Genomic DNA, 144179 nt, shown 5'->3' with positions numbered 1-144179 from the left:
GGATAATGATAGAAAAAGTCACCAAGATAACATAAAAATTAATGATAGTACCATTGATTTTTAATTTTTTAAAAGTTCATCCACAGGCAATGGGTTGAACTATAATGACACAAAAATGGGTTCCTTTATTGAGAAGGATGCTAGGTACACGTGTGTTTTTCACTTTCTTCATTCTTTCTCTCTTATTAGAATTATGTATGTGCACATTTCAGAGTCAGAAAAAATAAACTAACATTTTTTTTTTCCATTTTCTAAACATTCTCCCATATTGTGTTCCCACAGGTCTTAGGTCCAATGAAGTATATATTTCACGTATTTATATTTCAAGTATAACATTTCACATTAAAAGCAATTATTTCTCACTGTGCCTATGAATTTCTTTAAATTATTTAAAAAAAATAAAATAAAATAAAAGGAGCCAGGCATGCAGGAACTCTAATCCCAGGAACTTGGGAGGCTGAGGCAGAAGGATCACGAGTTCAAAGCCAGCCTCAGCAACTTAGTGAGTCCCTACCAACTTAATGAGATCCTTTCTTAAAACAAAATATAAAAGGGGGGCTGAGGATGTGACTCAATGGTTGAGCACCACTGGGTTTAATCCTTGGTATCAAATAATAATAATAATAATAAGTAAATAAGTAAGTAAATAAGACAAGATATCCAGATGTTTGAGTTGAACAATCAGATCAAAAAGAAGACATTTCTATAAAATTTTATTCCCCTGGATCATTTTCCAGATCCTTCCAGAGGCCTGGGCGGTGCACCACTCTGCTGAGAGTGCACATGAGGGAGCTTCACTACCCAGCTCCTGGGTGTCCAGGGCTTGGTGGGCTGACACTGCCCGCTGTCCCCTGGCCCCCGCCTTTGGCGTGAGCAGGAAGGAAAAGGCGGACAACTTTCTCGTCTTTATGGAAGGCACACTTTATTTCCAGCTCTCGGGTCAAGGGGTGGCGGAAAGAAAACAAAACCACCAAGAGATAAAGACTAAAAATAATGTCCCCACGTGGTGAATCAACCCAGTTGGGGACCCTAAAGACAGCAACAGGCCAAGGACGTGCGTAGGGCTAAATGTGCGTCATCCTGAACAGGTGGCCGTGACCAGGATCAAAACGCCTGGACTGGAGAGGAAGGAGCCCTGAAAACAGGTGTGCTGGGGGGAAGGCGTGGGGAGGGGAGAGGAAAGAGCCATTGAAACAACCCTGGGCTGGGAGCCGAGCCGCTTTCCCAGCAGGTCGCTCGGAAGGAGCTAAATTTGATTTGGGGTTTCGTGGTTTGGGTGATGCACTTTTGAGTTTAAAATAGAAATAGATGTGTTTATGCGGTTGAGCTTGCTTTCTCTATGAATTGTCACCTTAGAAGAAACACATCTATGATTCACAGAGATTTCCTATTTTATAGGAAGCCGTGGGAAAACGGGTCTAAAAATCTCCCTGACGGTGTCCGCTCTGGACTTTGATGATGACTGTAACCATGATGATGACCTGTTTTATTTACCCAGCACTGAAGTTGTGTTGTTAGCAATAGTCAGATTTGGACTTAACAACCATCCTAGGTGACAGATAAGGTGGCTATCATTAATGACATTTTTCAAGTTAGGAAACCGAGGCCAGGTAAGTTAAAGGATTGTATTTGCCCTCATAGATTTGATAGCAAGTTGGCCAACGGAGCAACACTCCTTCACTAGGCTTTCCCACCTGTCTGCTCCATATCTTCCCCTGGACATCTCGTTGGTACTAGACACCTTTCCTACGTGCACAAAATGAGATGGCTCAGCTTTCTTTATCCTCCTCCTTCCTTTCTTCTCTATGGTAATGGCATCCCCATTTCCCCAGGATCCCCGGTTCAGATGACATCCAGCTCCTCCACCCGCTTTTCTACGTTCAGTCAACCCACTTGCTACAACCACCTAAGTGATTCTCATATTTGTCTTCTTTCATAGTCTAAGACTGTTTTTCCTTTCATCTTGACAAATAGTTTCTTCCCTCTGCTCACAGCCTCCAGGTCTATGCCAGCTCCAAATGATCTCATGCACCATTTCAGACACTCTTCCCTGAACTGTAACCTAATTATAACCTTAACCTGCACAATAGCTTTTGCTTGCCATACAATAAAATCTAAACTCACTGGAAATGACATGTGAGACCACCCATGGTCTCCAGATGTGTACATACAAAGATCCCAAAATTAATACTGAAAGATGATTTTCCCATGAAATGTCCTTATACCTTCATATTTGTCTGCACAGATTCCTACATCTCCTTTCCTTGTCTACAGAAACATTCAAGACCAGTTCAGATATCCTTTACTTGATGAAGGATCCCAATTCTTTGGGCCATTAGCCATCTCATTTTCCCCCCACTTCCTCACCATGTACACACACTGGTCTTGGCACCTCCTGAGTCGTTCTTGAAATTTGGCCGTTTATTAACATTGTTTTGTGTGTTTTCCTAACAGATTTCAAGCTCCTTCAGAGGAATCTTATCCTGTTCAACTTCATATCCTGAAGAGTACCTAACACAATCCTATTCTAAGAGAAGATGCCTAATAAATATCTGTTGTAATCAATTAAAAGGATTAACTGAAGCTTGTAGCCTAAGTCCCAAGTTGTTACATCATGCAATGATAATCCCTGGACACAAGAATAATGGTGAAAACAATTGCTATCATTTACTAAGCATCTATTATATGCCAAGGATATGGCATACATTTTCCAGTTTGCAACAATCCTATAGGATTTATTTGCCGCATTCACATTTTACATTTGAGGAAACTGATGCTTAATAACTTTCAAAGCTGCACAGATGGGAAACAAAAGAGACAGAATCAGGACTTTCTTGTTCCAGAATATGATTCTAACTACCAGGCATTAACCATGATGGACAACACAGATATGTTTTCATGGTGTTAGTCAGCTTCCCATTACTGTAACAAATACCTGAGATTGTCAAGTTATAAAGAGAAAATGTTCACCTGGGTTCATGGTTTCAGAACTTTCAGTCTCTGATCAGGCAGGCCCATTTCTTTAGGTCTTTCATGGGGGTGTTGGTTGGTAGTGATGGGGAGCGTGTGGCAGAGTACAACTTCTTATCTCCTGTTAGGAAGAAAAATAGAGTGAGGGGGAGATCAGGGTCCCGCTATCACTTCAAGGGCACCCCCAATAACCTCAAGATGTCCCAACGGGTCCCAGCTCTTAAAGGTTCGAACACCGTGCCATAGGTCTTAATGCATGGGATTTGGGGAGATGTTCAAGATCCAAACTATAACACAGAGTTACTCTGAATAATGCCTCCAGTTTTCCTGAAGAGATCGTTATTTTTAACCAAGGTGTGTACATCTTCTTGCACAACCTCCCCCTTGAGAACATCAGAGCAGGTGGTATAAACCATAGCTTGGCACCAGGCTGTGACCTGAAAGGAGGACAGAATCCCAGACACAGAATGGGAATCAGGATCACCAAAGTGAGACCAAGACAGGAGCAGATCCAGGGGACAGGACTCGAATCCAGGAGACAGGGAGCTGGGAACTGCCCTTGGAACAGACAGGAGAACTTGGAGGGACAGGCCAGACGTCCACTTAGGAAGAAAACAAAAAAAAAACAGTTGACTTGCAAGGGGTCCAGGACACAGGAAGAGGATTGGGCAAGAAGTCAAGTTCAAGCCACTGCAAGGCCAGAGCTCCAGATATGCTGGGATTTCTGGGAAGGCAGGACACAGTCATGAATATTATCTGACTTGGGACTTTTAGGTAGAAATAAATGGAAAGTCTGACTGAGAGGGGAGCATGGGAGGATGGGGTCCTTTGGAAACTTCTGATAATGTGTTTTTATATCCCCAGAAGGACATGGCACCAAGTGCACAGTAAAGTGGCCATAAGCTGGTTGGTTACCTGACAGGTGGAGGTTGGTTTATCTTCCTCTTGTGAACAAAAAGTCAGTCATATCAAGTCACAGGGCCCGTACTCAAGCTAGCTCAGCAAATCAAAAGGCTCCTTCAAAGGACAGTTCCTTCTCATGGTGCAGAGTTGAGCCCCCACAGGAGTGAGTGACTGGAAATGCCATACCTCTCCATTAGGGAATAATCCGAGAGTCCCTGCCCATCTCAGAGCCCCACGAGTATTCCCGAAGATGTGATCACTTCAAGCAGCATTCGGGAAGCTAGCAGGAAAACGGTCCAAACGAGACCCTTCCAGAAAGACTCCCTCCATCATACTTCCAAAACATAGCTTTCCCAGAAAAGAAAATGCACCACACATCATCACGAAATTTCCCACAAAAGTCCAAGTTATCTCTCTTACGAGTGTCAAAATTCAGAGCCAATCGCTCACTCCATCAGGACCCTTTCAGATGTCTGAAATTCCCAAATAAATTACAAACCAGGCAAACCAGATAAACTCTGCCCTCAGAGACCGCCGGAGAGAGGCCTTTATCTTCGCAGTTTTCCCCCTGCTCTTTGTTCTCAGATACCCCCAACTGAACCCGTGTCTTCTATTTCACATGGAATCAGTGACCCGTCAGGAGAGCAAAGCCAAGTTTTCATTGTTTGTGAAACACCTGATATTTACTTTATGATATAGAAGGCCTGAAACCTGACATGACATGACCCCTGCACAGGTCACTCTGTAACAATGCCACCACTAGAACTTTCCATTGGTCTTAGGTAGATTTTCCTTTTCTGCTAAAAAGGAATAAAAAGCAGAAACACAGAAACAAAATATATATATATATATATATATATATATATATATATATATATATTTTTTTTTTTTTTTTTTTTTTTACCTTAGATCATCTCATTCCTCTGCTTGTCATGGACAATGTGATCAAATCACTATATCCCTTAATAGGAATTGTGCTTTATAGAAACTTGGATTATATGCACATAAAATAGCACCAGCATCCAAGTCTCAGTCACAGAAGAAGAAGGTCACACCGTCACTGAAAGTAGAATTCAGTACCAACCCTTAGGCTACAAAGAAGGTGTTATAAGCTTTGCCATCATCTAAAGTCACAATGCTCGCTTTGCACACTAGTTTCTATGAATCTACTGAATGCTGAGAAGTAATAAAAGTACATGTATAAGAGAAGAATCTCACTAAAGTCTAAAACATACGTGAAAATTTATTTGCCCCTCATCCTTGCAGAATGGAGAGGAAAAACAGAAGTGTTAATATAACCTAAGTGTCCTGTGGAATGAATACAAGTGTCCCCTGGTTGGCTACAAACATCCTTTAATATAAAGGAGCCGTTTGCCTCTCAGGCTGTGTGAGGAACAACACGAGTCTCTTGCATTTACTTATGCAAATGGTGGTCTCAAAAAATACGTGTTTGGTGGTCCTAACTCTTAGAATATCATTTCTCCTTGTTCTGTCTCAGCAAAAAATAGTTGACAACCTCTGAAACCTGGAACATTTTTTTTCTTAGAGGGAGCATCAGAAACAAACACAAATATCCATTGATAGGAAAATGAACATGTATGTAGAATAGATCCACAGTATGGAATAGAACGCAGCAGTTTAAAATAGAAGATGGTTCTATATATGCTGATATAGAAAGCGCCTCAAGAGGTACTTGTCATCCTACAGACAAGTTGTCGTTCATGTGGTCAATGTGGTACATTTTATAGAAAGTCCAAATCCTAGAACACCAACCACCTAGAATGAGAAACTGTTCAATGAGTTCGGGGACCGTGTGTAGCCATCAGTGAGGGCTGTGAAATTATTTGTGAGGTTTTATGATGGCACATACTGATGTATTTCTTGTACAAAAGCCCTCGGCTCCTCTCAGCTCTCTACCTTCCCTCAGACAAAAGTCTCTGGGGAATCACAGTCACTGTGTTTGGTCACAGGTGGTCACAGCTAGGCAGCCTCTCAAGATGGACAGCCCATCAGGCACTGTCAATGGGCCATGCGGCTGGTATGGAACATATGATATGCGTCTGTCTTGGGAGATTTCTCCTAGCAGATAGCTCTGGCTTTTAAAATGCTACTCTTAACCTTAGAACCAAATGGCTCTTGATGATCTCTTTTTAACCCACTGCCCCCCAACTTTGACAGAATCAGTCCAGAGAGACTGTCACACATTCTACTATGGCGGTGCTCCCACACATTCTGGACCCTTCTGCTCCCTAAAGTTCTCTCTGTTTATCTTCGGCTCTGGCATTATCTTTCAGGGAATTAAATATTTCGGTAGATTTCCAAAGCACTTAAGAAAACACCGCAGCTTACAAAGTAGAATTAAAAACAAATGCATCAGCAAATACCTACCTCTTTCAAGTCCCTCTAGTTTACTAGGGCTTCCCCACAGTGGAATGACAATACCAATAATTCATAACAATTCCCCCCGTAAACGAATCATGCCAATCACACCCATAAAACGTCGTGAGTCTAGAACTGCTGCGATAACAATACCGTGGTGGCAAAATTAATGATCTCCTGCAAATTCATCCAAAAACACCCCACAGTGCTTTGTGGCATTTAGATACCAAGAAGCTTTTGCCCTCTGCATGAGCAATTTATCGGCTGCTCCCAGAAAGCCTAACTGGCTGGGATAGGAAGTGTGTGCTTGAAACTGGAAAATTACAAATATGTGAACCAGCTCTTGAAATTCCCCTTTGCACTGGATTGCAGCCAGTATCCATGTCTTACACTTCCAGCCGTGCATGAAAGATGTTTGGGGATTTTTCTCATCCGAGACCCAAAGGACCTTTTCATGTTGACTTGCAGGGGACAGGCACAGAGAGAAAGCGTATCTTGTCACACATCGGACTTTTATGTCTTTTAGATCTATTAAAATGTGTCATAGGAGCTAAGCCCATCTTTTATTTTATTGCATTCCATTAAGCAATAGGATAAAAAATTTGAGCCCCTCTTTAAAAAAAAATTAAGGATTTAAATTGTAAAACTAAAACAGAAGGAGTCTTCCAAAAGCCTAAAATGGATCATTATTCAAAAACAGGTAAATGCACGAAGTACCACCCAATCTGACCACCCACTACGCATGATCCCACCCACCATGCATGATTTTATCAATATAAAAATCCTTTGTCAACTCTAAGGAGCTCTGAGAATGTAAGATATTATTTGCAAGGTTCTTATGACAGGTCTAACAAGGACTTTGACCTAAGCACATTCTGTAGTGCTCAGTGCAGTGTTGGCTGGGTCTCATGATTTTTTTTTAATTATTACTCATTTCTATTACTATGAATAATTAGTGTAACAGCTGCTCATGAGCCAACGCTGATCTTTGATATGGTTTACCAGGAAGAACTTCCAAGTACTCAGCCTCTTTCCTCTCCCCTCCCCTGTACACTGGAGAGACATGGATGACTAATGTAGACTGTGTGTGCGGTGCGCTATGTGTGTGCCAACCAGCATGTGCACACATTAAGGAACTCACATCACAACAATGGTAAGAAGCAGCAAAACTGAGTGTCGGCATGAACTTCCAATCAGGATATCCCACCTGGAAGCAAGCCAGCTTCCGCCCCTTTGAATAAAGCAAGAAAGACGTGACCTTTCTTGTAAGTGAATGAACAATGCTACGGGCAGGGCCACTGTGCAGGCCTCTGCCTTGAATGTGACTCGAAGTCATTTGGTAACAAGTGAATTCCTGAAAAAGACCTTGGTTCAGCGATAAATCCTGGATATTCAGAACAGCAGAATCAACTGCCCAGTCTTTCTTCTCTAGAAAACCCATCTTTTGATATTTTCTTTAGCCTCAATGATTATACTCAAGAACAGTGAGGAGCCAGGCAGTCTCCCACACTGCTGATGAGGGAAACAGGTGGGTGAGACCTTTTGGTATCTTGGTGTTATTTTAATAAGAGATGTTTCCAAAATGTTCTTAACCTGTAACATAGAAATATCCTACTTCTAGGAATTTTATCCTAAGTAAGCATTTGAAATGTCCCCCCAAAAATTAATTACCAGAACAATTTTTATAAAACAATTCATAGAAAGAAAAAAGTATTGTGAGACACCTTGCACACCCGATGGTGATAGCCAGTGCACGCCTACAGTCATAGTTATTATAACAAGAGTTTTTTGGTCAGCTTTGTGTCACTGTGACAAGAACAACTGAGAAGGAGGACAGGTTTTATTTGGGGCACCAAGGTTCAGAGATCTCAGTTCACAGATGGCTGACTGCATGGCTCTGGGCCTGAGGTCAAGCAGCACATCATGGGGGAAGGGCCCAGCACAGGAAAGCTGCTCAGTTCATGGCAAGATTGGAAAGCACAGAGGGGTCAGGGGAGGGGCCCCAGAGAAGATGCACTCTTCCAGGGCATGCCCTCAGTGACCCCCTCCTCCAGCTTCACCACCTTTGCCTACAGTTTCCACCCAGTCATAACTAGGATGACCAATTAGATGACACCTTTCACAATCCAATCACTCTACCTCCAAATACCCCTGCATTAGCCACGGGCTTGGGGGGACACCTTATATCCACACCATAACAATGAGTGCCCCTATTAAGAGGAACAAAAGACAAAGTGTTTGCGTCTTTGCAAATTTATATTTGTGTGCATCGGACTTGTGTAGGAGAGAAGACAGACACAGACACATACACACACATTGAAAGCCTTTACCCAAAAACTTTAGCAACAGTTTCTGAAAGGTAGGACTGTAGGTGAGTTTCATTTCTTCCACTTACTTATCTCCATTTACTACATGAAAGTCTTCTATTTTAAATATTTTTTAAAAAATTACATTAAAAGTCTGCAACGCAGAGAGAGGGAGAGGCTGCTTGTTGATTTCATCTGATTGGGTTCTTGTCATTTGGGGCGATTTTTCTTTGTTTCTTGCTATTTTTTGTTTGTTTGTTTGTTGTTTTCTAGGTCAGACTAACATGTTTATATGAGTAGGCCAAAGGACTTTCTCCCAAGTAGATTTCCAGATTATCCTGTTTTGCATTTCTTTCCTGATGACCCGATTTAGTAGTACTCCCCTGCACCGGGAGAGGAAAACAACCTGAGGATGGAGAGTCAAAATAGGATGGAGAGGTCTCAGCCGGAAGGACTGAGGCTGACCAGCGGACATCTGTGAGTGTAACTGAGGGTCCAGAATGACTGGCAGCTACCACATGTCCCTCAGTTTCCACGACGGTGCTTCATCGTGACATTCCTTAGGTATGTCCTTACTTAGCCACTCCCTTGAGGGCACGGGGTGGTTCAGAAACAAACACACACACACACACACACACACACACACACACACTTCAGTCAGCTCATCGCTTTCCAAACAAGCACAGCACAGCAGCTGACAATGAGCAGACATCTCCAGTCACCCTCACCCCGTGCTACTGCTGAGGAAGACGGGTTGTTCTTAGAACATCGGTGCTCACCCAGACGGAGCTATTCCAACCTGCCTACCCCTTTTGCATCATTTTTTCCCTTTTAGGTCATTTCCAAAAAAAGGAAGATTAAAATATATGTTTTAAATCACCTGTGGCAGTGTCTTAAATTATGTCATTTTTTTTTAGAGAGAGTGAGAGAGGAGAGAGAGAGAGAGAGAGAGAGAGAGAGAGAGAGAATTTTTAATATTTATTTTTTAGTTCTCGGCGGACACAACATCTTTGTTGGTATGTGGTGCTGAGGATCGAACCCGGGCTGCACGCATGCCAGGCGAGCACACTACCACTTGAGCCACATCCCCAGCCCATGTCATTTCTTAAAGAAGAAGGAGGAGGAGGAGGAAGAGAGGGTAGAAGAAGAAAGATAGGAAAGGGGGAAATAAGAAAATAGAGGGAAGAGAAGAAGAAGAAAGGGGAGGGGAAAAGAACATCAGTGATTCTCTTGCTTGTTTGGGGTTGTTGTTGTTGTTGTTGTTGTTGTTTTGGTTTGGTTTGTTGTGTTTGTCTATCAATTTTTCCTACTGAAGATCCCCCTGTGGAGACCACTTGGTACAAGGCATGCTACCATGCAATTCTGCAGCTTGGGGGGAAAGCTGTATAGACACTGATTAAGTAAATAAATGTTGCCTTTCTGGGTTATTCTTTTATCAGAAACACGTTCCCAGGTTGAAGCCTGACCTAAGAATCTCCTCTATAAAAATTTAGCAAGCCTATCCTTGTATTTTTAAAACTAAATGCACAAGACAGAAACCTCTAGATGAAGCATAATTCATGCATTTTCCCATATCTGATTATCCCATGCATATATTTCGTAGAATTCTTTCCCATCTGCTCAGATAACCACATGTCATGAGAATCAACCAACCATGTAACAATCGCTCATAGTAGTCGGATTCACAGGTTGATGATACCCTAAGCAACACCAGAGAGCTTTCTCTGGAGCACATAGACAGTACTCTTCAGAGTATATACTTGGTTCTGGAAGAAGCTGAAGGATGGAGGGAAAACTTGAGGCAACCTCAAGACTCTCAACCCAGCCCCAGAGCCCCCTTACCCCTTGTTCTGACAGGGCTGCTAGACCCCAGTGGAGAGACCAGGCGCTGGAAGACCACCCTCAGTAGAACAAATACAGTCCCCTCGGAATTCTCCCCAAACCACAGCAATTCAATGTCAAATGAAAAGCAAGTTAATTTCTGTTCAGGATATAAATGAATACCACTTTCAAATAGGAGTCACCAGATAATTAAGATATGTTAAGGACATTCACCGTTTAGCTCCAACCTTTTAAAATTGATGTCATGGTGGCCAAGTGCCATCTGGCCACTTTCAGCAACAGAATACTGACCAGGAAGGATCTTGATCAGACCCCGGTTTGCCTTTGGGATGCTCACAATATCCCATGAATTCGTGAGGATCAGAGGACAGCTATTTTTTTTCCCTTATTGGGGAGCACGCCAGAGTTTCTGTCAAATAATTCATAAAAATAAATAGGAGCTAAAGGAAAAGGCGTGTGTAGTTTCCCTAACATTAATCTAGAGGAATAAGAGTGTATCTAAGGTTAGTGGCCTTTTCCTTTGAAGTTTTGGGCTTCTTTCCTAGGTGAGAAACTGCTGGTCTAAAATGACTCAGAATTGGGGATCATCAGTTTGCTTTCACTAAAGAGGTACGGGTTGGGTTGGGTTTGCTGATTGGCATGTTTGTATTTTTAGTTTAATTTAGTAAGTAGACTCAGTGGGCTTCTTCAGTGCACCTGGTGAGAAGCCGGCTTCCATCTTTCTGTAAATAAAAATGGAAAAGGTGGTCTACATGATATTGAGGGAGACCAGGTGGAGCAAAGTCTGCATTTCCTGAATATTTCTTTAAAAGACGGACAGATCTCAGGAACATTGTGTTCCAGGTGGCATGTATCTCTTCCCTGTAAATGAGCCAACTGTTCTCAACAGCCTCTTGCTCCTGTAGACCAGGGTGGCACTAGGTGACGAGGACATGCACGAACAGAGGTCATCGTGAGTTTAAAGTATGCTGTCCTGGACTGATGGCCCCGTCACGGCTAGTCTGGGCTTGAGACCTTTGGGTAACAGCTGCTCTCTCCAGGACTGCAAGAAGCTGCTCCCACCATCCCCCACAGGCTGCATTGGTCTGATTGGTTCATGTTATCTTCACTGTAAGAACACTTTACCCTATTGTCATTTGCCCCTGGAATTGCCTTCTGCCCTGTGCTGACCTTGTCAAATCACTAAGCCATTTTTAAGATCTGTCAGGCTTCAGGTGGCTCGGGTGACTTTAGGAGTTACCAAAAGCTGGGCGGGAGGGAGATGACGGTCTTCTACTTACCTAAGGGTGGTTGGAAGCACATGGGCTTGCAGGCAGAAAGTCATGGGTTCAAATCCCAGCTCTTTTGTTTCAATTTGTATTAGTCAGATGATCAGCCTTTCTGAATTTCAACTTTCTAATTTATAAAAGTGGAGGGGAAAAAAAAAACTCTCTCACACACTAGATGTGAGAATTAAACAAAATAGCATATGATCATTTGCTTACCAAGAAATAATTACTCAGCACCACCACATGCCACTCATCTTTTGTAATAATTTTATAACTGCTTAGTTAACTGGATTCTTTCCATATGGCAGGCACCAAGATAAATGTTATTTAACTTCATATTTAACACAACCTACTCCATTATCCCCATCTTACAACTGAAGAAACTAAGACACCCAGAGGTTAAGAAATCTGCCCACGGTTGAATAAGAAAGCCTCAACAATAAAACCCAGGTTTGACCAGTAACCTGGACTCTTACATTTTTATAAGGCTTCCTGGTGAAAAGAGCCTGGTAACTATGATTCATAAGTAAATCGTGTTTCCTCTGCAAGAGGGTCTGTTTCCTACTTTGAAATGTTAAAGCTCATGGACATTTACCCTATTGTTATTTGCCCCTGCAATATAGGAAAATCTTAATAGTAAAAGGAGGAAGAAGAATTTACAATTTGCTCCACTGGAAAGTATAATGAGCAACTGTGAGGTTTCAGCTCTCCCGGGTGTCAAATACCAGTTGCCCTTCCATCATCATCGTCATTATTGTTGTTGTTGTTGTTTTGAACCCAGGGGCACTTAACCACTGAGCCACATCCCCAACCCTCTTTTCATTTTTTCATTTTGAGACAGGTTCTTGCTACATTCCTTAGGGCCTCGCTAAGATGCTGAGGCTAACTTTGAACTTGAGACCCTCCTGCCTCAGCCCCCAGAGTCACTGGGGTTACAGGTGAGCTCCACCAGTTACCCTTCTTAAGAAGGACTTAGAAAGCTGCTGTCTCATATATTCAGTTATCACAGGAAGTGGAGTTTCCCCCACCCCCAGCCCCACCCAGACTCGCTGTATCTGTGCTAGAGATGCCAGCCTTTGAGGATGGCTCAAATCCCAGCTACTCCGGTGGTTCTTGGATTTACCTCCATCACACAGTGGGAAGCCAGACTGCAGAACACTCTCCCTTGAAGGATCAAGGGAATCCGGTGTGTTCTGCTGCCCTCTTGTGGTCACTTTAAATTCTTTTCCTAAAAGTGAAGCATGAAATTTTGCTGTAGTCCTCAACTCAGGGGGCTAGGTTTGCATTCTCTGTACTATTTACATCAAGGCAAAACATGAATAAACACTAGCACACTAACTTTTAATTGATCTCTGAGTGATACAATGATGTGTGAATTCTCAAGTGCATTAGAAAATGTCTTTTGATGGAAACTTGGATGACCCAAAGACAATTCTTTTCTCCAAAGCTTAGTGTGGAGCTTGATCATGCATCAACACAAAGGGAAGCTTATATGGAAAGGAGTGGGAGAGAATTGCAAGTTTTCTATTGTTATCCACTTTTTATGAAGATGATAAAATAAGTTAATATTTTAAATTGAAAGAAAAGAGAGAGGAAGCATATGGGAGAAGTCAGGAATCATACTGAAAGATTTATTCCTCAGAGCTGGAGAAATACTCAAGATCGAGACCACAGCTGAGACTGAAGGAGAAAGGAAGAATGGAATAAAATAGTCATAAAACCATACTACATAGTGAGCTGATCAAAATATGCCTAGAAATTTTAAGCAAGTTAGTCACTGGGTAGCTTTTAAAAAAGTTAGTTAAACTTTACCAACCTCCTCTTTCCAACCTATGTGCTTATTCATATCCACATCATCCTCAAGTTGTACTCTTAACATTAATACGAATTGTTTTCTAGAAATACAAAACATAATAAAAACAAATATTTTATGGACAGTTGTGTACTATGAAATAGTAAAAAAATATTTGAAAATTATCTTTTACTCTTTGGTTGGTCTCTCTGTTGTCAAAACTTACTCTTCTCTACCAGCACTTAGTTTGTAAACTCTTTTAGTTGGGGAATAAATTGCCTTTGGTATAGCAAAACTATTATAAGCAATATTTATTAAGGTATAGTATGTCTATATATTAATATGTCAATTACATAATTGTTATAGTCTATATTAATTATGTTAATATATTTCATTATAATGTATAGTATAATACCATACCAATTATTATACAATGTATAAAGTAGATATGAGGCATGCATACCCATATGTATACACATAGTGTATACTATATGATGTTTGTATACTATATATTAAGGTATAATATAAACTTTTATTGGGTACATTTAGCATATAGAGAGTGCATAAGGAGACCTTGTTTCGCTTTGTGGAAAAGTTAGCATGAAGTTTGGTGTTGATGAGTTTATTTAGTCATCTGGTTACTTACTTACCTGAATAGCAGACAGAGAATGTCACTAAAATTTATAATACTAATAAAAATAGTGTTTCTTTTGATAAGAGTAGAGAAGTCGATTTTGGACTTTTTATATTGGTTTCAAGTTTTCACTGCTCTGAATCCCCCTGGGGAAATGCACATACATTCAAACCACACCAATTGCATTTCACTTTACAAGGCCAGAGCCTCTTTGAAGCCATCCATGTGTACCAAGACAGCCACAGTCACCCTGTTCTGAATGCTTTCCCTGCTGTCCACTCAGCAGGCACCAGGTCCCTGGCACTGCTGCAAGGGGCTCACACAGGTCCACCTGGGCCAAGGATGAGAGTGGATCTCAGTGACTGTCACACCATGGGGCGGTGTATCAAGCTGAGTACCTGCAGTGTGGTTCTTTGGACCGTGTGTTTGAACTTGGCTCAGCACTGTTTGGTGTGCACAGTCTTTCGTCCTGATCCGTGTGCCCAGGAAATGACTTCATGCAGCTGCTACGATGGAGATCTTGTTGCAAACAATTCTGCTCCTGCAAGGAGGCCAGTTCACTGTTTAAGAAGAATGCCCCACACTCAGTAAATGGTTGAAGTCAGGATATCTTCCCAAAGAAAACTTTACAATTTAAAATAGATGCAGCTCTTTCATAAAAAAAAAAATGTATCTAAACAGTTATTCCATCTCCTATGGGTTTGGTCATTTCTTCCCTCAAAAGACATTAAGTATTTGGGGAAAAAAGAAAAAGAAGGCTGCTGAATTGACCGAATGGTTGGTCAATTTTTCTTGTTTTCCCCAAATAATTATCTTATGGAGTAACTGCCTAAACCGCCCAGACGTCACAGCATAAAATATCATTTCCCCTTTGAATCTTTGCTAACATCCAAAGGGTAATGCAGAGATCCACTGTGTTTTCTCCTGCAAGGAAAATGTAAATTCATGTTATGGGCCCATGTGTATTCTACATCTTAAAATATTTCCATCTGCCTCCAAAGTTTCCATAAGCGAATGCCCCAGAGTCTTTTCTGGATTAATAAGAGGATAAATGGAGAGTTTCAATGGAGCTGTTCCAACCAAATCTTCTCACCTCCCCCTGCCTGCCACCCCACACACACCTAGTAAATGTTAGATATCACTTGGCTCTGAACGAGCTTTCTCTACACATGTGAAAGACATTAACATTACATTTTCCATAACTTACTCTGACCACAAGAGACATTTGTTAACTAAGTGCCAGACTATCTCAGACACAGAAGCTATTCTCCGGGGTTCACCAGGGCAGGGTTGTGTACTTGGAAGTCTGAGCCCCACCTCCAGCCCCAAATCTTCCCATCTGATTCTTAAAACTGCTGCCATTTCATAAAAATCCCTATAATAGTTTAAAGGCGTGAAAAGGATACAGTGGTCTCAAATTATCTGCAGGGAAACCCCATTGGATGTCTGAAATCACAGATACTAACACACCCTATACATACTATATTTCCTGTGCATACATACCTCTGATAAAGTTTAATTTATAAATTAGATATAGTAAGAGATTAACAATTAATAGTTATCACTTATTCATAATAAAATAGAACAATTTAATAATAAATGAAATAAAATTATGTAAATGCAATCTCTCTCGCTCTGTAAAGAGGGACTGTACTCACTCTGTTTCTTGAGATACCTCTTACAATGAGATGAAGTGAAGTGAATGATGGAATCATTCATTGCGATAGCTATACTTCAGGACACTACATAAAAGTTAATTCAACACCAGTCCTGAGATCCCCTACAGTGGATCTGATAATCCAGACAGCTATCAAATGACCAAGGGAGGGTAGTACATACAACAAGGGTACACTGGGCAAAAATAGGGTTCGTGTCTCCAGTGAGACAGAGCAAGATGGCATGAGATTTTACCACACCAGTCAGAACAGTATACCATTAAAACTTATGCAGTGTTTATTTCTAGAATTTTTTACTTCGTATTTTCAGATTACAGTTGACCATGGATATCTAACTCGACCCATGGAAATTGAAGACACAGATCAAGGGGGACAATGTGTTTTCTCAGTCATGAGGCATGACTGCGTTTCTGAATGACAGTGGGTTTGTCTCTGACATGGTTCTTAGAGAATGAGTTCTTTTCCTTTTCTCTGTTAAATTTGAGGGCAAAAGCAGCTCCCAGGCTCTGTCTCCACTGGTATCAACAGCTGGGCCTATTTTTCACACTCACTCTAATGGCGGGAACAGAACTGCCTCCTATAACCCCAAGCTCCCAAGGATAAAGCCACCTTCAAGGGGGTGGCCCCATCTCAGACACCTCTTTAGAAGTTCCCGAAAGTGTCAAACACACCATCTGAGACTCCTTTGTGTTTGTTTGTTGTTTTTAGAAATCCATGATAGTAGAGTGTATTTGGACACACTTCATACATACATGGAGCACAACCCATCCCAATTAGGAACCCATTCTAATTAGGATTCCATTCTGTGGTGGAACCTGATGTGGAGTACATGTGGTCAGGCATTCAAATAGGAACATAGGAAAGTAATGTCCAATGCATTCTAGTTTCTTCCCTATTCCAATCCCCCTCCCTTCCCTTCATTCCCCTTTGTCTAATCCAATGAACTTCTGTTCTTCCCTCCCTAACTTCCCTTGTTGTGGGTTTGATATCAGAGAGAACATTCGGCCTTTGGTTTTTTGGGGACTGGTTTATATTATTTAGCATGATAGTCTCCAGTTGCATCCATTTACTGGCAAATGCCATGATTTCATTCTTCTTTTTGTCTGATATAATATTCCATTGTGCATAAGTACCACATTTTCTTTGTCCGTTCATCTGTTGAAGGGCATCTAGGCTGTTGCGTAGCTTGGCTATGGTGAACTGAATTGCTATAAACATGGACGTGGCTGCGTGAGACTCCTTCCTGAGCTTCTTGGCCCACACTTTGCCTGTCGTCAGAATGGGATCTCATTGCCCTCAGCTGGGAAACACAGATGTTTGCCATGGCCTCAAGACCAAGGTCATGGGCCCTGGCTCCTAGGCCCCGAATCTCTGATCTTTTCTCATTTGGATCCATCGGACCCCATCACCTTCAGGCTTAGTCCCAGCCTGCCCATCCTGAGAGCAGAAGGACAGCTTTGGCTGCTGCTGTCGCTCTGACCAACTCCTCTCCCCATGTGCTGTGCTGATCCTGCTCCCCAGACCTGGTGGTCTTGTCATTTTGTCTGTAGAGTTGCTGGTTGCCTGTCTCTGGCACTGGACTCCCCAGTCTCCTTCACTGGGGTCTTTGCAAGGGGTCAAGCCCACAGGGATACTTGCAGGTTACTCCGCTGCTGACTCTGCTCCTCCATCTGTCTCGGGTCGGCACACCCATGGAAGTTTCTGTGTACACTCCCGTTTCTTAGCTCGGATCAGCACCCAAGTCTCTATTCTGTCTTACCCCAGTCTAACACAACATCACCCCAAAGCCACCCATTGCTGAAGTCCTGGTCACCCACCCCTCCATGCCTGTCTGCCTACTCACCTGACCCTCCAAGTCCCGCTGCCCGCTTGGCATGGCCTCTGGAGTTTGCTGGCGAGGCTGATCCAGAACCATCTAGAGCTTGGTCCCAATGACTTGCTCTACCCTGGATCACCCAGGAGGAGGGCCCAGTGTCGGAGGGCCCAGCTCCCCAGATGGGTCCATTTAAAACACTGCTCTCCCTGGAGAAACTGAAAGACTAAACAATTATTCTCAGGGTCAAGAAAATTAGAGAATACTTTGTGGTTGTTTTAATGCAAATCTAAACAGTACAAGATAGAGGCCAGACACCCCAACCGCGCCCCCCCCCCCCCCCCCCGGCAACCCCCACAATGGAATCTCTGGGTCTTCCTTTCCTCCACTCTAGAAAGGGTGGCACCAACAGTGTGTGCCTTGTCGATATTTTGTGAGGATTAAGTGAAAGGAAGCTGACGTTATTAACATGATTGTCACTTCGGGCATCTCCTTATGAGGTTGAAATGGTGCTTTCTTACTGACATTTTTAATTTATCAAAATCACATAGAACTGCCACATGTTGAGAGCTGACCAAGGACAGTTGTTGCTCTGTGTGGCACCACGTGGACTGAAATGCACACACGTGGGAACTGCATCTCCCGTTTCCGATAACTAAGGTCACCACCCAAGTGAGGTCTGCCTGTATGCACCAGGCACAGTGCTAGCTTCTCTGCGTCATATCTTCATAATTCATGCTTCTCCCCACACACACAGTTCTGTGTTCTTTTTGAAGGAGAAAACTGAAACTTAGAATGTTTAAGAAATGGATCCTGGACCCCAAAAAGCAAGTAGAACAGAGATTCAAACCCAGGACTGGATGACATCACATCAACAGCTCCACTCTCCACTGACAAATGGGTGGAATGTCCTCTGAGAACAGAGTGCAAAAATAAAGTAAAAATGATTTCCAGAGTCTTAAATCCACATGGAATAATCTCTGAAGTATTTGATAAATTGCAAAAAAAAAAAAATTGCTTAAATTCTTTTTTTTTTTTTTTTTTTTTTTTGCGATGGGGTCTCATAGACCACCCAGGCTGACTCCTGACTGGGCTCAAGTGATCCCCTTACCCCAGCCTCCTCAGTAGCTGGAACTAAAGGGACACACCATCACACCCACCTGGCTTTTGTTGGTTGAGCATGGAAGAGTAGACATTTGACATTTATTTGTGTCTTCGTTATTTAAAGCATATTCTGACAGTCTATAGTATTTTTGTACCTGTGACCTGATCTCTGTAAAAAAAAAAAAAAAAACATATGAAGCCTGCCCTTTTCTTCTGATGTAACATATTTCAATCTTAGTGAATACCCTGAAAATATGTTCAACGTACGTGTTGAATTTGCTGTTTGAAAACACCCCGTCACCGTCCTCATCTCATAAAACAGGGTTTGCAGAAGTAACAACATTGGCTTTGGCACTGATGTGAGGAGGTGAACAAAGTTGCTAATCTACATACACCCTGAAAAAATGTGAGCGATTGTTCCTGACACTGAGATCTGGCTCAAATGTCTACTCTTCCACGTTCAACCAACAACAACCAGGAATGATTGTGATACCAATCTGTAGCTAGGTTCCACAGTGCCTCCGACTAGAAACGGCTTGGTTATCTTTTTATCTACGCTTTTGCTGAGTTATATTTTCTGAAAAGCCGTTTAAACCATCCAAAGACAATATTGATAATATTAATTCAAATATTATGCATATAATGACTATATAATTACTAATTAATAATAAGAAGAACTTACTTATTGAGTGATAATGTTGTGGCAGACACTAAACCGCTTAGGTTTATGGGCAGTATTTAATTATTAATTATTTAATTCACACAAGCATTCAGGTAGGTCTTATCATCTCCATTTTAAGGAAGAGAAAATCAAGGCATGTGTGCACAGGGAATCAAGGCATGTGTCCAAGATCACCCAGCTAGCAGGTGGTGGGACTGGCATTTGACAAGGCCTGCGTGGCCCTACATGAGAACCCCCTTCCTTGTTTCAGAATAAACACAAGCTCCATCCCTTGCTCAGCCACTTTCCCTCTTTCAAAATAATCCTCCGCCCACTCCATTACCACTACCAAGTCATATTTCAGCTCACATTATCCTGCGAAGGTATGTCATGCAGCCTGGATATTTTTGCACACAATTGTCAAAGACGCTAAAATAAAACACGCTGGCTCCTTCATTCTTGGCAAAGTACTTCCGTAAATGAAGAGAATTCATGTTCTTTGTTATTATTGATTAACAGGCATTGCTAGCCCCGTGTGTTGGTGCACGCCTGTCATCCCAGCGACCAGGGAGGCTGAGGCAGGAGGATCACACATTCAAGGTCAGTCTCAGCAATTTAGCAAGACCCTAAGCAACTTAGTGAGGCTCTGTCTCAAAATAAAAATTAAAAAGGGCTGGGGGTGTGGATATGTAGTTAAGCGCCCCTGAATTCAATCCAAAATAAAAGCAGACATTGCCACTTGCTCCAGGCTTGTGGCTGGAAACAGAGCTCATCATTTTCTTCATGAGCTGAAGTTTTTAGGGAAGCAGAGACCAGAGGCTCTGGCAAATTGGGATGTACATTTATCTCCCACAGTGACTCACTGAATTCCAGTGAGTAAGTCCCCAAAAGCCAATCAGCTCAAGGAGACGATGACCCACCCGGAGATGACTATCTGACGAGTGGGTTTAATTTAGCCACTTTATGGTGGAAGTTGTGAATTATTCAGAAGTTTTTCTAAAGCACACAATGTCACTGGCTTGACTATCCTAGCTGCCAAATTGGAGGAGCCAAAAGAAATGGTATGCTCCCGATAAACAGTTCTGCGGCTGTTGAAAAGGTCAAGTGGTTTAGCAAGTTCTTGTTTAAGAGCAGCGCTTGGCCTCCCAGTCTTCAGGGTCACTGGCTCCTAGGAAAACCAACTGCTTAAGCTAAACCGACTGCTCTTAGGCAATTAGCATTAGGTTCTGAGTCAGCCTTGTCCTCCCTTAGAGGACAGAGAGATGCCACTTGCCAAGGAATTTTCTGATGGTCAATGCAAGGAAACCCAGGGACAAAATGGACCATGTTGACAATACCAGCAAGTCAGTGAGTATGGAAGAATGGAAGTAGCATTCTTGTAGGTCAGCATCTCCTATGAAACCTGCACGATCGCTTTGGGAATCCATAAAAATAATTTTATCTACAACTGGTACAAATGTGTTCAACAATACTGGTCATTTTCTTTTTCTTCCCCAAACTCCTCTTCAATAATTCTGCAATGAAATGGAGAGAGAGAGAGAGAGAGAGAGAGAGAGAGAGAGAGAGAGAGAAAGCAAACCAGGTTAAATTTAACCAGAGTGCTGGTACATTTAAACACACTTTAACACACATAGCTTTCTGTCTGGTAGAGATACTGTACTTTATACATTTTATGATCACTTCCAGAATTCTGTAACATGAGGGTAAATAGCAGGAGTATTACAGCATTTGAGCTCTCATAATTGAACCCTCACGACTGGATGAGACAGAGACCAGTATTTCTTACACTAATGGGAATATGAATCACTTCGGATGGCATTGAACTTCAGGTTCTTCTCTGCTTTGCTGACGAGCTCCTGATGATGGGAATAGGTGGCATTGATGAGCAAAGGCATAGAAGGCCAACTCCAGGATAGTGCAGAGTTCCCAGAGCTAGAAAAGCTACACCCATCTGCCGCAGTCTGGCTGGGCACAATTCAGGAGCCACTTGTCAAAAGAAACAAACTTTATTTTTAAAACTACAAACGCCAAACAAAACAGCTCCTCAGGAAAAACCCTCAGAGCCCAACTGCCACCACCGCCTTCCACAAGCCTCTCACCACACAAACCACTCCACCTCCCACAATCCTCCTGCTCTTGAGGCCGATTGGCTGGGTCATGTGGGCGGAGCCAAAGAAGTCCCCCAATGAGCAGTTCCGTAGTCTGAAGGGCAGGGAAACAGCCCAATGAACATCACTGCAGAGGAGCCAATCAGCTAGATGTTGCTGGGGCCACTGTGAGCCAATCATCAGCCGGCAGTCTGAAGGGCAGGGAAACAGCCCAATGAACATCACCGCAGAGGAGCCAATCAGCTAGATGTTGCTGGGGCCACTGTGAGCCAATCATCAGCCGGCAGCTGGAAGTTTGCTGGCAGCTGGAAGTTTGCTGGGGCCCCTTTGGCTGTGGCTCTCAACACCCATCTGAAAAGGGCTTCCAAGGCTGATCTTGTGAGGTCAATGACGATCAGCTTCGTTCATCTGGTTTCGTTGTGTTCTGCCTATAGCTCCACTGAGATACATGGTCTTACATGCACTTCAGACCAAGTGGAAAGTCCTGCCCATAATGGGTATCACATAATCACTGGCACCTATCTTTGTAATTGGAAAATTGTGATGGATGCCTGTTCCATGAATCTAATAATATTAAACAAGGGACGTTAACTTTTTTTTTTTTCAAGCTAACTTTTGCTTTTTAGAAGCAGATTCCATTTCTCTGTTCCTAGGCTCTATAATTTTTCTTAATAGCTTCTTCCTAATCATATCTTCCTCTGTGGATGTTCCTGAGAGACATTCCTTAAGCTCCATTTTACTCAGAGAATATTCTTCTAGGTCTACCATCAAAGTATGGGTAGACTCCGTTGCTGCCAATCCCTGCTTTGGGTTTCTTGCCAGACCAGCCATAGTTTAAGCTGGACCTGAGGGGCATAGGCACCTGCAGGGTGGGAGAGGTGAGCCTACGGAACAAGGAAGTAAAACCAGTGTTCATGTTGAGCAGGAGGTGAGGTCCTTCAGCTGTTCAAAACTCCTCTTAAACCATCAGTGTAGTGCATAAAGATGTGAGCATATGTATCAAAACAAAAGGAAATGATCGAAATTTCCAACAAGGAAACAGTGATAGATGATAATCGATCTATATTTAGATATAGGTATATACACCTATATCTGTCCATATCTATATATGTTAGAATCATATAACCATTGACAACACTATCCACATCTATTGACTTGATAAAGACCCTTGATATAACTTGGAACGCGTGCAAGTAGTAATAGTATAATTCCATTAAGCTTTTGTAAGTGTGTGTATGTATGTGTGTGTTTTCTAAGGGAAAAACGTATGGAACAATGTATTCTTTAAATGCAGGAACAATTAACTCAGAATTATGAATAATGTTTATTTTCCTACATGTATCCTCTGAGTTTTCTGAAAATATATTATTTTAAAATGACAAAACAACACTATTTCCATTTAAGGGGAAAACACCTACTCGGTAAGTATTTATGAACCATGACCATCTGGGGTGGTGGAAAGTACAGACAGGAGTTTAGTGAATCACTTGTGTCAATGTTTAATTCTCTCCTTTGTCATTTTAATGCCAACTACTGTTTGAGACTTTCAGGCAGAGATGGCTAACTTACCTCCAACAGGTTCACATTATCTTTATCTTGATCAAATTAACTTCCTTGAAATCGTGGATGATTACTCCATGGGAACTAATTTCATCATTAATTTTAGCACATTTCCCACAACCTTTTAATTATCAGTTTAGAAAAGAGGGGAAGAGATCAATTTTTAAAGTTTACCAGTACATTCCAACTGTACTGAACTAACAAAACATGGCAGCTAGTTTTCAAAGACGCCCCGCCCCCACTGTGAAGCACATGTTTCAGTACCAACCGTGGAAATTATGCTCCACAATTTACTCAAAGCTTCTGCCTGGGCTTCCTCAATGAAGAGACTTGTGAATGAAGAAGTCCTCCATGACTTACCCAAGCCACTATCCGACAGCAGCTACATGAGAGATGCCCCCCACGAGTGCCCAGCTATTCCCAGTGGACCCACAGAATTGTGAGAAATCATAACTATTGTGGGGTTTGCTGTTTCAATGGATAAATCCCCAAATGCTTTTGTTATTCAATCCAAATGGCCTTTCTGCAATTTTCCACTTAATCCAGTTTCCCTCAAAATCTTGAATGAGGACAGTTACTTTGGTGGGGCAAATTAGTTTCAGTCAACATGGCATCCAGCCTCTTTTCAAGGTACCTATGTCATTCATTGAAACATTCACATCATTGAAAACTTGGGACTCAATGGGTTAAGGCAGATACACATCGAATGGGTCTCGGCTTATCGAACAAATCAGAGAGCTCTGCAAACCCAAATACATTTACTTAAACTAACATTTTCTTTCCATCACTGAACATCTGGTTCAAGGCACTGCCTAATCCTATAAAGCAAACTTCCCTAACATAATACCTACAGATCCAGGAAGGACTTGCATGAGTAGCTGGCCTCACGGTTCAGTGTCAGGCACACACACAAGCCACAAGAGAACTGTCTGAATCTTTTCATTTAAGACATCTGGGCTCATCCTTGCCACAGGCCGGTTTGATTTTAATAATAAAATCTTCACCGGGCTCCCTCCTCACCTGGACTGTCTGTCTGTAAGCATGGAGAATCTGAGCACACCCCAGATGGAACGGTTTCCGAATGCGTCTTCATTGGGCTCCTCTAACCGTGTGGCTGTGTTTTGTTCTGCTCTCCGTTGGAAATGGGATGGTAGAGACAGGAGAAGAGCAGAGGAAGAATGAAGGAATAACCAGTCAGGCGCTTTCCCCCCGGAGGGCCTGATACACATAAGCATGGCATTCCCAGAAACCCAGGATTTCCACACACAATTCAAGGAACAGGCAGACTCGCTTTTCCAAATGTCTTTTATTCGTTGTACATTTTCTTATGAGATCAACACACCATTTCTTTCAGGGACACCTTGCTCCTGAAGGCTGATGGATGTTATCAGTCCCAGCTATGAAAGTTCACAGCCAACGCTTTGACAGAGTTGGTGGAGTGACTTTTTTTTTTTTGTCATTATCACTGTCATTGCTATCTTTAAACGGTGGCTTGAGTCAGTTCATAGATTGACACGACATTGAACACAACACACACGGTGTGAAGTTTGACATACACACGCACAAACATCTGGAGACCAGTTACAAGGTCGGCAGCTGGTCCTTCCTCCCCAGCAGCAGTCTGAAACTGAAGAATGTCCTGAGATCGGAAATCAAAGTGAAGGCTCCTCATCAACAGAGGAGTTCAAGTTTGACTTAGTCTCCCAATTTCATTTTCCTTTTTGGGGTGGTGAGAGGAAAGATGCAGGGGGGCGGGGGGGAGCCCTTAGGAACCACGTGACAAACCACTTGGTTTGGCATCTCGGTCATTTCCTTGGTCAAAAACACAGGTTCAAAGAAATATTTCAAAGTTCATCAGAAGCTTACTCTTCCTTTAATGGGTTCTTAGATGGAAAAGGAGATGGGAAAGATAAAATCATGCTTTTTTTTTACAATACCATGATAGGAAATTTCATCACAGAATGGCCTATATACTTGTAAGGCAAAAATTATAATTCCTCGATTATTGACTGTTAGATGTCAATCCAGGCTATTATGGATACCATCAGTACCATCTGCATGAAAAGACGATTTTTTTTTTTCTAAAGAATAGCAACCCAGGAAAGCAGCTGTTGCAAATGTTATAAACTAACAAGATTTCTTTAAAGCCACATTTTCCCACAATCCCGTCTGTTTCTGGGAACTCTTATTAATACATAAGCTACATCGACACCAATGTTGTGTCTACTCCAAGCCCTGTGCATGGGCTATCGCCTCGGTTTCAGGATTTTGAGACAGCATCCCCATCATGATAAGCCATAGTTCCAAAGTGAGGAAAATGCTCACAACCTAGATAACAGGAAAGTCAGGCTAACATGAGAATATCTGGGGCCCCCACAGTCAACAGGCAAAGCTCAAAAAAGCTCTACCGCCCTGTAAAACAGGTATGTTTTCAGTACAAAGCTGGGGCGTACGGAAGTTACCATCTGACATTCATCACTTCCCTTCCCCCACGCGATGATGGGAGGGTTCTCACCTGAGGGAGTCTGCCCCACCTGTTTCCATATAGGAAAACACAAAGTCCACACCCCCCAACCCCAGTTTCTTCTTCACTTCTGTAGCTCATAACCAAAAAAAAAAAAAAAAACGTTCCCAGAGCCAGAATTTAAATTGAACATTCACCTTAGAGGCATGGAAGCATTCCACCCACATGCTTCAGAGGTCCTCCCTGTAGAGAAGCTTCTAATGAATTCCATACTCTACAGCTCCGCCCACCTCATTCATAAAGAAAAGACACCTCGACCCACAGAGAAGAGATGATTCCAACGGGGGAAGCTCAGCAGCACGCTGCACAGGGCAGCAAAGATGGAGAGAGTCCAGGGACATCACTGTTCATTCTTCAACTTCAAACTCTCCAGAGACACTAAGATGAAGTGCTAAAGGTGTGAGTTACAAAGGACAGGAGTGCACAACTTCTCTGATCTGCTTTCAGAATCATTCAGGTAGCAAGAAGAGGTCGGGGGGCTCTTCACTAGCAGGTGGAATTACTTCCTTCTAGCATCAGACATGCTTGCACTGGCCCAACCAGCTTTCTTTACAATACACATGGCTTAAAAACAAAATTCAGGTGCAACATAGGAGAACGATGGATCATACATACAAATACAATTGTCTATGATAAAACCCACAGACTGTAAGAAAAGGTGTTGATCTTTCTTTTCTCGCAGAGACTAGATCAATAAACAGAAGCAGCATTTTCATCTAGAAAACGGAAGCACAGAGGAAGCTGGGAAGTCCACCTATTTTATTAAAATTCTTGTAAAGTTCAAATCCATAGAGAAGCTCTGTCTACCATCTATTTTCACAAAATATATATATAAAAAAAACTTTTCCTGTATTTAAATAAAGAATTCAAAACTACATCTCTAACACACCTCTGGTCAGCTTTAAAATGACCCAATTTGATGATTCTGCAGAGTAGGAAACACGTCCTTACTGTGTAAGTTCGTTAACGCAAAGAAAATATTTTTCCTCTAAAAATAATCTATTAAAATGACATTTCAATTCATATAGAAAAATCACTCCATTCAGAAAATAAATTTGAGACAAAGAAATAAATCAGAAACAGGGGTAATACAAGAGATAAATTGTCCAAATTTTCTCAATCAATCCTTCTCACATAGGTTGTACACAGAAAATTGCCCAGAATGCTTCAGATTGTTGCTTAAATACAACTTTATGATGTACCTATTGTTACAAAAATAGCTCTGTGAAACCCAAGCTGTGAAATTTCCTTTAGTGGCAAACATATTAGGGCCAGATTTTACCACCAACCTTTATGTGTATGTAGAAGGCACCTGAAGATGCAGTCGGTGTCTAAACATTCCCTTGTGCTCCCTTCCTGACACATACATGGCTGAAGTTTCCCATCTCTATTGGCCAAAGAGTTTCTGCAACCTTAACCACACACAGCACCTCTGTCATAGCAAGCAAGAGGTGCTCTGTTAGCTCCCATCTCAGGAGCCCAGGCTGTATCACAATTGACCCAAGCGCTTGAGTTTTCCCATGGGCCAATGCACACAAATTTTAACCCCTGACTCTGCAAACCTGGAAATTTAAAAATCATACTGTCCATCAAGAGTCCAGTCACACCACTCCCCATCAGTAGGAGAATAAATGAGGATCAGGGTGTTGTCAACTACTTTAGGAAAATAACCTATTTCAGGATCCCTATGGCTTGGTATTGATTTTGTGCATTTACCCTGAAATAATTTCTGTTTAAAAATTAAAATGAACGGTCCTCTCTTCTTGCTGCCATACCTCCCTAGCCCTGTCAGCATACTCAATAGAGAAAGAAAAAAAAGGGGGGGGTTGGAGGGAGGGGGTCTTGCAGACATGGTCAACTATAAGATTTTACAGGCTTGGGGATGTACAGGGTCCTCGAGTGATCATTTCCTTCCCAAGGCTTTAGTAATCATGGAGGCTTCCAGTTAAAGGGACCAATCCTGGTGGCCAAAAGCTCCAGTTGGAGGTTGATGAACACTCAGATGGGCCCAGCTGAACTTTACCATCACCTCTCCCCTAAAGGCTCCTCCAAGGGCACCACTGAACATGGCCTGAAACCATGGCCTTCAGAAGGACTGAACACAGGATAGGACAGACAAGGTGACATCAGAAGAGAACAAAATAAAACAACTGCTTCTCCCCAAGTTGCTGCTTCTGAAAATCCAAATCAGCCTTGAGTACTGGACTTGACAGTTACTCTCGTTCTCCTGGCAGACACCTGTAGTGTATTTCTAAGAACATTCCCAACGATCTGCCTTGTCGGGGGAAAAAGAAAGAAAGAAAGCATCCTCTTCTGAGAACCTTTCTTGGCATCCACCCTTCCTCAAAGATCAGTCATCTGAACTGAAGGTTATGGGCTCAGATTTTGTATTCACATTTCTCTACTCTGAAAGCAGCCAATGGGCGGGCCATATGCTCTTAAAGTACTTTCGACATCAGGCTTCTTGTCCTCAGCCACCGGATCATGCCTCTGTTGGCTTTGGGGATAGATGCCATTAGTGTAGAATGGCAAAATTTTAGAATCAACAACACTAGAGAAACAAACAAACACACAAACAAAATTCCTGACATTTCAATAAAGGTCACTCTTGGAATCTTTATATAGTTCAGTATTTTTTAAGAAAAAAATGTAATAATACAGGTTGACCTTCTTGATGAGTTTTTCCATAAGAGATGATGTCTACCATGTTGTAATACTGCAAGTAAATTCAAAGACACACCTGTCTGTCAGCTTGCTCTTCCAAGGGCTTCCTAATTGAACAGCACTGTTTGCATTAATCTTTTCTCCCAGCCACTAAACATGACTTCACATTCCTGTTCAGCCTGGAACTCTCAAGTCCAGTGACAATCACCTAAAACAGTGGTCTGATTTGCTTTGCTGAAATCTATTGGTGATTCCAATGAAAATGTTGGTAATGAGCAAGTGATGCTAATTATTCATTTCTGACCACAACAGACTATTACTTAAGAGAACAGGATGCCCAATCAGCTCCTCTGCTGAAAAGACCAAACAGAAGTTCTTATTCTAAAGACTCTGGTTTCAAATGAGAATTTTTTTTTTTTTTTTTTTTTTTTTTTTAGGATTTTACTAGTTCTCCTAGGTATTCTTTATGTTTTCAAAAACTGGGAACAATAGATTTCATTTAGACAGACAGGTGCACAACTGTTGGTTTTAATGATTGGTCTATGAAAATGACCAGATGAGTTCCTTTGCACAGAAATGTTAAGTCAGCCCAGGTCACCTATGACCCTCCCAGGTCGAAAGCCAAGGAAAGACCCTGAGAGAGGACAGAAGACGGCTGCTGGCCTGGCCTAAGCCACCCACACTGGGGATCACTGAGGAAGCCCTGTTTCCGACATCAAGACACAGGTAAGTACCTACCCTTGTCCTCACTTTCCCTGAATTCAATCTCCAACCATAAAAGCCTCGTTGCTGGAAAGAGACCCTGACCTCAGGAGCACTGAAGTGTAAAGTGGAGTGAACCCAGAGCATGTCGGAATAAACGGCCCACAGTGATAAAAACCTGTCCACATCTCAAATTCTAACTGTAAACTCCTCAAAACAAAGGGTGCAGGACCCAAGTTCAAATGACAAGATACTGAAAGTCCCAAGGAATTAGGCTGAATACTTTAAAACTCTATTAACATGTTTGTGTTACAAGGCGATACCGGGCTTCTTCAAAACAAAAATTCCTTGACCTTTCTTTATATTTCTGCTTAGACTAAAGTCCTTTTAACTTAAGAAAAAGAGGCTTTCAGAAGAATTGGGGGGCCAAGAGCTGAAAAGATGAACCCACACTAAAGTCTTGATTTCCAAGGATTCAATTGGAAAACCTGCCATGGTATAAGGACATTGGCAAAGCTGCGAATAGTGACTTCTAACCTCAGGAAAAGGACACCTCTTTTTTGTCGTCACCAGAAACAAGTCGTGAGTGGTGGATTTGGTGGCAATGAGCTTCCCCTGGGAGGATAATTTCCTTGAGGACTCTGGGATTCAGGTTGTGTTTCCTTGGGTGAAGAGAAATCCTTTTTCAAGGTAAATCACCTAGTCCAATGCCCTCTTAAGGAGTCTCCTAATGTTATTTATGTTCACCTGATGATGAAGAAGGAAAATAATAATAATAAAGAGATTAAAGCTTTAAGATGTGTTCTGTTTTGATCCAGGAGAAAGAAGAAACAAGAAAGCTCAGGTCAATGGCTGACACCATCTGCCAGCACTCTGTATAGCTCAGAGGATCCAAGACCTGAACGCTGAGACCCACTATCCAGCTGTTCTCGGCCTGTGGGGAACCAGAGCTGTCACCATGGGCTTTGGGGCCCAGAAGTTCAACCAGGGCTGAAAACCCAGCAAACATCACATCAGAAAGAAGTATTTTGAACAGGCCCTTGAAACAGAAATTTGCTGATGATTTAAAAAGAAGAGCACCCCCCCCCCCAGTCCATAGGGGATGGACTATACATGGGCTGGCTGGACAGGAGTCTCTCATCACACTGAGAACCTGCAGCTCTGAGGCCCCCTGATCATAAGTATTTTGACCCCAAAACAACCTTACAGATGAGGTGGATGAATTGAAAGATGTTAAGAACTATATCTGTCTCCTACTTCTGAGTGAAGTTCGGTCTACCACATTCCCAAATCCCACTACAGTTCAAAAATGATTAGGATTCATGATTCTTTTTGCATGTGATTTGTAGCACAGCGAAAGAAAATATGAAGAAGCTAAGAACCAAGGGTACAGTTAACACCTAAGAGAATGTGCCTTTCACATCCAAATTGAAGTCAGTTATGTTGTGATTGCATAGAAATGGAAAGTTTAAGCACTCAGGTTAACCTGTAGAAAACTGTTCCAATGGCTTCTAGAACAATTAATACTTGCATAAGGAAACTAACAGACAACTTTTATTCAGTCCCCGTCCTTTATGAATTAATTTTCCTATGTCCATCTTCCTAATCTGCCTTTGGCAACAGCTGAGCTAAATATTCACTAAGTAGAAAAATTCTATCTTGTGTAATCAATTAGAACTTTGTGTTTGATGGCCTAAGTCAGGTGTTGACAAACCATCATGGGTGGGCCAAATCTGGCCCATTGCTTGGTTCTATAAATAAAGTTTTATTGGAACATAGCCATGTTCATTTATGTATTGTTTCTGGACAATTTCACACTGTAGCAGCAGAGCCAAGTAGTTGCAACAAAGACCATATGAAATACAAAAATACATACTGTCTGGCCCTTCCCAGAAAGATTGGCAATCTGTTCTTAGATGTCACAGTCACATTATAAAGAACAAAGCTATTGATCCTATGGGAACTGTCCCCAACAAAGAAATGTTTGCAAAATTATGTGTTTCACGTATGATGTGCATTTTCCTAGGGAAAATGTCTTAGCTTTAAAAAAAATTCCCAAAGGAATCCAGAATACTTCAAGGAAAAACCAAAGAAAAATCAAAGAGGATCTTTAGCTGTCAGTACATTGAACAAGGCTGAAACACACACAGACCCCTAAGAAAGAGGAATGTGTAACTTCTAGAATAAAATATCTCTTTTTTTATCCATCAAGTTTGGTGGCTTTCTCTTCTGAGATTTTAATCAGGCATTTTTCCATCTAAATATGTAGGTTTTCTCTCAGGGGTCTAACTGAAAACTATACCTTCCATTTAAAAACAAATAAACATTCTAAGGTGACATTTACTTGAGTTCCTTTTTTAGTTGTTAATTAAAAAAAAAAAAAAGTAGAAGATTCCTTGAAGTCATCATAGGTTTTAAGAAGTCCAAATCCATGCACAAAGGTTTAACTCATTTTACTTGATCTGAATACCAGCTACAAAGCATTTTATGAATATAGGAATCTTACTTTTAGGCCAGAGGGAATTACATAGCAAAAGAACATTTGAGTGGGAAATTAGGAACTAGTTATTCATTGTATTTTCAGGCCAAAGATGCTTTGTGTTAGACACTTTGGAGAGAAACAGAAAACTTCCTCTAAGCAGAGATAATGAAGTCCCTTGCTCAACAAAGACAATTACAAAACTAATTAGTCCCTCTCTGATTAAATTCCAAACATTAAATCAACTTCATTTAGAAAATTCAGAGATCCTGTCTTGTACTAGCCTTCTCTCATGCTGGGGCTTATCAATATTGATTTTATTTTGTGGATTATGACATCTGACAATGCAGAACTGATGAATTATAGCCAAAAAAGGGGGGGCGGGCAAATCTCATTAAAAAGTTAATTAGCCAGAGACAGGCAAAAAAAATAATAATAATAATAACAAAACAAAGAGCAAAATAATATGGAGACCAGAGTGAACAAGAACTCGACTTTGAAGGTCACTAAGTGGAGACAGAGCAAACATCAGCAGAGCATAGATCTCTGGTCCCCAGACTGTTGACTGAGACACTGTGCAGCCCACTGCAAACAAGCTAAGATGTTGTATAAATTTTGAAGGAAGCAGAGCGACATCTGCAGGACACAGAGTAAATTACAACTGTTAAACTGTTGGAACATAATTACTTCCTACACTGAACTGTTAAGTATTTGGGGCAAGGACACCATTGAAAAAATTACTAAGTCGACTAATGGCGTCACAAACAGAAAGTCTGGGAGCCCCTGGAACATGTGAGCTTTTCTTTAGGCTTGGAGGACACACAAGAACTGAAATATACAACCAATTCTGAGCTGGACCCACATGTACTCATTTCCATTTCAGATGGCTTCACTGAGACAAAAGCTACTGGGTAACCAGTTGGTTCTGAGCTTCTCAGTGTAATCACATACAATCTTTAAAATAATGGATTATTCCTTCGGGTCAAGGCCTTCAATCATGGCTAATAGGTGGACACCATGTATAAAGTCAGTGACTGTCTTGATATTTTGTCAATATATACATCTATGTGAGTTTTTTCCTCCTCCATCAAAGTAGCCACTAAGGGGAGACCTAAACTTATTACAAAAGGTTGTTTTTGCTTAAAAACAGGTATAACTTTTGGGAAGGATGGGGCAAATTTTTCATTTGAAATTCTCTTCTAAGCCTATTAGACGATGGTGATGTTAAAAACTTCAGCTCTGAGAGCAGATTTAATTTCTAGAAATTGCCAAACACCACTTGGTGCTAAATCAGATAAACCAGGCAGGTGAGTCAAACTGGAGACAACCTAGTATTTTGGGGGGGGGGGGGAAAGCAGTAATTCTAAAGTAATGATAGGAGGAAATAAATTTTGGAAAGAGAATTACAAAAATATTTTAGTAAAAGTATTTATATAAATATATATATATATATATAGTCTCTCAAGGTAGCTTCTCTGAAGAGCAACACTCATTAATAGATACACACATATAGTAATTGTCTTAAAAATCATTCACATTAGGTTTTTGGCACATCTTTTAAATCAACAACACATGCAGAGAGAGGGATACAGACGGGTATGTTCACAAATACCAAGAAAATGCATACACAGGCAATTATATGATACCAAATCGAATACCTCTGTAAAAATGAGCATGACCCCTGGTGTAGAGCTATACTGATTCTGCAATGCATTGATAGATACATACAGGGCTGATAATGAGATGGCCTGCGGTGGCAGACAATTAAATAATCTGAGTCTCATTCCTGAATACAGATATCTTTTTCCTCTCTATATACATATCTGCTTGTATATACAAGAAACTCCTGACAGACACAGCTTGTGTATCTTGTTGTTGTTGTCGTTGTTTTAAGTTGGTTGTTAAGGATTTACACGTGGTTCTTGAAAAATAAAACCAGGCTTTAAAATTTAGACTCCTAGGGCTATCGAGACATCGTTCCTTAGTACATGAGATACCTAATCACCACCACGTAGAATACTGCTTTTCTGGGGAAAAGGTATTTCAATTTTCAAAGCAATATCCCAGGAACATGGCTTCCTGGTGGTGGCAAGGATATTCCAACGGGGGAGGACAGGAAAGAAACGGCAGCTTTTTTTTCCTCTTTATAATCGCTTGTTAATTCTCTGCAAACCTTAAAGAGAAGGTGGTTATCTCCCTAAAGAAGTCAGTTATCTCCCTAAAAGGTACTACTAGTCCAATGTTCCCAACCCTGCTGCACTTCAGAATCACACAAGGGCTTGAGAAACCTCCCAATTCCCAGGCCTCCACCATGGACCAATTAAATCTAGGTCTCTGGTGGCTGTGGGGCTTTAGCATTGACAGTATGCACAAGCTCCTCCAGAATTCCAAAGTGTACCAGGGTTGACCACCACAGACCAACTTCTCTATCAACTACGACTCTTTTGGCAGTTCTGGCCCTGGGCCCACAGATTAGAGAGACATACAAATGAGAAACATTTTTTTTGTGGTTGTTAAGAATGATTCAAAGGAGACAAACAGGCAGGCGTAACCTGACGCAGGCCAGGGAGATGATTTGCTTTCTACATTTTACCAAAAGCTAAAACAAAGCCAGGCGTGGTGGCATAATGCCTGTAATTCCAACAACCAGGGAGGCTGAGGCAGGAGGATTGCAAGATTGAGACCCGCCTCAGCAACTTAGCAAGACCCTGTCTTAAAAGAAAAAAGAAAAAGGAGTGGGGTTGTGTCTCTACAGTAAAATATCCCTGGGTTCAATCTACAATATTACCACCCATAAAAAAAAGAAGAAAAGAAAGAAAGCTATAATGGAGTGACCCTAGATGACTTTCCTAGTACTTTCTGTTTTCATAAAATGGGTAAATAGAGCAGGAATAAAGTTGCAATTTTTCTCTCAGTCTCAAAGAAGAGGAACTTCCAGCTTTATAGAAAGGTGGGTGGGAAACTGAATGGCTCTAATTACAAGGATAATGCACCTTTTCTGGCTAGGAAAAAAATTTTTAAAAAAATGAAGGCAGAGGTAGCTTTGAAGCAGATGAAGCCAATGTTGAATCAAACAGATATGTCTCAGAAGAGAATATGAGGAAGGAATGAAAGTGTCCTACTCACTCTGAGCAACTTCCATGAGCAAGAGGTCAAGAACAAGACGGAACAATACAAACAGATAATATACTATTGCACTTCAAAAATCTGAAATGGGAAGGAGGATTTGAAGGAGCAATCCTCTCCAGATCAGAGAACTTGAGACAAGGAAAGAAAGCATAGTTTCCTTCCTTCATTCCTTCCTTTCTTCTTCTTCTTCTTCTTCTTCTTCTTCTTCTTCTTCTATTTTTTAATCAACATCCTTTGTCTTTGTATTCTAAGAGTCATTTTATATAAACACAATGTCCAAAAGAATTGGTTCCTAGTTACTAGTGTAAGGTCTATATTTTCTCCATCAATCATTTCACTCCTTGGTCCTTGAGGAATCAAGAGCCCCATATCAGACATCTGTGGTGTCTTTAGCCATGGCAAAGAACTCTTTTTTTTTTTTTTTTTGCTAAGTCAACCTGCTTGGAATTCAGGGTGGAGCTTGCTAAATTGCCGGCTGCTTAGGAACAAGGTGTGGAAATGGAACAGTCTATTCCTAGGAACTGATTCAGCTTCCATTACCTGTTCATTGTATCATGGAACAACTGACGGCCTTTAATTCTCTACAACTGTAGCCCTTCCACTCATAATAAGGCTTCTTCATTGAACAGGAAAACAAACAAATGGAAAAAAGCAAATTGATTACAAAGATCATCCTTAGGGCATCTCCACGGCAAGAGGACCAGAAGCAGAAGAAGGCACCGCGATTCTCTCTGTGGTGTGCAATCTCTCCTCATGACCAACAAATGACCTTCCTACAGAATACAGATGTTCACAGAGGCCCCTTGGTGGAACTTGATTTACCAAGTGCGCACACACAAACACACACACATGCACACACACACACACACACAGATGGATAGACAGGTAGATATAAAATCACATCACAAATCACTTTCCACTGAATACTATACCACAAATGTCAAGAGAGCCAAACTTGTTTCTTCGAGCTGTGATAAAAGTGATTTTTTTATGTTTTACAAATTTGGAAAAAGAGCAGGAATAGGATACCTCAACACCTCACCTAAAACACATGGTCATCACCCAAGATGGAGTTGAAGTCTGGGAGAGAGGAAGAGACATTTCACAGGAAGAGCTCCTTTTTTTTTTTTTTTGAGATTTTTATAATATTCTTAAAGATGCATATTAAATAATTTCTTCTGGACCATAGACATGATCGAACTTAAAAAATAAAAGCCCTATAAATATTGCCAACCCAACCTTGTCTTCTTGTGTAAAGTGGGATCTTTCCAACCAAGCGCTTAAACATAAATATTAAAATAATAAATGGGACAAACTACAAATCTACTTACAGTTTCATCACTACTGTAGCACCTTTTTGCCAGGGCCAATGCATTCATTCCATAAAGAACAAGAGAAATCTGAGAAGCTTAAGGACTCATATGACACATCATTAAATATTTAATCACCTTTTTAAGTCCTAAGCCTTTATCATATTTCATCCATCTAGAGAGTTCATTCTATACTATAGATTCCAAGGCCCCCTTAGGAGGGGGAAAAAGAAGAGAAAAGAGAGAGAGAAAACCCTCAGAGAGGCAGGGCAAAATTATCTCAAAGATGACTTTCTCTTGGCGCTGTAGTGAACTTGCTTCATCCCATAAACCCACCAATCCACAGTAGGGTCAACCAATTTAAGTCCAATGCTCTCTAGTCTCCAAGAATCAATTTCACAAAAGATGCCACATCTGTTGCTTTGGATTCATGTAGGGTGAAAAATTGATGTTGCTGAGAAAGAAAAGAAAAAAAAGCATGGATTAATATTTGTCACTGATAATACATGAGATAAGCAAATGAACAAGTTTGTTTAATAAATGAGTTATGTATCCCTAACAGGGGGAAGGGAGATCCCTCCTACCCTTTCCAAAATAAGTACACATCGAGGGATGCAAATACCTTAAAGTTACCTTTACTTCCACTCCTCCCACTTTGATATCTCTAGGTTTCCACCACCAAGAATCTATTGCTTTCTTTTTTTAAAAAAAATATTAAATATGCTATACAAATCCCATCTATAGTCAAATACAAAGATTGGCAATGACCATCTATCTAACACTCTGACTTACAACTTGGTCCCCTAAAAAGTCATTTTAGACTGATAGAGCTATAAAATAATTGGAAACTCCATAGATTCAGGTATTTTCATGTCTCAGGAAATGGGTAGTAGAATTAAGACACCAACTCTGCTGATCCATGACTGTGCAAGGAAGCATCCCAGCCCTTGACTTTGGAGGGCTAATCAGGACGGACAAAGTCAAAGCCATTTTCTAAGCCATACCTACAGCCAAGAGTTAGACTTATGTCTCCTCTTGACCAAGAGTTGATCCATCTGGGAAATAAACTACCAACTACAGGTATGTGCCGAGTAAATTCAACTTGGAGATTAAAGATGGGAAAGGGAAGCATGGTCTGTCTGCATGCAGCTCAGACTAAGCAGACTGTAAAAAACAAAATGAAGTCTTGCACTTTGCTGCGGGAAAAGGTGAGGGACAGCAAGAGGCTGTCCTGAATTGTCAGGAACAATTCAGAACACCAACCCATTTTCTCCATGGCAGAACAACAATCCTCCTGAACTGGCTGGCTGTCTTGGGGGGACCGTCCACCTCATATTAGAGATACACTAGGACTCCTCGTAGAGACAGACCCAATCAAACCAACTCCAAGGGGGAATTCCCTCTGGTAGCCAGTGCCTCGTCCCCCACCACCACCCCCACATCCCCAACTGTCTGGTAGTAGTATTTGCCATGGCTGGTCAGGACTAAATGTGAGCACTGAGCATGCAGACATTTGGGTGACTCACTCTTTTTCCCTGACTTGGAGACTTCATTTACAGCCATCATGTTGCCGAGCTGTTGGCTTTCTAATTATAATTCTTTAAGCCTGACAGTAGAGGGCTGGATGAGTCAGCTCTGTGGGGAACTGAATGCCCACCCATGGGAGTTTAGGGAACAATGCAATGGGGAAGGAACAAAGAAAACGCAAAAAAAAAAAAAAAAAAAAAAAAAAAAAAAAAAAAAAAAAGCAGGTTGTCCTGCAAGGACTGTGACTCAGAAAATGGAAAGGAGGTTTCCTGCTTTAGCTGGAGAATACAGGCTGGATACGGGCTCTGAGCCTGACACCAGAATATTCAGTGAGAGTCCAGAGGCAAGGTTCTCATCCTGGCCTCCCTCAACGACCAAGCAGCAGTACCACTTTCCATTCCTAACCCATTTAACACGGCGCACTTACCAAGTGTCTTCACATCATGCTTTTTAGCTTTCCCACATTCTCTTAACATTTGGAGATGTTTAATGTACTTAAAAGCCTTTTTACTATCAAAACAGGACACACCAAACCTCAGATTGTCTTGGTGATCACTTCTAATGCCAGCCAGCCCGCCCCCCTCACCTCTGTCCTGCTGCTATTAGCTCAGTGGCTGTAGCCTGAATGTGTGAATGAATTAAAGAAGCCAGCCTACAGTCTTAAAAACAAATGTTCAGGCATGTTTCAGTTTATTCCCAGGCTTGGAAATGGGTGTGAGAGCCAGAGGTCAGCAAGGTCGTCCATGGACACACCATCAGGAGCAAAGGGGCAAGCTATATCTCCAATAGGTCTCCAGAGCCTAGGCACATCTCAGCTGTCGAGATGATGGTTTCTGGGACTGGGGTTGTGGCTCAGCTGTAGAGCTCATGCCTAGTACGTGTGAGGCACTGGGTTCAATCCTCAGCACCACATATAAATAAATAAAAATAAAAGTATTGTGTCCACCTACAACTAAAAAATTTTTTTTAAAAAAAATTACTATTAAAAAAAAAAAAGATGATGTTTTCTGTGGTCCAAGCATCCTTGTTTACTACTCTAGTACTTTTAAGATATTTGGAGAACATAATGACTCCACGGGACAATCACTTGAATGATCTGGTTACCATTGATGGTGGTTATCATCTAGGAGAGGTTAGGAAAGGGCAGCCCATGACCACCTCTAGCCCACTTCCTGTTTTTTAAATAAAGTTTTATTGGAGTACAACCACACACACCCCTCCCCCCCCATATATTGAATATGGCTGTTTTCAGGTTATAACAGCAGATTTCCAGAGTCATAATGGCAGCTGTAGCTCCCCCAGAGTCTAAAATACTATCTAGTTGGCTAATGCTGACACTTGAAGAACAATTCCTGTAGAGTCATGGCCCCCAGCTGAAGTTTGGGAGAACAAGCAGAGAAGATGATTTTAAAGCACAGATAGCCCTCAATGTGAGTCAGGGAGAAAGTCATTTGGGATTTCCATAAGTGGTCCATGTCTGGGTTAGGCCTTAATGACACTGTCCTTCATCTGGAAAAATGATTCCTTTCTCTCCCACCTCCTCACAAACTCCTAAAAATCTTAAACAATAGCCTCCCAGCACGGGTTTCCCCATACTGAAGTCAGGGAGTCTGGACTCAGATTTTCCATTTAAAAACCTCAATTCCACAGGAAAGCAGGCAATAGTTATGGTCTTAAGAGGCAAGTTCATTTCCAGGACCACAAAGACTAATGCCATAAGGAGAAAGGGGCGGGGGGAGCCCACATGATCTTACAGCATTGATATGTATGCCAAGACATACCACAGTGTTAGAATATACTGGAAAGGTAGAAGTCAACATTCCCTGCCAATGTACACTGAGCCTGACTTTTTTCTAATGTGTTCTAATGAACTTTCTTATAATAGGTTCTCTGGAAGAAAAAAAAAATGTCCTACATTTTAAAGAGAATTATATTGAAAGTTCTTCTTTTATCCGAAATTAGTTATAAAACAAGGAGGTTTTAAAATAGGATTACAGATTCCATAAGATCCTACAGGAATCGTTCTACATTTATTGAACTTTGTGTGAAATTAATTTTAAAAGGGCTTAGGTGTCACACTATCACAAAAGAGTAACCAGGACTGGAAAGGTCTCTGGCTGTTAGAAACATAGTCAGGGAGGAAATATTTAACCCAAGCATATAGAATGCTGTCTTCTCCTCTTCTCTTCTTCCTCAATTGCGGGTCTCAGTTAAGACAGCTATAGAGTGTCAAGCACAGGGCACTGTCCTTTAAAGGGGACCGTGGATGCCCAAGTTCATCCATTAGGAAAATGGTCCAGACTTAAACCAAAGCCTATCCACAAGAATTGAAAATCCACGTGGGTGGCCCTGTTGAGCCCACAGCCTCTCAACCAGAGTCCCGTAGCACCTTCTGACTTGACATTTCCAAGTCAGGAAATATCTCAGCCCCCTCACCACAACACTTGGTAAGAGATGCCAGGAATGTCCCCATTCTGTGATGTCCCTGGGCTGGCTTTGACAGGTGTGGGTGGGACAGGATGGGAGGAAGCATCCCATGCCTGCCACATCACCGTGCTCCGGTAAAAAGGGAAGTCAGCATGTGCTCTTCTCTTTATTGAAATTGCACGTGAACCTAACTCTTCCTTCCCCTGCTTCAGGTGAAGTCTAGGGAGGAGTTAACACCAATTCATACATAGTCTGAATTGTGTGATATTCCCTTCACCTAATGTGTTCCTCCCACATTCAAAAGACACTTAGAGCATTGCCAAGTTTAGGTCCTTGCCATCTGTACCAAAGACCCTCTGGTAATACCTAGAGTGGCAGCTACCACCAGGGAAGAGAAACAATTCTTGTGGGAGGCCATCCTCGCACGTGATTTGAGTTACCTCCCTGGCTGGGCGAGAGGCGCTTAGGCACAGCTGTGTCAGAGCTTTCCCCACCCTTCTCCAGGTCCGAGGGCTTGTCTGTGCAGAGGTGTGTCTGGCCACTGCCCCGAAGACCCTATCATCGCCCCTGGCCTTGGGAAGCTGCCCCCCTTAACCTTCATTGGATGGGATTTTCCCCGGAATTTTTTGTTCCCCCAAAGAAGTCCACTCCCTGGCTTGTTCTCTTTCTCTCACTAGCCTCTTCAGTAAACCTCAATACCACATGACGTGGCTGGAGGCTGGAGCTAGGAGGAGCCGTCCTAGAGCTGGTTTAAAGGTAATTAGAATCTTGTCTCTTTAATTCAAAACTCCTAGTGTTTTGCTCAGGGTTCCAACCTTCTTTCATGAAGCCAGCGCGGGTTGCAGGCTAGAAATTCTAAACAAGGCTGAGCTTTGAATTCCATCCCTCTTTTCACTATAGAGCAAATGACAAATTGTGAATGCCAGATTATAGAAACCAGTTCATAATACTGTCTCCTACTCCTTTTCACCAAAATGAAAAACAGGAGGAGGAAAAAAAAAAGTGATTCTTTCCTCTCCAGCCACCCACCCAAAAGAACTTCACCTAATAGATATATTATCAAAATTTGAGTAGGCACATAGCATCTCTTTCTCTCATTATTGAAATCTCTGAAGGCCATGCTTTCCTTCATTTTATATAGTACTTTGTGACCACGGGTAGGTTTTAAATTTGAAAATATAAATTTCATAGACACCCTTGGTTTATATCATTACAGGTTAATCAACTAGGGAAAAGGCTTTTATTATGTTTTTAAAGGACATAGGATGAATGAAAGGTTCTTCACTCTTTTTCTTGAGTTCCAATTCCTGTCATGAGTGTCCCTATGAATCAATCATCTCTCTTCCAATGTGGTTATCTAACCATAATTTAGGTTGCTGTAACTTTGGGCATATTTACAGGGCTGACACTCACCATAAGCTCTGGATACGTAGGCCGCTCTTTGGAATTCTTCTTCAAGCTTAAAGGGAAAAAAGAAATTAATTACATTAAAATATAGAAACTATTTATCACTGCACTAGGACTCTAGAAACAAACCAGCTTAAAAAATGTATTGAAACTATGAACCTCCTATGTTGATGGTTCTGTTACAAAGATAAATTGTGCTTTTAAATCACCCTTAATAAGACAAGTGTGTGTGTGTGTGTGTGTGTGTGTGTGTGTGTTTGTGTGTGTGTGTGTGTTTATTTTTTTGACACTTTACCAGTGACAATGAGACTAACCCTTCTGAGCTGCAGTCATTCTATTTCAAAATGAATAGCTATTTTCCTTCAAGGAAGCTTTTAATCCCACCTCCCCTGGCAAAGAATTCGGCAAGTGTTTCCTATGATGCATCTGTTATCCCCTCACAGTCTTCAATGAAACTTGGTTCTTGCAGCTTCCCGTTCCCTTGAGTTTATAATTTGCTTCAATATATTCCTAGCCAACCCTGCCTCAGAGAGAAGAAGTAAACCCATAAAGGCTCTAGGCTAAAACTACTTGCTTATGCATCTTAGCTGATAAAAAGGAAAACATACTCCGTGACTTAGCAATTCTTTTCAGAAATACTTCGTGGTCGTGCGCTACTGTGAATGCTGTGAAGTGCATTTTGATCTGTTGAGCTTTCAGAGACATCGAATAACCCTGGATACCAGAGGCCACAGTGATAAAATCACAGGATGAAGAGAATAACCCATCACTCCTATCTTCAACCCACCCCATCCTCTACCAACCCCTAGCCTTAAAATGGAAAGAAAAGAAAAAGGAAGAAGAGAAATGGCGTATTTGGAGCTGGAATTGCAGGTTACAGAATGGAGAGAATCATGATTTTGAAAACAATGTTTTGCAAGGCCACCTACACCCTCCTTCACCCCCTGGGCCACACAATCATACATGAATGGAAAGGAATTGTGCCTGGAGTGAAAGGAACAGAAATGTGACTGATCATAAGGATGCTAGGGTTTGCGCTAATGTGTCATCTTTGAGCCAATGAGACCTGGTGTGTGTGACATGGGCTCTGCTCTGATCCAGCCACACAAACTCATCCTAATGAAGTCATTGAGATGCTCTGAGAAACCGCAGGGTTTCAAAAAAAAATGAAATGAAAAAAGATAAAGGAGAGGGGGTGGGGTAGGGAAGCTTTTGAACCAAAGCAACTGAAAAGCAGCCTACCAGTTTATTCCAGGCAGTGCTGTGGGTAGAAGCCAGGGGACCTGAGACAGGGTACAGGTAGATGTGAGGAGAGAAGTTTCAATCTGGAACTGAGGGCAGACCTAGGACCTAGTGACCTCAGTGACCAGACAACCTATGAGAGAAAGTTTCATCTCAACTGAGGATAAAAACAAGAGTGCATTAGATAGAATTACCAATTGTCACAGTCGGACCGATAATGGGAATGTGTACCTGAGTGAAATGAATGAGCCTTGGAACTCCCATTGATGGCTTTGCCTGCATCTGCATCCTGAGAGTCAGTACTAATGGTTCCCAAAGGAAGGTGATTTTGCCCTCCAAAGGACATTTGGCAACATCTGGAGGCATTTTGGGTTGCACAGCTAGGTGCAGAGGGTCACTGGCATCTACTAGGTAAAGGCCAGGGATGTTGTTAAGCATGATATAATGCCCAGAGCAGTCCCCCACTACTGAATGTCTAAAATGTCACAGTATAGGTGAAACTGGATTTTAGGTCCTAGGGTATCTCCCTGGCTGCTACTGCTCATCTCCTCTTAGGTGAATTTACCCGGAAGGATCTTCTCCATCTGATTCATCTGTCACTCACTGCCACCTCCTGCCTTCTACCCTTCTCTACCTGCTACTCTCAGAAGCAAAAGTTTTCCTAAGTTCAAGAGCTAGTTTACCCAGAAAGAAACCCAGCAGAAGCAATGTGGTCCCAGGGTATTGCTCACTTGCATATAGACCCCAGTTAAAAATTTTTTTTTAAAAAAGTCTAATGTGTACAAGTCCTAAATTTCTAGCTGTTCATCAAAGCAAATAAAAACCCAGAAATTCTTCTCTATAGGCTGAACAATTTAACTTGCTAAATCGATAACAAGAAGCACACACAATATCAAACCCACATCCAGTATTCAAGGGGTTGATTCTGGAATCTCGCTGGAGACCCTAACTCTGCACTGAATCTGAGACACTGTCACTGAGCACCTCTGTCCACCTTTCCACGAGTGGTTTTCATGGTCAGGAACAGAACCAAGGGAATGACCAGCAAAGAGAAAGAGCCTGTGTCTCAAATGTCAAAACAAGGGCCTCTTTTATCAACTACAGATCTCCATGGGTCTGCTGATTTTTGGCCTCATATTTGGTAGATTATGAAATGACCCTTTCCTTCCCAACAGGTAAGAGGGATTGAAGGCTTCTCGTTTTTTAAGTAGAAGTGATTTTGATTCTAGATGTCTTATCTTCACTTTCAGAGCAGGTGAGGAAAATGTCCCCAGAAAAGTTTCTTCTTTGAAAATCTTCATTATTAAAAAAAAAAAAAAAGTAGCAAAAGACCCAAGTTGATCCATCATAAAGTGTTTAAGATTTCTGAAACCTCCGAGCCTGCTGGCCAATAGGTGACATTTTGGCTTATGGCCCTTGATTGCGAAGGTCAAAGTTCACCCCAAGCTCCACAACAGAGTACTCAAGGAAAACACTTACACAGCAGAGCAGTGCTGTTTACTGAATTCCTGTATCTGGTGCAACCCATTCTGAGTTTCTCCCCATCTTTTAAATCGAGAACACTTCAAAACATGCCCTAAGAATAGCCAAATGCCCAGGATAAGGTTAGGTAGGGGAAAAAAGCAAATTTTCCATGTTTAATAGGAAGTGCTTGAAATTCAGTATAAAATAACAACTGCAGAGTTCAAAGCTACACCAATTTCTTCTTGGATGAAAGTCAGACTTTTGAATTTTCAAGTGGCTTGTCATTTTCAAGCATACAATTAGCTAACTGCCCTAATTCCTCTTCCAAATGCCACAACACACGCTTCTGACCGTGGCTGACACTAAAAACCAGCTTCGTGCTGTCTTGAGAAATGCTAGCTTGAAGATTGTGCTGACCAGAGGATTTCTGCCTATTTGAATTCCCACCGATTGTTTCCAAGAAGGGCTATTTGGTGCATCCACAGAATAAAAACACACTGTGCCTCTCAAGCCATCCATTTGTCAAAAGCTAAATAAATATCTGCTGCCTCTTTCTGCTGTCCTTTCTGAACAAGTCGGAGACTATATTTGATTGTCTCTGTTTCGTACTAGTTACTCTGAGTTGGAAAGTGCTACAGTTGATTTTCAGAGACTTCCTTCTATGAACCTGTAGGAAGAGCTTGTGGTGGAAAGTAAAAACCTGCTGAGATGCCTTTTTTTTAAACTATATAAACTCATTTGTGAACCTTTCTGTGGATTGGACTGTAAAGCTTTTCTATTAGACTTTATTATGAATCCCCCAAACAAGGTCTATCTGGTCAGCACTGTCTACCTTAGAAACTTTTAAAATACTCTACAGTAAAACCAAGTGTGAGAAAAAGGATGGAAAGTCTCATTCAGTAGTCCAATTTCCAAATAAGTACAAAAAGGAAGGGTCTATAAGGAATCATTGCTTCTCTTCAAGTTCATAAGCAACGATGCCTTCACTTTCCTTTCGTTCTACAAGATGTTTCTCTGAAGTTATTGCAGTAGCATTATAGCACCTGGACCTCTGGGCTCCAGAGACACCTGTGGATGCCACTTCACCCCATGCACCATGATTAGCTGTTATCTGACAAGCATCATTCGGTACTGATGGGTGGAGGTCACAGGTTGGGGTCCCGGTCCAAGTTGAGTCCCTGGATGCCACACTGGGATGCCTTCAAATGCTTGGGTGAAATGCAAGCCACCAAAGGTCATCAATGCTCTGACAGATCCCTTAGGCTCTGAGAAACATGCCCTTTTTGTACCCTTATCCCAAATAAGGATGAAGAAATAAATACAGAGAGATATATTTATCTTGAAATTTGAGATTCAAAATGTTACTTCCCAAATCTGGAGTTCCCTTATCACTCACAGGACCAAAGCCTGATTATGTTGTAAAAGTATAATATGGCAGTCACTCAGAAAAAGGGTCATTAATAAAGATTACAACTTTATAAAGAGGAAAGTGGAAGATGAGGCAATAAAGGAAAAGGTGCTCGGGGGCTGTGTTCTGTATTTTACAGAACACCTGTAAAATATTCCTTTGTTTGATATTTAATTGCAAGTGACCCAATCTACGTTTTCTAAAAATGTCAGTTATAAATTCAGAGGGAAACAAAAAGCAATAGGTGTTCTTCAGAAACCTCTTTGTTCTTTCCAATCTGCTCCAGACCAACTTTAAAACTGTCAATAGCAAAACAGGTGCAATAGCGAGGCTGTTACTGAATGAGGCATGGACCCGGATGTTACTATACATAAAAAATAAAATTGCTTCCATAAATACCCAAGCCAGTGATAAGATCTAGGGGGGAAAATCCATGCAATTTTCAACTCAGAGGCCTTAAAAAGTTTGATGTACATCTTGAGGAGGTATCAAAGAAAATATCTTAATGCTTGAGGGCGGGCAAAAAAAAAATAATTATTGACAAATAGGAGAAGGTACACTCTCCTAAAGTCCAAGTGAGGATAAGTAAGCATGCTCCTAAAATTCATAATTAATGCTCCTCTGCTATTTTGCAATTCCCCGCATCAACAAATATGACCTATTATTTTACAAAATTAATATTCCAAAGTATCAGCTTCTCCCAGAGATATAGTACTGATGCTTTGAAAAATTAAAAAAAAAAAATCTGTCCTTTGATGACTATAAACTGAAGTGATTTGAATTTTGTTTCTATTATTATTACTACTTTAATAAGCCCCATAAGCAAGACAAGCTGACTTCCTGAATGTAAATGAAGTGACACAGCATTAACCAAAGTAAAATTTCCAGGTAAGTAGGAACTTGTCTACCACTCGAAACATTTGAATGAATAAACTATGGTAACTGGAACTAAAATTGAGAGGAAAAAGAGAAAGATAGAAAATAAAAATGACTGGATTAACAAGACATATTAAAAAAAAAGAGAGAAAGATAGGGAGATCTCAGATGGACAACATACGGGCATCGTAGCAGGAGCATAGACACAGTGCAGTCACTATAGAAAGAGCAACAGGACAGCATCAGGAGTTTCTGCATGTGTGTGCACACACTGACGTTAGAAAACATGCCACTCTCAATGTATTCATTTTTAAACACTGTAAGAAGCTTTAATGATCTCATTCTTATTTCTTTGGAGGATGTTTTAAGTTTGAGAAAAAAGTATTTTGATACAGAAAAATCAATTAATTGAATGATTTTTTTTAATAAACTACAGGCCGGCATGGTGGGGTGCAGTTCTAATCCAAGCAACTCAGGAAGCTAAGGCAGGAGGATCGCAGGTGCCAAGCCAGCCTCAGCAAAAATAAAAAATTAATTAAAAGGGTTGGAGTTGTAGTTCAGTGGTAGAGCACCCCTGGGTTCAATCCCCATCCCTGGGGAAAAAAAAATTACAGAGAGGTGTAATTCTGAACGAGAAGCAATTGATAGCAGGTCCATAAATCTTTCGTATAAACCCAGGATTCTCAGCAGGTATATTCGAAGTCCATTAGGATGACTTACGAACATTGAAAAGTACTGAAATCGGTCCTTCCCCAGACCAATTAAATTGGAATCTGTGATGGTGAGGCTTTGGGGACAGTGCTTTGAATGTTTGCTAGGGATGTATAAATGAGAAGCCAGAGTTGAGAACCACTGGACTGAATGGGTGATTCACAGTGGAAAACTCTCTTTCCCAAACTTTTCACACCAGCCTCATCCTTCTTACCAAAGTTTCCCAAAGTATCCAGAATCCTGGGCCAAGGGGGATGGGTGGGAGAAGAGGAACAGGAAGACAAGCTTGAAGAAAGTTCCCTAGATGAGAACCTTCCCCATCGCCACTCCTCCTAGGAACTACTGGGCTCAGTATTGAAGATGACTCACCCTTTTCCTATGTGACATTTAAACATTTGAGGATAAGGCAAAAAGAAAACAACAACAACAAAAAAATCAAGTTCTTTGAATCCAGAAGGCAAAATCATGACCCCCATTTCAACTGGCAGATATATCCAGCATGTTCACGCGAGGAAGGCAGACAGGGGACAGACCTCAAGAGCCCAGAGAATGTTTATTTTAGAGACACCCAACGTTGTCTCTTATCCAAGAGTTCCAGCCCCTCTCTGGCCATTCAGCCCAAATCAAAACCAAACCAAACCACCGTGGGCCAGCCTCATAAATCATTAGGGAAAACCCCCCGGGGTGAGAGTGGCCTGGGACCAGAAGAAGTCCAACAGGCCTTAGTTTCACAAGCGACAAGAGCCTTTCTCGTGTCATCGTGTTTCCCAATAAAAGCTGTATTCACAACGCTCCTTCCAAAGAGCAAGAAGGCCGAGGGATAATGCTGTGAGGAAGAGGTCGCTTCGACTTCCCTGTGCCCTTCGGAATCTACAGAGCTCCAGGCCCCTCCATGGCAGGGAGTGGTCAGAACCTGCTCCTCACCAGGAGGCACGGCTGCCACGGCCACCAGCTCTGACTCTCTCCTTCCTCCCAGTTCTCGGCCGCTTTCTCAGGATGCCCAGATAAACTAACTTGGTTCTGTTATGTGCTTGACCTTGGAAGTCCTCTGTGCAGGGGTCATTATCACGTGACCTTGGGCATTCTGGCTAGACCGCAGATAGGAATCACTGGATTGTCTGGAGAATACCATCCCCCTTCTTACTTTCCTTGATGGCACCGGCAATTTCCATGGAAAACTAAACTTGACCACCTTAATGTGGTTCTTTCCCTCTTTCTAAGACAACTTTCTTTGAATCCAGCTTTCTTTGGGTTCTATTCCCAGATCCCCCAACATCGTCTGCTGCGCCCTCCTGGGTGAGTACTTCTGCAGTGAGCAAGCATTCTGTAGAAGCCAAGATTCTGCACACTTCTAGGTAGCTCAGCAACACCCTTGAACCACCACTGTCTCTTCCAAGGAGATCTCTGCCTCTGTCCCCCATCCCTGGGCTCCCAGGAATTCTCACCACGTTTCTCTTTGTGCTCTGAACAACATCAAATTGCTCACAGCTTCCATAAGGGAGTTTCTTGCTTGTGGACATCGTGTGTGATATTCCTTCTCTTTAGAATCCCTTCCCTCCCCTACTCCGCCTTCTACTTGGAGAATACCTCCCAGGGGCTCAGTTCAGGATTCATCTCCTCCAGAAAACTCTGTCCTGATGCCTTCCCTCTGACTTCTCCGAATACCCTAAGCATCTCTCCACCCCTGGACCTGCCCTACTGTGATACTGCCCTACAACAGTTGACTCATGAGACTCCCCTACTTGACTTGGTGGAGCTCAGGGAGGGCCAGGATTGTGATGTTGGCATCTTATTCTCAAGCATGGAGGGCAGACTCCGTAGATGCTTCCAGAATGAATGTATGCAGAATGGACCAATCCCCGTGGAGGGAAGTCATGAGAACGCACCACCGTCCTCAGCCCTGGCAGCGGGGAGACGGGGCTGTCTTACCACTGTGAGGTAAAGTCAACAAACTGTGAGGAGAACTTGTCTGCGGGCAGCTGTGGCGACGGCTCCTCTACCACCTGTTTGAGCTGCTGAAATGGGGTCCCCCAGGAATCGTAGGGAAACCGGAGGATGGCCAGTTCAATCTGCAAGGGAGAGGAAGCCGTGTCAATAGAGATGCCTCCGGGAATCAGCCATGTTCCTCTCCAGGAGAGTGAGAGGGAAACACAAAGGTGAAGTTCATGTATAATTTGGGGATAAAAACAAATTAGTAAGCTGTTTTTTGGCAATCCCCTCCCACCACCATATTCCTAGAGCTAGAGGTTTTTAAATATTATCTGACTAGAGACAGTCACTGAAACCTACCTAAAACTGGTCCTTCAGCAAAACCCACTGGGCTACTTTATAACAATTATAAGCCACAATATTAAACTTTAGGACTGTTGTGGTTTAGATATGAGCTACCCCCTCAAAGGTCATGTGTTAGACAAGGCAAGAGCATTCAGAGGTGACAGGGTTAGATTATGAAAGTTGTGACCTAAGCAACGGATTCTTCCACTGACATGGATTCACTGGGTGGTAACTGTGGGCAGGTGCGGTGTAGCTGTAGGAGGTGGGTCACTGGGTTTATTCTTTGTCCCTGGCAAGCAGAGCTTTCTCTCTGCTGCCTGATTGCCATGTCCCGAGCTACCTTCCTCCTCCATACCCTGTCTCCATGATGTTCTGCCTCATATTTGGGCTCACAGGTATGGGACGGGCCTGTGGACTGAGATCTCTGCAACTGTGAGCCACAAATAATCTTTTCCTCCCGTAGGTTGTTGTTCTTGTCAGGTCTTTGGTCACAGCAACCAAAAAAGCTGACGAAAACAAGGATTTTCTAGAGCAGAACTGTAACTCTGCTGCCACCTGCAGGTCCCTTGGCAAAATGAGAGAAAAAAAAAAAAAGTAACCCAGGACCCAGTAAGTGATCTTTTTTTGGACTTGGGTAAAAGCCACTTTGCTGTTACAGGATCACATGGTTTCTGGGCAGGGACGTAAAATAACTTACAGGATTTAATCAGCTGCTGTGCCTGGAAAGGAGCCAGGACCACAGTGGATAATTCCAGGCCTCGGTGATAACACTGAAAATTTATGATCACCAGTTACTAATGTGACACTGATCACGTAACTGCAGGGCTGTGCCTGAGCACATTTTACTGTTTGTTAACATGTCTTTAGGACACACCTGACCTCAACAGCCAAGACTCCTACAGCCCGTGACCTGGGAAACAGCCCAAGCAGGGCCCACACACATCAGCACTCTGTGTATCCTAAGCATCTTGCTTTGACTAGAATCATTTGACTGAAGGTACCAGGACTCTAGTCAGGCCCTCTTGCTTTACAGATGAGGACAGAAAGACAGTTCATGGGACTACCAGTTACTCAAAGGCATACAACTAGGAAGAGGCAGAACAAAGAGAAAAATCATTTTGCCCAAACCCAGTTAAGTATTCCCAGTACACCAAACTGCAAATAATTGTCACTCGAAAACCACCTGCCACATCAGTCAAAAAAGGATGCTCAAGAACATCATGCAGGGCTTTTGCTTCTCAGTCCCAAAGCGCACCCCATTCCTGTGGCAGGCTCAGAACCTCCACAGCCCAGGACAATTGTCATACGCTACCATGGTGATGCCCAGACTCCAAATGTCAGACTTCACGCTGTATCCCTTCTGGTTGAGCTCTGGGTTTATTCTTTCAGGCTGCAAAGAAGACAGACAACTGAGAAACTGGAAAGACCTTGGAGACAACATTCACAGCTCAACTAAGACTCAGAGTAGGGATGGTCGAAGCTGCCAAGTGAGTTGCTTTAAGCTTTAACATGACTCCCAGGCCCCAAAGACTCGGTCACCACAGCGAATAGCCATGTCTCCGTGGTGGAGTTTCCCTTCTTCTGCTAGTCCTTTCTTTGAGACCGTCCTGGATCAAAGTACCTTCACAACAAATTTTAATTTTGCCTTAAGAAACGGGGCATGCATTATCAAGCTACTCTGCCCATCTAAAATTATCCTTGTTAAAAATGCCAACCGTCTAGAACCGATTAAAAAAGAATCCACAAGAGTCACTAGGCTGCGACTGTCCAGTGCTAGTAGACCCTGGCAACCTTTAGCTGAACACGGACAGGGAGCTTTTCAATTCCAAACACAATATCATAAATGGAGCCCCAATGTCTCTGCTAATGGCGATGAATCTTCAGAGCTGTGAGGTTCTCTCACGACTAACCCAGCTGTGTGGGCATCACTTAAGTTCTACTTACTAATCTGTCCTCAGCCAACAAGGAGACACTCACCTGCAACTCAGGGTAGGAAACCGTGCAGGCTGTGTGTATTCCTTACGTGTGTTTACCTGATTTTTAAAAGGAATATATATGCTACGGTCTGAATGTTTCTGTACCTGCCCCTGTAAAACCCACACATTGAAACCTAATCACCTGTGAGACACAAATAATTGGTGATGAGGTCTTCAGGGGGCAGACTCCATGAAAGGAGTTAGTACTCTTATTCAAAAAGCCCCGGAGAGATCCCTTACCCCTTCCACCAGGTGAGGACTCAGCCAGAAAGTGCCATTTATGAATCAGAAAAGCAAGCCCTCACCAGAGACCGCATCTGCCAGCACCCTGATTTTGGACTTAGTGCCCTAAACTCTGAGAACTTGTCTCTGATGTTATCAATATTATCTAGTTGGTGGCATTTTGCTATTGGAGCCCACAAGAACAAAGACATTCTATGAAGCAAGTGACTAAGGAGTTCCGAGAGGAAATATTTAAGAAAACAAAACGATGCAGACTACTTCTCGAGTCTCGGGCACATTTCAACCTACCCCTGCAGCCATCCATTTCCCACTCCCCCAGCCTGATTTTGCAGGCTGTTCAGTTCTCCGATGCCACCCCTGCCGCCAGACTTACGGCCATGTATGGCTTGCAACCGGCGTCAATTGTTTTAGCAACAGAGTCCACCAGGTAGCCGCTGATTCCGAAGTCACACATCTTCACTTGGCCCAGGGCATTAATCAGCACGTTAGAGGGCTTGACGTCTGAAAGCAAAGAGTAACCGGCACACCATCATTCCAGCCTGCTCGGAAGATCTTCGTCTCTGCCACCAGAGGGCCTGAGATCCCCGTTAGTCCTTCACCTTCCGTTGTTCCCTGAGTTGCCCAACTCAAAAACAAATGTCACCCCTGACTCACGGCTACATGCTGCTTGTGGCTTTCAACGTGATTCTTATTCTGCATGTTTTGTCTGTGTCCTGTAGGTTTGTAAAACCCCAGGTGGAGAGAACTGTTTTCCTCTATTTATTTATCATCTTCATTTCCAGTCACATTGGCAAACACTTTAAAAATTATTACTTTGTCTTCATTGTCTGATGTTCGGGGGGATAGTAGACAATAGGACAGACAGCAGAATACATCAGACACTAGAAAGGCAATATGTCAATCAATGGAAGGGTAACTGATGTGATACAGCAATCTGTATACGGGGTAAAAGGGGGAGTTCATAATCCACTTGAATCAAACCGTGTAATATGATGTATTAAGAACTATGTAATGTTATGAACGACCAATAAAAAAAAAAAAAGAAAGAAACAGAATTAAAAAAAAAAAAAAAAAATTATTACTGAGCCAGGCGCCGTGGCACACACCTCTCATCCCAGCAGCTCAGCAGCCTGAGGCTGGAGGATCACAAGTTCAAAGCCAGTCTCAGCAACAGGGAGGCACTAAGCAACTCAGTGAGACCCTATCTCTGAATAAAACACAAAAAAGGGCTGGGGATGGGGCTCAGTGGTTAAACACCCCTGGGTTCAATTTCCCAGGACAAAGAAAAGTAAAAATAAAAATAAAAAAAAAATAAACCCAGGCACATCAGAGCGCAGGGCAGGTCACAGAAGGGGCATTCCTAAACAGATTTAAATGGAACCCACCCACTCACATACCCCAGCAGATGAGCACTGCTGTCTCTGGGTAATGAAATTAGCAATTAGCTCCTTTTTCCCTTTGTGACATTGTTCACAGAGGACATAGAATAAGAAGGAAAAAAAGTCATTCAAAAAGCTCTAAAAATTATCCTATATCATTTTTTCTCTTAAACTGGCTGACAACACAAATTTCATTTTGTTATTTTTTTAAACCTTTCTATCCTCGAATAAGAATTAAATATCTCATAATTTGGAAGTAAGCTGTTAAAAATCAATTTCACATTCCTGAGAAATCCACATTGTTTTTCCTATCTATACTCCATCCCAATTTCTTCTTCTGGTCTTCCAACCTCCCATTTTTTTTTCAATTTTTAATACTACCAATTTAGTAATAATAATAGGCACATTGTCCTTTCCAGGCACATGGCTTAAGAATGATCCAAACCACAAAGCCCTATTCGCTATCAATACTTTCCATTAACTTTCTCAAAGACGTGACTTAGCTGACCTCTTCCAAGAAGTTTTTCCTCACCATGGACTCCCAGTAATAATCAATGACTCATTTTACACTCTGCAGATCTACTTCCATATTTGGTATTTTTCTATTTCTAAGACAATTTCCTTTTCCAAAACTCTTTTATTTGTGTATAGATATTCTAATTTCTTATTGATAATTTTGTGACAAAAAATATATTTTCAGAGATACGTTTCAGGGCATTGATTATAGTGTTGTCTTTAAATAATGCTTTCAATATGATTATAAGAGCTAAATGGATAGATGAATGGATGGATAAAGGTAAATGAGTGGATATATTGTGGGTGCATGAATGAATGAAGAGATAATAAGCCAAGAAAAAGGAAGAGAAGAATGGAGAAAAGAAAAACCAGATCATTTTCTCCTGCCTCCTGCAGACGGAAGGGGCTCAGATTTATTCCAGAGGTTTCCTCACTTCGATGTGCTCAAGAATCCCCTGGGGATCTTGTTGAAATGTAGAATGTCATTCATTTGTCCATTATGCTTTGGGAACAAGCTTCTGCATGATGGTGAGTACAAGATGAATTTTTATCATCTCTGAAATTCCCCACGATCCCTTAGCTTGGTAACAGGTATTTTATATTCAATTTAGTTGTAATATAAAGCCCAGGTCTTCTTATCCCCTCAACCAAGATTAAATATATATATATATATGTATATATACTGTTGTAGTTTGGACCTGAAGCGTCCCCTGAGTGATGAAGGCTATGTTCAGTTTGGCACTACTGTGAAGTGGTAGAAACTTTAAGAAATGGGGTCTCATGGGAAGTTTTAGGTCTTTGGGAGTGTGCTCTCAAAGGGGACATGAGACCTCGGTCTCTTCCTCCCTTTCATTCCCAGACACAGTGTGAATGGGCTTCCTCTGCCACACATTCTCACCATGATATGTGGCTGCACTATAAGCCAAAAAGTAATGGGGCCAATTGACCATGGACTAAACCCTCCAAAACTGTGCACTAAAATAAACCTTTCCTATCTATAAGTTGATTATGATCAGGTGTTTTGTTACAGTCACAAAAAAGCTAACTGTTATGCAATTCCCAAACAATTACCTGGCTCAATTCCACTGCCATCTTTACAGGGGAGGGGAAAGTGAAGAGGAAGACTGCAAGCCAAAGAAATGAACTTATTAAAAGGAATAGCTAAGGAAGCTGTGTGGATGCTTACCTCGATGAATGACAGAGAGTTTACTGTGTAAATGTTCTAAAGCTTTTACAATCTGTAAGAGAAACACAAAGTAGAACTATTGACCCCATCACTGGAAAGGAACTGAATTCAGGTTTATTATCCCTGCCTAAAGGTCACAGGGTAAGGTATCTTCCCAAATAGTGGTGGTTCTACCCAAGATGTGTAGGAACAGCAAGTTACACAAACTGGGCTCCACTCACCAGAGAGGGCTAACATTAGAGATGTCTCACTCATCTCTTTTTTCTGTTTGGCCTCAAGCATTTTCTTTTTTCTCTACCCTCATGAATCTCAGTAGCCATTAAGGTAACAAACAGTCTCTTCTATCTTTTTCTGCTGCTTCTTTTTATGAATATGAGTTTTAAGAAAACATTTAAAAATCTACAAATGAAAACTGAAAATAAAAAATAGATATCAGAATATAGAGCTGGGTGGAATGCAGTCATAACAGATGGCTGCCCTGATCAGAGTATTGAGTGTAGAATTTGCTAAACCAAATCAGTGGTAACATCTTGGACGCAGGGCTCAGGATGGAAAGCACTTAATTACCCACCCACCCATGGAGGCACGCATCCAGCAGACACGTGTGGGATGGTCATGATGGTAAAGGAACTGGTTCCTCATACAGGGGACCCAAAGACCCTTGAAGCCTAGACTTTGTATGTTCTCCTTGCAATAAGGTTCAGGATGTACTCACAGAAACCGCTATCTTGCCTAAGATGTCCTCTGGAATTGTTTGGCCTTTATCGATCACTTGTTTGTAGAACTTATCTAGCGACGTGTCCATGAGCTCCATGCAGATCCACACATCACCCTGGAGATCAGTCCATCCAGGGAAGGTCAAGGAGGGTGGAAAAGGGGGAGAGAAGAAATGGTCAACACCTTGTCCTGAAGAGGAAAAGGTACAGTTCCCCTTCAAGATCTCAAAGGGATTTGTAAATGAGCAAGATCAGCTCCAAAAAGCAACACAGGCAGCCTGGGCACGAGAGCCAGGGGAGAAAACGTAAGTCGTTATCTTTCTTGGACTTTGAATCCAAGGATCACCTACCTCCCGGAAGAGGGCTCCGTAAAAGGTGACGGTGAATGGACAGTCCACCGTCCTCATGGAAACGTCCAGGTCCATCAGTAGCCTTTTCTGCTCCTGGCTGTTTACCGTGGCCCGGATCCGCTAGATGGGAAGGCATGGAAAACTTAGGGTGACTTCTCTGAGCTGAGTCAGTCAGGCAGGCAGGGAGCTGAGGAGCCCATTCCTGAAATCAGCTGAAACCACTGCTAGCACATATCCACCCTGAGTGACCGGCCATTTATAATCCATAAGAAGTAAGGAAGAGGGCTGGGGCTGGGGCTCAAGCGGTAGCGCGCTCGCCTGGCATGCGTGCGGCCTGGGTTCGATCCTCAGTACCACATACCAACAAAGATGTTGTGTCCGCTGAGAACTAAAAAATAAATATTAAAATTCTCTCTCTCTCTCTCTCTCTCTCTCTCTTTAAAAAAAAAAAAGTAAGGAAGATTGTTCATCATTTGATTTCTTAAACAAAAGAGGCAAACTAACTGAATATTTCAGAGAATAGGAAGATGTTTAAAACTGTATTTCTAAGGTATAAAAGTAATCTGATTTACAGGACTATATCAGGTTAGTGTGAAGGTACTTTACTGCTTATGTGTGATCCTCAGGGGTAAAAAGCCAAAAGCCCCTCTTTGGGAACATGAAGGAGTACAGTAGCTATAGTTAGCCCTCCATATCCCTGGGGGATTGGTTCCAGGACCAGCTGCCCTTGTATTACCAAGCCCGAGGAGGCCCAAGTCTCTAACATAAAACAATGTGGCATTTGTATATGATCTCTACATATCATCTCATACACCTTAAATCATTCCTAGATTGCCTTTAACATTTCATACAAAATAAATGTATGTAAACAATTGTTACATTGTATTGTTTAAGGAATAAGGATGAGGGAAAAGCCTGTACATCTTCAGTGCAATTTTTTTCAAATGTTTTTGATCCATAATTAATTGAATCCAGAGGTGTGGTACCCACACACAGGGAGAACCAACTGTATTTGGAATCAAGTGCAACTGTCAGAGAACTACAAGAAGAGGAGGAATCAAACAGAAACAGAGAAACCACTTAACCCAACCCGGTGCTTCTGAAAGAAGGCAAACCTGTCACACCCCCAAATATTGCCTTCCAGAAAGGTGACTGTGTCTTTAACTGACAGCAGAGTTACCGTAACACTAGGTCTTCATGAGGTGGCCTCCATTCTCTAACAGGAAAGAGCTCCATGTCTCTTGCCATTCCCGATAAGGGCCCGGTTACTAACTATGCAGAAAAGGCAACTCCTTAAGAAGGCCAGAATCTTTCCAGAAACCTCAACTGATCCAGATTGCAGTCCATAGCTCAACAGTGATGCAAATTTACTCTAGATGTATTTACCCTCCTTTTTTCAACAAACAGATGTTTTCTCTCTCAAATACAGTTTCTTGATGTTCAGGGACAATTCTTTAACTCAAAACAGTATAAAAGAGATTCATGCATCATAGCAACCAAGCGCATTGTGTAACTTGCTTTGGATGCTGACGGGAAAAACCAACAGAACAACAACAGCACTTCGAGATAATCAAAGAAATGTTAGTTCAGATCCAGTATCAGAAGAGGCTAAGAAAGCATTTGCTAATTCCTTTAAGTATGACAGGGACCTCATCATTGTGTAAAAAAAAAAAAAAAAAAAAAAATTAAAAATGGTGGTGGAGGGGCTTAGTTAAAAAATAAATTAAATGTCTATGCAACACATACCAAAGAAGCATTTTACACACATTTGGAGAAAAATACTATTTCCTGCAAAGAATCTTTTTTTTTTTTTTCACCCTATTGAAGACCATTTTGTTTCTATGAAAAGGGCTGGTTTACAGTGGAGACAAACAAACATACACACTGCAGACACAAAACATTCGGGGAACATCAACTCTACCTTCACCGCCATGATCTGCTCGCTGGGCACGTGCCGCATCTTCTCCACCACCCCGTACGCACCTCGCCCCAGTTCCACTATAGACTCCAGGTCATCAGCCTTCACCTCAAAGTTCTGCGAGAGAGAAAAATAGGAAGGTGACAAAGGAACTAGACACTGACCACGCTGTCCTCATTCATCTGGTTTTTCTCAGTGTTCAAGGGGTTATTGCCTGGCCGTAGTTTTTCTAGCAAGCCACAGAAAGCAAGAAGCCACCAAGAGCAACAGGAAAAGCTTAGGTCTCTATAGGAAGCCAAAGCCACCTGCTCATTACAGACAACACAGAGACCCAACTCCACCCAACTCAGTTTTCCAGTGGCTCTATGGAAGCTGTCTACACTGCAGCTCTTAAGCCACACCCCCTTAATTATCTTTATAACCTACTACTGGCTGATGGCAACCAGATCTATGCCATTTTGAGACTGACCCTCCCAAGAAAAACATCCAGTCTCTTCAAATACCCTCAACAAAAGTAAATGCTAATCCATAATGGGGGATGGGGCTTAGGATAAGTGGATTAACTCTGGATGGCCCAAAGGGGAGGGGGCATAGGGATAGAAAAGATGGTGGAATGAGATGGACATCATTACCCTAGGTACATGTATGATTGCATGAATGGTGTGACCCTACTTTGCATACAACCAGAGAAGTGAAAATTTATGCTCCATTTGTGTACAATGAACCAAAGAGCATTCTGCTGTCACGTACAACTGATTAGAACAAATAAATAAATTTTTTAAAATACCCTCATCAGTACCACAATAGCCTGATTGCAATTCACAATTCAAAATAGCAAAAGCAAAACAAGCCAATTCCCTTCGATGTCCAACTTTTTTTGATGCATCCATGACAGCATTCTATAAACAATAAATTTTTCATTGGTCATCCAGAAAGTATATACTTAAAATGATCAATGTGTTAGCTGACAGGCATGACTTTTCTCACCTGATTTCCAATAGAAATGCAAGCCTTAGAGTCTAAATCTCGAGGTGGCCTGAGAGAGATAAAGGGGAAAAGAAGATACATGAGATATTTAGTCAAAGACATTCTTTCCAAATTATATGCAACTGGAGAGTTTTTCCCTTTGGGAAGAAGGTAGAAGTTCACGAGTCAGGAAAAATAGCACGGGAGTGTGAATGTATGGGATTTAAAATAAAATACATTAGGGTTTAAATTACTTCATTTCTTTGAGCCTCTGTGTCTCCTTTCACATGGAGATATTACCGTGCCTACCTTGTGGAGTAGGACTGGGTATTACAGGGAATGGTCCAAGTCAAATGCTTAGCAGAATGCTTGGCGTACAGTAAATAGCCAATAAACAGAAGCCATATGTGTGCAGTTACACAGATAGAGTAGCTTCACACCTTTTATTTCATTCAAGGGCACCAACGTATCCAACATTTCACCATTTTTTTTTTCCCACAATGGTTGTACAAGAAGAAAGAACGTTTATTTCAGTCTGATTGAATCAAGGAACCTGCTCCCAATACCCAGGCCTCTTCTAATGAAAATGATTAATCCACCCAAGCCTCAGGCCTTAGGGTTCATCAAGTCTGCCAAAAGCATCAGGCTATGGGGCCAAGACTGACAGCTCAGATTGGATTAGTTGACACTGTGTTCTTTCTGTCCAGGGCTGGGTATATTAGTTAGCCTGGGGCATTAAGATTTTGTAGGCATAAACTGTGGGTGGATGTTCTCTGTCAATTATTCCATATTTTAATTTTCTGGGTAAAGAATCAAGCTTATTACAAAATTCTTTCCCTAGAAGACCAAAGGTATTCCAAAGGTCACCCAGTATTAGTGTTTTATATGAAAAACCAACTTTGGTTTATTATAATATTTATTTGTAATTCTATAGGTATAATCAGTTCACTGATTACTATTACAATCATTATTCATTTATGTAACTTGTTAAGTACTGACTTGACCCAGACACTGGGCTAAACCATTTGCATAAAATAGTTTCTCTTTTACAACTCTGACATTTTTATCTCTATTTCAATGCGAAGAAATGACATTGATATTGTGTACATGTACAGATCTGTAAAAACAAATCCCACCATTATGTACGAGTATAATGCACCAACTTAAAAAAAAAAAGACAAAGAAAAGAACTGGCATTGAAAGAGATTAATTTAAGGTCTTTCAAAGAGATAATGACATTAGAATTCAGAGCTGTTCCATGACTCCTCAACTACAGAAGTAAAGGATCCTCACTCACTAGCCGCAAATTATTTGCCTTAGTTTTACCCAGTCTGACGTGCACGTGATTGAGTATCCCAGATCCCTGAGTGATTCCACTTAGAAGTTGTACCATAACAATGAACAACTTGGAGCTACTTTCCACTGAGCAACTACAATGCAGCAGGCAATTGGCAAGACATTTAATATGGAGTATGACATCTAATCTTCATGACGACCACACCATTGTTTATTCTTATTTTTAAGAAAGGGAAATTAAAATTCAGTGCAGTTAGGTACCTTGCATAAGGTACTAACTAGTCAAGTTTAGATCTCAAATATAAACATAGGCATTCTGGCTGCAGAGCCTGAACACTTACCCAATGAAGCTAGCTGAACAATTCCAAACAAACACCTGACCCTTACACAGTTCTGTTGTTTTGCTTGTCAAATGAGGTGTTTTTTTTTTTTTAAATCCTGATCTTTTTGTGAGTGTTTAATAAAATAATACTGACTAGCATAGAATTGACTTAGGATTAGTTACTATCAATCAAGTGAACAAAGAGCTCAGAAACCTAAGTCAAAGACACATTGGCATTGGCAACTCAAAGAAAGAGCTCAAGCAGACAGACCATACACACTGGACTATAGAGAGTGGAGCTCTGTCCTAGGACAGGGAGACGGGGTATGAATGGTAAGTATCGCCAGGCCAACCTCAAGAAATTGCCAAGGAAAGTAACAAAATGCGGAAGCTACTTCTTTAGAAGCACAAATCTAAACCTCACTGCTAAATAAGAAGACTATAATTTAAATGGTGTAGTCCCCAATACTATAGTGATGCTCTGACCTCCAAGCAGAAAAGGGTATTCAAAATACATTCTACCAATTGAAAAAAAAAAATAGAGGCTACATTTATGCTTGCTTAGTTTCCTATTCATTTGCTTATGTCAAGGAAGGCTTTTGTGGGTGGAGCTGGGGTTATGGCTCAGAGGTAGAGCGCTCACCTCACATGTGGGAGGCCCTGGGTTTGATCCTCAGCACCCCATAAAAATAAATAAATAAAATAAAGATATTGTGTCCATCTGCAACTAAAAAAAATAAATATTAAAAAAGAAAGGCTTTCAAAAATTCATAAAACATACAAAATTAATATGCATTAGGAAAGGGCAAAGAATAAAAACTCAAAAGAGAAAGAAAGCGGACAATTGATGTAAGAAAATATGTTTTATATATATACATAGTGCTTTCTATATATTTTTCTATATATAGTTTTATACACACACAACACACACATATATATTATTTTGTTTTGTTTTGCAGTGTTGGGGATTGAACCCAGCGTTCTCACATGCTAGGCAAGATCTCTACTATGGAGCTGCATCCACAGCCTAATAAAAGAATATATATTAAAGAAAATATGGGAAATAAGAACAGAAAGTAATAAAATTGAAAACAGAAAAACAATAAAACAAAGCCAATTCTTCAAAAAAAAAAATCAACAAAATTGATAAACCTCAACCAAAATTGACAAAGACAAAAAAAAGACATAAATGACCAATATCAGGGGAAAAAATGGGATATCACATCAGATCCTGCTACCATTGACAGGACAATCAGAAAATACTACGACTTGCTCTCACAGATTTGACTGCTTAGAAGTAGACCAACTTCTCAAAAAACACATTCTACCAAAAGTCAGCCCTGATGAAACAGATAATCTGAATAGCCTTGTATCTATTAAAGAAATTGAGAAATTTAAAAGTTCCAGGAAAATATACAGGCAATCTGATTTCACTGGAGAATTTTAGCATTCAAAGATTTAACACCAGTTTTACCAAGGACCACTGAAAAATATAAGAGGGTATACTTTTCACCAATTCCACTTTATTTGGGCCTTACTATCTTATCAGAAAACAAGGCACAAAAGAAATAATAAATAAATCACCAGAGACCAACATGTCTCAAAATGCTGATGTTAAAATCCTCAATAAAATTTTAGCAAATCAAACCTAACAATATATAAAAATATAATATATGTGCCACCAATTAATCAATATAATCCCCATATCAATACGACAAAGAGGAAAAACCTTATGATCATATCAACTGATACAGGGAAAGTAGCCAACAAAATTCAACACCCATTTATAATAAAAATCCTCAGCATATTATGACTAGAAAGGACTTTTTCTACCTCATAAACAGCATCAAGAAGATCTATACAGTTAACACTGGACTTAAGCAGAAAAGACTAAATGTTTTTCCACAAGATGGGGAACAAAGGTTAGTTGTAGAGTCTTACCGATTGTACTTGACAGTACTAGACATCCTTGCCCCTTTGATAAGGCAAGAAAATAAAAGTTTTAAAAACTAGAGACTAGGAAGGGGGACATAAAACTCTGTTCACAGATGCCATGATTATCTACATAGAAAATCCTAGGGACAGGGCTGGAGTTGTGGCTCAGTGGTAGAGCACTTGCCTAGCGTGTGTGAGGCACTGGGTTTGATCCCTGGCCCCGCATAAAAATAAACAAATAAAGGTACTGTGTCCATCTACAACTAAAAAGAAATTTTTTTAAAAAAAAGAAAGAAAATCTTAGGGACCCACAAAAAACTTCTGCAACTAATACCTGAATAAAAGTAAAGTAAAGTCACAGGAAATAAGATCAACACAGAAGAATTAACTGCACTTCTATATGTTGACAATGAACGATAGAAACCAAAATTAAAAAAACTAAATGCCACTTACAATTGCTCCAAGGAAATCTACTTAGATAGAAATCTGAACAAGTCATAATGAAGAGGATCATCACAAAATTCTGATGAAAGAAACTGTTAAAAAACTAAATATTGAGAAAAATTAACCATGTTCATGGACTGGAAGGGTCAATGTAATAGACGTGTCATTTATCCCTAACTTGATCTCTAGGTTAAACTCAGTTCCTAATAAAATGTCAGCAAGTTCTTTTGTGGACAAAGACAAGTTTATTCTAAAAGTTACATGAAAAGGGAAAAGGCCTTTGAAGAGCCAACATAACTTTGAAAATCAGAACAAAGTGGCAAGCATCGCTTTTCCCAATATTAGGACTTAGTATATAGCTGCAATAATCAAGACAGTGTGACGCTGGCAGAAGAACAGACACATAAATCAATGGAACAGAACAGAGATCCAGAAATAGATCAAAGCAGGCATGCCTAATTGATATTAGACAAAGGAGCAAAAGCAACTCAACAGAGGAGGGATTTCCACTGAAACGAGTAGAAATCCATTGGCAAAAATATAAAGCTCAACCTAACCCTCGTAACTTTTACAAAAATGAACTGCAAATGGATCAGGGGCTTAAATGTAAAACTATAGAGTTTCTACACAAGAACAGAGAAAAATCTTCAGGACCTGGGACAAGGTAAAGGTTCTTAGGCTTGTTACCAAAAGCATGATTGGTAAAGAGGAATAACTTATAAACTGGATTTCATAGAAATTAAAACCTTTTTTGTATGACTGCACATATGGGGTGACGCGACATCGGGTACAACCAGAGAAATGAAAAGTTGTCCTCCATTTGTGTGCAATGAATCAAAATGCATTCTGCTGTCCTACATACCTAATTAGAATAAATAAATAAATAATTTTGTTCTTTGATCCTGCTAAAAGGATAAAAAGACAAATTACAAACGGGGAGAAAATATTTTCATATCACATACTTTAAAAAGTTCTCATGTCTAGAATATATAAGTAATTGCCAATAGTCAACAATAAAAAGCAATCTTATTAGTTAGTAGGCAAAAGATAGATGCCAGACATTTCACCAAAGAAAGTACGTGGATGGAAAATAAACACCTAAAGACATATTCTATATAACTAGCTACTAGAGAAATTCAAATTAAAACTACAATGTGGAGCTGGGGTTGTGACTCAGTGGTAGAGCACTTGCCTAGCACATGTGAGGCACTGGGTTCGATCCTCAGCACAACATAAAAATAAATAAAGTTAAAAACAAACTACAGTGACATATCACTACCCATCAGGAAAGCTGATATGAAAAACGGTGCTAATATCAAATTCTGCAGAGCAAGTGTATTATTCATACATTATCGTTGAAAACAATATGTTACAATCACTCTGGAAAATAGTTGGGCAAGTCTTTCAAAATGGAAAACGTCCTTACCATATAAACCAAAAGAGAAATGAAGATTTATTCTCATGTAAGGAGTTACACAGGAATGTCATGACTTTGTTCATAATAGTCAAAAACTGGAAGCGATCCATATTTCCTTCAAAGGCTGAAGGGTTAAATAAGCGGTGGTATAACTATGCCGTGGAACAGTTATTGATACACTACATGCAGCAACTTGAATCAATCTCAGGGAAATTAAGTTGAATGAAATAAAGTCTCTAGCCAGGTGCAATGAGCCACACCTGTAATCTCTGTGACTTGAGAGGCTGAGGCAGGAGGGTCACTAGTTGGAGGCCCACCTCAGCAACTTAGTGAGACCCTGTCCAAAATAAAATTAGAAGACTGAGAATGTACTTCAGTGGTAAAGTGCCCTGGGGAAGAGGTAAGCATGACTTTTAGTGGGTCACATGCAAGTCTTGTATTGTTCATACAGTTAAGCATCTTGATGATGATAGTGGTTACCTCCAGCAAAACTGACAAAGATAACAAGATCACAAAGCTACGCAAGTCAACTACATAGAAGTACGCGTGTATACACCCACACAAATAAGTGAGCACTTGTAAAGCCATTAGAACTGAATATATCTGTGGTTTGCACCAATATGGCTTCATCATACTGTAGTTGTGTAAAATGTTCACATGGGGCGATTTTGGTGCAGTCTAGGTCAAAGTTAAATGTGACTTCCGTATATATGCCTTTGCAACCTTCTGTTTATCTACACACAATTATTTTAAAATAAATATTTTTAAAGTATATCCCACCAAGTTCTTCCCACAGTGGCAAGATGGAACACATATTTGACTCCAAACTAGTCAGAGGGGAAAAAAATAGTAATTACACAATTTACAAGTCCTCAGGGGAGAGCCCAACTGCTCAGAGGAACCCCATTCCAAAAAAAAAAAAAATTCTAGACATCGTTATGGGGATAACTTCCTCCTACAGATCCTCACAAACCAACATCCTCACTCGAGCTTAACCCTTCAGGCTACCATAAAGGGTCCTGAAGAGTATAGCTCTTTATTTCACTCTGTCCATAGAGGTTCTTCAGTGACATTTTTCTGCATGTGGCTGCCTGACCTTGGCAGCCTGAGGGGACATGATCACATTGATGAGTGCATCCCAACACTAGGGGGCGCACTTTCCAATAGGATGGATCACAGCACAGGGCAAACCGTTCACAGAGGAGGCACTTTGAAGACCAGAGCAAAAGCGTTAAAACCTCAACATTCCTCCCGGATGCACTCTCTTTGTAGTTGCTCTGTCTCTCCAGTGGTTCTGGTATGATTTTTTTTTTTTTTTTGCCATGGAATTTCTATTCGTGACTTACAGATGTCATGGGGGTGGTTGTACTTCCAGAGGAGACATACCCTTCCCACCCCACAGTTAAGCATCTTGATGATGCTTAACACAGAGAGACAAAGAAAGAAGGCTCACAGAGAGGGCATCCTGCTCCACCAGGACTTGAGCTCACCTAGGGATTTGGGCCAAAGGCTTAGCTAATAAAGAAGTGTTCCTTTACCTCATTTTGCCTGCTGTTTACAAGGGACAGGATCTAGGTCTCAAGGATGTGGGTCCTCATCAAATACCACCTTTCCGCCTCAACCCGTGTTTTACAGCAGTGGCTCTCACAGGGATGTGTCTCTTCTTTCAGATCTACAGGGGGGAAGCAGGACAGTCCACATCCGGGGACCTCTCTGGGCTTCTGTAGGATCTCGGCTGACAAACGCCTGTGCCACACAATTCTGACTCTACCAATCATCTGAGGCACTGACTTCAAAGCTAACCATTGATTGTAGATGGAATGTGATGATTTCAGGTCTCAGAACAGCCAGGAAACGACTTCCCCCTGAATGGACTCCTCTTTCTAACACCTACATCCAAGGCCAAGGTCTGGCTCACGATCCCCAAAGTGAACCCATTGGGAGGCTAAGTCCCCATGCTTGAGTTAAGACAATAATTGTGCCAACTTACGTGGAACTGGTCTGAGGTTGTTCAAATGCTTCTTTTGGAATTTTAAGGCCAGGGTTTCTCTTCTTGCCTATTGGGAAAGATGTAAGGACAAAGTTAAAAATCTACATCGTAGCAAGAGAGCAGCCACAGAAACACACTGTCACCTCCCGATTCTGAGTATTGTTTCCTATCCAGGCAGTCTGTCACGCTCCAGCCACCGCAGCGTGTCCCAAATGCAAACTGGCTGCAGGAATGACGTTTTCACCAACAAGGAGAACATGTCAAGGTAAGAATGCCAACTCTGTGTTCCTAGGAAGATGTACCCTTTCTCCTTGCGGAGAATGGCATTCCAATCTTTTTTTTTTTTTTTCTTTTTTCACAGAATACTCAAGATGACATATGACGTTGGTTACAGGAGTATTTTTTTGGGGGGGGGTTGGGTTTTTTTTATTTTGTTTGTTGTGGTTTTTGCTTCTTTTTAATGTCAAATGTAGTCACTCTTATCTCAGTATCCTTCAGTTTTCTAAGTTGATCTGTGAACAATTGCTAGACTTAATGATGGGTGTAAAATAAAAACTCTTTTTTCTCTTTTGCCCTGTCCCATTCCATGGCTACCTGCCACAAGTTGGAAAACCTAAGAGAAGGTTTTTAAATCTTAAGCCTAGAATAATATTTATTTACATTTGCTTTGCTCCAAGAAGGATTAAGATAACAGATGGGTTCTTGCAAGGAGGATTTCATGTCTTTGGGGACCAGATAGGAACGGACTCTGATATTGTTCATCCCTGGGCTTTGAAACTGTAAAAGAGTTTGGCTCAAATACTTTTGTTGGTGAGGTAAAAAAGAACAAACCGAGAAGTGCTAGCCTAGGAAGCAGATCAAAGAGAACAGGCTTCTAAGGGCCTGGGATTTTCCTCAGCTCTGGAGAGCCTGTGCCTCTTGGTGCTTGGCAGGGAGAACCCAAGCAGAGCTGGGTCTTCAGAGCTCTGCTTCCTCTCTCACCTCTTCTCTGCATTGTCACTGAGCACCACAGAGCTGGCACAAGCCAGGGATAAAGTCCTGGGTAGATCCCGAAGTTGCAAAGAAACTTACGAAGTCAAATAAGGTAAACTCGTTGCAGGACAATGACATCAGAATACCTGAGTTGATTGACACTCCAATGGAGAGCACTCTTCACTATCCACAGTGACAGAAGCATAGAGACGGCCAGAGAGCGAGGGGTGTGGAGAACAAGGGCTTTCGAGTTTGAAAATCCCCAGCTTACATCTGGTTCTTCCATTTTTTTTTTTTTTTAACCAAAACCCCTCCAGAATCATTTTCAACTGACTCTCAATTTCCTCAATTGTAAAATAGGGAAGTGACATCAACACCCACATCCGTGGACTGTGAGAATCGAATCAGACAAAGCAGATGAAAAAACACGGAGATTCCATAAGTACCTGTTGATTACAGTCAGAGAAACAGCCGCATGGTCCCATTCTCTAAAAAGTCATTTAAGAAATTCATGAAAAAAACTGGTCATATTAACAGAACCCAACATAATGCATAAATGAGAGTTTTTTTTTTCTTTCTGTTCCTTCAAAATCCAATATCTAGATCGATTCTGCCATTTTATATAAAGCCAGGAAATCAGCACAGAGAAAACCTTTTAGGTACACAATTAGTAAAATACTTTTTTCTCAGTTCTCAACTCATTTCTCTCTAAGCATTTGATAAGATTCATAACTCACCATTCCTTCTCCTGCTCTTGGACTTCAGAAGGCTATTGGCATGTTTGACTTAATTAGTTGACACATTTCAATGTCAAGTGACAACACACAGAGTTTTACTATCTATCTGTGCTAGATTTGATTATGAGAACCCAAATAGCTACCTGGCCTAGTACCAACAAGTGTCATCCCTGGGCTTCAGTCACACAGACAGGGAAAGCTATTAAATGAGATGGTCCAGTGAGGACTGAATGATAGATTCAACTTGTTCAAAGAATACACACACATTCCAATGAAGGTGAAAGGTAATCCTGGTAATCCCAACAGATATAATCCTATAGTTCTCTCTTTCAAATATATATATAATATAATATATACAATGTATATATAATATATATAATGTATAATTTATACACACACACACACACACACGTATTTGTCTATGAAAAAGGTCTTCCATGGGTCATTTAAAGAAACCAAAAGCAGAAGTTACTCTGAAAGTCCTGTGTCCTCCTTGTCTTCATCTCAGTTCTTATAAAATTGATGTAGAGAGTCCCATTCATTAAGAAAAGCTCCTTTGAAAAGCCTTCCTAAGGAACCTAATTAATGGTTCATGTAGCCATTAATTAGGAGTGATTCCTAAAAGTATTTAATTATCATATCATAACTCATAAATTATCAAAACATCTATTTAAGGAAATAGAGAAGGAGAGAAGCCTCTGGGTACTAAAGAAATAAACGACCTAAACCACAATAAAGTCTTCCAACTGGGAAAGAAAAAAAAAAACAACTTGGTTCCCTCCCTTCACTTTCACCCCAGAACCTCCCAGGGCCACATTCACATCACTCTTCCCCTGAATTGGCCCCCTGGTGGGTGAAATTACCAGCTTCTGGTCTCCTGACTCAACCCCTGACGACAGATACATCTTAGATATTTACACAGACCTCAAGGTTTTCCTTAAATACAAATACTTCAAGACAGAGCAAGGCCTTGACAACAAGAAGTCAAAGACATTCCAGGAGACACCAAACCTAGTTGAGTCACACCATTAGAAAATTCACTGCCTTCACTCTGTAGATGGCCTCAAATGAAAATCACAGACACACACACACACACACACACACACACACACACACACACAGACACACACACATTCACTTACTTGCCCATCTCTGAAACCGTAAGCAGCCCTGAGGAGGTTTGCAAGGCTGCAAGGGAGGCCCGCAGAAGCAAACCCCACAGAATCCATGCTTCCTTTAGCTCCAAAGACCACACACTTCGGCCAGCCCCAGCCGGGAGGAACACAACCCAGCAGACTCCACCTCCTCCTTAAGTCTGGATCACAACAAACCTCCGAGAGCTCATTGTTCCCAGGAAACTGCAGCCTCGGGAAGGGAGAGAGGAAGTGGGTCCATTTGGACACCCAGGCGTGGCATTAATCATTAACCAGACTTGGGGACATAAATCTATAAAGTAATTACGGACAGTACAATGTTCTCCGGCCTTTCTATAAATGCCTCTTTCATTTCTTAAAAGAAAGAAACACAATAAGTGGTCAGTTTCCAGCTGTGTTTATTCCAGAGCAATCTGTTCCCGCTAGGAAGGCTGCCAACCCCTGACGCTAACACTGAACACTGTTAAAAAATATATTAATGGGAGGGAGCCGTACGAATAATGGAGCTAAGTGACCAACTGTATTGGCCAGTTTTCTCCCGTGGGAGACCCAAACCAAAACAAAAAAAAGTCAGAAAATAGGCTTTATATGATGTCAGAAGCTAGCAACCAGCCTTCTCAGAATGAGAGAGAGAGAGAGAGAGGATTCTGTGTATTTCTGCCCTCTTCTTGGTACAATCTGCAAAGAGGAAGCCTCGCCAACCTGATTGGGCACATGCCACACTTCATTACATCAGCCCGTGTCACACCCATGCCTATTTTCCCCGAAAATAGTACAGTCCGACGCACACGTATATTTGCAAAATTCATCTTCAACCAAAGCTGGGTCATGATAATCCTGGCTTGGAGCAAGATGGCACTTGGGGGAGGTGGTGAATCTTGCGTGTCGTTAGAACATCTTTACCACACCGCAGAAATGCTCACTAGCTTTGACCATATGGAAAATGATGGGGTACACAAGAGGTCTTGCCCAGCACCCACTCGGAGAGGGTGAGCACAAAGGGCCTCTCTGATGAGCCTCATTACATAAAGCAGAAGATTGAGCTCCAGTGCCAACCCAAACAGCACGAGAAGCCCACACGGTCAGCAGAAGGTGGCATCCTGAGGATATGCTGATGCCCAAACATTTGTCAGCCTGACGGAAGGTTGGAGAGCATGATTCTGAGGCTTTATGATTATTGACACAGCTCCACAAAAGGATCGCAGCACTTCCGGTGCCAAATTTATTTTAAAAATCTGTTTCCCAATATGAATGGGATTTCTAGCCAAGTCACTGGCAACCTGGAGGCCTTGGCTGCCCTCTCCTTACCACTTGCATCTGGGCTTCAGTTCCAAGTGTAGTTGGCAATAAAATTGGCAGAGAAGTGTCATTAGATGTTATTCGGTTGCAGCGATCCTATGCAAAGCGCTAATGGAGCAGGGCAGAGGGACAGAAGTTCAGAGAGAAAACAAGCCCTACAGCGGCCATTTGAAAGTGGACAGGGACTCTTCCCATCCCCCAAACCACCAGATCACATACACCCCTGGACTGAAGGAGTATCCCAAATGTCCTTGGAAGTGCTTGAAGTTTAGAGATGAAAAACTGAAAAGCTCATAGGAACACTTGGTTTCAAGGAGGCAGAATGAACGACCCCCATACTGTTTCCCTGGAGGGCTCTGCCCTTCTTGTCCATGAGAATACAGCCAGCCAAACTCAGCTCACTCATCATGTGGCCCCAAAAAACTTCCCAGGCCTTCCCCACTCTCTTTAAATTAGATCTCTGTGGCCATCTTCCATTTATTTTTCTCTTATTCTTTCTCATAATCTATAGTAATTTTATCTTTATTTTTGCATTTATTTATTATCTATATTCTTCACTAGAATATAAGCTCTAGAATATAAGAATATAACAATGATATTGCCCTGTTCCAGCAAATATCATAAATATCTGTTGACTGAATATTTGTTGCCCTTTTCTTGACTGTTTTGAACAACTGGATTAAGCCCATCAAAAAAAAAAAAGAAAGAAAGAAAGAATAAGAAAAAACTAATTGAAGTGGAAATAACACAAATGTAACCACAAATAAGACGACCCTTCAAATCCCAGCTATACCACCTATTAACAATGTGACCTTAAGGAACATTCTTCATGGTGAACTCCATTTCCACACCTATGCACTATAGATGATGCTATAGATGATGTACAATATCACTAGGCTACTAAAAGACTCAGTTGGCACAAAGTAGGTGAAGAACTCCAGCAGTACCTAGCATATAAGTGCTTAATAAATACTTTTTTTCCCCTTCCTTCCACATTTGTGTTTGTATGTTTAAAATATGAGCTCAGAAAAATGCTCCCTGTATGGGCCCCATCTTTCTTCAAATGCCCTATGTTGTTCAACTGTATTATTTATGCCAATTTTTTTAAAAAATTTTTCAAACATGTCATCAATCTTGAATCATACATTTGTTGTTACCACTAACTAGGGGAACAATTCCAGCTCTACAGACTCAGAACTTCTGGGAATAAGTCTCAGGATCCATATTTTTTTTTTTTGAAAGCTCTACACATGACTAAGAGTCCAACCAGGGTCCAACCAGGGTCTAGAGCATGTCCTGGTAAAATTTTTACTTTCCCACCATTTCTCACTTTCCAATGATAAGATCACTTTCCCCCAGGCCCCTGATACTTCCTCTACAACCAACCAATTCCTTCTGGCTAATAAGAATTAAATTTCAAATTCAGTTGCACTTGAACTATTTCTATCTTTGAGTTGAAACTGTCAATAATTTACCACAGTAGACTTTACTAGGGACAAAATTCATCAAGATGCAAATTCGGCTTTCAAAGAGTCAAGCGTATTTGAAAATCTAATTTTTCTAATCACAGTGCATATATGTGGTGGGTGAGAAAAGCACTGTGTCCTAAAAGCAGATGAGAGGAAATCAGACAAGGAAAAACAAAAAAACAAAATGATCTCACAGTGGATGTGGTGTTTCAGGTGGTCCTTTGAGAACTGGTAGGATTTCAGGGTTCATGAGAGCTTATTATTATTATATTATATATTATTATCATTATTATTATTATTATGTGTCTTCTTTGTGCAAATTTAAATGTTTCCAAAATCAAAAGCTCAAGAAATGGTTAGGAATTTGTCAATCAGGGCTCAGAAGGGCAACAGTGGGATTCCATGTAAAATGAAGATGCTCTACTGATACTGGTAAGGCATTGGGGTGTATTCAAAGAATTCTGAGCTGTCTACTTTGGACAAAGTAAATGGTGACAGAAGCCTGGACAGATAGGTTGAAGTCAGAGACTACAGCACTGTCACTAAGATGTTTCTAATTTCAGACTGAAGAGGGAAAACCATCCATGTTTTTCAGAAGAATGGCATGCCACAATGATGGTTCAGAAAAAAATGTTTGCACGAAGATTAGTTCATCTAATATCTGCAGATGTTCTGAGACAGTGGTCCATACACACATAAACCCACATACACACACGCATTGCTGTTTTCCGCCTCCAAGTCTTTGTTTATATTATCCCTGGAATGTCCTTATTACCTGTCTACTCTGATCAACTTCAACCCAGCTCAACCACGTTCTCTCCAGGAAGCCTTCCATGAAAGCCCTAGTCTAATAAATGTCCCTCCTCGATGCAGCCGCCGTGCTCCGGATGTTCTCTTTAATGTCTCTCTTCCTGCACTGACTAATTGAACCCATTCATTCATCCATCTCTTCCACTCAGAATGCATGTTCTTCAAAGCCAGAAGCACTGTCTGCCCATCTCACCCACATGCAGAGTAAGCACCCGCACCAAGAAATAAAAAGCAGAGACCACAGTGATCTGGCTAAAAAATAAGCCGCTTAACTTCTGCACAGGCAACATCTACAAGCTCTGGTAACTGACTGACCAGGAGGGACAGAGGGACAGAAGTGAAACAGTCATATAAAGTAGTAATGAGGAAGAACTAGCAGTAGAAATCGCCATGATCCTCATCTGGTTTTTCCACATTGAGATGAAATTCACTGAAGGAGGAAAGTCAGACCAACGGAGGTGGGCTGTGGAGACAGGATAGGTAACGACTGTGAGTAGAGATGCATTAAGTAGAAGATCCTGGAGGCTCACATGGCAGATTCCAAATAGGCCAATGAAGCTTTAAAAGCGAGATGAGGGGAAACGTATAGATCTGGGAGTGACAGAGAGTAGAGAGGGGAACTAGACAGGGAAGCAGAATGAAAGAAGAGAAGGCAGCCAGGGGAAGGACATTTGAAGAGCGAGGCATGAAGTGAAGGACACAAAGAATCGCTGGTCCTGTCAAAGGAGAATGAGCCAGCATGTGCACTCAGGGTTTTCCTGGAGCTTCCCAAGATTAAGGCTCTGTCTTCAGACCTGGTAGAGACGAAGTGTGTTTTGGGATGTTAGCAATTCTGTGCTGACTTTGAACTTTTGGAAGAACCTAAAGGAGAATCTCAGTCGATGCCTTCTAGTGGGGTCTAGACCCACTGGGCAGTGGCGCACGGGGAAGCCCCAGTCTGTCTACCCTCCTTCTTTGTTTCCACACTGCTCCATTCATGCGTCTTTACCAAAAGGAAATATGGACAGAAGGCAGTTAGAAACATCAGTTTAAAATGAAAAAAACTAGGAAACAAGTTGCAAACCCATTCAGGGAGGCAGTTGGTCTTTTCGAAATGCTCACCAAGTGCTGACGATGTTTAAAAGGAGCTCTCATATTTCAGACACAAATATGGAAATGTTTACACAGGAAATAATATGATTCTCGGATTGACTTCAGAATAATATGGAGGGCAGTAAGGAATGGAAAGGTGGAGATGGAGAGGAAATAAGATTAGTAGGACTTGAAACAAGATCAGTAATGAATGTGTGGTGGTTTACCATATTGCTTTTGAATATATTTGAAATTGGACAAAATATTAAGATTTAAAGTTGCCATAGAATCTCAGAAAATATTCGATTGTGAGAAAGATAAATTTATTTCTTGGAAGAAGCAGGTTTTTTTCCCCCCTCTGGTCCAAGACCACTTTTTGTGTGTATGCTAAGGGTTGGAACCCAGGGCGTCGTGCCTACAAGACAAGCAATCTACCACTAAGTCACTATCTCCAGCACCACAAAGACCACAATCTTAATAGCACTGTGATTACCCACCCCCCTTCTAAGCAAGGAAAACTACAGAAGAGTAACTTTTGATTCAGACAGAGATTACAATGAAATACAGGAAAATTCATCTATGAGCCTTCTTAGAGGCTACCTATGAGTACAGGCTCTATTCTGCCTCTTTCCCAGGTCATTAGATGTCCCGCAAAGCCCCATGTGTTGAAGGCTTTGTCCCCATCAGAAGGCCCCATTGGGAGGTGGTGAGAGCTTTAGGAGGCTGGACTTAGTGGAAGGAAGTAGGTCATTAGGGATGTGCCATTGATGGGTCTCTCTCTCTCTCTCTCTCTCTCTCTCTCTCTCTCTCTCTCTCTCTCTCTCTCTCTCTCCCCCCCCCCATCCCTCCTTTCTGGCCGCTGAGAGCTGAGCAGCACTTTTGCCATATACTTTCCACCGATGTTCTGCCTAGCCACAGTCCCAAAAGCAATGCAGCCAACTGAACATGGACCAAAACCTCTGGAATAATAAGCAAAATTCCATCTTGGCTCCTTGTAAGCTGCTTATTTTGTCACAGTGACAGAAGGCTGACTGGTACATAGCTCCAACTAAGTGATGAAGTACATCACTTTCCCAGATGTTGAATCATTTTACCTGTAAATTCTTTACCAAACATCTCTAAAGAAATTGACTACTGTATCATCATTATTATTATTACTATTATTATTGACAAGGTCATGCTATGTTGCCCAGGCTGCCCTTGAACTGGCGATCCTCCTGTCTCAGCCTCCCAACTAGCTCAATTACAGGTGTGCACCACCACACCTGGCTTAAGAGAGTGACATTTGAAGAACATAATGATAGCACCATTATCATGCCTAAACAAATAATTTCTTAAGTAGCTGCTGTGTTCACGATCTTAATCTCATTTTTTAAAAAAATTCTCAGATATTTTTTAATTACTGTGTGTTTGAATCAGGATCAAAATGAAGTTTGAGCCTTATAACTGGTTGGTAAATTTCTAAGTGCATTTTTAATCTATGTATTCTTCTTCCATTTCTCTTTGCTTCTCCCAAAACCCAAACTCATGCAATTGTTTTGCTGAAAAATTACAGGTCATCTGCTTTCCTGCCGGATTCTGCTGACCATTGCTTTTTCAATGCATATATTCCACCATTGGTTAGAACTTGATCCAATTCAAGGGTGATGTTTTCGTCTGGCAGGATGACTTCACAGGTGGTCTCATGTATTTAAAATGCATGCCAAATTGCCAAATTTTATGCAATGTAGCCAGCTATCTTAAACTCCTAATTTAAAAGGAAGAGATCAATAATCCCTTAGGAATACTTCCATAATTTAAAGAGGTTTTAATCGTCAATTTGATAGATCAACGGGGCCACCTTATTGTTTAATCACATTCTTTAAATATTTAATGAAGCCGCCTAGTTTTGTCTACTGACATCTGTGTTCCTCTTTCTGTGATCTACGTGCTCAGGTCATTTTTCCATTTTTATTTCAGGTTGCTGTTATTATTACTTGACTCGTAAGAGGGAACATTGTAGTCAGGATTGTAAAACACACACACATACATACACACACACACACACACACACACACTTAGGTTTTATTTTTACTTTTTTTCTTTTTGGTTCTTCGAAGGTTTAAATGTTTTCATTCTTTTGTGTCACCTGCACTTTGGGGAGGGCATGAACAGTCATCTCCCCCATCCAATGAGCTTCTGCCCCAGAACCACCTGTTAATCCTGTGAATCTGCACTGAAGCAAAGGAGGAGGAGTCACTGACCTGGCTCCAGGTTTTTCTAACTCAGTGCCAAAGGGGAGGAAAAATCATAAGGAAGAAAGGCAGCCCTGTCCCCAGGCCTGTGGCACGTTCTGGAATGCCTCCTGTTCCCTGCCAATAAGAAACAAGAGGGTAAAGAAGCCATCACCAAAGAAACATCCAAAAATATGGCAGCGTTCTTTGCCCTGTAACTGGAACTCCCCCACCTGGAAAAACTCAGTCTAATCCTGTGCCCCGTGGCTGTCTCTACAATAGCTGGTCACCTTTCTCCACAGAGAAGCTGGACAGTGTTGAGAGTCACGTTTTTCAGAGCACAGCCTGGCAAAAGACCATCATGTAGGCTTCGCCTTTTGTTCCACGGCATATTTTCCTGGCTTAGGGCAACTCTCACTGGAGACACGTTTAGTTAGAGGCTTATGATGGTCAATTAAAAAGCAAAAACTAAGAAATAGCTCCAAGGAAACCACAAAATTTAAATATGAGATTTTTCTGGAAAGAGAAAGCTAACAACTTATTTGCAAAGTAGCTGGGCTTACGCCAGGGTACTAATATTCCATACCATGTCAGACCCTCATGTAACTCTTGACGGGAAAGTTCCACAGGTCCTACAGAAAGACTGAAGCCTTCAGTGTCTACTCCTGAATAAACCAGCATCACTATAACTGACAAATATATTATCTCCAGGCAATGCCACCACTGGGGGTGTCAAAAGAAGTGGAGTTTTCTAGTGTTATATAATAAATCCAGAGTTGTTTCAAGCAATCACCTTGAAACATGGAGATTGGTTCATCTCCAAGACTGAGCACAAGAAAAAATATACATAAATTCCCAATTGCAGCACAACAATATTCTACCTACCTACATGATCTGTGAATAAAAAGTGTAGATTTATCTATGCTACCTAGTGCCTCTTGAAAACAAAAAACAAAACAAAAACAAATATTCCCATCTATTATAACTCTGCGTTAGAAATAGTGCACAATGTGTGTAGTTTCACATCTCTGCCCACATCTTCATATGTACTATTACCTGCACAATATTCCCAATTTTTTATGCTATTCAAAAATACTAACAGATAATGTATAATGATTCCTGGATATACTAACTTTATAAGATTTTCTATGTGTTGCTGACTTTTCTTGGAATTATTTCAAATGAATGTTACTAATGGAAACTCTCACAAGCCTTCATTATTGGGGAGCATGGGAACTAGGCATATGACCCAGTGGGGGAGCACTGGCCTAGCATGCATGAGACCCTGAGTTCAATCCCCAGCATCACAAAAAAAAAAAAAATTATTGAGGAGCAGAATAAAGGATGGAGTGAAGTACCCTTTCATGAATATATGGCCAGATGACTTAAAAGTCTCCAACAAAGATAAATAGTAAACTGAAAAACAATTCAACATGACCTTGTGAAAAAGAGAGGAAGCAGGTGAGAACTTGGGAAGTTATTTATTTAAACCTAATCCTAAAAGTGGGGATACCAATACTTGCCCTGGTGGGATTAAAGGAACCAAGTGATATTGCAGTAACACTCGATAAATCCCCGTTGGAAGTTACCAAATTAGGCATACTACTGTTTGGGTCAGGTACTTGTTTACTAACGAGTGGCTGCTCATGAGAAAAAAAAACAAATAGTCATCAGAATTGATTATTTATTATACATTAGATATGGTCTTCATCATTTCATGTGACTTATTTAATTCCATGAGAACAATATCTCTGGGATGTTACTTCCACTGTTTCAAGAACCTTGTCCAGATGCATAGAGCTCACACAGATATGAGCTGTCAGTTTCCCCATATAATACAATTGCACCTCGTCCTTCAACTGAAATCACTCTTCATCAGGAGTCTCTTTCCATGAGCTGGTGGAAGGATTATTGCTGAACTGAGTCAGGGCTATATATAAATCCTGGGATCCAGAGGAAAACGTTGGATTAGGTCCACTGTACACAAGCTTTCTACTCAGATGACCAGCCCTCTCCAGATAACACGTGCCCGTGATGAGGCTGTTTACCAGGAGCCGTGGGGACATGACCTGGTTCTAAAGAGGGGTTCTAGACTCAATCAAAAGGCTATAGCCTGCCATGACCTTTGCTCAAGATCATTTAACCTTTCTGGACTTTAATTCCCCTGTTGCTAAAATGGAAAACATTCAATCACCAGTCAATTTTGTCACGAACCAATGCTCTGGGGTTTGAGAGGAGCACTCGAGCTGCCAGTATGGATGAAATCATAAAGTGTTCTACTCTTGGAGAGCTCTGTCGTGAGCTTATAAACTAACACTCGTCCCTGAGGGGATTTTGATGAAATTGAAAAGCCCATTACCTACCTGACGTAAGTGACTGATTCCAGCAGCAAAAATTGAGCAACCTGAAAAGTTGTGACTGTGGTCCCTGTGAGCAGGATGCTGTGTCTTGGGGATGCTCATTTTGTGTGTGGTGCTATTGCCTTTCAATATCAAAGAAGACGGCCCTTTATCTGCTAATGGGCTCACAGATCCCCTTATCCTAAGGGTCATCTCACTGGGTGATTCTCCCTTCCTGTTAGAGGACTAGACTGAACTCTTAGGGTCACCAGGATTCTGAAATCTGGCTTTATGAAAGGAACCTTCACATCCATAATAAAAAGAATACACAAAACCAAATGATATCTGAAGGACTCTTTGGGGGTATTTTCTAGGTAGGAAAACATCCATCTCTTCATACCAAGAATAATATTTTTCACTCCAAGAAATTGCCCCATTCCCCAATGTCTAAAAAAAAAATTTTTTTTTAAATAAGCCAAGTAGCCAATAACACTCTCACGGCACACAGCCCTACATCCAGAATGGGTCTGCCCACGGTTGCTGGATTCCTAGCACAGTATCTGAGAAAACATTTCTCCTTCACATGCTCAGTGCTTCCAGGAGTGATGCATTCTAGGTTTACGTTCAGCACCAGGCTCTTAACTTGGAAACCTCAGCCTCTCCATCCACAGTTGACATAAATCAAAATAAGGAAATCCAGACTTTTCAAAAAAGTGAACCGTGAGAAAGAACAGGGCATAGGACATACAGAAATAAAGAATGATGGAAGGAAAGTTTTGAAGCTTGAGTTTTTTGTATACTTGTTACTACTTTATAAAAAATGATGGGAAATCTGAGTAATAGTCCAGCCAAGGAAAGAAGTCAGCGAGGCAGGGGGTCAAAAGCGGCCAGAAAGGTGCATAAAAATGATGGCGTAGTGTCCCAGTGGACACTGTGGGACCGGGAGAAGCACCATGGGACCGCTGAGAGGTAAAAAGGGCAAAAAGGGTGACAACCAAGAGAAAATCCCATGCGAAGGGAGGTGGAGAGAAGCACGGGGTATTGATGTATAACAGGGTGTTCTGCCAAGATTTCCCATGGGGTCCAAGAAAACACGGAGCCAAGAAACATGAGAAACAGCCAGAATAAGTCAGCAGAGGAGTTCCTGTCATTTCAAATGAATTTTTATCCAGTCCTTTTACAGTATACAAGCTTCTGAGGAAGTAGTCAATGTTATATGAAAAACAGAAGGGAATAGTCACACAGGCAAACCAGGCTGGGCAGGGCTGGGCAGGGCTGGGCAGTGGGCGTGGCCTGGAACTTCCTTATTTCTTCTAGGAGCTCCTTCATTCTAAAGCTGATCAGCAAAACACCTGGAAACAAGTGACTCGGGAAAGGCTCCCAGCTCAAGAACCATGCACACATCCCCGAGGTCACAGGTGAATGTGGGATGTACCTCACTCTTCCAGAAATTTTAGAAAGTTTGCTAAAGACTTTGAAGGCTTATCTGACAGTTGTAAACCCCAAGATCTAAAATAGGATCCATGACACTGTCTTTGCACGGCCAATTCTTATTAGGATAGCTTTACTGAAATGCAATTCATTTATTCACCTCTTTCACATACATCTTACCTATTTAAATTATATGATTCAATGATTTTAAAATATATGCAGTTACGCAACCATCAGAGTAAATTTTAGGACATTTTTCACCACCCAGGAAAGAGACACCATACCTATTAGCAGTCACTTCCCATCTCCCTCCAACTCCACCTCCCTCCAGCCCTAGATAACCTTTAGTCAACTTTCTGTCTCTCTAGATTTGTGTATTCTGAACCTTTCATACAACAGATCATGCATTTACAAAACGGGCTCCCGTCACTTAGCATAATGTTTTCAAGGTTCACTCTGTCACACCAGCACACGGTTGTTGATATGTGACATTTTATTTACCCTTTCATCAGTTGACGGATGTATGTATTGTTTCTACTCTTTGGCTAGCATGCCACACACCACTGTGTACACTCAGGTAAGTTTCTGCGTGGACATGTTTTCAACTCTCTTAGGTATCTATCTAAGAGTGAAGTTGCCATGTCCAATAGTAACTTATGTTTAACCATCCATAAAAGTGTCAAGCTGCCTTTGAAAGCAGCTGTACCATTTTTATACTCCCACCAGCAGTGCAGAGGGTTCCAATCTCTCTACTAAATTTAAAAAGTGAACGAGAACTGCCGTAAAAGCAAGAAAATAGTAGTAAATACAGAAACAATTTATAAAGAATGGGAAAGAAGTGGTACAGACTGGGATCAAAAGTCCTAACACAGCCAGAACCTGGGGTCTTTTTCTGAGTCTGATGCTAACTAGAAGCTTACAGACTTTAGTTTCTTACCTTTCTTGTGCTTAGTTTCTTTGCTTGAAAATCGAGGGATCCAACAGTTAATTTCACCATGTAGCTAATTCAAGTCAACATTTTCTGAGACCAGCCTTATACTCCTAAGCACTTCATGTGCATTTGGATTTTAAAAAACACCCTAAAAAATGAACTATTTCCTAAAAAGTTGAAAGTAGGATTTTACCATATGATCCAACAATTCCACCTCTGAGGATATATTCAAAACAATTGAAAACAGGAGGATATAAGTCAAATTGTTTCCCCACAAAATTCATATGTTGAAGTCCTTACCCTAGGTAGATCAGAATAGCACTTTATTTGTAGGTATGTCTTTAAAGAAGTAGTCAAGTTCAAATATGGTCATGGGGATGGGTCCTAATCCAATATGACTGGTGGCCTCATCAGAAGAGGAAAGTATGCCCTACATACTGAGAGAGACATGTGAAGACTCAGGAGAAGACAGTCATCTCCAAGCCAAGCACAGAGGGCTTATAAAAATTTAACCTTCACAACACCTTGATCTCAGAGCTCTATCCTGCAGAATTGTGAGAACATAAATTTCTGTCATTTGAGGCACACCTTGTACTGGACACTCTGTTATGATGGCCCTCACAAACTAACACACAGAGATATCTGTCCACGTGTGTTCACAACAGCATTATTTGCAATGGCCCAAAGGTAGGAGCAAATCAAGCAACTACCAATAGACCCATGGATAAACAAACCATTGTTTATACACTAGGTGGAAAATTATTCAGCCTTAAAAAGGAAGGAGATTGGGACACATGCTACAATGGGCACAGACCTTGGGGACAGTATGACAAATGAAACAAGCTCATCACAGAAAGAAAACCAGTGTCTGATTCCACTTAAACAAGGCACCTAGATGGGGCTGGGGATATAGCTCAGTTAGTAGCGTGCTTTCTTCACATGCATGAAGCCCTGGTTCAATCCCAACACCAAAAAATAAATAAAAGTAAAAAAAAAAAAAAAATCAAGGCACCTAGAGTAGTTACATTCATAGAGATAGAAAGTAGGATGGTATCTGCCCGTGCTGGTGGAGGGAGGAAAGAGCAATTGCTTAATGGGTACAGAATTTCAGTTTTATAAGATGTAAGGAGCCCTGGAGATGGGAGCCTAATAATGGAGATGTGCTTAGCAATGCCAAACTGTATTCCTAATAATGGTTAAGATGGTGAATTCTAGGTTATGTGTATTTTACTACACACACTAAATAAATAAATAATCAAATAAAAATGTTTAAGGGAAAAAAAATGAATTCTTATTTTCAGGATCAGAAACTATGGTTTAAAGGTTATCGATTTTTTTTTCTCCAAATTCTAATAGTCAGTAATCCCATCTAGGTTCAGAATCCAAAGTCCAAGCCAGAAGTACTACTTTTCTGAGCTAGCACTAAACTTTTCCATTTTAAATCAAGGAGAAACACTATTTTATATTCTCTTTCGCCTCTAACCTCTGAACTCGGGCTCTTTTCAGAGGATGTAGCTTTTCCAAGGAGCATTCTGTTTGTCCAGCTAGTCTGGAGGGCAAGCTTGTTTGGGAAGGTGACTGGAATACCTCCCACCCTCATCTCCCCTGCCAATCTATATTTCTGACTGGTACCATGGCCTTCCATTTCAGGATCAAAAAAAAAAAAATGGGAAGAATGAAATGGAATTTTTCCAAAATACCCAGCAGCACTAGTGAGAGATGCCAAGAGGGCTTCCTCTTTGTATGCCAAAGACGACATTCTCTGCAGTTAAACCACTTCTCCCCACCCCCTGCCCCCCAAGACGTGTCACTATCCAAAAGCTGTTGGACCAGAAGCTTTGCACTCCAAAAAGCTGAAACTGAGAACAGTCCCAGGGGGGTAAGTCTATGCACAGTCCTGTTCCCTGCGCCTGCCAAGTTGCAAACAGGTTAGGGCTGGTGGGGAGAACGGAATGTCCTGTGAAAAAGAGGAGGGACACAGAAGTAGCCACAAGCAGTACAGGCTGGGGCCTTGGTGTTTCACGTGCTGGGAATGAAAGTGAAACCACATGAAGGAGGTGAGAGGGTAGAGAGGCAAAACTCTAGGAAATGATGCTAAGTTCTCTGGAATGCTTAGTTCTCGAGAATATAAGCCACTGAATTGCTGAATGGTTAAAACAACATAATTGCTTTCTTAAATTTTATAAACATAAGGAAACATTCAACCTGGGTGTATCAGATTAATTTTCCAAATCCTTCTGTATTGCAGAAGTGTAATGAACCTGCTAACTGTGCAGCTGGAGAAATATTGGAGAAAGTCAAAGTACACGTCTTGGGCTTAGCTCCCCAAATATTCTCATAGTCAGTCAAAATCTTACCATGCATAAGGCTCCAAGAAATTGTTCAGATTCTCTGGTGCTACTGAAATGCTGTTATATTTAACACTGCCTGGAATCAGTAGGCCATTCACTAGGGCTAAGACATTTTTTGAATAAAATAAATAGCTATGGCTATTGTAGTAGCCTCTCTCACTGCAGAATGCATCCTGTTCCAGATATTCTGGCAGAGGCTGGAATCACTGGTCACACCACGCTTCTCTCTGAGTATTTACATGACCACATCATTTTTCAGTGAATTGAATAATTGTGTAAGTGCAGGCTGAAACACAGCTCGATCTGAAATAGGAAGACAAATGGTCGGGACACATACATTCAGCCTGGATCTAAGCTCAAGACTCATACAGAGTCTTTACCTTCAGTATTTAAGTGAACTAAGAAGCAAGACATTGACCCTTCCAGGCTGGCACTGGCACAAGGAGATCAAATGTCCTACCTGAGGGGCCACACAAGCTGACAGTGCCACCAAGAAAAGAAGTGGAAAGGATGGATTCGGTCATTCTGTTTCCCAAATATTTACTGTATTCCTACTCCATCAGACTATGTTCTGAGAATTTAAAAAGTGAATTACAGCTAGCCCCCTACCCCTGACCATGTCACCCGCCCCCAGTATGTCTCTTCTAGAATGATTAAGTTAAATCGTGACATTCCCAAAGACCACGGGGGCGGGGGGGGGGGGGAAATAGGGCAGTGGTAACTTCTAGGTGAGCTAAATGAGCTAATTGGACACTGACTGAATTCCTAGTTTTCAAAGAAGTTTGTCTGCACCACCTTCCAAAATGCCTTCCAGTTATGATTCAGATTGCTCAAATGCATTCAAGAGCCCATCCTGGTGGTATTAGCTACCACTTCCATCCCTGAGAAATAACTGAGAGCCAGTCAAATGCAAATCCTTTTTATTTTCCTGAACACATCTATAGCCAGGCTGTGCCTCCCACTTGCAATACTATTACCTGCTTCCTCTACCTACCCCCCCCACACACACACATTGTCCTCTTGCTACCAAAAGCTTGTCTTCCTGCATTTTCATCCTATGCCTTCTCCCTATGAACCTGCCCCCTCATGTCTCCTATCTCCTTCTCCTTCCCTCTGCCCGATACTTGAAAGCTATCTATTCATTTGCAGATTTGCATGGGAGGTAGTGGGGCGGGGGGATGCCACTAACATACCAGGTCTAAAGCAAGGATGTAACAGCTATCACCTCTCAATTGCACAAAGAGCTGTTATCTTCACTATGCAGCTGAGAAATTGAACTTTAGAACAGGCAGGTAAATATACCACAGTGTTACAACCAGATAAGAGTGGAGCCACGTGGGCCTGGTTCAAGGCCTGCATTTTCCTCACCAGACTACTCAGCCTGCAATGTGCACATGGGACATAATGTGTGTGACATTCCTCATTTCTCTCCACCCACCTTCCACTACAGTCCTCAGTGAAGTTTTCCAACCCAGCATAGGTTTTGATCAGCTTCCAAACAGACACAGATGTAGCCACATCTCCAGCTACACCAGGAATGAGATTTCTTCTGCCTCTGGATTCCTGCACCAAGAGTTCTCTGACACCTGTCAGAAGCCGCTGGGCCTGAGGGCATGCACAACTGTGGGAGCTAAAGCAGGTAGGGCCACCTGGGATCGGTGAACAGTAATGGGCAGGAGCTGAAGAATGACCAGGTTAGTCCCCTGGGCACAAAGCTCTGAGATACATTTCACGGGGCTCTTAGAAGATCTGATGGGGATAAATACTGATTGTCCCTAGCAGGGATCACCGTGCTGACATTTCCTTCTTCCCTGTTTCATCCCCTTTGTCCCTCCTACTTCTGGAGTTCACATCAACAAATAAGTCTCTTAGACATGAGTCTCTATTCCAAGCTCTATCTTCATAGTCTTCATAGGTAGCAGAAATGTGGTCCACAGCAGCAATCCAGACTGTGCTGCAATCTGCCCTGTCACTCATGCCATATGAATCAGCAGATCCAAAGGTGCTTGGTAGAAGCATGACTCACCTGTGGATGTCAGCCAGCTTCCTCTCCTGGGTCACCCAGTGCTGGCACAATCGACTGACAAGTAAAATGGCTGAGGGGGCAGGGAAAGAGACTGTGCCTGCGTCTAGCACCATGGGCTCCCTCTTACCTATAGCCTATTGCCATTGCCGAACATCCCACCAACCAACAGCAGAGAGAGATGCCAATCCTTACAGCACCTGCGTGGATTCAGCCAGGCCAGCCCCATGGTGGAAGGTTAATCACAACAGATCTCTTGCATCCTGGAATTGACATCCACTCCGAACATGATGTGCTTTCTCTGCATGTGATGGACATGAGAGTTCCTAATCCACCTCAGGGTACCCCACAGGACATTACTTCAGACCAAGGGGAACCAATTTATGTCAAAGGAGGGGCAATAATGACGATGACTAGGGAGTCCATTACAGCTATTCCTTGGCTTATGGTGGGGTTATGGAGGCATAACCCATCATGAGTTGCAAGTGCATTTAATACACCTAATCTACCAAACATTACAGCTTAGCAGCCCGGGAGGCTGTCAAGAATGAGTTGTTCACCCTCATAATTACATGGCTGACTGAGAGCTGCTGCCCACTGCTGCTGCCCAGCATCATGAGAGAGGATCACAGGGTGTATTGATGGCCTAGGAAAAGGCCAAAATTCAGAATGCAAAGCGCTATTTTTATATGAATACCCCCACTTTCGCACTCTCATAAAGACAAAAATAATCCTAAATCCAACCCTTGTCAGTTGGGGAGCATCTGTAGTTTGATCACCCGCCTTATCAATTAAAAGCAGCCAGCTTAACTGAAGAGTGCAGTAGATTAGTGAGGCCCCAGTGAGGGCTCTAGCTGAAGGACACAACTTGCCATTGCGGGGTCACCCCCGTCATGCCCCAGCCCTGGGATTTCTGCAAGGAGACCTGTTTCCTTTTAGAGAGGCACAGAGTCGAGATCTGCATTCCGAGTGTTCTCATTATTATGAGGGTGCTATTTCTTCCTGGACCTTTTGCTGGTCAGAGCTAGGCAACAGGTGAATGCATACACACAGAAACATACATACACGTTACACACAGGTTTATGAATACGTAGATGTCCATATCTGCACATAACATATAGACATCCATGTACATATTTTAGGAATCATGGATTCACACCAATATGCCAAATCCAATGAATACCCGAGGTGTATTCGTTCTTGGTGGTTTATTTTTGCCTTCTCTTATTTGCCCCATCCTATAATAATAATACTCCTGTAATCATCTACCAGAGTTTCGAGACAGCATTGCCCAGAGTGCTGTCTGCTTATCTTTATGAGGGCAATGAAACTCTGCTTCAATGCTCCCTAGGAAGATTATTCCCATTTTATTGGCCAGAATATAGCACCCACCCATGCCTGAACCAATCTCTGAAAGAAAGAACGTGGGTCCCCTAAGACTCATTAGACCAAGCATCCTCACTTGGGGCTGGGGTCAGGGCCTGAAGTCCACCCTCACATGGAAGTGGATGGGATATCTGAAGACAAGAGGGTCTCTATGAGGCAGAAGAGCCTGAGGAGCGTGGCCAGTGGGAAGGGCAGAACTACTGACCACATTGGCATAACAATCCACATAGTGCCCTAGGTAACATAAAACCCAAATAACCATAACAAAAATCATCATAAAATTACAAATAACATCGTCCTTCTGTGTGCCCACGTGACCATTGATACTCTGTCCTCATCATTTTCTTACTTTGTGACCCAAGAAAAGTTTAAAACCATTTTCATGTTACATCACATAGTCTTCAATTTATAGAGCACTAGAGGTTCCCAGGAATTTCAATCCTAATCCAGAAAATGCAAGTATTCTCCCAAACTCATTTATTCCTGGTCCTAGAGCAGGAATCAGAGGGCTGCGAGGCCTTTGTCGAAGTACAAATGTTTGTGTCCATTTCGGGCCTCCTTGTGCTTATTCCTAGAGACTGCCTTTTACAGGCTGGTGGAGCATTAAAAGGGCACAAATCCTTGATGAATTAGACATGCTGCCTTTTAAACTCTCATTCTTCTAAAGAAAAAGGGGATTGAGCAGGAATCCCTGAAGGAATAAAGGAAACAGAAGTGCAAACTGCCATAAAGAAGAAATAAATCTGTGGCTTAAAAGCCAAAGAGCAAATGTCAAGGCAGCTTGTCAATTTCAGTGTATTCTTGGGATTTCATCCCACTGGCCCTAAATGCAGTGTTCTTGGGCCCTGGACGTTTTACCACCATCTGGAACAGCTGTGGTAATAGAAAGAGATCAAGTTGTCCAAAGCTTTAATCCACACGGGCTCCTTCCACAGTTCTATTATCTATCTGAAAGGCTGAGCACAAAAGCATCCAATGCAGCCATTGTACAGGGTCCCCAGGGGGATGGGACCTTACAAAGCATGTGTCCCTGGGTGTGGCTCTTAAAGTTTTGCCAGGCAGACAACTGCTGTGCAGCGATGAAATCCCCAATCTATGAGACTTGACTTGGCCGTGTCAGTTAAAGGGTGGTCCTTTGAAATAATCATCCAAAATGGGACACATTAGAGAGTCAAAAAGGACACATTTGGAGCTGGGGATATATAGCTCAGTGGTAAAGCACTTGCCTAGCATGCAGGAGGCCTTAGGTTCTATCGTCAGCCCTGCAAAACAACAACAACAACAAAAGGTAAAATAAATTAAGACACTGTTAAGGATTAAATCAAGGTAAGAGCCATGAAGCAGGGCAGTCCCAGCCAGCCAGATGTACGGTACCCTACTCAGTCAGCACATACTTTATAATGCTACTTTCTGTTCTGGTCTCTTTCACTCATCCAGCACTTTGCATGTGCCCAGCATTGTGCTAAATATCATAGGGAGCACAAAAAACATAATTAAAAATAAAATAGCATACCACAACATAACACACCATCACATGTAGGCCCTTGGCCATAGGAACCCACCTCTCTTCACTGGAACAAGACTCTGGGCTGCCTTCAGCAATAGCCCATTTGGCTGGCCTTGAAATCAAAATTAACTTGTTTACACTCAGCTAAGGCATTAGGAGCATTTATTTGCATGCTTTGGTTTTTAAATCTTTGATTCAGAATATGTCCAAGTGACTCACTGATCTATTTTGGTCTTGGGAATTAAGCTGCATTCAGAAATTCTTCCTCCAATCACACAGACCAGGGTCGAGGGAGGTCCTCCTAAGAAACCACTGGAGCCTCTGTGAGAGGGAGGGGAATCAAGCAGACCCGATCAGGGGCATATGCCTGGAAAAACATCTTGAGCCTGATCACTTGTCAGTCATCTCCAAATCTTCTCCTGATCAAGATTCATTTATGTACATTAAATATCATTCCCTAGTCCTCTTGGCTAAAGAACATTTCGAATCTAGAACCCTTGATTTTTTAACACCCATCAACTGAAAGAGAAAAAAAGCTATTTTACTACCCATACTTAAAGAACCAAAAAAATCAGACCAGGCACGGTGGCACACGCCTGTAATCCCAGTGGCTCAGGAGGCTGAGTCAGGAGGATCATGAGTTCAAAATCAGCCTCAGCAACTGTGAGACACTAAGTAACTCAGTGAGACCCTGTCTCTTAAGTAAAATACAAAATGGGGCTGGTGTTGTGGCTCAGTGGTCGAGTGCCCCTGCGTTCAATCCCCAATATCACCCCCCAAAAAAAGAACCGAAAATTATGTTTGAAAACGAATATTACGGATTTCCTGAGTTCAAAAAGTAGAAAATATTTACGAAGATTTTTAGAAAATAGGAAAGATATAAGGGATAAAATCAAAATTACCCCAATTCGACCACCCAAGCAAAACTTTTGTTAATATTTTGGTGCATCATCAATGTTTATAGCAGCACAATTCACAATAGCCAAGTTAGGGAATCAGCCTGGATGGCCAATCAATAGATGAATGGACTAAGAAAATGTGGTATATATACACAATAGAGTTTTACTCAGCCATAAAGAAGAGTGAAATTATGGCATTTGCCAGTAAATGTATGGAAATGGAGAACATCATGCTAAGTGAAATAAGCCAGATTCAGAAAATCAAGGGTTGAATGTTTTCTTTAGCAGAAGCGAGAGAAAAATAAGGGAAAGGGGGATGGAGATTGGATATCACAACAATCGAGGGAAGATCGGTGGAGTAGAAGATCAAACAGGAAGGAGGAGGGACAGAAAAGGGGAGAAAATGGGGAACAAATGTAACAAAATCACATTATATGCATGTATAAATTTACCAAAGTGAATTCCACCTTTATGTGTAAAGTACCAATCAAAAATAAACAAACAAAAGAGCTAAAGTAAGATCAGAAGAGGAAGAAGGCTAGAGGCAGGATGAAGGGGAAGAAAAGATAAGGGCGGGGGAAATGGGGATTGAAATCAAATTCCTTATATGTATGATTTTGTCAAAATGAACCCAACTATTATGTATAACTATAAGGCTCCAATAAAAAAAAAAAAATTCTGGTGTGTTACCTTGTAGCCAATTTTGCACACAAAACTATAGCTATGTAGATTTATGTAGACTATTCTCCCCAAAATAAAAAAATAAAGTATATTCAATTTTTAATACTGCTTTTATTCCTTAGCATTTTATTATAAACATCTTCTGCAGGCATTAACCCTCTTTTTTTGTAAACATTTTGTTTCTGTTGCAAAATGTTTCAAAATACTGGTTACTGTAAAGTTATTTATTTACTTGTAATTGTTGAGTTGATCAGTTGCATGCATTAGTAGCATGTGTGAAATATATTTGGCCCTTTAAAAAGAATAAGTTGAAGGATGATAGGCTAAGTCACTCAACTTTACAGAACTTGAAGTGAGCCCATTTCAAAAAATCCAAGGCCAAGAACACAAGGCATGGAACCACCCCCATGACCCAGCTATACCACTCCTCCATATTTATCCTAAGGAATTGAAGTTCTCATGCTACAGGGATACTCGCTTACCCACTTTTATAGCAGCACATTCACCATAGCCAAACTGCAGAACCAGCATAGGTGCCCACCAATGCATGAACAGATAAAGAAAATATGGTGTATACACAATGGAGTTTTATTCAGCCATTAAAAAAAAAAAAAGAATAAAATTGTCACTTGCAGAAAAATGGATGGAACTTGAGAGCATTATGTTAAGTGAAATTAGAAATAAGTCAAACTCATAAAATTAAGGACCGTATGTTTTCTCTCATGTTTGGAAGCTACAGAGGAAAAGGGGGGAACATACTGAGGGGAAGAATCTCATGAAAATAGAAGGGAGACCAGCAGAACAGAGGAAAGGGACCAAGGGAGTGAGGAAGAGAGGGAAAGGGGAAATTCTGAGGAATGATATTGACCACACTATGTTGTTACAGCACGTGTATGTACCAGTGTGTAACAAAGAGTCCCACAATTACGTATGAACATAATGCTCCACTATAAAAATATGGGGGAAAAAAAAGAAAAACCTAAGTCCTCTGAAACAGATACAGAGACCAAAATCAGGGCTACATCAGGCTACATTTCTCTTAAGGCTAATCAGAGAACAGACAGACATCTCTCAAGGGGAAGACTTTCTTCAAAGTGCACTTCTGGAGAAACAGGCAATAACGATTTTTAAGTCCTACAGACTCACGGACCTACACATTCTACTGCTCTCTGCAGGCTTTGCTGTGTGCCAAACCCTGATGACACAAAATGACTAAGCCATCATCCATCCCCTGAAGGACTCTCTGTGATCTATGAGTCTGACTGATACAGAATCAACATTGACACTTGGAAGGCTTAAACCCACTGAGCCCGGGCAAAGGAAAGATCTAGCAAATCAATGAAGATTATGAAACAGTTCATGTCCACCAAACAGGTTTATTTTCCTCCTCGGCTATTTTGATATTGTTTGATCTATGTTCAATTTCCCTGCTATGATGCCCTTGTAGGCAGTGAACATTTCCTGAGCTCTTGCTAGGCACACGCACTGTGCTAGGCGAAAGAGCCACAGCTCTCAATGAACACACGATTTAGCAGATTACAGACACATGGCAAACAATTATACCAAAAAGCAAAAGAAATATAAACAGAGATCTCCAAGAACCCTTGCAACTGTTGTTTCAAGGTTGATTCCTAGAGAAGTGTTCATTCAGGAGGAGAGGTCGCAATGATAAAGGGTGAAAGGAAAGGGGAAAGTTCAAAGAAGCAAGATATTCCAGCACAGGGTACAAACATACACCAAGTCAAAAGCAGAGAAGTGAGGTATGTCCAGAGGCCCAAAGAGAATGTGTGAGATTGTAAAATCCCAGGCAGACAGGACCAGAAAATGCCAACAGAGGTGAGCAGGTAGAGCCACCATTGATTTTGGTGTGGTCACAGCTGTTTTATACGGTGCCCCTGCTTCTCACTTCACTGAATGAGAGGCATGAGATGGGACAATGCTCGTTGCCCATCTCAGATCACAGAACATCCATCTGCTGCTTCCCTTCTACACAAGGTGAGCATGTCCCTCATCCAGGGCCAGCCCTCCCCTGGGCTCCAGGGCCATCCACCCTTGGCCTAGGAAGGGTGCCAGTGCTTTGGCTACTTTATTCCAGTGCCTCATCCCCTCCCTGATGGATGAAGCTCCATCCTCCCTGGATGAAGGGTTCTGGTGCCTCACCATTCCCCCAGTATCATCATCATGCCCCTGTCACCCCATTTATTCTATCAGTCAACAATCGAGCTCTTGTATTTGCCATTTAAAAAAAAAAAAAAGAAAAGAAAAATGTTTCTGCTTTCTAACGTCCACTTTCGCGGCTCCGCCAATCATAATATGGATCTCTCTGCAAACACACTCTGATAATGCTCTGGTGAAGGCCACCAAACCCCTCTGGGGATATTTTTCTCACTTGACTCATCCTCTGTGGTAGGCAGAATAGTGCCCATCCCCTCCCAGAGATATCCCTGCCCTAACCTCCATGACCTGAGCATATGTCACCTTACATGGCACCTGGATCTTGGCAGATGTGATTAAGGTAAATGGTCTTGTGGTAGGAGATTTCCTGGTGGGCCTATTCAGATCACTGGGTCCTTAAAAGTGGAAGAAGGATGAAGCATTGGTCAGAAAGACGTCAAGTGAGAAGAACTTGACCTGGCCTTGCAGGCTTTGACGATGGAGGGAAGGGGGCAAAGGACAATGAGTTCAGGTGACTTCCAGAACCTGCCACCGTTCTCAACTGACGGCCAAGGAAATAGGGATCTCAATCCTACAAGGAAATGGGGACCATCCTCCCCTAGAACCTGCAAAAGGGAACACAACTCACCCAAAGCCTTGCTTTAGCGTAGGGAGACTTGTTTTGAGCTTCTGACCTACGTTAGTGTAAGATAATGAGCAGGTGTTGTTTTAACCCTTCTGGTGGTAGCAATTTGATATTGCAGCACAGCAAACTAAAACAACCTCTCTGAAGTTTTTGCCACATTCAGCCATTTTCTCCTTCTTAAAACAGTTCACTCTTCTGGCTTCCAGGACAACTCTTTCTCCTGGTTTTTCCTTAGCTTGCTGGCTGCTCCTTCTCCGTCTGCTATGCCCTTTTCCCTTACCCTTCACCACTAAGTATTGTGTTACACAGTCCTCCCTTTTTCTCCAAGATCATTTCACATTGCCATAGTTATTCATTCCAAATTCAGTGTTTGGGCTTCAGATTAATCTAGAACCTGTACCACTGCTCTGATCACAAAACTCCTATTTCAGCTTGAACAACTCCTAGGCAATTCCGTACATCCAAAACACAACTAATGGTTTCTTCAAATTAAAATCTTCATCTCAACAGATGATCCCCTCTGTCCACTTGCTCAAAATAACTGTCCTTAAACTTTTCTTTTCCTTTTATCGCCATATCTAATCCACTAGGAGATCCCAAGGAATTTATCTCAAAAATACATCCTCAACCTGCCCACTCTCCTGCACCCTCCTGCTGACACCTCGGTGCATATCGCCATCATCTCTTACCTGGCCTTCAGTTACATCCTCCTCCCTGATCTCCATACTTTTCTCTTTCACCCGCCTCTGACTATGCTCCATAAAGCAAGAGTCATAGTAAAAGTGAAAGGGCCAGAGCTCCTGCTGAATCTGGATCATTCTATAAGCTTGAGAGGAAGGATTCTGGAGAGTGGATCAAGATGGAGGACAAGGCTGGAGGCAGGAAAACCAGTTGAGAGATTATGGCAGAGCTCCAAACAAGAGAAGAAAGGGGCTTGGATTTGATCAGTAGCAAGAGAGAAGGGGAGAAGTGAATTCTACTGCAAAGGTCCCTCTGGGAAATTTTCAAGTATCAACTGAAAGAGAGAACACAGGAGAAGCAAATCTGGGAAGGTAGAAGGGACTTGGGTTGAAGCAGGGTAAAGTTGAGACACCATCAGGTAAGGAAATTCAGCCAAAGAAAAAAATTACTTATTCCATACTTGAGCTTCCACGAAAAGGGACACTGGGGGAGCCAAGACTTGGGAGCTGTCATTATTAAATAGAGATATATACACATTAATATTTTCATAGCAGAACACTTCTAGTATATTCTCCATGGCCTGGTCAAAAAGGCCAAGTGAGAATCCATTGTTCAAGAGTCATCTCAGCAGCACAGCCCTCCTCTGGAAGAGCCAATCAACGCCCAACGTAAAGAAGCTTGGCATTTCAGAGCTCCCTGCCACCCACTCTCCTCCCACTTCTCCTCTCCTGATTCTCTCAAACTTTCCTGGCTAACGATGGCCCCCTTACTAATAAACATCAGTCCACGAGCTCCACATGGCTGTGAGCCCTCAGAGCAGACCCATCAGATATCTTTCAGTATTAGATACAACACCAGCTCAGGATGACTCTCTGAGAGACATCAAAACACAGACTCTATTTCTTATCTCTTCCTATATACATTCAGCATATTTGGTAACCCTTCTTCACTTGACCTCATATTCTTTCCCCTATGAGAGACCCCTTTATGCCTGTCTGGCTTGCAGACTTTGGAGAAATAAATAGCTGAGCAATACTTCACTTGAAGTAAAGCACTCACCAGGATAGAATAGATCACCAGTGTATGAGTCATCACTGATTTTTATTGTAATCCCTGTAAATATTATGATGCACTTTTCTGCTTTGTTGGTATTATCCCGCCACAGAATCCGCGGCAGGATCCACCTTCACAAGCAGATGGTGTGTCAGAAGTTCACTTGTTAATCAGACCGAATATATTTTCAGAGATACACAATATTCCAGTAGCTTTCTCCACCAGCCCACCAAAAGGCCACTGAGTGGCTAACACAAATGAATCACAGATCTTCAAAACTGGGAACAGGACTTAAGTGAGTGGAAGTCATTTAACTGTTTAGAGATGGGGAAAGCAGAGGCTGGCCCAGGTCACGTAACTGGTCCTGTGGCTAATGCTTTTCGTTCATCCACCAAATGCAATGTGCTTCTTTGAGAAAACACCTAGGAGACTCAAGCTGGGAACGCTAAGATGCTCAGGATCTCCACTTCAGTTTTGACACTGGGTGCAAGCTCTTTCCCAGATTTAACCAGCAGAGGGGATGTGGTGCTAATGGCTTCAGAAAGGAATCAGCTGAGGAATCCAGGTGAGGGATGGGAAGGAGGAAGTAGACACTTTCTGGGAAAGCGAGGATCTAATTAAAGTAACAGGGCAGAACATCCTCTTACATTTTTATTTCTTTAGTCCACAAAATGCCTTCACATAAGGGAAGAGAAGCTCAAAGACAGTCTGCAAAAATTTAAAAAAAAAACAAAAAAAAAAAGAGTGGGGCAGGAAGAAAAGAGGCCTAAATATTTCTAAGAGGAGAAAAAGGCTACGAAGAATGAGGAACATAGAGCTGTCGCTAGAATAAGTACATGCTCTCTCCAGGCCCGCCTCTTGTCACCTCTACAATTAACAAAATCAGAAATGAGGAAGTATCAGGAGATGGACTTTCCTCTTTCAATCTGTTGCTAAGCGTGTTGCTTAACAAATGTTTGCTAAATGAATATGCATACATGTAGAATCTTAAAGCAAAAGGAAGGAATGCTTACCTGTGCTGAGGTTTAAAGGTCAAATTAAGTAGCTTTTGATGGGAAATGCAAGACGACAGGAAGAATTTAAACAAGGGAAGTGAGTGGGCAGGCTGAAACAAAGGTAGGAATGTCGTTTCATGGAAGACTGTGAGTGAGGTTAGCTCCACTAGGGTGCTAACAAGGACGGGAGAAATTTGACGTTGACAGAGCCCATTCCATCTCATCTGCAGGGCTGGCAACTTGGATCACTTCAGAGGGCTCCAGCCCTTGAAACAGCTGTCTATCATTCAGTCAAGTCATTCAATCAACAAATACTATCAATGAGCTGTTATGCATCATTATTATTATTGAGGTCTGTAAAAGCAAATAAAACATTTCCTCTCTTACATAATTATATAATCTATCAGAGAAGACGAAGACGTAAAAATCATAATAAGCAGTGATTGTTTATAATGAGAAAGCATGAAACATTATACATGCAATACCTCATTTAATCTTCATGAAAATCATGTAGTCAACTACTACTACTACATCTCCATTCTACAGGTGAGAAAATTGAGACTCAGAGAAATGAGACGTGAGAGGAAAGAGCTCATATGTCCCAGAATTTGGGAATGGAGCCCAAGGTATAACTTCAGAGTCCACATTCTTGACTATTAAGTAAGGTGGCACGCACTCTATCAGCAAAACAAGGAAAATTATCAGGGCAAAGTGGTACCAAGAACTCACGACAATTGTTCAATACTTAAATATTTATCAGTCAACAAACTGGTTTCATTAGACTGGTGAACCTTTACCATTCAAACCTACTCCCATCTACTTTCAAATGGAAATTCTAAATAGATTAATTGAAATATACCAGCATATATATTGTCTCAACCATGAAGCTCCTACCACTGGGCCTCATAGAACATGACTTGGAACTCAGCCCCCTTGGCTGCTGCCGTGGCAGTCAGCAGCAGCAACAGCCTCAAATATTTCTGCTCTCGCAACCTAAGAACTGAAGGAGCTGCCAGCCCTGATGGTACACATGGATGTACCAGCCAGTGGGGATCCTGGCACACTGTCCATCAAAGACAAGAAAAAATCGAGAAGCATCAGTACCAGTTCCTTTTTGCGTGCATCCCTGTGTAAAAAAAAAAAAAAAGAAAAGAAAGAAAAAGAAAAAGAAATCTGTTCATTGGATTTACATCTAACAGAGACCATGATAGAAACTGAAAGTGAAAAGCAGTCATCCATAAGACCTATCCTGGCTTCATTGAATGCAATCATTAAATAACGAAAGTTTGTTTTAAAATCATAATAATGATCTGGAGTAGATGCCAACTCAGATGTAATTCAGTACAGAGGAGTCTTCCAGGACCGTCCTGGGTAAATCAGGATGCACGGTCTTCTAATGACTGTCTATACTTGCTTGTCAACAGCCATAACAGGAAGCAGATGTCTTAAGAACCTGCCACAGGGCAGCTTCCAACATATGTGGAAGAGATCACCTCTGGCTTGAAGAATACAGAAAACTTTTCTTCACTGCTCGGCCTTTCATTGTAAGAGATTTGAAACACACAGAAGAGAGCAAGATGATGAGACCATATGTAGCCATGATTCCCATTAGCACAAGGATATGGAGGTAGGAAGGTCTTAAGGACCTGAGGAAAACCTAGTCGAGAGCCCAGAGCGTGTGAAGAAGGAGGAAAACGCAGAATAGGCTCAGAAAGGAGGCGGAGACTCAACATGCAGGGTAACATACACAGAGCAAAAAATATCCATGGCATCTGACATAGAGATGAAACTGGAGTTCAGAGTGGTTCAGAACTTCACCCAAGGTCTTCAAATGAAAATAGGGTAGAACTGGGACTTGAACCTGAAGTTCTGTTGATTACTGGTGTAGAATTCACTCTAAAAATCTTCAGGAAGACATAGACGGCTCGATACACATCCTGTAGCGTTCAGTAGTAGTACACTCTGTTCTCCTGTCGTTTTCTAAAGCAGCTGCACATGCTGGACCCACAGAAACTGGCCAATCATCTCTTCACTGCTGACAGGTACTGGCCACGTGAGCAGCTGACCAGAGTCCATTTTCTAGGCAGAGGAGAAGCTAGCTTGCTCCCTGCTAACTGGGCTGGAAATTCCTGTGTCCCCTCTTTCTAGGGTTCCTCTTGCTGCCTTCAAAGCAAAGCCTCCCAGGGAAGGATTCTGCAATGTGCTGGGGCCGTGGGATAAAGCAGGAGGGCCTGAGGCGAGAAACTCAGGGTTTGTGTGTTGCAATCCCAAACGTGCATAATTCATTCCAAATGTGAACCCCTCACTCCTTTCACCTTCTCTCCAAATTGCCTCCTTTCACACTGCTACACGTAAATTCTGACTCCGACTGACACGGCATTTTCTGTCCAAGAAAGCAACGCAGCTCTCAACCAGGAAAGGACAGTGCTGAGAAGTGGTCCGCAGATGCTTGCCTCTTTCTTTTTTCCTTGTGGGTTTTTTTTTTTTTTTCTTCTTCCTTTTGGATTGTGTGATTGACGATGGAAATGGAACCCTGCTGGCCGGGGCTCCTTCCTAACAACTGTCAGGCCGGTAAAGTGGGCCACTGGTAAAGTGGGCCACAGTTTTGCTCCTGCCAGAGTTAGATATAGGGTTCAGATGCCCCCCAGGGGACCAGGAGAGCCTTCAGGATGCTAAGTCACAGCTCTCTGGTGGGTGGGGGGGTCTTGGAGACAGCCCCAGAGGGCAGAGGAGCCCCCCAGCTTTCTGGGCAGGCTGCTTTCTCAAACCAGCTCTCCCCAGAACAAAACCACCCTGTCAGGCCCCATAAAGAGTCAGAAAAGCACGCCACCACACAAAACCAGGCTATTCATGGCTCCTGGGGCTGTCCCTCCGCAATCTCGGGCTCACTGACCCACAACTCCCACAAAGTCGGCTGTGAAAACTGGAAGGAAGAAGCATCTGGGGAGGAAGGGAAGGAGATGAAGACCAGGCCAAGCCCCCAGCCTCATTCCCTCCCGCTCCTCGGAGCCACGGGGCTGCTGGCTGTGTTGGTGGTGCCGTGAAGTGTTTCAGAAACCACGTCACATACACACAGGTGGGGAGCATCGGAAGTGCCTACCCCACAGAGGAAGAGATGAAGGACAACCACGAGGAGCTTTCTTCCAATCATTTCACGAGCTGTCACATCGAAAGGGGAATAGATTCACTCTGAGTTACTCCAGGAACCAAAGTAATAAGGAACACCAGTCACGCCACTGTAAAAGGGCCTTCTCACAAAGTGCTAGTCGGAAAGGGTCGTGGGTGTTTCAAATCTGCATCAAACAGATTTTCCTCCTACTTTTCTAAGTAGCTCTTCCTTTATTCCTTTGCATCAAAGCCTGGCCTGACCGCAGATTCTGTCCTCAGCACATTCTCTCCCTGAGCCTCTCACCTGTGGTGACCTAGTCTCAGTGTCCAGAGCACCAAGCGACTTCTCTATGCTGAACCCCGGGCTCTCAGGTCTGAGCTAAACGTTTGCCCTGGTTTGCTTACTGATCTCTCTCATCTTTCAGGATGGTACTGCTCTCGTTCTCTGTCCTCTTTGCTATCACAGAGACCGGGTCCTGCTGCCTCCACATCACCTTAGGCTCCTCCCTGTGCACCCACTTTCCCACCCTGCTCTCTCAATAGACCTTCAGTAATACCAGGTGACCTCACACCGCCCGGTCCTCCTCACACAGTTGCCTCTGTCCTCTAAAGCTGCACCGGAGATGTCTCAGTGCAGATCCACTTTCGTCCCTAAATTCTGTGCATTTCTTTTTCTATCTTCTTTTAATCTAAGTACTTCCCCTTCCTTAGATTTTAAAGATTTTAGCTTACAGGTTTTTTAAGAGAAAATCATGCCTTATTTAGCTCCTCTGAATATGGGGCATTCTATAAACTACGGGAAGACACGGATCAGAAACACCTACAGAATGTAAACCTTCACAGGACAAGTAGAGACACCCACTTACCTGAAGGGATTCGGTCATTAAAGGAACTTAGTAAACCCGGATTTGTAAAACACGTTCTTCAGTATAAAGACTTTCAAGGACTAACTACTTTTCTGCCCTGGGGATTGGCAAATGAAACCAGAGTAAAGTCCAACTTCTCCCTGGCTCCAAGGCAGACATCCATGTTCCACTCTGCACACCAGCAAAGGAGGTCAGAACCAAATACATGATTTTTTTTATATGGTTGCCAACCTTTAAGAGGTTTGCTTTAAACTGCTCCAAAAGGTCACTGGATTTAAAAATAAGGAAGTCCCTGGTGACCTATGCTAGAAAAGTTTTGGTGGTGAAGTGGGGAAAGAAGCCAGACTCCAGGCACCAAGAGAAGAGTGAGTACTGAGAAAACAGAAAATGGAGAGCAGCCACACACCATGAATTTGACCTGAGACGGGCACAAGCACAGAAATGGGAGTTAACCAGAAACAAACACAGAGGCAAACAAAAACCTCTTTTTCTTTTTTCCCAGAACTCAGAAACGCTGCACATTTGGGTAAAGGAGTATTTTGATAATGGGCAGGAGAATGACAGCCCTTTTAACAGTAACAAGGAAACTAGAGAAGGGGAGGGTACAGACGTGTAAGAGTTAGTATTGATTTTAAGGATGGACCTCCCCAGTCCAAAGTTATGGGGGGAATCAGAGACAGCACATGAGCTGGGATATGGTCCTTAAAACTCCAGGGTGATATGAACAAACACCTGGGGTGTTTGTTTAAAATGCAATGGTCTTCCACCGAGACTGATTCACTAGGTCTAGGCAGTTATTGTGAATGTACATTTTGAAGAGAAGAAGAGGAGGTGGGAAGAAATGAAAGAAGAAAGGGAGGGAAGGAAGGATGGATGGAAGGGGTGATTTGTTTAGGATCCCTGCATTCAAAGGTTGATTGTGATGTAGGATGCTACAGGATCATAATTTTGAGACCAAGCCTAAAACGGTGATTCTCTGGCTTTAAGGTACATAGAAATTTCCCCGGGATGTTGACAGGATACAGAATCCAAAGTAGCACATCTGGGATGGGATTGGAGATCCTGCTTTTCTAACAAGCGTCCTGATGCTGCCAGGCTGCTGGTCTACAGGTTAAGGGACCATACTTGAGTAGCAAAGCCCCAGTAAAGGATGTGCTCCAAAGAGAGGCAGCCCTATGAAAATCCCAAACTGGACTCCTTCATGCCTTGCAGCATGAAAAACACCTGCTGTGGGCAAAGCACTGGTAATTTCCAAATTAATATCACTCAGTATGGGGGAGGGGGTGAATATGTCAACAGGCATTGAAAAGACAGGGGAACACCACAACAGAGCTCAGAAAAGGGGCTCCTTCCTGAAACGTTTCTCATTGGCGCACAAAATTGAGAGGCACTAGCAGGAACCCACAACCTCATCCTGCAGGTTCCCAAGCTGCATCCTTCCAGAGAAGCAGCTCGCATCATGGAAAGGTGCTAAGGTCTCTCTGAGGTGAGAACTCTTCCTAAGGAAGCTCACAGGAAAGAGCACTAGGGATGGTCAGAAAGGATGATCCCACAATGTCCAAGTGTCAAAGGCAAAGGACGTGTTCTAAAAGGGAACAGTATGTGGGGGAACGTGGGCTGTGAGAGCTCCATATGGGTGGCCTGAAGCAGTAGGTCAGGCAGGGCTTCCGAGCTGGGAGGCTGGCTCTTATCTTGATGGCCAGAAGAAGCAGTGGGGCAGTTTACAGCAGAAGAGTGATGATCCTTAGCTGCAGTAGAGGATGGACTTGTAGACTGACCAGATCTATACACGTAAGGACAGGTCACGTAAGAGTACCCTTAAAGATGACCAGCAGTGAGCAGAACAAAGAGTGAAGGCCAGATGGGGGAGACATCTCAGGGTAAAAATAATAGGATTTAGTGGTAAGAAACCAATAGGAGAAATTCACCAAGATTCCTAGATGCTATTGAGACAACTATTCATCCAACCAAGCACATCCCTATATGACGGCAGCACGTCCCCCTCCACTTACTAGATGCACCTTATAGAAGTCATAGATGAGTAGTGCTGAGCTGGCCAGACTGTGAGTTTCAAAGACTGATTCCTACAATGGAGAAGCTAGCTTCAAGCCAATTTCTACAATCAATGATTCTCTGAAGTTCAGGCCATAGACTGTTGTGGCCATTACTTTTCCCCATTGCTTTCGGGCCGGTGGCAAGGCAGCACATCGTGGGAGGAGCACATGGCAGAAGGAGCTGCTCACCTAAGGGCGGCCAGGAAGCAGGAAATAGGAAGGGGGTTAACTCCCACCATCTCCTTCAAGGGCGTGACCCTAGTGACCTACGACTTCCCATGGGCCCCACATCTCAAAGGCTCGACCACCTTCTAATAGCACCATGATGAAGACCAAGTTTTTAACATGGAGCCTTTGGGAGACATACCAGATCCAAGCTATAGCAGTAAGCAACTCTCCAAGTAAAGCACTTGGATCACCAGTTGTCAACATTACTTGAAAAACTTTTGAGGAATGCTGATGTAACCACCCAAACCCACTGAATGAGAAACTGAGACTGGGCCAATAATCTCATTTCAACAAGTCCCTGAGGTGAGCCTAATGCAGGCTAAACAGTGAGAACCATGGTACTAAAGCACCATCTAATTGTCTATTCTTCTATTTACCATCATTGAGGGTCCATACTCAGTGAGGTCATGTTATCTTGTGTTAATATTCATATAAATGCAAATGATTTCTGTCTGGCAAAAATAACGTCTATGATTAAGAGTCTGACAGCTCTAAAAGATATTAACCAGTTTTGCATGTAAACTATCACTTGTATGCCAGTGTTCTTTTCAGGATCTACAAGTTCTCAATCTCTGAATTTCTCCCATAAGCCAGATTTGCTATTTTTGTGTGTCTGTGTGTGTGAGTGTGCATGTGTGTGTTTGTGTGTGTGTGTGTGTGTGTGTGTGTGTGTGTGTGTGTGTGTGTGCTGGAGATTGAACCCAGGGCCTCACATATGCTAGGCAAACACTCTACCACTAAGTTACACCATCAGTCCCAAGTTTGCTTCTTTCACTAATGAATTATATAAGTCTTTGCTGTATATGTTCATTATCTATTTGAATGAGTCACATTTTTAACTATTTGTGAATTATATGTTAACCATGGTGACTTGGATGATCAGTGTGAAATATTTTAGAACTTCACCCATATGCAAATCTTGAGGACAAATGTGAAACTATGAAAAATTGTTTTCAGAGATTCTACTTAAATCCTGAGAAAGTCTACTTAAAAATCACAAAATCTATTGGAGAATCAACTTACTACATGCACTTCTGAGAGTTCCATTTTTTACCTGTGTACGTTCCACACAGATTGGAAATAGGTCAGGGTCATATAAAGATGAAGAGTCAGATTAAGAATGAAGACCTTAGAGGTAATTAGTAAGAGAAAGGGGCAAAGTTTTCAGTCTCAGTACTATTGGCCTTGGGGCCTGATCATTCTCCATTGTCGGAGGCTGTTCTGGGTCTTGGAGAATGTTAGCAGCACCCCTGGCTTCCACCCACTAGATGCTGATAACAACTCCCATTTGTTATGACAATCTATAATGCCCTTAGACACTGCCTGATATGCTCTACGGGGCAATTTCACCCCAAGTTGATGCCCACCTGGTTAGAGGAATATTCAAAGGGCAAAAGATGGTTTTTAAATTATAACAATGTCTCATTGAATTTCCATATTTAATAAGTCATCTGATTCTGTTATCCTTTTCACTCCTATCATTTTCTTATTTATTCATCCTAATTTTAGACATAACTGTTAAGAGTCTAAAATTTTATAAGAAACCGAAAAGATATCGGAAAGAGAAGAATGTGATCCAAAAATATCTCTAAAAAGAAAAGAAAAAAAAAACAAGAATGGGATAAACAAGAATTTGAGACAAGATAGAAAATAAAGAACTAGAAACTACCAGTGTTAAAATGCTACAGCATCACTGATTCATTGTGGAAGAATATTAATAAAGCAGCGGGATTATGGAAGGGAATAGTACTGCTTGCCCAATATCCTATGTGTGTTCCCATATTTCCTAGTCCTCCTTCTAGTTGACCCATGTGCTCAGTTCTGGCCACTGAAGAGCAGAAGTGAAACATGTCACTCGAGGCTGAGGCAGCAAGAACCTCAAGAGTTCAAGGAAAGAGTCTCTCTCTTTCCTCTGTCATTGGTGAACTGAGGAACATGGAGGTGGAGTCTCCATTAGGCTGGATCCCTGAGTCACAGGGTGGAGCAGGAATCCCTGCTGATTGAGGTGAGATGGGTACCACCAACAAGAAATGACTTTTTTTTTTTTTGTCATCAGTTACTGAGATTCTGGGGTTACTTTTTACCTACTGACAATACTATACTCATTCGAATAAAACTAATACCCAAATTTCCTATCCTAAATTTCTTCATCAAATTACCCCACTACCAAAGGACCTTAAACTTTTGTATGAATGGACCAGATATGGGATTAAAAGGCCAAATTTGTCACAAGGAAGGAAAAACCGAACTGACTGAAAATCACAAAACAATGCTTTATTACCGTCTAATGACAAATCCATACATACATATGAAAGGGGTTTAGATGGCAGACTACCCCAGGAGTGATACAGGAATACTAACAAGAGCAGGACAACAAGAATAATAAAAGTAGCTACTAGTTATTGAGGGTCTATGGTGTATTCAGACCTTTATTTAGTTACCTCATTTAACAACTATCACAACAATTTTACAGATCAGATACTGAGGTAGACACTGCTGGACGCCCACAGTTTTGTTCACAAAGTGGGTGGCAGTCTCAGAAGATGAAATGTGATTAATTAGTTTATGCCGGGGTCATGGCCACACACAACACCCCTTGAGCTAATAATGGTTTTTCTATTTTTATAGGATTAAGAGGAAAAAAATAAAAGATGACTATGCCATGGAGACCCTTAAATGGCTCAAGAAGCCTACATCATTCACAGTCTTGATCTTTACAGGAAAAGCTCAGCAAACTCCTAGGAGCATCATAGTGACCTCGCTACCAAGGTAGGTTTGCAATTGACAACTTCCACCTCCACGTCTGAAGTCTGCTGGGAGTTCCTGAAAGATTTTCCTTTCTGATGAAAATAACCATAATGAGACTCAGAGGAGAAAGACCCTCTTCTCTTCCCACCTTTGGATGCTGTCAAGGGATGTCAAGACAGTCAGAACTACAGTAGCTCTTCTGTGTCCAGAAAGGAAATGTAAAGGGGATCAGGAATCACAAGGACACCATCCAAAGCCAGGGCAGGCTGCACTACTGAATTAACCAGCCCTGGCATGGTGCGTCTCCAGGTCTTGTGTCAGACATCCAGTTACTACAGTAGAAAGAATCCTACCCATTTCCAGCATTCCTCACTAAAAAAAAAAGCAGCTCTTCTATCTCAACAACTATATAATCGGACCCAAGAAAGAGCAGTGGACATTAGAGATGACTTGCTCCCGGCTGGTAAACACTTTGGAACCTTGTCCTCTTCCCTCCCCCACCACCAGAAAAATCATGACTAACCCTTGCTTAAGAATGAAAGCTCTAGGTCTTTGAAACAGGACTTGTTAAACACTTGAGCAATTCCGTGCCATAAGGTTAGAACCTTCCAGAAGTTAAATGGAAGGAGTGATGTTTGTGAGCAAAAGGGTTACGGGGATCCCTTTAAAAAGTTCCTACTCACAAAACCTTATGATAGTCCTAGGTATATTTTTAAATTAATTTTAAACAAAAGTCATCTTCAGCTTGGTCCCGTTGGGATCTCTGCACCCGTGACCATGTCAGGAGGCTCTCCCCCTCTGGACAGGGAACATCTGTCCTGCTCCTGTAACCTTCTGGTAAGGTAGGCTTCTGTGGGTAATGACTTAATCACCGGAACCTGGAAGGCTTCGTCAGCAAAGGCTGTCACACTGATGGAGAAAGCACTTCTGGCTAGATATACAGAGCTCAGCCAAGTCACAGTCGCTTTCTTGTATTCTTTTTATTGCCTCTACCAAACCACAACAAAGGGTTTTCAGCTGTGTCTCTAAGAAATAAGTGTGTCTGAATACAGCCCTTAAAATTGGAAGAATTATATTTTCATGTCTAGAACCTGAGGGCCATCAACGGTGAGGTAAAGGTCCCTCTATTTCAGCATCTAAAGCAACCATTGAAGACCTCTTTTACTTCTTCTTGAAATCCCAGGAAGTGATTCTCCACCTCACCTGCGTGTGGGAATCCCTCTGGGACTTTTAAAATATGATGATGCCTGGGCCTGTCTCTGGAGCTCCACTCAATTGTGGCACATGTGGTCTGGGCAGGGCAAGGCCTAAAAGTTCCCCAGGTGATTCTAATATATAATCAAGACTGAGAACTGACCCAAGGTAAATGGTAAACAGAAGAAAATGGAACTAAGAGCCTATACCCAAGAGAAAAATAACTAAATTGCATTTACAAAGGACTAAGAGAGGGGACAAGCAAAGGTCCCTCCCACTCCTTAACACTTCAAAAAATAATATACCATTAATGATCATCAATCAATAAGCAATTCAGATTAATTTTGTGCATATATGCATACCTATACAAGCCTTTCAAATTATTTAAAGAAAAGAAAGGTGGCCAGGAGAAAGAGACCAAAATAAAGAAAACGAATGTGTTTTCCTCACTTGATCATAAATCTGACAGTTGAACCTCCATCTCCATATCTGCATCTTCCTTAAAAAGCACAAGAAATCAGTTTTGTAAGTGTACTCTCCTCTCTAGACTTCAGTCCAAGAGTCAGCCAAAGGCCAAAAGCAGATCACCACCTCTTTTAGTAAATAAAGCTAAATTAGTAAAGAAAGCTAAAGCAGAATTGCAACAGAGGTCACCAACACCTAAGATATTTACTTTAACACCATGTTCCCAAGCCACGGCTCCAGACCTATAATACAGTTCCTACTCCAGGAATTTCTACATTTTTCCCTTATTCTCCTCCCACCAGTGGCCATTCCAGAAATCTGCACCCCTGCTGCTGTCAAACCCTTCTGCTCAGATTTGCCTGTCCCAGCCAAGGCAATCACAGTCTCTCTAGGAGTCACTTCCCCAGAATACTGCCTGGAGATAGGGACATCTCGGTGCACCTGGCTGAGCCTGTCACTCTGCACAATAACCAGCTTTCAGCCAAGGAAGGGGAAGACACCCAAGTTCCTACTGATCATGCCAATATTAAGAAACAAACTTGATTTATATTTTATATCATGCTTCTCCACGACCTATATTCTAACCTCCCTAAGCAGCTTTAGATATTGCCTCATTAAATTGTTCATCATTTGATTTTCTCTGCTAAAACCTAAACAATGCTTTTCATTTTTTTTTTCCTTCTGGTGCTGAGGATTGAATCATCTAGGGCCTTGTTCATGCTAAGCATGTGCTCCACCACTGAAATACACCCCCAGCACCAACAATGCCTTCTAAACGTATCCCAGTAGTTCTATTTCTTTGCAAAACTTTTACTGCTGCAGCAAAAAAAAAAAAAAAAAAAAAAAAAAAAAAAAAAAAAACAGAGGTTATTCTCATAGAATCATCCGTACTATTTGCTTGTTTTTCCCTACTTCCATCTCTGTGTTTTTAAGTAGAAATGAAAGTCCACTTTAATGTTTTCAGACATTGCCAAATATACCCTGGAGCAAGCCCCCATCTTTAGTTAAGAACCACTGCACTAGGAAACTAGATCAGACATAGACTCTGCCTCCTCTCACGTTGCCCCACGCTGCCCTCCACATCCCACTGCTGCTACTTTACTGACTTTACTCATCTTTACCAGGGATCGTTATAATAGACTCCCAACCTACCTTCCTGCTTTCCACCTCCCTCAGGTTCATACATCCTCCAAATTGCAACCTGAGTGCAGTGGAAGCTGGGATACACCATTCAGGGTCACCTTCAACCAGAGCACTCTCCTTACTGAGGTTTCTCAATGAGCCACCCTCAGCAGAAGAGAGCCATGACAGCATGGTTCTCTGCCCCTGCCCAGGACAGCCTGTGTAGCTGCATGGGAGTCCTGATGGGCCATTTTCAGCTCTAAAGCTTTCCATGGGACCAAGTGAAACTTTGTGACATCTACTTCGCTTTTTCTTTTCTTTGTATGATTTTTTTAATGTTTTATTCTAATTTGTTATACAGAATGCATTACAATTCATATTATACATATAGAGCACAATTTTTCATATATCTGGTTGTATACAAAGTATATTCACATCATTACTTAGGGTAATGATGTCCATCTCATTCCACCATCTTTTTTACCCCCATGCCCCCTTCCTTCCCCTCCCTCCACTTTGCCCTATCTCGAGTTCACCTAATCTTCCTATGCTCCCCCTCCCAACCCCACTATGAATCACCCTCCTTATATCAAAGAGAATATTTGGCATTTGGTTTTTGGGGATTGGCTAACTTCACTTTGCATTATATTCTCCACCATTTACCTGCAAATGCCATGATTTTATTCTCTTTTATTGCTGAGTAATATTCCCTTGTGTATATATACCACATATTCTTTATCCATTCATCTACCAAAGGGCAACTAGGTTAGTTCCACAGTTTAGCTATTATGAATTGTGCTGCAATAAACACTGATATGGCTGGGTCCCTGTAGTATGCTGTTTTTAAGTACTTTGGGTATAGACTGAGGAGTAGGATAGCTGGGTCAAATGGTGGTTCCATTCCCAGTTTTCCAAGGAATCTCCATACTGCTTTCCAGATTGGCCTCACCATTTTGCAGTTCCACCAGCAACGTATGAGTGTACCTTTTTCCCCATATCCTCGGCAACACTTATTGTTGTTTGTCTTCATAATAGCTGCCATTCTGACCGGGGTGAGATGAAATCTTAGAGTAGTTTTGATTTGCATTTCTCTAATTGCTAGAGATGTTGAACATTTTTTCATATATTTGTTGATTGATTGTATATCCTCTTCTGAGAAGTGTCTGTTCAGTTCCTTGACCCATTTATTATTGGGTTATTTGGGGGTTTTTGGTGTTTAGCTTTTTTTTTTTTTTTTGAGAGAGAGAATTTTTTAATTTTTATTTTTCAGTTTTCGGCAGACACAACATCTTTGTTTGTATGTGGTGCTGAGGATTGAACCCAGGCCACACGCATGCCAGGCGAGCGTGCTACCGCTTGAGCCACATCCCCAGCCCCTGGTGTTTAGCTTTTTGAATTCTTTATATACCCTGGAACAAGACAGGGATGCCCTCTTTCACCACTTCTATTTAACATAGTTCTTGAAACACTGGCCAGAGCAATTAGACAAAAAAAATTAGGAAAAGAAGAAATCACATTAGCATTATTTGCCAACAATATGATTCTATACCTAGAAGACCCAAAAAAATTCCACCAGAAAACTTCTAGAACTAGTAAATGAATTCATCAAAATATCAGGATATAAAATCCACATCCATAAATCAAAGTCATTTCTGTATGTCAGTGACAAATACTCTAAAAAGGAAATGAGGGAAACTACCCTGTTTACAATAGCCTCAAAAAAATAAAATAAAATACTTGGGAATCAACCTAACAAAAGAGGTGAAAGACCTCTACAATGAAAACTTCAGAATGCTAAAAAAAGAAATTAAAGAAGACCTTAGAAGATGGAAAGACCTCCCTTATTCTTGGATAGGCAGAATTAATATTGTCAAAATGACCATACTACCAAAAGCATTATACAGATTTAATGCAATTCCAATCAAAATCCTAGTGATATTTCTCATAGAAATAAAAAAAAAAGCAGTCATGAAATTCATCTGGAAAAATAAGAGACCCAGAATAGGTAAAGCAATCCTTAGCAAGAAGAATGAAGCAAATGGCATCACTATACCCAAACAACTTAAACTATACTACAGAGCAACAATAACAAAAACAGCATGGATTTGGCACCAAAATAGATGGGTATACCAATGGTACACAATAGAAAACACAGAGACTAACCCACATAATTACAGTTATCTTATATTAGACAAAGGTGCCAAAAAACATACATTGGAGAAAAGATAGACTCTTCAAAAAATGGTGCTGGGAACACTGGAAATCCATATGCAACAAAATGAAATTAAACCCCTATCTCTCACCAGGCACAAAACTCAATTCAAATGGATCAAGGACCTAGGAATTAAACCAGAGATTCTGCATCTAATAGAAGAAAAAGTAGGCCCTAATCTCCATCATGTCAGACAGGCCCCAACTTCCTTGATAAGACTCCTATAGCGCAAGAATTAAAATCAAGAATTAATAAATGGGATGGATTCAATCTAAAAAGCTTCTTCTTGGCAAAAGAAACAATCAGTGAGGTGAATAGAGAGCCTGCAGCTTGGGAGCACTGTTTTACCACGTGCACATCAGATAGAGCACTAATCTCTAGAGTATATAAAGAACTCAAAAAGCTAGACACCTGTTTCTTTGTTCAACTCCTCCTTCCACCTGCGCCAGCTTCCTTAGCAAGAGGGGTGTGGCTGGAGGAAGTAAGCCACTGGGGTCTGTCTTTGGAGATTACATATCTGATCCCTGGCTTCTCTCTCTTTCCCTTTCCCCCTCCCCCCTCCCCCCTCCCCCCTCTCCCCCCTCCCCCCTCATCCCCCCCACCCCCTGACTCCTGGCTGCCCTGAGCAACTTTCCTCCACCTGCCTTTCTGCCCTGATGTTCTGCTGCCTCATCTCAGGCCTACAGCAATGGAATCAGCCAAAACCATGAGCCCCCAAATAAACCTTTTCTTCTCTAACTCCCGTAAGGTCCGGACACAGTGACAAAAAGTTGACTAACCCAGTCACACAGGTAGTAAGTGGAAGGGCAGGGATTTGAACCCAAGTAGCCCAACTCCAAATCTATGCTCTTAATAATACTAGCAGGAAGAGAAAAATGGGCTTCTTTATAATCTTTCCCCAATATCATCCAAGGGTTAGTGATGTCCCTGCCAAAGTGTGCAACCCGGAAGGTGCTGATCTTTGCCCTTGAACTTGGCACACCACACATGGCTGATGATCCAGGACAGCTCTGCCTAGCAAGCCCTACCATGCCTCCTAACACCTCCATGGTTAAGGGAGCCTTTCTTTTTAGCAACTGAAGCAAGACATGAACCCCAAGGACAGAAGAAATAAGAGTCAAAGGAGGAAAGGAAGGCATCTCCCTTCCCAGGGACCCCCAAGCAGTGCTGCAAAGAGCCAGGAGGCACTAAATCCCCAAAGGGACATCCAGGCCTGCAAATCATCGGTATGCAGACCAGAAGGAAGATTACCTGGGAATGGCGACAGAAGTGAACCTCAGGCATCAGGAGTGAAGATGTGGCTGAGAAAAATAGTAGAAGAAAACTACAACAGAGAACGAAAACAGCCGTGGCCAGGGGCAGCTGCCATCCAGAGTGGAACCAGGGCGGGAACTGGCAGACACTCCAGCCGCAGGGAGCGGGCAAGGCAGCCTTGGGGAGATCATGACCCCCCAACCACAGTCTGGGAACAGAAAGGCCCACACCTTAGCAGCCTCTAACGGGCTCTCTATACACTGCAGACCAGCAAAATGATCGAATTTCCTAAATAAAAAGTTGGACGGCACTCACATAACAAGAAAAAGAAAAGTGCCTTTTAGAAAGCGCCCCATGGGGCGGGGGGAACATGGTTAAATCAGGTCTCAGTGCTTACAGAGCTAAACCTGAGTTTTTAAAAAATCGTATGATGATATTTCCCTGCAGAGCTAGATAATGGAGTCATTGCTTGGTTTACTGGTGGGCAACAAGTCCTGGGGACATCAATTAGAAACAGCAAGACAAATTAGAGATATGCTGTGACGATATTTAGGTGAATATTGTCCCCTTCACCCCTACCCCTAGAGTCACTTGGTCCTCTTTCTGCTTAGATCCAGATGCAGCCTTTCAATTTCAGGTTGAAATGACCCCATCTGCCAAGTGACCTCAGCAGAGTGGCAGTTCTGAATTTCCCTGGACTAGTTTGCTCTTCAGCAAGTCGCCCTGGCCTGGGTTCCCCGCTAGGGCTGTGTCTCTCTGCTTGCTCCTGATTGATCTTACTCTTCCATTATTAGCAGCCTCCCCTCTGGTCCACTAATGCTCACCTCCTGCCTGCCTCTCACGGCCCCAAATGAAATGACTACTCTAACATTCATCTTTTCTTCATCTCTTCCTGCTTCCAACACCTACCACCCCTTGTCTAAATGGCCTTCCATGCCTATCATCAAATTCCAGTCCCCAGACCTAGCTTTACCTGTGACCCCTCAGTCTACAGGAAACACAGAAGACAATAAAATATGAAATCATATAAATCAGCCCCAACCTCACACCTGCTTCAAGTATCAAGTGAATGATGACTTCACAGAATTACATAATTCAATATCTCAAAAAAAAAAATCCCTGTTAAGTCTAGCAGTTGTGTTTTTAAGCACCCGTTCCCCGATACATCCAAAACACGGCCATTGCAAAGGATGAAGTAGGTGCTCATCTGTGCACTGGTGTCTGTGGGGAATGCTCAGATGATGCTGATGGAGAGGCAGAGGTAGGGAGGCAGAGTGTCCCTGGAGTGTTGCTGATCTAAGCTTGCACCTCTACTCTGCTATTCACTAGCTCCATGACCTCAAAGAAAATTTCTTGGCTTCTCTGAGCTTTGGTTTCCTCACCTGTAAAACGGAGAATACAAGTCCATAATAGGTGAGTAGGGAAGGAGTGACCAGCTAACAAACATGAGGGGCCTGGCACACGGTGGTGGAGAAACTGAGGTACAGAAAGTGACTTAGCTTGGCCAATCCTGCCACTACTGGATAGCCCATGTAACAGGAGTCTCAACCCAGCACTTAGTTTAGGCTTCCTGTGCGTCACTCAGAAAACTTGATGACTACCGTAAATCCAACCTGTCTCTTTCCTCTGTGTTCTTCTGCCCTGGGAGAACACTAGAGTCTGCCACTTAACAGCAAATTGTCAATTATTGACGTGATTGTATAAACTTGATATTCTTAGGCAAAGTAATAGATCCCACCCCAGCTTCTGTTAATCGCCAGAAAGGACTAAAGCTAATCTAACACTAAAAGAGCCAGCAGCTGCTAAGACAACATGCTGCATACCCAAAATACCTTTGTTGCAGGGCAAAAAATAAACGTTTTTTTTCCCCTTGCCTACACTCTTAACTCCTTAGGTGTGTACCTATATGATTTGTTATGTGATAGGATAGCCATATTTTAATGATTCGAAATAAATTTGAACTTAGCCCAAGAACTGATGCATCTGGAACCGAAGTTGAAGGTATAAGTACCTCAAATAAAAAGGGAAAAATTCACAAAAGCTTACTTTTTTAAACCAGAGCATAGAAATGCACATCCCGCATCCGAGGAACCATCCATGAGAAGTAAAATCAATGGTTATGTCCCTATCAACCCAATCATTATGTATAAAACTTGGGGTTCTTTTAATACCCCTTATGGTGCAGGCTTCAAACCCAATTCATTTATATATAACACAAAGAAAGGGGAATTCTTGTGAGGAAATACTCACAGAACAGTGAGAAAAATATCAAAAGAGAAATGGAAAAACTGGGTCCCAGCCTTGGGTTTACCACCTGGTAGTGATATAACTACATCTAAACATGCAATAGTTTCCCCATCTGCAAAACAAGAAAAGGCACTTGGTTCTAGTTCATCCAAGGTTTATTATGAGCCAAACAAAAATTACCTTTATCTATGATTTCTGAACATCGTCCACAAATCAAGGCAAGGCCATCCACATTTAAAATCTCACTTTTATTTGGTGAACCAGAATTAGCTCACTGACAGACCTAGCAAAGGCTGAGCCAGCCCTTTTGCTTTTGAGGTCAGTAAGTAATCTAAGACTCAAGAGTTTTCTCCCTGCTGCTTAACTTCCCTGAGTCGAGTTTCCTTCCTCTATCTCAGAGAGTTGGTAAAAGCTTTTTCCTGTTGCAAATGCACTGTGGGTTTCCCATTAGACTCCAGTGAAAGAACGTTGGTGGCATGTATGCAATAGACAGCTTGAGACTGCAGTGGACATTAGACATGCATCTGACATCTTAGTCCCCTTCTGTGTTTGGAGAATTGAGCCTGTCACTCATTACAGAATCTTAGGTACTGGATACTCACTTTACCAGCATCCTTTGCAGCCCGAGTATGGGCCCAGAGTAACCAGTACAAAGATAGAATCTGTACCTGATGGGTGTGAACAGGGAGAAACAGTACAGGATCCATTTCAGCACCTGACAACGATGGTGGCATCTCCATCCAGTTTGGAGGATATATTAACAGCAATTCTGATGATGGCCACAAGCCATGTCCAGTAGTAGTGGTGCAGGCTGACAGATGTACCCATGGGGGCAGCAGAGGCATCTGCACCAGACCCTTCTTTGGTATACTTTGGGGTTTGGTTCCAGCTCCATCTCTGTCTGGTTCTCTGGCCCTCTGGAATAAGCTACTCTAAATTCTTTCAATGGATTCTTTTCTTGCCCAAATTAGAAAGAACTGATTTCTGCAGCTTTTGACAAAGAATTTTCATTGACTCAGAAGTCATCCTCAAGACCAAGAAGTCAACCAGGACTAACAAAGCTCCTCTCCAGAAACCTCTAAATGAAGTACTGCAAAACTTCAGGGACCCTGTTCAACCTTTCCATTCACAATCCATTCCACAGGGCAAACCACAGGATAGAGGAGGGGAAAATATCCTTGAAAGTCACCAAATTGTAGTCCAGAGATACAGAAAAGCAAACCTAGAACATTAGCTCATCTGCAAGTAGTTTAAGACCAGCTCGATTCAGAACATTTTTGTAGAAGTAGAATAGGATATTAGAAGAAGTGTATAAAGTTTTTTACATTAAAAAAAAATGAGCTTTGGTGATACCTTGCATCACCCCTTCTGTTCCAGTGTCCTAAGGATGGCACTCTCTGGACACACCCACTGGTACTGAGAAACTTATATACCCTACAGGACATGTCCACGCCTCCTTTGCTTTCTCCAGATCCTCCTCTCTAACTAGAATGTGCTCCTCTTGCTGATGCATTCAGGTCCTTCAAAGACCAGTTCAAATGTTACTTCTCTGTGAAGTTTGCTTAACCTCCCTCCTGGACTCTCCATTCACCACCTACTTGTGCTCTGTGTCACTGTATCTCTACTTCGGTCATTATGCCTCCCTTGGTTTTGAGAGTGTCAGTCACCATTCCTCTTTGGGGACATGTGAGACTACAACTATATCTTTGGAGTCTCAGTGAAGAGGAGAAAGTGGAACTAAAAAGCAGTCAAAGAAGCAATGGTTGACATTTTCTGAGATTTGAGGAAAAAGATTTCACACACACACACACACACACACACACACAGATACACACATACACCTATGGATTCATACCATTACAATCTTCTAGGGAAACCCAAACAGGATAAATCCAAAGAAATTCACACCCAAACACATGATAATAAAATTTTTAGAAAACTACAGGTGGAAAAATAGCCAGAAAAAAAAAAAAAGTAGCCAGAAAGAAATAATGCATCATTTATAGGAGAAAACAAGTTGAATGGCAACAGATTTCTGAACAGAAACAATGGAGGCTAGAAGGAAGTGGCACATTTTTTCAAATCCTATAAGAAAACTGTCAGTGGGAAATTCTATATCCAAGGAAACTAAGCAAAGAAGAAATCCAGACCTTCTCAAATGAAGAGAAACTATGACAAAGAATGGCTGAAGAAGTTCTCTAAATTGAAAGGAAATGATAAAGGAATAAAATATCAAGAGAACCATAAGAGCAGTGTCAGTAATGTGGAGAAGGTAGGGAAAAGATTGTGAGATGTAGAAGAGAATGAGTGGTGTTGAAAAGGAGGCAGCCACAGGGGACCAGGCATAGTCCAGGAGTGCTGGGTTTCTGTTCATGACTAAATAGTGACCAGGGAGTCACTCCAGTTGAACTGGGCTGACTGGGCTGCACAAAATAACCACACAAGAGACACAAATACCTTTTTCTTTGGGGTCGATGTGACAGCTCCTCTGACCTTAAGGGTCCACAGAAAGAGAGAGAGCGAGAGCAAGCGCTGGCCCCTTTTATTGAGGAGAAGCTATTCAAATGAGGCAAGGGGTCAGGTTTCAGGGGGCTAAGTCTATCTTCATGATGTCCACTGTCAGCAGGTTGACTGACACCTGGGTAGGACACACCCAAGGGCACAGTAAGAGAAGGGGACACACACAAGGCACTTCCATGGAACATTCTATCCTAAACAGGGCAAGGGGTTATATTACAAAGGAACAGGTGAGCAGAGCTTCACCCATGGGGCTGTAGCAAGACACACCCATGCACGAGACACCGACCCCTGCACCCAAGAAGGGTGAGGAAAGCTCTGCCACATTTCTGTGACTGAGCGCCTCAGCAGCCAGCCGGGGAGTGTGACTCAGTCACGTGCAAGGTTGGTCTCTCACACAGGAGAGAATCCTACAGGTTGGGAACCTGGATAGTATAGACATACGGACCAAGAAGTACAAAAGGTTCAGATCTCACGAAAGGTTCAGATCTCTGTTTAACCCCTTCCTAACTCGCTTGCCTCTGAGTAATTTCAAATACTTTCTAAAGCTTCTAAGTTTTTAAATGGTAATAAAAATAGGTACCTCATAAAGTTCTCGTAAGATCCCAATCAGACAATACTCACACAATACTGAGCGTAGTGTCTGGTGTGTAAATACAAGGTTGAAAGAAATGCTACTCTTATTTTTGGTAGCTAAAGTCAATATTCTAGCCAGAGAGAAGCCAGCACAAGGAAATGTTGTTTTCAGGATGTTTTAATACAAAAAGAAAAGACCATTAGAAAAAGTGGGAGGAAAATAGGGAATGTAGCTCAGTGGTAGAGCACTTGCCTAGCATGCTCAAGGCCTTGGGTTTGATTCCCCAGCACTACAAGAAAAGAAGAGAGAAGAGAAAAAGGAAGGGAGGGAGAGACGGAGGGAGGAAGGGAAAAAGGGAAAAAGTGAAGGGATATATATTCAGAGGAACAGGGTAAGCCATGGTGTAGGAACAGAGTGCAACAATATCCTCAGACAGGACATGCAATCTACACAGGATCAGAAAGACTTGGATTCCAACACTGGAAGCACAACATACTAACATATGTACCATGGAGAAGCAATTTAACCTCCTCAAGCTTCAATTCTCTCAGAAATGGAAATAATAATCCTGACCTTACATTTATCATCTCTAGCCATTTTTACAACCCCGATGAGAGCTTAAGATCACAGACATCTAATAAATGGCAACACTGTTATTATTCAAAATAGATGAATCAATGAAGGGATAGATATAGAGAGGTGAGATTTCAGGACATGGACTTATGACTGGGGTTGGAATTGGGATGTCTATTTTAGCTAGACGTTTTAGCAAAGAGGAAAATCCAATTATTGTGAGTGAGGAAAGACCAAAGAACTAGAGACCTCCCAGGAAAACAGAAGAGCTAAGCAATTTTCTCTGCAATTCTCAAAACATCAAAGTTGAAAGAGACCCGAGGACTGACTGGTCTCTTTCCCTGCATTCGTTTTATGGATGGCAAAAGGTTATCTATAAAGGGGCAGAGAGTGAATCTGGGGCTCTGTGGACCGTAGAGTTTCTGTCCCAATAACTCAGCTTCACCATTGCAGTACAAATGCGAGATAACGTGACAAATGAGTGTTCCAATAAAACTCTGTAGACATTCAAACATAGACATAATTGCACATGTCATGAAATATTCTTCTTTTGATCTTGTTAAGTATTCTAAAACGTATCAACTATTTTAGCTCTCAAGTTGTACAGAAACTTGCAGGCAGCCATCGTTTGCCAATGCTTTCCATAGAGTGATGATAAGCTCAGGCCACAGGCAAGAGTTTGAGTCTTTTCCTCATGATTTACTAGAAGTGAAACCTCAAATAGTGTACTTAGTCCCCCACACCTCCTATTTACAGACTTCTCCACAGTGAAATATGGACAGCATTACATATTTTCCATATAATTTTGTGAGACTCCAATGCGAAAATGTGTGTAAGTGAGTTTAGCAGAGGGCCTGATACAAAGCCAAACCCCAAGTAACCAGAACAACAAACAGAAGCATTGGACCAAGAGAAGTCCGGCCACACAGCAAGAGAGTGCCTACAGCAGGATCAGGACCTACGTGCCTGTCTATTCAATTTGTTCTCTTTGCAGTCCCACAGCTATTGATGGACTGAGCTTCCCAAGAAGCCAGCCCTTCCTGAATATGTAGCTCAACAGCCCCCAGAAAACCTCCCACCCCTTGGAGACTGAGGCAGGAGAATCGTGAGTTCAAAGCCAGCCTCAGCAAATTAGTGAGGCCCTAAGCAACTCAGGGAGACTGTCTAAATAAAGTAGAAAAAAAAGGGCTGGGGACTTGGCTCAGTATTTAAGTGCTCCTGGATTTAATCCTTGGTACCAAAAAAAAAAAAAAAAAAAACCCAAAAAAGCCTTCATTCATTCAGTCACTTTTATATGAAGCTATACAGAACACTTACTGTAGAATCACTATCATTTAAAAATAATTATAGCACGTCTTCATTAAGTCTCACTTTCACCAGCCTGATCATTAGCATATCCAAAAGGGAGAAAAAGGAGCAAAAGTCTTTTGGATCAAGAGAATCAAAGGGCTGAGCTCTTGAAGGGGAGGGGTTAGAAGCTTCAGAAAAAAAGGATGGAATTCAGATGAGATCTGTTAATTTGCAAACTTGTTATCGTTCCAAAGCTAAATCTCTACAGAGGACTGAGAAGACTGACAGCTGTTCACTTCTTTTAAAGTGTTGTTTACGGTCTAACAATCTAACGCTGCTGGCAACATATCTATTTTTTGTTTCTTCTAAATCAATTCCAAATGATTGAAACATATTTGAGATTATTAATGTTTTTAACTTTTAGGAACATCAGATCTGAACCAGTTCTCAAAGCCGATGCCGCCCTTTTCTTCAAAGACACACAACCTTTCTTGATCCAATCAAAGGCCATTCTTCTACTATCTCCATGGCTTATCTTTTATTCTCAGCAGAGTGAGATGGATAAATGCACTTTGGAAAACACACATGAGAGTCAGTTATACATAAATTCAGGTTACGAGCAGAGAATGGTTGAAGAATGTGTGCGGTTCCTTCCAAACTTCTGCCAACAACAACAACAACAACAAAAGGAGATGATTCCTTGGCACCTGGAGTGGAAGGAAGGTGAAATGTTTGACAGAGTTCACCCACTAGCATTCAGCCATCTTAATTTTACACTTCTGTCTTTGCACTAAAGCTCTATATTCTCCGTATGTCTTAGCCTCCCTGTGTCTTCTAATAAGATTCTACCGTTCTTTAGAACAACAGAATTAAGCAACCATCCCATCACAGAAAATTTGAAAACCCAGGCCCAGTGAGGTCAGTTGTGTCCATGAGATCACAGATCTAGTTAAAAAATACAGATAACTAGTTAATTTGTTTTTCTCTGGTATGTTGCTAAGTTTGTTGCTAAGAATGCCACAAGGCTATGGATACAGATTTTTTGGAAATTTCAAGTTGAAAAAAAAAAAAAAGACAAAAATAACATTTGCTGCACATGAAATCTGGAAGAGACCACCTTAAGTTTGATTTTTCCCTTCATCAGTTACCCTCCTGCACTTTTATAAGCCTGTCTGGAACACTCCTTCTTGGAGCACTCTCCTCTTTCTGAGTGTGAGACTTGACTTTCCAACATCCAAGAAGTCTCCAGCTCTAGAATGCAGGGGCCGAGTCTCTGTGCTGTAAAACCTGCAGAATGGCAGGCACTCAGATGTGGTGGCATTAACGTGACCTCATAGAGGAGGCAGACAGGGAGAGCCAGCAAGCTCCCCAGTCCTTGGCAGGCAGGAATGTCAAGTTTGTTCACTTCAAAACAAAAGGCAGGGTGGGGGACATGCCCGTAGAAATGAAAACCATATAATCAGACTTCAAGGCATGCCCTGTTCAATAGGGGGAAATGCAAGGTAGTAAAACACCAACACAACGTCATTGGAGCTGAGTCACCGAGTGGCAAAGAAAAACTACGTTCAGTACTAATCAAGCCATGCAAACTCTCTTCTCCACAGAGGCTACTATCTTTTTTTTTTGTTGTTTTCCTGATAAAGTTAGCCTAGACTTGCCAAAGGAAAGCTCTTCAAAGCCAATTTGGCTCTTGATTCCATACCGAGCTCAGAATATTAACAAAAACCTGTTGCTAAGGGACAGAGATGCATAGTTGGGTCTAAAATATAAAATTATGCTAATCTAGCTGCTAGAAGAAACCCTCTCCCAGGAGCGCTTCCCAGGGTGTTGGAGTCCAGCAGTGAATGCCTCCTCTGTTGCAAGGCCCTTCTTGGCCCCACTGTTCCTCCTCCCTCATCTCTCACTGTTCTCTGCCCCAGGACCCCTGCATTCCAACCACCCTGAACTTTAGGATTTCCTGGACTTTCTTGCCATTTCCCACACCAAAGCTGGGTCTCCCATTAGAAGACGAGCTTCCCGAAAATAGGAATCATCTCTGCACCCTCCTCAGTGCCTAGCAGTGAACGAACGACACAGAGAAGCAAAGAATAAATGTCCAGAGAGTGAGTAAATGGGTGACTGGTGGCATGCACAACTGAACAGAGCCATTCAGTCGTGCAAGGACCGAGTGAATAAACCAAGGTCCCGATTCTTACTATGCCCAGGGCTCTTTCTCTCTCTCCTGGTTTTTATCTTTAAGCCTCAAGGGTTGCCTTCTGTCTTTGTAGAAGGAATGTAAGCGCTCCCCAGAGCCTCAAAGGCTAACTTAGCATCAGAATGTGCCTGAGATACTAAAAGCAGCTCAGGTGTGAGTTTCAGGAGATCTGTCCTCCATGCCTGACATTTCTAATAATTTAATTTCTCTTGGTCATATTTGTTTCATCTATAAAATGAGGGGTTGACCTAGAAGGCATCTGAGGTCCCTGCTAGATGCAACAGTCCATGATTCCAAAGTCTTGTCTTTGCATTTGTCTGCAATCCAGTGCCCAGACCATTTGCACCACATTACTCGAGCACCTGTCACATCATTGGACAATCCTGCCTTTGTCGTTTAGCCATTAGAAAGAGAGTGTATGTTTCCTGTGTTGTTCTCCAAGGGGCACTGCCTTCGTTTATTCATCAAATGGTCGTATCGCTCTTTCTACGGCTCCAGTGGTCTTTTAATAAAGGCATCCAGCAACAGAAAAAAATGACAGTGTATATGATCTCAGCAGACCCACTCACAGACAACATGAGCAAATCCAAGAAGATGCAAGAACCAAATTCTTTATTATTAATCCATGCAACTTTATAAAGAGTTTTATAGAAAAAAAATGATGGAAAACACCACAGGTCACAATACTGCCAGAGCTTCTTTTCAGCATATAACCAGCCATATTTATTGCTTTTGTTTTTTCATGCCTTTCCTTCCAGTCTGCTTATCATGTCAATCACGTGTTTGTCCCGCCTATGCCTAGATGACAGCACCTCAAGGTGGACCTAGTCCACATGAAAATTCATGAGCATAGATTCAGGCAATGCAGAAGCCACTCATCACCAGGTTTTTCTTTTTCTTTTTTTAAGATAAGGAATTTGATATCAGACTAAAGACCGTATATAGCTGCAGGGCTCACGCTCTTTCAACCCAGGTGCATACTGATGAGTCAGCCTAGTCCAAAGAGGAAGGCAGAGGGCAAAGAAACCCTCAGAGAAAAGCAGAATGAGGGACTCTGCCAGAGGAGAGCAAGAAGGAGGGAGGGAGTCAGAGAATATGTCATTCAGAAACCACCAGAGTCATCTGCACCTCTTGCAAATGGATTCAATGAAATTTTCTCTTTTACTTGAGATAAAACAAAATACACACAAACACATCTGCAATCATACACCAGGTACACTGTAGCCATTCCTCCTGAGTCGGAAGCATCTTTCCACAACACAACTGTCTTCTCTCTTCATAACTGACTGTATCAGGCAGTTATCCAATAACCTAAGCTATTTCTTCACGATTATACAGTAAGGGTGCTTCTATTTTTCACTATTTTAACAAAGTAGTGAACTTTGGCTGGGGGTGTAGCTCAGTGATAGAGCACTTGCCTAAGCATGCACAAAGCTCTGGGTTCCATCTCTAGTACCACACACAAATTTTATATATATATATATATATATATATATATATATATATATATATATTTATCAAAAAGCCTTGCACATAGTAGGCACACAGTGATGACTATTATAGGGCAGATTCCCATAAATAGTAACACTGAATCAAAGAGTAGGAGCCAGACATGATATGGCACTCCTGTAATTCCAGCCACTGGGGAGGCTTAGGCAGGAGGACCACAAGTTTAAAGCCAGCCTCAGCAACTTATCAAAGCCCTAAGCAACCTAGTGAGACCCTGTCTCAAGGGGCTGGGGATATGGCTCAGTGGTTGAGTACCTCTGAGTTGAATACCTGGTACCAAAATTTAAAAAAAAAAAAAAAAAAGAGTGGGAAACTTGGCAGGTCCCAACTCTCTCTCCATCCCCCAATACATTTTTTAGAACAGAATTTTCAGAACAGAGCCCTTCCTCTGGCATTTTCATTTCTCCTCCCCAGCTGTGCGTTAGGTAGCTAGGCCCCAGAGCTGCTGCTTCTTGTTGGATTGTGTCCACCTGCTCACCTGCGAGAGTCAACTGGGAGCTGGATTCTCCGACAGCCCAGGGGCCTGACAGCCCAGCCGATTCTCCATTTGCTGACTTCCTCTGCCCGTGGGTCCCATTCAGCAGAAGTACTCAGTGTGGAGGGTACGCCTGGGCTCGTTTGGGACAGACTAGTTTCTGTTGGTCTTTTTCTGCGTGTCCTTCTACACCCTACCTCCCCAGGCTCCCGACAAGAGCCAGATGAACAGTCTGCTTCTGAAGAGGAAAGAAGCAGGTGAGGTGGACACTCGTTTCTTACAGGCAGGGTTAGTCAGTGTGTAATAAAAACTCCTATGACTGTCTGGATTCTGCAGTCTGGATTCTGGGGCCCTTTCGCTCAGTCCCTGCTTTCCAATTGATCTCTGTTTATTCTTTCTTTCTCTCCCTTCCACATTGACTCGCCTCATTCTTGACTTTCTGCCTATCTTCTGCTACCCACCTGTTCTTTGGGGATTTGGATCACCTGTCCAAGACCATCCCCACCCCCACCCCCACCCCCCCCAGCTCTGAGGGATGCCTGGGCCTTGGCCTCCACCTTCCTGTGACTTTCTCTGGATTGCCCATCTGGCCCCACACTTGAAGCCTGCCGCCATCAACCCCCTGGCAGGACAATCTGACAGATGATGGACATCTGTTCTGAACTGGCAAAGTTCCTTCCCCCTGGCTTTATCCCTAGTCTGACTTTATTCCTACTCTGACAACAGGCCTAACAATTTCTTTCCTCATTGTCCCCTCCTACTGAAGCAGCTCCTGGTATTTTTATACTCAATTTTGTGCTAGACGTTCCCAGATCACATTAAGAAAATAAAGCTACCTATTAACTCAAATAAGTACACACACCATTAACAAAAGACGTTTTGTTAATAATCAGGGAATGGAGATAGAACTCAGTGGTAGAGTACTTGTCTAGCACATGCAAGGCTCTGGGTTTCATCCGCAGCACCAGAAAACAAAAACAACAATAATAGTAATAATCAATATTGCAAGAGCTTGGCATCTCTTGGGTTGTAGGCTTTTGTAAAGATGTACAGGCTTTTTTTTTTTTTTAAATCTTTTCTCTCTTTGGAGCTGGGGATCTAACCCAGGGTTCCACACATGCAAGGCAAGCAGTTTTGCCCTGAACTACATCCCAGCCCCTTACAGACCTTTTCTAAAAATAAGTTTGCTTCACTACAGATCCTTGGTTCTTACTGCCACTGCCTCTTGAGCTTTGCTCCATGAGGACTAGGACTATCGTTATGATGGGAAGGAAGCCTCTTTCCCTAACCACCAAGCCCTGTCCCTTTCCCTGTCAAAGTCGCTTGTGAAAACCACTGAGACCGATATGTAAGTCTCATTACCACTAAGTATCAATTAATTTGGGGGAATCCTTGCAGCTATAGCATATTTATGTGTGTGTATGTGTGTGTGTGTGTGTGTGTGTGTGTGTGTGTGTTTCTAATTTAGCACACCCAACTTAAAAGCAACCAATCTACCATTAATGATAGAAAACCAGAAGAAAGAGTGGGTACTCTCTGGGGGCCAGAGCAAGTCTCCTTTCCCTTCCTCATTCTCCTGAGAACCATATTTCAAGTTCTATTATGCCAAATCCATGTCTTCCCTCTACTGCCAGGCTTCCTGATTTCTTCCCACGTCCTCAGGAACCTCACCCTCCTGGGTATCTTGGCTCTCTCTTGTACTAGATCTCACCTGCACATCACACAGAGGAGCATTAGTCTGCTGACATCTTTGTTTTCCAAGTTATGGGCTGAACTATGTCCCCAGCCAAAATAATATGTTGAAGTCCCAACCACCAGCACCTCAGAATGTGACCTAACTTGAAAACAGGGTGGTTGCTTATGGACTTAATTAAGATGATGTCATATTGGAGTAGGGTGGGCCCCTGCTCCACTCTGACTGGCTTCCTTATAAAAAGGGAAAATTTGGATACAGACAGGGTGAAGGCCCTATGAACATGAAGGCAAAGGTCTGGGTGATGAGGCTAAGAGGGAGGGAAGGAGGAAATGCCAAAGAGTACCAGCAAGCCACAGCAAGCTGGGGAAGAGGCAAGGAACAGATTCTCCTTCCCAGCCCTCAGAAGGGGCCAACCCCATTTCCAGCTTGACCTCGGACTTCTAACCCCCAGAACATCAGATAATCCATTTCTGCTATTTAAGCCGCCCAACTAGAAGTATGCTGTTACAGCAGCAAAGCAAACAAATACATCCCACTAGACTATGAGCTTCTTGAGGGCAAAAATAGAATCCTACTCGTCTCTGTATTCACCCAGCACTGGGGCCTATTTAGGAACGAATGACATCTGCCTTTCCCCCTTCCTGCCCTATAAAAACAGAAGCTCATTCGGGAACAAAATCCCAAGTGCAGACTCAGCAATTCACTGGAATGAGATGCTATGGCTGGCAGGTCCTGTCTACCTGGCTGGTCACACGTCCTCTCCGCCTGCACAGCAAGGTGAGGCAAGAGCAGTCCTGTGACTCACAGGATTCTCAGTCCTCCTGCCCCTCATCCTCTGTTCTAGCTCTGATTGAACGAGGTCACTGAGGAGAAAGAAGATGACTACGTACAGGTTCATGGTGAAATACCCACTGAGAGGAGGGGAAGAGGGGCTACGTGCTGAGGAGCAACACTGGCCAAATGACATCGTTCTCTGGTGTCCACATACACATAAGCAACAACAAATCCCACCATTATGTACAACTATGATGCGCCAAAAAAAAAAAAAAAATGTAAGAAGTTTCAAAAAAATGCTCCAATGTGTCCCAGAGTTATACATTTTGAAACCAAGATAACAAAAGAAAAAGTTAATTAACGCTATCAATTCCATTAAATAGGACTGATCTTTTAAATAGTACTCTTTTCTGAAATTAAAAATATTATGTATTTTATATATATATATATATATATATATATATGAACCCCCTTGCCAGTATCCAGTTCCATCCTTGAGGAAGTAAGTTTGGTAAAGCCAAGAACCTTCTAGAGCCACTCTTGAGGTGAGTCAAGTGAGAATTCAGATATACCTTGAAACACTTTTTCACCTCTTAAACTGATTTCAGATGATTCTAGAGAAGAAAAAAGTACTAAGAAATGGAAAAGACAAGTTGGAATGTTAGCAGGTTATTAAAAAATGAAAATTACAGCTGTGGCCATGCTCTGAAAAATATTCCCTGACCTAGCTAGACGCTGATTACGGAACCAACAGTTTGCTTATATAATTACCGTGTGTCTATAAACCTGGTTGATATGATATCCTTGTTTAACTATTAACCTCTAGATTTCCTGGAGTTTCCACAATCCAAAAAACACCTAAAAGTATGAGATATGATATATTCCACTCACCTATTGTGATCGTAAGCAACAACTACAGTGTTTACATTGGTAAGAAAAAAAAGTTGTAAGAAAAAAAAAGTTCTTAAAAAATACATCTTATTTTCCTGGGGAATTTTTCTTTTAATTCTTCAAAGGAACTGTTCACCTATATTAACATTCAATTGTTACCACTGGATGTTGGAAGGCAAGATTCCTTCCCAGACCTACTTGGATGTAAGACTCAAATTTCTCATCAGCTCTGAAACATATTGACAATTCCATGTCCATCATAAATACTTTTCTAAGCTCTTTCTCATGCATCAGGCTTCCCAGTTCGTGGTACCTTTTATAAGCCAATCTAGAATTCTACTTTGAACTCTATACATTTTTGTGCATTTCTTACCTCCAGCTAGCTGGTAATGTTCTTAAGGACCAGAGGGAAAAGAAGAGTGAAACAAATTTATGTTTATGGAGAGATTATTATGGCAAAGCACCTCAAACACAGATGTGCACTCAATAAATATTTGTTAAATAAATGAAAGCCAAGCACTGGCCAAAGCATATCACATACATGACCTTGTTTAATCTCGTAACAACTCAGTGAAGGAGTGTCTGTCTCTTCATTTAGAAGGTGAAGAAACTGGAGCTAGAGGTTAAATAGATTTTTCCAAGCTTCAGTGCTAACAAGCAAAAGAGCAGAGTTAAATGCATCTCTATTTCCACCTGGCACAATGTCTTAAAAATAACAATTGATCAAAAAATTATTTATTAAATGGATCTGAATAAACTATTATTCAAGTAGTTCCCTCTTTAGATGCATCCAGAATCTTTGGGATTCTTGGTTTTTTCAAATGAAGAAGAAGAAAGAGTACATAAAAAGAGATTACTTTGCAAGGTTTTCAAATATCATAGAAAGGCTATTTATGCATATTTACTGCAAAATAATTTCCATATTCTCTACCATTCTGTTCCCACTGGTTCTTCAGATTCTAGTCTGATTTTTATGTCTAACTCATCCCATCCAACAGACACTCCTTCACTGAGTTGTTACGAGATTAAACAAGGAGAAACAATAAAGGAAGAGAATAAGTAACTCTCAGTGTTCAGATCTTCTGATCCTATGGCTTGAACATGGGATCATGGAAGAAAACTGAAGTATATGTCTGTTTGGCTTTGGCTGGAGGAAAAGCCAAGAAAGAATTCATTGGTTTAAAAGAAAACTCATTCCCAAATCCTCCCACATTCCCTACCACAGAAAAGCAATTCAAGGTCCCTCTACACTGTCCAGTACAAGAGGAAAACAGTGGAGATTTAGGTTCATTGCTAATTCCGTGGGAACTGCACTTGTTTTACTTACATAGAAATAACAAAGAGAAAAAGGAATTAATTAAGCCAAAGGAGCTGCAGAATTCCTGCCCTTAGGTCTTCTCCCACATTGGCCATGTTCTTATTTCTGTTTAAAGAAGCCTAACTTGGACACATAAGGAAACACGTAAGGTTACAGTCTGCTTGGTGTCTCTGATACCGCCTAGAAGACAGCAAATGGAATCAATATTTGTTAGCCATGTTTTAACATAAGCTTGCTGTAGATACAATCAGTAGACCAATCGTAATCAGCCTCCTTCAACAAATAGGAAGTTTGTACTTGGAATTCAACTTTATGAGTCCGAATGAGTCAGACTCAGTATTCCATGATTAACAGATGCCTAATGGGATATGTCAAAAGGACTTATGAAAAGCCAGACCCAGGCCAGCCCCCCATTAATTACCTTACCTGGCCCTGGTATGCCCAAATCAGTCCAGATCCCTACGGAATCCATTCGTGTTTTCTATCCCCCAACCACGTCTTTGGTGCCACAGGTTTCACAGCTAGAGCAGTAGCTCCAGTGAAGTAGACAGGAGCTCAGGTTCGGGGCTCAGCAGACCTTGACAAAAGCCTCTTCTCTGCCACTATCAGCCTGACATCCAAGGCAAGATCTACACCTTTCTGGCCTCAGTTTGCTCATCTATGAAATGGAGCATCAAATCACTGAGCAATAGTGAGAATAAATGAGATGATTCACACCCATCACTCAGCACAGGGTCTGGAACATAGAAAAAAAAAAAATCCACAGCAGCGATACCATCTGGGATGGTAGGAATTAGCACTTCATTGCATGTGACTTAAATTAACCTCAGTCTGGATACGACAAACAAAGCTGGGCTCATCCTCATCCCCAAAGCTCACCTGTCTTCACGTGCCTTTAACACCCCTTCCCTTTCGGAATATTTTTACAACCTTCACTCCCCCAATACACACAATACCCACAACTCAAGTAACTCTGTAAGCAAAAGGATGACCACTCTCTCTCCCCCCAAAATTGCCCACCCCGGGTTAGGGGGTTAATGTAAGAAAACAGCTCTACTACCTCGAAGGGGACAAACAGAAGCCTCTCTGTGGAAGATGGAGTCTGTCCTGCTGTGGACAGAGAACCCATCTTCATATGCAGGAAATGGGGGAACCGCTGAGTTGGGTCACAAAGACAACCAACAAAGCCAGGCAAGGCTGGCAGCATGAGAGTCATTTTAGATTTTTTTTTTTTCCCTGAACAAAATGTGGGATCAAGAAGAGAAAGATGAAGAAGATGAAGAGAAAGAAGAAGAGCTAATGGGAGGATTAGCTTCTCAATGGGAGGAAAAGAAATAGAAAGCAAAGAGCAAGAGCCTGCAAAGGGGACCCCCAGATAGGCTAAAGGAGATGGGTGGCTTGGTTCAGCGGAAATGAGCAGTGACCTAAATTCTCATAACTAGAAGATGCACCATTCAGACATTTCCTGTGGGCTGAGCCCAAGAGGTCACTGGAGGGGTAGCAGGCCAGCAGTCATCCAGGTTAACAACTTCCAGTTAAAGCCAAAAAGGAAAGCAATCTGGGTGCCCCATCATCAGAAAGACCCCATTACTCAATTGAGTAAAGTCATAAAAGGCAGCATCAGCCAACTGTCTGAAAAGGACCAAACAGTAAATGTTTTGGCCTGGAGGGACATGCAGTCTCCGTTGTAGCTACTCAACTCTGCCATCGTGAGCAAAACACAGCCATGGAAGATGGGAAACACAAATAACCGACCATAGCTGTATTACAATAAAACTTTATTTGGGGACACTGAATTTGAATTTTATATAAGTTTCATGGGCGAGGAAATATCATTTTCAATTTTTTTTCCCAATCATTGAAAAACAGTAACAAGTATTGAACTACAGTTAGATAGGAGGAATTGATTCTAATGTCCTATAGCACAGTAGGGAAACTACAGTTTATTATCTGTCTAATAAATAGATAACAGTTTATCATCCACTTCAAAAGAAGAAAAGAGTTTGAAGGTCCTTGACATATAGAAATGAAAATATCTGAGGAGATGGACATGCTGATCATTACACGTTGTATATATGTATTGAATTGTCATACAGTACCCCATAAATCATTACAAATATTGCATGTCAATTATAAAATAAAAATTAGGGCTGGGATGAGCTCTGTGTTTAGCATGCATTAGGCCCTGGGTTCAATCCCTAACACAGCCAAAAAAAAAAAAAAGGAAGGAGGGGGGACAGCAGAGCCATTTTAGCTTTTGGACTGTATTTAACAACAGGTGCAGCTAGATTTGGCCCAGGGGCTACAGTGTGCTGACCGCTGGCTATGAGCACAAGAACTGTGGTCAGACAGGCCTGTCTGTGCCTCGTGCCTCTGTCACTCACTGACTCCCCAGCTGTGGGAAAGCTGTTAACACTTAATTTCTTCATGTATAAGTTAAAGAGAACAGTATCTGCCCATAGAGTTTGTGTGACCTTCAAAAACAGGATACATGAAAAGTGACTGGCAAATAGTGACAATAACGACAATGATGATGATGATGATGATGATGATGATTATAGTCTGGGGGAGGGGTAGTGATCAGCACCTAGATCCAGTGCTCATGGTCCATGTGAAGAAGGCTGATCTCAAGGATCTGACAGAAGGAGGGATTTACTGATGACAGACACCAGTATCTATTTAATACTTCAGCCTAGGGCCGAGTTGACTAAATTACAATGATCTGTGACGGACCTGGCTGTATGCAGATTATAATCTGAACAGCCTCCTCAATGCAGAAGGAAGGGGTTTATGAAATACATACCAAAATGCATGGCTCCGCTCAGCAAGGGAAGACCATCCAAGGAGACAGAATGGGAAACAAAACCCAGGGAGGAAGGAATTAGGCAGTGGTGGTGGTTGGTGGGCAAGGAGGGAGTGGTTGAATCATTGCATTGGGGAATTATCCTGGCAGATCTCTGTGTCTTGTCAGAGGGTAAAAAACTGTTAAAATGTATAATTTGCCTCTGATAACCCTTCAGAGGCTCCCCAGATTTACCAAGCAGTTCCTGAAACCAGCACAAGACAGACAACTTCATGTGAGTCTTATCAGAAAGGGTTCTTTAGACATCTCATCTTAGTTCTGCTTTTTTTTTTTCCTTGTGGTGCTGAAAATTGGACCCAAGGCCTCACACATGCTAGCCACCTGCTCCACTACTGAGCTACCTCTCGAGCCCTGCTCTACATATTTAAAAAATATATATAATGCTGTCAAAGTTACCAAAGGATTGTGCAACCCTCACATCTGTTTAGAGAACCTATGGAGGAGAAATGACACTTCTTTAGCCATTCTAAGTTGCTTTTTATGCCATTCTTGCAACTTCCAAATAATCAAGCTAAGACATCTGGAACTACTAATGCAAATGAGAAAACGTAGGAAGAAAACTGTATTATAATCTAATTATCCCAAACATTTTATAAAACTTAGGGGGGAAATAATTGCTATCCATGCTAATAAAAAATAATTTCATTGTCAAACATTTATTGAGCACCTAGTATTTATAGGCACAATGCTAAAAAAAGAACTGGAGATGCACCTGGGCATAGTGGTACCTACCTGTAATCCTAGTGACTTTGGAGAATGAGGCAAGAGGATCCCAAGTTCGAGACCAGCCTCAGCAACTTAGCAAGGCCCTAAGCAATTAGTAAGACCCTGTTTCAAATTTTAAAAATAAAATAAAAAGTGCTGGAAATATTGGCTCAGTGGTAAAGTACCCCTGGGTTCAATCCCCAGTACCAAAGAAAAGAGCTAGAGATACAAAGATACTTAGTAAGAAGAACTCTACCTACCCTGCAAAGGCTTTCAAGTGAGATAAATATATATTTTTTTTAGAGAGAGAGAGAATTTTAATATTTATTTTTTAGTTCTCGGCGGACACAACATCTTTGTTGGTATGTGGTGCTGAGGATCGAACCCGGGCCACACGCATGCCAGGCGAGCGCGCTACCGCTTGAGCCATATCCCCAGCCCCAAGAGATAAATATATTTTATGAGAAAAAAATTCAAACAAATGAAGATCATCAAAATTATAGTAGTTAAAACTCATAAGTGCATAGGCACTGAAATCAACTCGAGGACATTTGCAAAATAGCCTTTGGCAAAGAAATGGTTAAAAAAAAAAAAAAAAAAACTCTACCATGGGTCACCATTTGGTGGGGGTCAAAGAAAAACAATCTTTGCTGATAGTACCATCAACCCCTCCTTGCCAGCCTGCTCCCACAAAAACAAACAAAAAAAATGTGAGATATACTAAAGATTCTAAAGAGAAAAAAAAAATCATAAATGTGGATTACCAGTGTTGGTATGTGGTTTGGTGGAAAGAACTTTGGGCAAAGAATCAGGAGAGCTAAGTTTACCTGTGGCTGTAGAGTTTTCAAGCAAATCACTCACTCCAAGGTCTCAGTCTGCTCATTTGTAGAAAGAGGTGACTGGAATATAAAACCCCTTTCATAGCCTAAAATTCTATCACATAACATCAAGACACATAAATAGAAAGTTTACTAAGTCAATGTTAAGAACATGTCAAATCTGATTAATTTATATAACTTGTGAGATCATCAAACTTGATCCTAGTCTCAGTTCTTCCAACAACCTAGTAAGTTTAAGCCAATCGGCTTTGGGGCCTTATACATGAAGCTAAAATATTAAATTATTTTCAACAATGTACATAACATAATCAGGTGCTGTGTAAAAATTATTTACAAAACTAAAGAAAAACTATTTTCTCAGTAGAAATAAGTGAAAATGCAAAAATGTCCAGGAATAAGTTATTTCCCAGATGGAATTTAAATCAGATCATTACATTTTTCTTATTATTTTCATGTGGGTCTGGGTAGCTATAGATGATATAAACAAAAATGAATTCATAAAATATGTGATATTTACATAAGACATTCTGGTTAAAATTAAAATTAGAACTCATCAAGGAATTAAATTGTTTGGATGCATCGAACCCAAATTTCAACCCATGATTACTTAACTTCTACAATCTAGGAATTTTCTGGCTTCACTCTGAAAATAATTTGATCTCCCAACTAAAATTTTAAAGATATATTTTGTGAGAAAAAAATTCAAACAAATGAAGCACAAATGTCAAATAAGTGAAAAATTCAACTCACTACTGAAAAAATGCGAATAAGATTAGACCATAAATATCCTTTATCAAATTGGCAAAGAATTTTTTTTCCAGATTATTATGCTCAGGATGAAGAAAAGTATAACCTTTCCTGGAGAGGAATTTATTTGGCAATATTTACTATAATGCTTGAAAAGAGAGAATGGGCACTTCCAGTGGTTATTGGTAGGAATGAAAACTAGTGTTACCTCTCTGGAGAGCAATCTGGCAATATACCCATGTATAACCTTTGACGGAGGACTTCCACTTCTAAAACTAATCCTAGAGAACTAATTGGGCAAATATACAAGTTGACTAATTGGGCAAATATACAAGTTGCAGTATTATTTATAGCTGGAAAAAAAAGGAAACTATGTGACAGTCCAATGAGAGATTTAGTAAACAAGTAACTATGTTCTTACAAATTAAAACATGAAGTTGTGAAGAAGTATGTGTAGGTATACTGAGGCGCAAAGATATACAAGATACAAAGTAGTAGAAAAAAGGACAAGTTGGAAAATATCACATATGGTAAAATCACATGTATACATGTACAACTGCAAAAAAACAGTCATCAAAAAGTTAACAGCAATTAGCTCTAAGGGGTGTGACTTACAGTGAGTTTTCTATTCTTATCATGAATTTCTCTTTGGTTTGAATTTTTCCATGAGTATATACCATTTTTTATAGCAATCAAAAAGCTCTTTTCAAAAGGTAGAGAGAAAAATGGGAAATGGAAAAGAATTGGACATTCATAACCTGTAGTTTGCTTCCTGGAATTTATCCTAAGGTCACAATAACATGTGAACTGGAACGATCATTGTGGCAATATTCAGAATATTGAAAGTCAATAAACATTAAGATTCAATTTAAATAAATGCAATTTAATTGGGTAATATGAACATAGAAATACATTAACTTGGAAATATTTCACAATATATCAGTAAGTGAAATAAAAGATAACTAAATAGACCTTAGTTTTGCACACACTTTGTATCTTTCATATACAAATATATAAAGAAAAGTCCAAAAGGATATATGTCAAAATATATACAGCAGTAACTAGTAATTCTTATTTTCCTTTTCTACCAAATGTTTGTATAAGAAACAAGTACTATTTATATAATTTTTTGAAGTTTTAAAAACATTCCTTGTAGATTTTTCAGGTGTTAAAATACTGGGGAAATTGTTCAAATGATATTAATCTATGAAAAACAATAGGATAAAAATCTCAACCCTTTTATCCAGCATTCAACTCTGTCCCAAAAGACCCCATGAAGCCCTTTGCACGGCACATGCATCATACTATAAAGATCTGAAGGCAACAGAAGTACAAACGGCTCAGGAAACCCAAGGTACCTATTCTGATTTTGTGTCCTGAGATGTACGGAGTTATAAAACATACTGGCTCAGATTACAGGCTGAGTGTGACAAGTCCGTCTGGTACAACCTAACAAAGGAATTTACACAGAATGAGAAATTTACACATTTCATTTCCCAGAGTGGAATGAATTACAGAAGCAGAGAACTCAGTAGGGGTTAAGCTCTTTCCTGCCACTCTGCTATATGCTTCTGAATTGTGCATTATGGGCATGTCTTGCATGATTTGCTTATTACTATGTTACACTAAAATAAACTTCTTTTTTTTTTTTTTTTAAGGCAAATAGGAAGAGAAGTGAGAAAGAGTGTATTTTAACCGGATCAAACTTATATTTTTTCAGGTGAACTGGGAGATGCCAGACCACCCTCCCTGCCTATCTCTGCCCCCCACCCCTCCCCAGAACATTATGGCTGATAACAATAGTTTTCTCTCCCGGGTAGTGTAGATGACACATTTTTCCTGTAGCTTGTCTTCCTGTAATGTGCAGGAATTCCTGCACTTTCTGGGTGCCCTTCCTGTTAACTTACATTTCAGATTTCCTCAAAGGGCATACTAGTGCTTTAATATTTGAAAAATGTCAGTTCAACCCCAGACAGCTAATACAAACAAGCTGAGAAGTGTACCACCTAAAGTCACAACTGTGGAAAACAAAATTTCTTTTTAAGAAATTCTTTCTCGGAATCTCACTGTTGGTAAGGCTGCAAAGAAGTAACCCAGTCCTTCCAGCTCCCAGGCAGTCTATAATTCTTTGCCTCTGCTTTGCCTTAAATTAGAGGTCTGTAAAACCGAATTACAGTGATCTAGAAAGTTCGTAGAGGTCCCTGAATTGAACATGTTGTTAAATTCTTCAATACTATGAGACTGTATCCACCTTTCACTTTTCCTCCCATTTCATTTGGCTAGAGTATTAAAAAGAAGTTTGGAACTGCAAAAAAAAAAAAAAAAAAAAAAAAAAAAAAAGTTTTGGCCATTTGAGGATAGCATAGCTGAATTAGGCCAATTCACATTTAAAGTCCAGGCTAAAGCTCTTTTGCCATTTCTCTAAAAGGATCACCCACTTCTTTCTACCAATAATTTTCCTTTTGGACAGGAACCTTATGTTCATACCAGATGTGCTTTCCAAACAGGATCCAATTAAGAAGATTCAATGGGCAAATGAAAATTGATTTGAAGGACCTCTAGTAGCTGATTCCCCCACCATGTATAGATTACCTATAGATTATGTATCCAATATAGACACACCTACAATGGAAGAGAATCCCCTTAGCTTCCAAACTCAAAAACTTGCTCTTCTAAGAGGGAGCTCTACCTTAAATAAGCCCAAATATATGCACTCGCACGTGAAGACACACACACACATCCTAATTTAGCTTAAACCCTAAGGTCCAAAGATCACAGTACACACCACATTCCTCATGAAACTTCCAAACTAACCCCCCAGTGGAAGGGCCACTTTGTCTCTAAACTCCAATAATGCCATTTCTCTTCGATGCCGCCTACTACCTTGTGTTATAATGATTCCCTCACATACTTGCTCTCAGCAACCACATGGGAAGTTTCTTGAAGGAAAGAACTTCATTTTAAATATGCTTATGTGCCCCAAATCCTGTGCACACACAAGTGCATACAAATGTACATATGCATGTACATATATGCATGCACATAGATAGATAGATAGATAGATAAACATGTCTATCACAATATATATTTATACATATGCTAAACTAAACTGAATAAATAAGTGAATGTTCACCAAATACAAAGTAGCTAGATGCCACTTCATTCATACACCAAAGCATGAACTGCCTCTTCTTTTTTTCCACATTTCTTATTGGTGCATTATAATTGTATATATTGATGGGATTTGTTGTTACATATTTGAATATGCACACAATATAAGAATATAATTTGGCCAATATCACTTCCCAGCATATGAACTGCCCCTTATAAATTGATACTTCTCTGCTCATTAGGAGATGGGGGGATCCCTATTTAAGGCATACCTGCACCTTAAAATATCAATTCCTAATTTCTTCATCAACCTTAGCTTTCCATGTAGTCATTCTCCCCTAATACTCAAAGAAAAGCAGAGTCCTACTTTGAACTCTGGAGAATATTTTTCCTCTTTTGGGCTCAGATACATGACTTTCATCAGGTAGAATTAAAAAGTGGTAACACAACTCAAAAAAAAAAAAAAAAAAAAAAGCAAAAATCTTATCTAATACTTTAATTTCACTAGCTCTTACTCAAACAGTGCCCCAGGTAACCTAACTCAGAGGTCCCTGACTCACCTTTTCATTCCATACATTCTCCCATAGCATATGCTTTTCCTATTTAAAAAAGGAATTGTTCTGAAACAAGTGGCCCAGAATCCTACAGGTAACTGACAGCACCCCCCTCGGCTCTCTGGTGTTGTCAGGAATTGTTTTGAATTCCCTCCCCAGAATGATATTAAGCCTGCAAAATACAACAGTGGAAAAAATAAATTTAAAAGAAAACAACCATAGACCCTGAACTTCTGCCCTATTATAGCTGACTAAATATTTGCAATTACACACTTAAAATATTTCATTATGGTTGTCAATGAAACCATGCAGTTCCCTCATAAGTTGCTGTAATGGTTAAAAGTACAATTTGCCCCCCAATATCTCCCCTCAGGATGCAAAGCATCTCTCAAATGGACAAACATATCTCGGTCCTCACTGCAGCTTCTGAATACTGCGAGCCAATAAGCAATTGGTGTAAAGTGCAAAATCTCGGAAGACCGAGACTTCTTGTCTGCTTTTTTGTAATACGCTGTTATCTATAGTTCACCTTTACTTCCTTTAAAAATGAAAAGTTGCCTAATGTTCAAAGCGAAATCAATGGAAATTTAACTAAATTTTGGCACAGAGACGGTTCATTTCCAAAAGAATATAAGATTTCATTAATTTCCTAGTAGTTCAACTCAAGTTTTACCTTTCATCTTCACCTACAGACTTTTTAAAAAGTTTGTATTCCTGTTGCACACAAAATTACTTATAATATGTGTGCATAATAAAGAATTGTACAATTATATAAAGCATTGCACATTTAGACGCTACCAACCTGCTCTCTCTCTCCTGACTGTGCAAAAGGCAAAAAGAGCTCAGTAATCCTAGCAGAAGAATGCAAATAACGTCAATGCACAGCTGAACTGCAAGCCCTGCCTTACAGGAACTCTCTGTGTCTGCAAAAAAAAAAGACACATACTAAACAGGAAATGCAACTGAGCTGTGGAAAACCTCAAACTTAAAAATGCAATCGCCGGGCGAAAAATGCATCCATGCATTCATAAATGCATGCACAACCCTTTGCATTTTTGCAAGTAATGCAAATAGCCTCTTACCTTTCGACTGAGACATTTTCCCCTTTCCTTTGATGGGGGAGGGGAGCACAAAAGACTTTGCCTTGCTTCTCTTCTGTAGCTAGTTTTGCAACAAAGATGCAAGCTGCAGGCGTGCAATCTTCATGCAAGTGGAGTTTCTCTTGACCGATGCAGCAGATGGACTTTCAGAGAATCAAGGTGGAAATGCACACCTTGCAAAACAGACTGGAAAGTGATTTTTCCCCCAGTTGCAACGTTAGGGAAGGCTGTGCTGCAGCTACATGATGGGCCAGGGCTGGCAGCTAAAAGCTCCAAACTTGGAACTGAGTATCTTAGTGCGCAGACGTCCTTCCTGCGAAGGGCGCGGAGGCTGCTGGGTAATGTAGTTCCCGTGTGTAGTCCACGGGGCTCTGATTTAAGGAAACGTGGTCGTCCCGGTCGCTGAGTGAGACGTATGGGCGCGAGAAAGATTGCACTCAGACAAGTTAGACGCCCACTCAGTAGTAAGAAACGGCAAGGCCAACAAGAAAGGACATTTTTTTCCCCTGAAATAACAGCTAAAGTACATGCTAAAGAACCTGAGGATAGCTAAAGGGCTTTGGCTCCTTTAGGTCTGTTTGGGTGTTCAACGTATTAATTTTGTAACCCAGCACCTGTTGGACTGTTCCTGCCTGTACCCTCACACGTCCATTTTTAAAAACGTTTTTCTCGAATGGAGGATTTGTTGGTAGTTTGGCCCTGCAGAGTATGCTAAGTTTTATTTAATAAGAAACGATTCTGGTCAGTTCCTTTCAAAGAACCTGAAATTCAATACGGAGTAGGACTGGGGTGGGGAGATTGGGGAGTTCTCATTTCTTACAGGGTTACAAAGCAAATTCTGCTTGTTATATGTCAAAGCCAATTTTATCCAAGTCAAGATATTTGGATGCTTTTTCTCACCTGAGGGAAACTGGGATGAAGAGGAAAGTCCCTGGCCTGGATGAGAATACAGGTGGTAGTCTTAAGTGAACAAAGTCAAATATCTTGTATATAGTCAATAAAATCAAGAAGTATTTGTTGAGTATGGAGTATTTGCCAGGTTATCTTTCTAGGGCCTCGGGCTGTCCATTTGCCCTGTACTGCTCATAGCAGGAGGGTGGGCAGCAGCCCAGTGAACCAGAGTATCATTCTTGTCACCAGGAAGCCAGAGAGGCACAGAATTCCCTGCAAGAAATGGAGAGGAGGAGAGAGGTCTTAGTGGAAATGAGTTCAGACTTTCTGAGCATAGACCACACTCAGGAATGTTCTTTGAAGGCCAAGAGCAAAACAAATTGAGGGTTTCAGGCTGTTGAGGTGTAAGTAAAGCCCAGTGGTGGCAATGATTATCCCCATTCTATGGGCCAAGAGAATTGCCTTGCATGTAAGAACTGATGGGGTGGGCAGAATATTCTGGTGAGGACTCTACTGACCTTATAAGACTAGTGAGAGGATTGGACTTTATTCCTCAGGTATCTGAGGGGTGGGGACAAGGTTTTGAAAAGGGGTGTGACCTAATAAAAGCATTGTTTTAAAGAAAGTAAAACTGCCCTTAGGGATAAAGGTGGGTTGAAGTAGGAGAGGCTAGAGATAGGACAGGACAGGTCAGTCATGGAGGTCAAAAAAGCACTTTTTTTTTTTTCCTTGAAAGAAGATTCAGCTAGATTTGATGGTTGCTAATAAAAGCTGTTGGAATTTTAAGAATTCTGGGAAGCCAGGGCCATCAGAGTAAAGGATGAAGCAGAGAGGGCCACCATTTGTCAGGTGCAAATCAGCAAATCAACCCTTACGTATGCAATAGGTAGTGGGGACTGATATTAATGACTTCAGTTGATCCCCTTTACTGATGTTATAGAGAGTTAATCAAGGCAGGCTTATCCCTCAAAGAATGGCACAGGTCCCGTGAGCACTGGTGTGAACAAGCTCAGAGCCTCCTCACTTCACCAGGAGATACATGTGTTGAGATTCATTTCAACACATCCAGTTCACTTTCCAGTTATTGAGAGAGCACCTGCTTCATACCAGGCCCTGGGATAGCTACTGACCTATGTAGACTATAGGGCCTGAACTACCACCCCAAACTGCTTTCAATTTGCATTTTGTGTGGTCAACTGCATTGCTCTTAAATTACCCAGACTCCCTTCTTTATGAAAGGGTTCGAATCACAACGCTGGTGAATTTGGGGACTGGTGTTTGGGCTCCCACTTACTCTGCATAGGCATGTATAGTTCACATCTGGCAAATAGTTTGTGTTCAGAAAGTCAGTCTGCAGTTCCTTTTTCCATAGAAGCAACAGTATGCTCAGGAGTTAATCCACCCATACAGATACGCAAGCATACGCAAAGTACCTTCATTTCATAAATTAGCTGAATGAAGTTTTTTTTTTTAAAAGAGCATGATGAATTTTATTTTCTTTCTGGAAAAAAAAATATATGTGTCCTGGATTCTGAATAGGAAATGGGGATAAGAGGGATCTCAACCTCTCTGAGAAGTTTTAGCTTCTAGAAGAAAAAGTTCACCTTCCTGCCCCGGTGTGAAAAGGTTTCTACCTCCCACATTCCTGTGAGTGGAAAAGCCTGTGCCTCTGCTCAGCTCCCTGTTTTCCTGGTGGTAGCCACCCTAGGAGGAGAATCCCTCCCAAGGTAAAGCTAAGAAAGCAGAAGTGAATTCTGACAGGTCGGTTTTTTATATGCCCATGGAGTGTTTTATCTTGAAGTGACCTGTGTCTTTGTATGGTATCCCCGACCTTTGTGATTTGTCTGTACTTCCTTCTAAAAGGCAAATCTGATGTATTCTCCTCCCAGCTCCTAGTTATCTGCAGGATCAATTCCAAACTCCTTGGCCAGGTACAACAGGCTCCTTGCGAGACCTCATTCCTGTCTACTTTCCCGGTTCATTTCTTAACCTGTGTTGATCCTACAGCAGGAGAAGCAGGGTTTCTGGTTCTTGACTTCTAGACACACTGCTCCCGACTCTCAGTGTGAATTAGGTGCAGTCACTAATTCCATAACATCCTGTGCATTTCATCTCTCCTGAGACTCACTGGTCACAGGGCCAGTTGGAGTTCATGTTGTATTTGTCTCTGCAGGAGGCTGGACTGTTGGAGATCAGAGCTATTACCTATTATCTCGGCACTTCAGTGTTCAGCAAAGTATCCAGCATATCTTGTCCCCCAAAGCCTGTTGCAATAAGGAATGGAATAGATGGGGCAAGGACCAATACCTGTGGCTAACCTGGACTAACTGGATTCCAACAATGGAGTTAACACCTTAGGGGAGACTGGAGCACCTGGGGAAGGTCCTGTGCTGTCAGGTGAGAGGTGTGAGATTCCTGGAAGCAGGGCCTCAGGTTAGGTCCTGCTGCCTTCATAGAGCTATATCCTGGGTGGGGGAAGTGGTGACACAGGGGACCACATAGAATCCAAGGGTCAGGAACAGTACCTGCAACCTAAAATCTCAGTAGCAGTGGTTCTGTACTGGGGGCAGCTTTGCCTCCTGGCAACATGGGACAGCATCTGCAGCCATTCTGATAGCTAGTGGGTAGGGATCAGGAATGTAATAATCCTGCTAAAGTGCACAGGAAACCTCCCACAGCAGAGAACGATCTGGTCCAAATGTCATTTGTGTTGAGTTTGAGAAACTCTGTTGTATACCATGAAAAGTTACCGAACACTCTGATTTCAAATTAAAGATAATCATGTCTGATAAAAATGTAGTTAATTTGACATAATAAAACCCCTTGAATCTAGGATGTTTGGATTTTGGTCCTGCACACAGACGAAGTTAACAACTGTATCTGGGTCTCCTAAGGCAAATCATTTACGTTTTGTTGTTGTTGTTGTTTTGTTGGTTTTGTCTGTTTGTTCACTACTGGGGATTGAACCCATGGGTGCTTTACCACTGAGCAACATCCCAGTCCTATTTATTTATTTATTTATGTATTTTGATACAGGGTCTCGCTAAGTTGCTTAGGGTCTTCTAAATTGATGAGGCTGGTCTTGAACTTGCGATCCTCCTGCCTCAGCCTCTCAAATTGCCGGTTACAGATGTGCACCACCACACTCAGCACTTTACTTTCCTCTGCCTGAATCCCACTGGAAAATAAGGAAGGTCAGCCTGAGGCTCCTTGCAGTTCTACCATTCTATGGCTGTAAACCTACCTACCTCACATGTCCTATTAAAACCACTAATGATTTAAAAAGAAAGAACTAAAAAAAATATATATATATATATCAGCTAAACCTCTTTCTGTTCAGGAACTATAAGAGTCCCTCATCCTTTGCTTTGGCAAGACAACCAGTGACCATCATAATAACGTCAAGTAAGAGTCGAGACATGAAATGCTCATATTACTCTTTGCAATATTATCTTCCAGGTAGAAATACTAATCTGCATCTGACATTTATGAATGTTCCCCAACAGTGTCTTCTAGATGTCAGCAACAAGAAAGGGAAGGTGCTAAAGTTAAAGATCTAAGTTCAGGTGTGGAGTGTCTGCTTTTCTAGAATCTAGAACTATGACATATATACATATATATGTGTATATATACACACACAGTATATATATGGTGTATACATATGGTGCATATATATATATATATTTGTTATATACAATGAAGCATATTGGGGAGAAGGCATATGGAAGATTTATTTAGGGAATTAGATGCTGGGTTGAAGTTACACAATATCTTTATGTTCATTTTTTTGCTTTGGGTTTTTTTTTTTTTTTTACTTCAATTATCACACGATTATTAGGAGAAATTTTGAAAATTCCAACATACATCAAGTGTAGTTTACATGTCCTCCCCAGTATGGCGCAGCTCCACCTGTTTAGCATTCTCTCTCCCCTCGACTACTGTGGGTAACTTTAAGTTGTCTCATCAAAACAGGATTCTCATCTAGCTGAAAACGGGAACTTCATGTCACCACTTCTGTATGTTAACTCCCACTATTGTTCTCTAGCTTTGCTTTTTTCTGGCCTCCACTTCAGTCTCTCTCTCTCTCTCTCTCTCTCTCTCTTTTTTTTTTTCCTGGTATTGGTATTGGGGATTTAAACCAGGGGTGCTTTACCATACTGAGCTACATGTTTTTGCATTTTTTTGTTTGGAGACAGGATCTTGCTAAGTTGCTTACAGTCCCCCTAGGTTGCAATCCTCCTGCCTCAGCCTCCCCAGCCACTGGGATTATAGGAGAATGCCACTGCACCTGGTACCACTTTAGTCTTCATTTTTAAAATTCTATCATTCATTCAGAATCCGTAGTCATCTCTTTCATAAAGATGCCCTGATCACATCCCTCTATCCTGTAAAACAGAATCCTTCCCTCTTAATTAAATGACACTGTTAGATCCCATAAGCCAGACATCTAGGGATACCCCACACTAACATTATTTGAGTACGAATCTCACAGTTTCTGGAAAATGGTGTATTACCTGTACCTCTTATCAATTCCTTTGGGACGACTTCTTGCTTGTCCATTTTTAAGCCCTGACTGTAAGATTGGCCAGGGAGAGTTTCATTGTCATCGTATAACCCCAAGTCAAACACATACCATGCGCATAATATGTGCTCAGCCTATACTTGCTTATCTGATGCATGCATGGATTTATTAATTACTGAATGAATTCATCTAAAACAGGTGATTAGCGGTCTTTGATAAAAGTTAAAGAAATGCTAGTTTAGGGATATGCTAGGGAGAAGAATTTCCATTTTTTATTTTTACTTTAATTATGATACCTAATGTTTCTTCTAAGGAGCCATGTAGCGCTAAAATACTGTGGTATTTTAACCTTTTCCCAAAAACTATATTGGGTCTTGGACAGGCATGGTAACGAGCTGATTAATTAAAAAAAAAAAAATAGATGGCGTAAAGCTGTAGGTTCTAGGAAAATAAGAACAGAAATTATCCCAACCTACCATTAAATCCTAAAGGATTTCAAGGCATGACCAGTGTGGTGTGCAAGAGCCCTGGCAAGAGTAAACTACTCCAGTCATTAAATTAAGTAAAATGGGGCATAAAAAAGCTATTTCAAGTCCTGATCAGTCAGTCCAGAGTCAAGAGAGAAAAATTGGAATAGTGTCGAATCAAACATATAGCGTATACTTTTTCTCTTCTTTTCACCTGATCCCTAATCATCAATGTCTTTCTTCCTATATATGTGTGGATGTATGTACACATATACGGAAATATATACATATATTTTTCACATATTTATTTTTCTTACAATATTCATTCATTTTTTCTGCCAGGCTCTGGTCCTGCCCTGTCTGGCTTCAGAAAATCTCAAGAAACCAGAAGTCTATAGAAAGCCAAATAAATGGCTGTGAGGCTGAAGTAACATATAAACTTGGTACTCCCTTGTAACACACCTAAATGATTTCATTATTAATCAACAGGCTCATATGACACACAGCAATTGAAAACGAATTGCACATTGACACCCAGACCCTTAAGTATCTCACTCTTGGCTTCTTCCAGAGCAGATTCCTCTGGAACCTCCAACTTGTACTGGGTGATTCTTTTCCAACCGTAAAGAAATGCAGAGTGTCATTCTGCTGCCATTTCAGTTGTCAAAGGTAACATGCAGCAAAGGGGTTGGGGGCCATCCATGTGTGCCCTGATGACATGAGAGGTTTTTTATTGAACAGTCACTAAATTTTAGAAAAAGCTGGGAGAATTCCTTTGCAATATGGGTTGATCAAATTGCAGCCCATTCTTGAAATCCAGCCTGCTGGCTGTTACTGGAAATAAAGTTTTATTGGAACACAGCTATGCCCCTTCATTTATCTGCTATCTATTGTTGCTTTTATACTACAAAAGGAAGACAACCGAGTTAAATATTTGCAGCAGAGAGAATGTTTGGCGCCCCCAGCTATCAATTAACACGTTTCCAAAAGTGTTCATTTCTTTTGAAATGACACTGTACTTGAACTGCTTTTAATACTAAAGTCATTAACTCCACAATTAAACTGTAAAATCCCCGAGGATATGCTTATAGACCAAGGAGATCTCATAAAGCACAGCAGAGAGTGTATGCCAAGCCTGTCATAAAGATTTCTGAGCTGGATGATTAAATTAAATTCTTACTATATGGACATAAGAAAGAATTACCTCTCGATTTTCCTGGACTCCATCTTCCTTTCCACCTGTCTTCAGTTCCCTACATATTGTTCAGGTTGTTCAAGTCTGAGTGTGTTTGAATACTAAGTCTGTGTACTTAGGAAAAATCAAAATATCAAATACAGCTTGAGAACCATCAACTATAAAAGGCATGCCTCTTAAATCTGGTTTTTATCCCAGCAACTAAAAGAAGGGGGGAAAAATGAAGACTAATAAATTAAGGGAAACACCTCAATTTATTATATCCCATTTTTAAAAAAATATTTTTAGTTGTAGATTGACACAATACCTTTATTTTGTTTAGTTGTTTTGTTTTTGTTTTTGTTTTTTAATGTGGTGCTGGGGATCAAACTCAGTGTCTCATGAGTAGTAGGCAAGCTCTCTCCCACTGAGCCACAACCCCAACCCTATTATATTGCATTTTAAAAAGTGATAAGACTTTGATAAAGACATCATTGGTTGTGATGGGCATGGTGGGAGTTACAAAAATGAACAAAGCAAGATTCCTGTTATAAGAAGCTTAAAATCTTGGGGGTAGTGTTAATACTTCTGTAATATCTCACAGTTTACAGTCTCTTTCCAGATCACCACATCGTTGTGTCCTTATGGAGATGCTGGGAGATGGGTCCTTCCAACAACCCCGTTCATCAGCATCACGTCATGCTGTCGCTGTTCTTATACGAGATGGGAAAACGTGTTACTTTTAAAGCTCAACTGCAAGTGTAAATGTCTGGTCTTCTGATTCCTCATTCCCTTCTCTAAGCTCTCCAATCTAGTCTCAGGGTAAATGACTTTTAATAAGAGCCCCAGAACTGTGCCTTTTTTAGGCTAATGATAATCTGGTAGCATTTTGCTTCACGTGATCATATTAGTTATTTATGGGACAAACTCAATTCATGATAATAAAGTCTACAATATGTCTGCACCTCTCCTTTTTAGGTTGTACCTTGGCCAATACATGGTGACAATTCAACAAATGCTGTAGCCTTTGGGGATGAGTGAGAAACACTGATGTAGGACATGGTGTTGTGCCCTTCAAGCCTCCTTGATCTGTTTACATTGATATTAATAGATGGCTCTGGGCTTCATTCACAGACGTGGACAATTCAGGTCATACTGACCTGCTGCACTTTAAAAAAATATTAAATATTCTGATAAATTGTTTGGGTAGATATCATATGCAATTCATAGAAAATGTTTTAAAGTCCAGAGAAAGTCAAGATGTTGTCTTAAGTTACA

At 41.6% G+C, this 144179-nt stretch overlaps 1 protein-coding gene across 3 annotated transcripts; it reads right to left on the bottom strand.

Moving 5' to 3' along the window:
* Window positions 1-35880: 35880 nt before the first annotated feature.
* On the bottom strand, window positions 35881-136111 carry Map2k6 (mitogen-activated protein kinase kinase 6). Of its 3 annotated transcripts, none has more exons than XM_026401349.2 (12): window positions 135830-136111; window positions 65815-65881; window positions 58432-58480; window positions 57448-57561; window positions 55527-55646; window positions 55176-55292; window positions 54461-54512; window positions 51753-51880; window positions 50473-50550; window positions 48816-48955; window positions 41192-41237; window positions 35881-36278 (listed from the first exon to the last, which is right to left on the bottom strand). In XM_026401349.2, the coding sequence occupies exons 1-12, from the start codon at window positions 135843-135845 to the stop codon at window positions 36201-36203; spliced, it is 1005 nt and encodes a 334-aa protein (XP_026257134.1). In that variant the 5' UTR covers window positions 135846-136111; the 3' UTR covers window positions 35881-36200. The 3 variants fall into 3 exon arrangements, with proteins under 3 accessions (XP_026257134.1, XP_077657287.1, XP_026257137.1); XM_077801161.1 differs by lacking the exon at window positions 135830-136111 and adding an exon at window positions 130324-130343; XM_026401352.2 differs by lacking the exon at window positions 135830-136111 and adding an exon at window positions 68666-68742.
* Between the last annotated feature and the right edge of the window lie 8068 nt (window positions 136112-144179).

Source organism: Urocitellus parryii, chromosome 7 (genome assembly GCF_045843805.1).
Source record: "Urocitellus parryii isolate mUroPar1 chromosome 7, mUroPar1.hap1, whole genome shotgun sequence".
Classification (NCBI taxonomy): domain Eukaryota; kingdom Metazoa; phylum Chordata; class Mammalia; order Rodentia; family Sciuridae; genus Urocitellus; species Urocitellus parryii.
Note: the sequence above shows the minus strand (reverse complement) of the source record. Positions and strands in the feature narration are given on the sequence as shown.

Excerpts from the sequence above, each read along its gene's own strand:
- Map2k6 (XM_026401349.2), bottom strand. Across the intron at positions 55,293-55,526 it reads ACGGAGCCCTCTTCCGGGAG|GGTGATGTGTGGATCTGCAT; the intron begins GTAGGTGATCCT and ends ACTGATCTCCAG. Across the intron at positions 48,956-50,472 it reads GGAGTCTGGGCATCACCATG|ATTGAACTGGCCATCCTCCG; the intron begins GTAGCGTATGAC and ends TCTCCCTTGCAG.